At 46.5% G+C, this 120,001-nt stretch overlaps 1 protein-coding gene across 1 annotated transcript; it reads left to right on the top strand.

Moving 5' to 3' along the window:
* The first annotated feature begins 27,464 nt into the window (after positions 1–27,464).
* LOC119377432 (ubiquitin-like modifier-activating enzyme 1) lies at positions 27,465–74,455 on the top strand. Its single transcript, XM_037646903.2, has 8 exons — positions 27,465–27,478; positions 34,454–34,505; positions 34,678–34,824; positions 37,692–37,766; positions 44,667–44,868; positions 49,692–49,954; positions 55,496–55,600; positions 74,063–74,455. Exons 3-8 carry the CDS (start codon positions 34,696–34,698, stop codon positions 74,453–74,455), a joined length of 1,167 nt encoding a protein of 388 aa, XP_037502831.1. The 5' UTR covers positions 27,465–27,478; positions 34,454–34,505; positions 34,678–34,695.
* The last annotated feature ends 45,546 nt before the right edge of the window (positions 74,456–120,001 follow it).

Here is a 120,001-nt window from a genome sequence, read left to right as displayed (position 1 = left end):
TAAAAAGAAATTCAATCCTGCCTGCATTTTATACACTTGCTGGGCAAGAGTCGAATTGCCAATCCTTGCCTAAGGGTCTCATGGGGGGGTCGTAACTATAGTGCAACGACATTATGTAACATGTTTTCAATGGTTATGAAAGCTGATGTGGAGGAGAATAAGTGGACAAAGTTTAAGAAATATAAAAATGGTTTTTTTTTTTTAATTTGTCGTCAGAAGTTTCCATTGTCCGGTGTTTTCTTTATCTTAGCCCGATCATATCTCTTTACTGAAAATTTATATAAATATAAGATTCGGCAGTGTGGTAGATAAGCATGCGAAGAACGTAATGCGCAATTTTTGTTGCTCTGCTACAACGATTTTTCGAGATAAAGACCTTCAAAGTAAAGAAAATTAACGTTTCCTGGGCCAATTTTGAGGTTTTTTATCAAAACGTCTACACTACACATCAAAACTAAAATACCTGAGCGGAAGCAAAAACATGCATATATTTAGTTAAAGAAATTTCAGCTACCTAACTTTAATATATTTTGTGAAATTCATAACGAAAGTTGGCTAGAACAGCAGAGCGGATGAGCGCTCCACTCCACCTCTTCGTCATTATTGATTTCCTGTGTTTCGAAAAATTTTTGGCGGCAAAACAATTGCGGATCTCTTCTTTCCACTCATCAGGCAATAATATATAAAATTTTGAAATAAATTTGACAGGTCGACCAGCCATCGATTGTTCGATCTTACGTGGAATCACCCTGCTACTAATTTTTTTTGCGGTTTAAACCAGATCACACCAAAATAAAGATATAAGTGCATGGCAGTACAGTCGCACAAATGTTCGCAGCACACCGCTGCTATTCACGCTATTGCCACCTGCAGTTCCGATTACCTGGCGATTAGTAATACAGTCGAACCCGTTTATAACGAACTCGAAAGTGTCGCGAAAAGTGGTCGTTATATCATAGTTCGTTGTATATGGACTCGTGCGCTTAGTGGCCAAGCCGTATTTTTTTTCTTTGTGCACTTTTATTAAAGTGCTAACAACCCTTTCGGTGACAAGCTAAGCCTTTTCGCGTCGTGAAGCGACGCTCGCTGCGTGCTGACGAGTGAATTAACCGCCGTTGCAATGAGCTGACACCGTTTCACCGAAGCACGGTACCGCGACGTGGAGCCGATCATCCCTGGCTAGTTGCGTGCAGCGCGTCGCCTACTCGGGTCGCGCAGTCACTGCCGGGCCGCTTGCTTTATGCCGTATGCGCGCGTTTGTACGTTCTTCGTGCCTGCTTCACTCCGGACCGTGCACGGTGCGGCGACTGGCCTCTTCGTTCAACGCGGCGAAAACAAGCATTTTCCAAGCAATGAGCACTTTACGTCTCCGCGATGCTCTCGCGGCCCTGCACGACGATGCGCGGCGCACTTCAGTTGTCACCTAGTCAAACACGCAGTATACGCTCGCTGTCAGTGCATCGATGTTTCTCGGTGCCCGCGCGGCTCAATAACAGCGAGCTACTTTCGTTTCTACAAAGCGACGCGCAGTTTAAAGCGGTCTCACACGACGCGGCGGCGGCGAACTTGTGAACGGCAGCATGGCTCATGCGCGCCCGTACCGCCGTCAATCTGCAGTGTACAGCGTACTCACACGCGCAGCCGAGCAGATATCTACAGATGACTGTGATAAGGTTGTCGGCTATAAGGCATAATGGCACGTTCATCGACGGCCGCCACCTCGCCTTCGCTCTTTTCTGATGCTTATCTGCGAAGGCATCGCCGCCCTAGCAAAAATTCTAATAGAAGCTTGTATTAGTCTAATAAGTTTTTCTATTAGATGTATTGGTCTTATAAAAATTTTTATTAGCCTAATAGATGGATGTATTAGTCTAATACATTTCCTATTAGCCCTATTAGTTTGTATTAGTGAGCTGTATAAGAATTGTATTAGTCTAATAGGTCTCGTATAAGTTTTGGTCTGGCACCTATTCGGCTAATAGAAATATGGGTATTTGGTTTAACAAGCTGGATATTTGTATGTAAGTGTTCAACTGCAAAATTGATGACTCAATTGGTTCATCTATTAGCCTTATTAGTTTGTATTGGTATGTTATATATGACTTGTTGAAATTGATATTAGCCTAATAGGTAGATCGTACGGGCTTTTGTCCTGCACCTATATTAGGCTAATAGAAATATGGTTATTCTCTTAAACAAGCTAGGGCATCAAGTAAATGTTAAACCACAAAATTTGTGACATAAGGATGACCTCTGGGTTACTAACATGTTTATGGTGGCGCATGTCAGGCATGCATCATTCTGATTCTGAAGATTTTCTCGCGCTGTGCATAAAGTATATGTTTCACGAAAGAAAAGAGTACGGCATCTATTAATATGTGCCTCACATTTTGGAATTAACATCACAGAGCTATTGTGATCTGCACAATTTTCATAATAGCCTTGTTGCCCATATTGGCCAGACTTAAGGTTTTGATCCTTGTTCCTTGTAAATGCGACCATCACTGATTCCTTTCACAATGCCATCATGAGTTTCAGGTTGCCTTCTCTTCAACGTGTCCATTAAGCCCTATGACACTGCTTTGTCAAAAAGCATGACTTCAATTTGTTTCTTGAGGTCCAATGTAACAACAAATTTTGACCAGAGATTTCGGTGGTACAATGTGGGCATGAAAAAACCTTCTGACGAGGATTCGATATCACAGCTTCGCATGCTTGACAAAAATAGTGACGCTTGACAAGGTCATCCATCCACTGCCTGCACGCTTTCCTTAGCATCCAACTCGAAGTAGGAAGGACGGGCTTGCCCAGGAAAAGGTTAATTATTCCCACAAGCTTCTCCATTCCTGTCCAGTTCAGTGCTACTGACACAGTGTACGCCATCAGCGTAAGCATGGCATCTCTAACAGTCATGTCCGAGTTGGGAAGGCGTTCGCCAGAGAAGATGAGACAAAATTCACCAGCATCACCTTCGCACCTATATGTATCGCTGCAATCTTCAGCGGAACCACTAGATTCACTGTCAGACAGATTGCTAGCGACGCCGCAGCTTTCTGCACGATCACTTGCACTTCCACTTTGGTCGCTTGCATCGTTGTCAGAAGCTTCACGGGGCGAGTCACTCACGCCGGTATTTGCACTTGCGGCAGCACAGTTGACAAGAGGCGACTACCTGTGCGAAGGTGGCTTGGTGCACTGGCGGTTATCCTGGTACCTCGAAGATGTAGTACGTGATAATAAATAAGCCGCCTCCGGCTCCAAATAACGTTTCCTCCGCTCTGCAGTTTCAGACGTGCCGCCATCATGACGGATAGCGCCTAAGTGCCTTTTATCACTGCACCATATCCGAAAAATGAAAAACCAAGTCAGGACTCGACTGATTCAATTTGACTGAGACCGCGACTAAAAGAACAACATGTTTGCTTGTTTGTTTTCTTGCTTTTTCCCTCTATGGCGATGGCGATCCTACTGTCCCATATAGACGGTGTATTTTATTAACTACTCATACAGTATAAGAAAGCAAAAAAAAAGCGAGAAAAAAATTTTAACATCGGAAAAATTGAACAACAAATTACACAGGCACGCAAACGCGTATTTGGTTTGGAGTGTGAATGAAACGTACCGCTGGTGTCATGCCAAAAGCATAAACTTGCGCAAAGAGCTCATACTTTTGTGATTACTTTTATTCCCGCGCAGATTCAGTGAATTTTTCCTCCGTAATGGGATTTGTGAGGATTTTAGAAATGTCCAAATGGTGCAAACTAAATTAGGATTTCTAGGCGCAAACTCACTTCCCACCCCATCAGCATCGTCACCGCCATCAGCTTTAACACGTGTGTTTCGCCGCTGGGCCTTCCGCCGCTGGGCCCAACGTTTCTTTCTCTGCGGTCTACGGCAAGCGAAGTTTGACAGCGCAGTTATATCACCACGTGTAAAACCTGCACAATGTACGCTTATGTGCGCTTCAAGGACGACGGCGTGAAGGTTGTCTGCATCAAAGACTTCGACAACAAACAATGGTACAGTGTACGCTGGGATGACGAAAACAGCGGATATTTCAGAGCCCAGATTATGAAGTTGTTTGGTGAGTATGCTTTTGTTGTTCATTGTTTGATGGTGCAATTTCAGGGACAATCGATATATGCACATCGCGTGTACCTGTTTTCAGTAACCAAAGAGGAGGCTGATGCTTCCGCGGAAAGCTCGAGCAAGAGATTTTCCTGCTCCCAAATGCCTATGGACAGCAGTTTAGAAGGCGACACCGAAGCGAGTGGGGAATCCTACAGAAAGGTGAATCTTGCAAATGTTTGTTTAGCACTACTCAATTACTTAAGGCTGGACAGCGCTTTTTGGCGACGCCGATTTGCTGATGGCCTGCATGGTCGGATGACTTGTGCCTCACGTGTACCGATCTATGGGCCGCCGAACATTCTTTAACAGTGTTCTCAGTGTCCTCGTTCCCGTGAAATGAGAAGGCTTACAGCAAAGCTGCTGCATAGCCCCAAGCAACTGTACTGTGTAGTCCTAAGTCCGCTGAGTAGAAAATCGGGAGGAGCTCGCATATCATTACAGGATCATCAAAAATTAAATCCTGTTTTTGTCATTCCTTTGTTTGTTTTTTGCCTACTTGAAAGCATGAATGGTTTCCCTACTTTAGCTATTTCATGACCATCTGCAAGTGAGTCTGTTTACTGACGCACATGCACCAGTTTGCATGCAGGTACAGTCAGTGTAGAGACAAGTAGCCAGCCAGACCGAAGGTATCTACTGCATTTCAGATAATCAATAACTACACATGCAACATCTCTATATGCGGCCAAATTTGTTGGCGCTGGCATACATAGCCAACAGAAGAATTGCACTGAGTTGGCACCGTAGTTCTTGCAAACTTTAAGGCTGTAGCCGAGGCCAGCTTGAGTTGCTGTCAGCTGTTCAACCAGTAGACAAGTGCAACGTACCATATCTGTGCATGCATACATACATTTCTGTGGTTTCTAGTTTTCACCAAATTATTATTTTTTTGCTTCTGCCTGTACCAGCACAAAAGAGAACAAGTGCCAAAATCTCGTGTGAAGGATACCGAGGCACAGTTTAGGAAAAAAAGCTGGACCTTTTGTTTCCTCCTGAAGCATGAAAGGGAGGAGATTGTCTTCGGCAAGAAGTTGTGAGGCTGCGCAAGATCTTCAAAGCAGGTTTGTGATACAATTATCATGTTGGGCACTTCATTGAGATCATCCACTTTGCATGCAATTTCGATTTCTCTTTTGATAATTACTCTGTTGCCTTTTACCGTGCCCAGTAATGCAAGTTGTTTATCTGTTCTTCTATTATGTGACCTGCACAGCATGCAGTAGCATGTCACATTTTGTTAGAAATGATGAAAACACTCATAGTTATTTGTTAGTGCATTTTCAAATATCTGCTGCTTTATTTCGTTTACGTTTAATCTAATTTTTTTTCTCCATATTTTACTATGCATGATCCTCGGCATCCTCAATTATATGTCAAGTTCCCAAACCTGAAAGCTGACATAGCACGCCCTCTGAAACCTGAAGCTGAGCAGCAACAGTGCCCTTTATAGGGCACTGTTGCTGCTGCTAAAATTAAACATTGACAGCTGCGCAGTCTCATCTTCTTTAATTTAAGCTGGGGGAAAGAAGCAGAATAAAATTCCACTGGTGTTAAATTTTTTGCTGTTGTCTGATCTGATGTCAGCAAATGAGAAATTGTAGCATGTGTCAGCCATGTTGTTAATGGATGAAGCTCTGCCTCTGTAGTTTTTATTGCGACAGATGGTTGCCTGTTACTGCAGCTATTTGAATATTAGTTTCCGATTTAGTGTCGTATTTGTTTCATGTTTTCTGGAATAACGCATCTCGAGCTAGTTCGTTGAACATAACAAGGCAAAAACGCGCGCACTTGACGTGGACGGACAGAAGGAACACAGTGCCTGTGTTCTGTGTTTGTGAGCTTAAAAAAGTGATTTACTTATGTGTTTGGTTCTAGATTTCTTCAGCCACTCCTCGTCCAGAAGTATCCATTTAAGGAGGTTGACCTCGCGGTAAAAATTGCGGACATCATGAAGGTACCGACGCCACCAACTCAGCAGCTAACACCACCACCTCAGCAGCCAAATGAGGAAGGTTAACTGTAGAGGGCTCACCTCACTTGACGATTTAAATAAAGTGTGTTTGTGTTTGACAACTGCCTTTGTGTCATATGCAGTGACATGCATGCCGCTGCCGCATGCTACGAGCAAAGCCTGCTCGCTGCCTGTGCAGGCACCTATTGATCTAATAGAGGCTATTAGTTTATGCGTATAGCCTAATACAGGCTATTAGCTTATGCCTATAAGCCTAATACGGCTATTAGTTATGCCTATAGCCTAATACGGCTATTAGTTTATGCCTATGAGCCTAATACAGGCTATTAGTTTATGCCTATGAGCCTAATACTGGCTATTAGTTCATGCCTATGAGCCTAATACAGGCTATTAGTTTATGCCTATGAGCCTAATACAGGCTATTAGTTCATGCCTATGAGCCTAATACAGGCTATTGGTCTTGTCCTATTAGTGTTGTCCAATAAGACTTGTACAGGCTATTAGTCTTATATACTGTATTAGTCTAATACATGTATTAGTGCCCATAACCTAGTAGGCTATTAGTTTTTCTATTAGAATTTTTGCTAGGGCGCACTCGCGCGGAAGTCGTAATCACCGATCGCCCGGTCTCTGCCGTTACCGAAAAGACGGACGACTTTTCGCGGCACATTCGACGAGTTTAGGGACGCAGTGAACCTTTTTGCGATGGAAAGTTATCGCGGTTATCACTTCTTGCATTTATGCCTTCTTGCGTTCCAAGGCATTGTTTGGTTCATCGCAGGCGGTCGTAGCTGCAGAGAACGGCGTCAGGAAAGTTACTGTGCGAAAGCTGACCGCAAGGCTTCATGCTGCCTACTATTTTTTTCCCCTCACTGCCATTCTACCACTGAAGAAACGCCTGGAAACTGTGCGACGTCGCTCGCAGCGTCCGAAATCTGCGTGCGGTGCTCGCCGATCTGGGTATCTAATAGTCGCGAGTAAACTGGAGCGGGCACGCGCGAGCGCGCCCCTGTCAAGCTTTAGAAGGCATGTTTTAACTTTTTTTCGCTTCGTATGCGCCATATTTTTACCGCGACCGTGTCTGAAGTGTTCGTTGTAAAAGTAGGAGGCTTTGAAAAATGTTCGCTATATCTGGACGCAGCTTCAATGGTTAGCATAGGAAAATCGTAAGTGCACCCATATATGGTCGTTATAACCGATAGATCGTTATAAGTGGGTTCGACTGTAGTAAAAAAATTAGGGAGGCCTAAAAAAGGAAAACAATATATGTAAATAAAATAGAAAAGCCGTTCTGTATCAAACATTAATCGTGGATAAGTATTGAAACACGACACAGGCGGCACCCTTAATAGCTATGACAATTAAGCATGAATTATCGTTAACTTACCTGTTAATGTAAGTTAATAAAAATATTTAGCGTCTATGAAAAATTGACTGAAACGGCTCGTTGGGACGCTCATGAGAAAACGGGTAATTTAGTATAGCAATGTTTCTCGAATCTCCTTCCTAACAATTTTAAGATGGCTCCTAATTATTTCGATTATTATAGCTCAAACTCGATTTCGCTGTTTTACTAAGCAGCAAGCAGGATGTTTGCTACTGTATATTCAGTGCGCGCCCACATAATTACATATTTCCTTTCAAGATTGCCTTGGCAGAAGAGTAAACTCAAGTGATATATAAATGTGTAAACAGTAGCAGACATAAAGCAGACAGTTCAAAGTAAGAATAAAGCAGAGAGCTTATTTTGGCAACACGTTACAAGAGACATACTGCTGTGACCAGACCGAAAAAAAACAACATTTCAGAGCCCTATATGTACTGTACGGGATGCAAGAGAAGGACAACTAGGAAAGCACTTGTGCTAACAATCAAATTATGAGTTCAAAAACTCTTCGAATAAAGATAGCAGGAAGATAATAATAATATTGTTAGGGTTTAACGTTCCAAAACCACGATACGATTATGAGAGACCCGTAGTGGAGGGCTCCGGAAATTTCAGCCACCTGGAGTTCTTTAACGTGCACTAAATCGAAGTACACGGGCCTCAAGTTTTCGCCTCAATCGAAAGTGCGACCGCCGCAGCCGGGACTCGGTCGACAGCAGGAAGAAAAAAATACGGTACACGAACATGTCTTCTGTTAGATAAACGCTTCATCTATTAGATCTAGCATCGGTACTAGTGGTGCTTTAGTTATGGCCTTATTTGCACATAAGTCAATCGCATGCAAGTCGAACTTACATCCACAAGATCCTTCAAATCATTTATGTGTGAAAGCCACGAGACGCAAAGCAACTCTGTGCCTCAGATTTCGTAACGCAGCACTACGCACAGAGCGGCATCAGAATTTGCGCGATACTCGCCGCACGCATTGTGGTACGCGGCGCTGGACAGTGGATAAGAGTGTCATGGCACTGGCACAAGCAAAAAGAAAAAAAAATCGAGAAAACGAACGGCACGTGAGCTAAGCATAGACATTCGCGCGCTTGTTCTGTCGAGACTACGCGAGCGCTGTAATGTTGCTCTGCCCCACCAAAACGGACGCGCACACCTCATCGCCTGCCCTCACTGGTGGTCTCTGGCGGAAAAATAACTCTGTGTCACTCTGCTTAGTTTTATTCAGGCGGTTTAGTAGCACCAGTACCAGCTTGAGAAGCGGAGTTGAGCCAGCGATTATTCTTTCGTACGGTGGTGTTCCTACAGGAGTGTCTTGTATCTTAAGATACACGATACATTATTGAATGTATCGCAAATACAGATACAGATACTCGTATTGCGAGACATATCGAGATACAGATACAAGATACCCAAACAGTATCTAAGATAGTATCTAAGATACATGTATCTTCGATACTGCCCAGCACGTTGGCCTTATACGTCACAGGAAGATGCTCCATCTTCTGCAAGCAACACGGCCACGCCTCAATGACAGGCAAGCGATGCTTGTCCGACCCATCCAAGTTAGCACAGAACAAAACAGTCACACGCTCTCTTGAAGCCTTACGACTAGTGTCCCGTTCACTGAGAGAGTCCAATCCGGGAGCAAGTTATAAAATAGCCCGGCTTCATCAGCGTTGTAAATATCGCAGTCCACATGTGGCAGAAACGTTGTCTCGACATTGATGTTCAGCCACATTTGCACCATGGAGTCGTCAACTTCACTTTTGCCAAGAATAGCTTTGCATGTGATTGCATGACTATCCTTAAATCACTGAATCCAGCCATTAAGGGGATTAAATTCATTGTACCCCAAGAGATTTGTGAAGAACTTAGCCTTCACTTGCAGAATAGGCCCGCTAATCGGCACGTTTTGTGTCTGCACTTCCTTAAACTACTGGGACAAGGCAGCGTCAGCGTCCGCATATTTGGAAGTGCACTCCTGGTCGATGAAGCAGCATTCATGTCCAGCTGCTGTCGCACCCTGTCACAATTTTTCTAAATCACCGAGACAGTGGTATCCGCGATGCTATATTTGGCAGCTACAGCAATTTTCTTCATGCCTTTTTCAACTTTTGTTCGCTCTGGCGACCTTCGTTTCCAGCGAAACGGTTTGCCCTTTCCTGGTGCCTGGGGGTTGAGCGAAGACGTGAGAAGCATGTGGTCGTGATGAAAAGTAGGCCCAGCTGAGCAACAAACGTGACACAAAGGAGCGAGGCTTACCGCCGACCGTCCGACCACGCATGGCGTAGCGGCAGTGCTTCCATCCCACTGAAGCACGACAACTTGAAGACGAGACACCGATTCGCGGAGAATACTCCACACTGTTTCAAATATCAGTCAATACAAATGCTTCGTGCAAACATGCCCGTGTCTTTGTTGCTCCTGCCTTTTGCTCATTCGCTCTGTGTGCCCTTCTCCTCCACACAATGACCTCGTCTCTCTTTCTTTCACCAGTGCTCCTTGGGGCACCAGCCGCCCCCATTGAGGAGGGCGTTTGCTGTGATGGTTGTCTGCCAGACTTCATGGCACCCGCACTGTAACCGGTATATCGCCTCTCGCGACTGTACTATAAGCAGTATGTGTATGCGTAGGGTTCTGTGGGAGAATTAATGGAAGTTTGAAAAGGTCCGGTCTCACACTGTAAGAGATTACTAGAGCTGTGCGAATAGCAAAATTTTGGGTGCGAAGCAAATTCGAATATTGAAGTGTGAGTGCGAATCGAATCGAATCGAATATTTTTCGTATATTTCTTGAATATTTCTAGAATATTTTTCGAATACTTCAAAGCGAAATTGTAGAAAAGAAAGTTACAGAGGATTCCTAAGCATATTGTTATTAGATAGCAACATGAAAGTGTTTCTTTTCACTAGGTTGATGAAGCACTGGCGGGGTGGTGTTTCATAGTTGTCTTATCAAGAATGAGGCAATGTAGAGGCCGAATTCTATTTATGTACATGATTTGGCGCAACCAAAGTGTTGCCGCCAACACTTTACACATGATAGGCAAAGATGCCATTTCCTCAGCCACTCCTCCTCTTTCAACTTCTGTGGAAGCCCAACTGATGTGGCAGACAAGGGTGGGCTCCCTTCAAGTCCGAAGTTTCAAATCTGCCTCATAGACATCGATATATAAGAACATCTGAAATTTTGGATGCTAAAAAGCTTTGGCTTCTGATTTTTCGGACTTCCTGCCCAAATTTCAGGTCCAAAACAGCATTAATGAGCCCCCAAGTTAATACATTTGCGACCATAGCAGAGCTTGAAAGGCAGCTTTGCTGTAAAACCGGGGTGTGATGATGCGAAGCATATTAAAAATCTAGGGACCACTTCCAATCAGACGTTGACTGTGTCTTGGGCAAAGTTCGACCGTAACGGAGCTTGAAAGGCAGCTTTGCCGCAATACCGGGGTGTGATGAGGTGAAGCTATTGAAAATCTAGAGACCACTCATAATTGGACGTTGACTGTCTTGGCAAAATTCGACCGAAGCAGAGTTTGAAAGGCAGCTTTGCCGCAATACTGGAGTGTAATGAGTGAAGCATATTAAAAATCTAGGGACCACTTCCAATCAGACGTTGACCGTGTCTTGACAAAGTTCGACCGTAACGCAGCTTGAAAGGCAGCTTTGCCGCAGTACGAAAGTGTAATGAGGTGAAGCATATTAAAAATCTGAAGGGGTCACTTTTAATCAAACGGTGACTGTACTTTTTTTGGGAAGTTCGAATAGTTCGAATAGTAAAATTCCAGTGAGAATCGAATCGAATAGCAAACACTATTAGAAAAATATTCGAAATTTTGAATATTCGTACACCCCTAGAGATTACGTTAAAAGGGGTCTATATTGTATCTACAGTAGAACATCGTTGATATGTTTCCGAAAGAACACGAACAATAAATGTTCCATCCAGGAAAACGTATCATCTGAATCCAGTAAAAATTGAGGCTGACAAGTTCATGTGGAGGTACATTGACAAAAAACGTTTATTTCTCAAAAAAGCATAGGGGAACTCATCGATTTTCGAAATCTATCAGCTCGCTGGCAGCCAGAGGTTAGCCAGCTAGTTCTGGTTCTGACAGGAAACAACTCATGGTCATTTGTGTTGAAATCCCGAGACACTCATGAAGATTGCTAAATCTAGCGCTGGGACAACCAGCGAAACATAAGAAACCTTGCCGCCGTGGCAGCAAACGAAAGTTTGCGCTGTGTGAACGTCGGGTCTTTCGCATTGCCACTGAAAATGTGGGGCTGGGTTTGCCGAAGAGCGAGATGGTATATTCTCGTGCATACGCATTAAGCTAACGATCGCGTATGTTTGTAAGACCACGCGCCACTCGCCCCGTCTGTGAACAAACTGCCTGCCGCTAAACGGCTTAACAAGCTCAACTCTTCGCAGTGCATGTAACAATCGTGTACAGGATGATGCGAAATCTCACAGACATGATCGCGTCCTCGAAAGTGACAGCTGCTCGCGGCTGTCGCATCGCACACAACACTGATCAGTTGGCGTTCTGTCTTAACTCGAGACATGTGGCGGTACATTCACGGCCACTTGTATCGCGCCATCTCGCACGTCGGAAAGCTTTAGAAGATAAGCCAGCGTAAATGGCAACCAAAGGAGAAGTCCCCAAGCGCCCACATTGTGATCCGTTGAGTCCTCACAGAGATGGCGGTGAGCGCGCGTCATTTTTGGCGACTGATAGCCGGAAACCTTCCAGATTTCTTCCAGATTTGTCCTGGCAGATCTTGGCGACCTGCGGGTAGGCAGAACTGCCTAGCCTGAGCAAAACGAATGGCCACTGGAAGTGCACTGAGCGATGGGTGGTGCAACCCGAAAATGACGTTCTCTGGGAGAAAAGTGTGGAGGAAATGGGGTCGTCACAATGGTGGCATTGCTATGGTTACGTGGCACAGCGTGTTGTGTAGCAGCGGCGGCATGTGCGTTTCCGTAGTCTCGTACCTAACCGTGGCGGACTGGAGGACAACAGCATCCTTTCTTTATAACGCATTGTTAGCTCCACACTGTTCTCATGGCTGTTGTTGTAGACGTGGAGTCTGAATAAAAGTGTGTGGAATGAGTGCGTATCTACGTATCGTGCTATGGATGAAGGACTTGCAGTGCTCAGTGAAATTGTGCTAAGTGCTGCAGAAAAGGCCCATTTTAACAGCGAAGCTGTGTATCAAATTGTTCCTTGTCTGGCGAACCAAAAAACTATCATCATCATAAACGGTTGTGCCATAGAAATTGGGTAACTCTCACTACTCACCACTAGTCCTCTAAAAATGAAGCTGGCAACAGTTAGCCCAACAAATAGCTGTGAAGTGACGGTGGCCCCGAAATAATGGAAGGCCTACGCCAATGATGACATGCCTGTGGATCTATGAGAGGTGTGAACGCTTGGTTTGAGCGCGAGGATCGTCTCTGTTGTTTGGGCATCCGTGTCGTGTCTGTGACTGTCTATGGTTTAACTTGAACCTCTCTGCGCTGAGTCGCGTATAAACAATGTGGCGTCACCTAGCTAAAGCCTAGCAACGACCTAGAGGCAACCTAGAAATAATCTGCATCACCTAGCTAAGGCCTAGAAACAACCTAGCAGCAACCAGATTAGTCTTCAGAAACATCGCAGTTTTGCTGTTTGAAGCTTTGCGCAGCGTAGTGCAAGCGTCGCCATTTTTTCATTTTCGTTAGCCGTTCAAAGATTTTTTGACGGCCAGCGTGGCCGCCTGCCTTCAGGTTGGTGTGTGGTTGACAGAGAGTAAAGGCAATGGCTGAGGAAGTCGAGCAATTCGGAGAAGACATGGAGGGGACGAACGAGTAATTCAGGGAATACGCGGAGGGGACAAATAAGCAAAGGTGCGGAGGGGGGAATTAGGCACTGTGGGGAAGCCACCGTTCCTGCGCGGCAGCAGTCTGCTACTTAGTGCTTCACAAGTACACAAGAGGGCCCTTTTTATACACCTGAATGAAAGTTTGAGGCTGCAGAACGTATCTACGTTTGCAGTTTCCCGCGGTGCTGAACGTTGATGCCGAATAATTGTATTTGCCTGGAACGTATTAGCCGGAACGTATTAAACATAGCTGTATTGGTTATTTTAAGTGAAGCTGTCAAGCAAATCGTTCCGTGTGTCTTGTATCATGAAACTATCATCATCATAAATGGGGATGTGCCAGAAATTGGGTAAATCCCACAACTCACCACTGGTCCACTAAAATGAAGAAGGCAACAGTTAGCCCAACAAATGGCTGTGAAGCAACTCGTGCCTAAAACATACACAGTCATGGGTAGCCCGAAGAGAAATTGTACTTTCAAGGAAGAAGCCTAGATCCAAGAAGCGAGGCTTGCCACTATGCGCGAACCTCAATGGCAGCGCCGAGAAGATCCGGAGTATAAGGCCAAGGAATCGGAAAAGAAGAGACTGTGGTGGTAATAAGATCCCGAATACAGGGAGCACGAACGTGCAGCAAATACTGCTCATCATGTGTGTTTGTTCCCTGCGGCAAAATCCAGCCTAAGTCCCAGAAACAACAGCAACAACAAGAGGAATTGGTTGCAGTATTTGATGTTGATGACATGCCCGAGGAGTTGCCGAAGTGTACCATTAGGGAAAACTTAGAAGAAGAATACGATGATCACTATGACAATTACTAATGTAAATAAGAGCGACATACAGTAGCAACTTTGGTCTTTAATTCGTTGCAAGAAAGTTCAGCCAAGTTCAACCTTGCTGCAGCCAAGTTCTGCCTAGATACAGCACGAGACTGATCAATAAGCACGAGATTGATCAGCTTTGCATTGTATCAAGTTTTGCGCGGCTTAGTGCAAGCTTTGAGCCAAATGTTTTTTTTAGTTTTCGCGATTGCGAGTGTAGGAGCTGGGAAATCGCACTCAGCGGGAACGTAGCAATGAGGTTATACTGTACTGCAATCAGGTTTCCTTATATCAAGAATATCTAAGTTTACGCAAAAACAAAGCAAACACACGATGATCTACGATTCCATGCCCATTTCTGAAAAGTCTCTTCACAATTTTGACCCCCAATTAGGACGCTCGTTGTGCCACTCTTCACTTGTGGCACCAGGAGGGTCCTTCCTTGACAGGTGAAGACCGTAGGGCATTGGGGAGCACATGCAGACAACTGGGCGCTTCAAAAGTCCGCTGTCTGAAGTACCGAACCGCTCGCTTAGCGGGAACAGGTCATCATCAATGTTGACGTCGTTATCTTTGGAAGGATGTTGTGGTTACCGGAAATCGTTACAATCGTCTGGTGTCATCTTGCTGTATCAGGCCGCTTGGTGCCTCACACCCCGCCTTGGGAGGGCAATGCACATGCTTGAATGGCTGTCAGCAGGCAAGCAGCCCTTTAGTGCATTGTCCCAAGATCAGAGGACACCGCTTCTCTATCGGGGCCGGCGCCAGATGTAACAGCATACAGTTTCTGTCAGAGGAGCTGATGTCGCCGAGTTGAGTGTGTTGTAGGCAGGCTCTGTTGGTTAGCAGATGCCATAGCCATGTATGTGGTCTGGCATTGTAGAATTCATGTTCATGGAGTTCTGCTCCACGGTTGATGAACCTGGGATACTGTGCATGACCCATGCCGTGGGTCACGCTCTCTCAAGCCACACCGTGCACAAAATTGCCTTTCTCTTCACCACCGCACGACGTGCTGTTTTAACTTAAGGGGTTGGGGGAGGGGTTTTATAATTTTTTTCACTCACATGCTCCACATGTTACCGTATTTACTCGATTCTACCGCGCCCTCGATTGTAATGCGCACCCGTTTTCCGCGACCAAAAAAAAAAGTAATACATCGATTGTAACGCGCACCCATTTTTCGTGACAGAAAAGAACAAAAAAAGTTCATAGGAGTCTAACTTCACATATTCAGAAGAACAAGTATTTGGGTTTTAAAGAACTAAAGTTTCAAAAAAGTAAAACACAAAGTCAAAAAGCGGGCCTTGCCGCTAGAACTGTCACCGCTACGGCGGCGAGACGAGTCGCGTAATGGATCAGTCCTCGTCGCTGTCAACGCTCTTCGATTTCGGGAAACCGGCCCTGCTTTGGTCCACTGAAATCTTTTCGTGAAGCTTTGCTGTAAAAAATCTTCTGCTTCTGTTTGCGCCAGTCTCGCACGCACGTTTCGGGAACTCCGAACTATATCCGAACGACCGCGATGCGGCCCGATTTCCGTCCGTCTCTCTGCACATGTAATAACTATTCTTTTAAATGCGGCATCGTGGTACACTCGTCGAGTATTTGGAGTCGGCACTTCCATGCCGTCGATGCGAACGCAGAACGGGATGACAATCTCCTCAGCACACGTACGAACAGAAAAAATGGCAGAAATCGTAGGAGGCGGCCATTTTGAAATGTCGATGGCAATACGATAACCGAGTTTCTTTTTTTTTTTTCGGTACTCGATTCTAACGCGCATGCGATTTTTGGACTCGTTTTTCCGGAAAAAAGGTGCGCGTTAGATTCGAGTAAATACGGTATTACAGTCATCGTATTTGTTCAGTGATGCATACAGCTGAAAATCATGTAATGCTTACATAGAGTTATGCCTGTCTCTCACGTGTTTAATGTAGAAAAATTATTATTCACGTATTGCCATCGCCTTAAGAGTCTCGACACCAAGGAACAGAGTGGTGCTCATGAGCAATAGTTGCTAGGTTGAAGAAGTTCGCTGCCGCGGCTGCAAAACCCAAAATCGGGGCAAGCCAAAAACAACTTTTTGGTCTGTGAGCTGAATCCTGCCTTAACTGTCGGTGCTACTGTGCCACACATACCCCTTTTTCTATACCTGCTCGTGTCGAGGGTTTTATGAAGCTGAAAAAAGCCTGCTTTTGGAGTGCGGCCTGTCATCATGCAACTGTCATGGAACGGGCCACCACTGCGGAAGCTGAAAGTGCATCAAAATTTATCGGAATGCGAAAGGGGTGCTGATGTGGCATCCAATTTGAAAGTTTGCGTAACTTTGATTTGGTCAACTTGACGTCGGAGCAATTGTTTTGGGTATACAGCACCAAAAAAACGCGTTTTCTAGGGTTCCAGTGATGCAAGGAATACTCATAACATTCTTGAAAGATGAACATAATGGTTGATTAAGCACTAACCTCTAGTCAGGGCTGGGCAGTATCGAAGATATATGTATCTTAGATACTATCCTAGATACTCTTTTGGTATCTTGTATCTGTATCGCAATACGTCTCACAAGACGAGTATCTGTATCCGTATTTTCAATACATTTAATATGTATCGTGAATCTTAAGGTACAAGACACTGCTATAGCAACACCACCGTGCAAAACAATAAACGTTAGTTGAACTCCGCTTCTCAAGCTGATACTGCTGCCACTAAGCCACCTGAATACAGCGAGATTCTTTTATCTTTCCGCCAGAGTCCTCCAGCGAGGGCAGGTGTTGAGGTGTGTGCGTCGCTATTGGTGAAGCGGAGTCACATAGTGGCGCTTGTGCCATCTCGACAAAAACAAGTATGCGAACGTCTGAGCGCATCCGACCTTTCGTTTTCTCGGTATTTTCTTTTTTTTTTAGTTAGTCGGTGCCATGACACTTGCTCGTAACCACTGTACTGTTCTGCATACTCCTATGCATGCGGCGTCTTTCGCACAAATTCTGATGCTGCTGTAGTGTCATTACTTGAAGTATCTCTTGCTTGGTGCTTTATTACAAAGTCCGAAGAATACAAAGTGGGTTGCTTTGCGTCTTGCGGCTTTCACACATCAGCGATTTGAAAGATATTGTGGATGCAAGCTTGACTTACGTACAATAGGATTGACGTATACACGAATGAGAGCCTAACAACTATCGCACTACTGGTGCCGATGCTAGATGAAATAGAACAAGCATTTACCTAACAGACGATATCTTGGCATATTGTATCTTTGTTCTTCCTGCTAAATTACTGAAGGAGTTCTTTTAGTCATAATTTGATTGTTAGCACAAAGGCTTCCTTTGCTGTCCTCCTTTGCATTTATAGATTTTGTCGGTCTGTTTTGTGCAACAGGTCTTTTGTAACCAGCTGCTAAAATACATTCTCTGCTTTATTCTTATTTTTAATTGTCTGTGTCAGTCCTACTGTGTTTTTATATCTACATTCCATTTGAGTTTGGCATTATGCCAAGGCAATTGTAAGACAAAGGTAAAAATCTGGCCATACCTAGCGTATAGGCACTAGGCGGCCATCGTAAGGCACCACAGCGCCAAACAGCGCCCAAGTGGCAGCAGACAGCACTGGCATGTGAAGCAGACTATGTGAAGAAGGTTCTGTTACGTTGGGGACCGTATTCATAGAGGAGCGGTGGCGTTTCTTTTTGAACCATCCGAAGCTGTACGCTGTTGTTATTGCCATTTGGCGCCCAAGGCAAAGAGAATCGGCAGCAACAGTATTCTTTTGAACAATGCACATAGTGTTTGACTGTCGAACAAGTGTTCAGATAACGGGGCCCATCGCCAGGCCTCTGGGAGACTCCCACGCAGTCGTTTGCAGTCGTGGGCACGTTTAGTGGTCACTTAGTCATCTAGAAAAAATGACGTTTCCCTTTCATGTCTTCCCACTGAGGAGCGCCGTCGGAACATCAAACGAGTCAGGTTCTTTGTGGGGCATATTGTGCTTTTAGGCGTTTGTTTTTGTTCGGAGGCAAACCAGACGATACCATCCTCTCTTTCAGGACTGCAAATTAGACAGGCCCGATTGCAGACACGTAAAATAATCATTTTTACATTTTAACTGTCGACCTAGCTGTTCCTCACTGTTGTCTGGAGGCTCCTGGCGCGAAGGTGAGTCCTGACAGCGCAAGTGCATCCATGGCGCTGCTGGTTATATCGCATTGCGGTTTTAAAGGCTTGACCAGCTGGTGTACACGTTTTCATGCGTCTGGTCTAGAGAAGGGTCACCGCTTGCATGAAGGCAGGTCATGTGCACGACATCACGGAGTATAAAGGCGACAAAGAGTGCAAATTGCATTGCAAGTTTTCTCCGCAGATGAAGCTTAACGCGATAAGCTACAATGTGGAGCTAGATATAACTAGCACCTTTTCTATTTTTCTAATATGTACTTAGTTATTCTGTCTACATGTTAACATTGTCTCCTAACGTTTAAAAAGGAGTGCGTACGCCTTCCATTCGCGTTTCGTATCTTTACGCAATGCTTCACCGGTTGCACATGTTGTTCCTCAGTTGTACCTCTTGCACACTCCTGTTCCCGTTTTGTTTTTCCTTTCTTTTCGAAGCTTCGCCGATTCTAATATTTTAACGGCTATGGTAATCTTCTGTCTGTGTATTTCACGTAGCTTGACGCAACAAGGGCCGGCGTTGATGGTGATTGCAGACGGGAACCGATGTAACTGGATGTACTCGGCTTTAGCCATGTTTGCATAGCTGTTTGTGCAGCCCATACCGCAACATGTCTGCTCGGACTTGGTTCCACGAGGCATTTCGGCAGTGCAGGACACAAGTGACGAGAGCACAATGAAGCGCAGCCAACATCCAGCTTCGCGCCCCGTAGCAAGCGCCTGCCCCTTTTGCGGCACCCACATACAATTATTGTCACGCATCCACCGAAAGAGGCGCCAGCAGTCCAAACTCGCCCCACACCCGGTGCCTATACAGTAACAAAAATTGGGCTTATGACTTGGTAAAATAGCGAAATAGAGTTTGCATTATAATAATAAAAAATGTAAGCAAACATATCTTGAAGGTAAGGGGGTTCGAGAAACATTATAATACCAAGTACTCAGTTTTTCTCATGAGGCTCCCCACGAGCCATTTTATGCTATTTTACATAGGAACTGAGTTTTCTATTGTTTGATGTTAACATATAACTTGAACATGCATCAAGCTCTATTGTCATAGCTTCTAGAGGTGCCACCTGTATCGTGTTTATACAGGGTGTTTCACATACCGTATTTACTCGAATCTAGGCCGACCCCCGAAATTGGCAAGGCCAGAAAAAAAAAAAACTTTCCTCGAATGTAGACCGAATGAAAAAAAAAGAGAACACCATTTTATTGGTAGAAAACACAGCCTTTATTCTTACTCAAGCGCACACTCCGTAGGCATGCCCTTTTTCTTACGCAAGCGCACACTCCGTAGGCATGTAGTACATAAGTTTATTCATCGTCGTCGTCGTCATCGTCTACAACATCGCTGTCTTCTTTGTTGCTAAGCTCGTCCCAGAGAGCATCATCCTCGCTTCCGTCCATCGCATTGGAGATACAACACTTTTTGAAAGCTCTTATCATTTCATTTGGGATTTCATTCCACGCCGCGGCGATCCAGTTTGCCAGCTGGCCGAGCGAAGCACGCTTGATGCGCCCGGTTGGGGTAAACTGGTGTTCCTCCGACGTAAGCCAGTCGGTGTAGTGCTTGCGAAGCCTGTCTTTAAAGGGCTTATTAATTGCGACGTCAAGCGGCTGGAGTTGGCTAGTCGTGCCACCAGGAACTATGGCGATGTCTGTACCAGCACGAGAAAGCGTGGTCTTGACACCGTCAGTCAGATGGCCGCGGTAGGAGTCGAGGACTAGAAGTGACTGCTTGCACAATGCGGTCCCTGGACGGCGTTCCCAAACCGTTTTCACCCAGTCCTTCATCAAACCGCTGGACATCCATCCTTTCTCGTGAACATGCACCACAACATTCCTGGGGAACTTTTCGCCCGCTGGTACGGTCTTGCGTTTGAAAATTATGAACGGAGGAAGTTTCCGCCCATCGGCGGTGCAGCACAACATAACAGTCGTTCGCTGTTTCTCGTAACCCGCCGTCCTGAGCTTCACTTCCTTCGCACCCTTCTCGTTCACGGTGTACGTCATCGGCATGTCAAAGAACACCGGGGTCTGGTCGGCATTCGCGATTTGTCCCAGTTGGTAGCCGTTTTTCCGCCGTTTGTCCATTACGTACCGCTGAAACTTCACAAGCTCCTCCTCGAAGTCATTTGGAAGCTTTTGACACACAGAGGTCCGTCGTCGCAGGCTGAATCCAAACCGTTTCATGAAGCATGTTGTCCAGCCCCTGCTGGCTTTAAAACAGGCTCGTGAGACACCCTTCGCGGTGGCGACTTCTCTGGCCTTCGCCTGAATAATTTCAGTCACGGGCATTCCCGCTTCCCTCTGTTCTCTAACAAAATCGGCGACAACTTCCACCGCATGGTGTCGGCCGGTTTTTGGTCCAGTGAACGCCATGCGGGTTGCTGCACAACTGAAGAGTTCCGCATGTTGTTTTCGCCATCGTCGCACATTCTTTTCGTGCACGCCGAACTCTTGCTGCGCTCGTAGGTTCGATGTCTTTTCCGCATGTAACACGACCTTCCGCTTAAACGCCGCGCTGTAGTGGCACCGCTTGGTTGGTGCCATCGAATCTGAAGCACAATTGACACAGGCGTTTCGCGAGCAAGAGGCACAACTACACTGCACGATCGCTTTCAGAAGAATGACCATTGACCAACTCCGCGCCTCCGCTCCACGCCGTCCGCCACGCGATAGCCAAGCGATAGGGACCACTATTCTCCCGCTGAACAGGCCTGAGCGGCCTCGTCACCGTGCAGCTACCGTAGAATGTCACGAAAATGAGCCTCCGGCATGCAAAACCGGTACCTTGAGATGGGCGCATCGAGAGCCGTAATGCCACTCTGGTAACGCTGTATTTTGTTGCTTGTCGAAATTTCTCTCATTCTTTCACGGTACCTTAACACTTTCTTTTGATCTTGCCGCTTCTTGGAGAATAATGTTCTTGTCAATGCCAAGGCTTACGTCCGCAGGCAGATATGTAGGTCTCCTAGTTGCAGCAAATAGAGGAGTACATCCCAGTCTGGTTGTGTATGCACGGTTGTGGTGAGCGACTGCCGCTTCCAGACAACATTTCCAACCACCATTAAATGCTGGATACATACTAATGTACTGTTTAACGTCTCTGATCGCCCGCTCAGCTAACCCATTTGCGGCAGGATGATGGGGTGCAGTGAACTGCAATGTGATGTTACGCTTTTCAGCCCATTCCTGTAGCCGACGACTTCGGAAGGCAGGTCCATTGTCTGAGACGATTACCTTTACGTTGTCGAACATATTCCTGCTCAAAAAGAAATCACGCTGTTTGCGTCTTCTTTGCCCGGTCTTGCTGCAATCATACTGGTGCACTCATCAATGCAGAAGAGGAAAGCTTGTGTCCTTGTAACGAGCTGTACGACGAGACAAAGCTCTAGACGAGACGCTCGTATTTCTGTACGGAGAGTCGCGATGACAATCGTCATCGGGCAGTAACGAGACCGTTTATGCAATCACACAAAAAATGTATTTACAAAAGACTAGAAAGATCTACTAATAAATGAAGTTAGGAAAAAAATATAACATGCTTGGAATGCTGGTGTAACAGTCACAAAGGCATAATAAAAACAGAAAGAGTTCACCGGAGAGGAAAGCGGTGGTCAAGTCCCGGTGCAAACTCGACGCTGGGAGGGGACGGCCGACGCTGGGGTAGAACTGTGCGTCCGATGACCGGCGCAGTCAAGAGCACGGCTCACTGCGGAGGTCGTTGACCTGGAGCCCGCAAGGCGTTTGCCCTGCCCATCTCGAACGCTGGCTGGCGCTCGCTGCCGTAGATACTGGATTCGCCTGGCGGAAACGTCCTGGCGACGTTTCACCCACGCCAGGCCCGAAGCGCAAGGACGACTGGTATGGTCCCAGGTGGGAGCCTGCTGAGACCTCGAGTCCGCAACCCGACGGGTCACTGCTCCCACGCCCTGGTTCTTCGATCTCCAGCCACGTCTGCCTCACTTCTTCTCCTTCTCCTTCGAACCAGCATGTTCCCCGATTTTCGTGCGTCATCTTCTTCGATGGTCTCTGTGGCACGCACTTCAAACCCGATTACGCCACTTCGCCTCACGCACGGCCACTTCACTTATCACAGTCCTCTAACTTCTTCAGACTTTTTCCGTAGTTCCGCAAAGTCCAGATGAACTACTTCAAATGGCGTGTTCGAATGTGTTGGTATAGCCATTTTCTGCGTTGGTTGTTTAAATTTCACTTTGTCAATCTGGCATTTGTGACAGGATGATACATAGGTCTTTGTGTCTTGCTTCATGCGAGGCCATGTGAACCTCTTTGTCAATTTCATGTACGTCCATAAGCCGTCGTGTCGGCCTGATTCAGGGCTGTCATGATACAATTCCAGTATTTTTAGAACTAAGGAAGTAGGTACGGCAACTCTTCCATGTTCAGTTTGCTGCAAAACCTCACTTCCTTCTACAGGTGTGCGCCGCCGCCGCCTGCTTTTGGTCACACCGCTTGCGCCGCCGCCGAAGTCTCAAGAGAGATCACGCCGCCGCCGCGCAATAATTGCGGCGCGGCGCGCCGCCATTAGTCTTTTCTTTTAATTCGAATGGGGAATCTGGAAATAAGATACAGCACTTCATCGGAGGAGCTCTCCTCGATGTGCCCATGTAATGAACTGTCCATTTCAGCGGCTGCTGAATAGCGGGAGCTCGGCGAGAAGCGCGCCCCCTGTTTCCGGTTCTTGTTCTGCAGCACCATCATGACATCACGAAGCTTTCAAACACTCTCGACACAAATGATAGGGATGGAATGCACTTCAATGCAATGAACGCAGCCCTCAGAGGTCCGATTTTCGGTGCACATGTCTTTTGATCGTGTTAGCCATCGATTTAGGTTTAATGCGGCCGCTCGTCTAACACAGCTGTAAGGTCGGTACACATTCCCTGCATCATTCTCAAACATCTGGGACACATTCATATGCAAATTCAGACTTGAAAATTCCTGTTTCTGTGCATTTCGTCCACTCCCTTCTTACGCTAGGAATGTGCTGGCGGGTTTGGTGCAGCGACGTGGTCAAGAGCGAGGTGACATCACAGCTCACCGCTTTTTCGAATCACTGAATGCGTTCTGCCGAAATGGACTGTGGACATCTCCTTTGGATGAACGCATCGAGAATAGCTCCCCAGAAGTTGTAGTATCTTTTCTTCTCCAGAAATATCACGAGTATTGCCTGACCTTAACGCTGCCGCGTCCTCCAGCCTTAAAGGGCGACGACCCAACTCGCTGGATAGCATATTCTTGGAGTCTTGGACCTAGTACACTGTGCATAAATAAATAAAATAGATAAGTAATATATATATATCTCAGTGCGTTAGTAGACTTTTTCCTTTCATTCTTACTCGAGTAAATCGATAAATAAATGCAGAAGTAAAGAGATTGGCAAACTTAGAATATAGCTGAGCTAGTTGGTATGTATTCATGTTAAGAAGACATGACGTGGAAACACGTACATAAGAGAAAAGTCGAGAGAGTGAACAGCTATCAGTCACGTAGACCACTACTCGCACTTGATTGATAGGTATGGCCTCTTACATGGGAATGCGCACATAAATATTTGTGTCTACCTTCGTTTCCGCCGCTGTGTTTTTTCGGTTGTTAGCGGCGTTTCTGGTGTCTTGACTACTCTCCTGTGTCCGTGTTTGCACGCCCTGTTTTTATAAAGGGCCCCAAACAGCCTCTGAAAATACAAGAAAAAACAAAAACGAGTGCGTTATTCTCTCTTGGCGTTTCTTGTCTTTTGGTGCACTTCGTGATGCCAGAACAGTGATTCACGTGACATCATCAGGGTACATACTCTCGACTGGTCCATATACGAGACATAACAGTTGTGAATTATCTCCCATACTGCTTTGCTATGCAACCGCCCACCCGCTCTTGCTTCTCTCGCACGACTATCGTGCGCAATTAACTGATTTCACTCCATTTTGTGCGTTTGCGACCGCGCATGCAGAGATAACGGACTGTAGCCGACAAGTGCGAAATCGTGATAGGTTCAACGCTTAGTGTTGACATTGTATGCGTGCTTTATGAAGAAAGAAGTGGTGAGGAGATTTCCCCTGTAAAAAGAGTATTGAAAGTGAGAACGAAACCAATGGAAAAGGCGCTGGATTATATAATTCTTCCAACGGACGCACTCTTTACAGCAGAGACGATGCAGCCTTCCAGGAAAAAGGCGAGCCCACTTTGACGGTTTTTTGTATATTTGTTATTGTCTTAGCAATTGCATGGACTCTCAGAACAGGTTTTCACCATCGCCGTCATGTTCCGTATCAACTCTAAATCGATAACATCGCTCTGCACATTGAATGTTCTACCCGCGAGTAAAAGCTCGTGAGCGTTGGCAAGGAACATCGCTAAAGCAGAGATGAAACAAGCTGGCCATTTCCGTCACACAGAATAACATCAACCCGTATGCGAGGCCTGCCGTCGATTGCTGCTCAAGCAGAAGGAAACGCCCCGCCCGTCATTTGTTGGGCAAAGGAACATGAAGGGATGTCTGGGGAGAGGGACTGCGTAACTCGAGCAGCATCTGTGAATTTTGACTATAAGGGTGCGGTCAAGATCGCTGGCACGCGCACTATTTTGGCAGACATCCTCCAGCGAACGGCTCGTGTACCTTCTACGTGCTGTGAGCGCTGTGATCTCACTGCTTCGCGCTCGGACCACTGATACGAGAAACTGACCGAAAGCTGCTTCTCTCCCGGAGCGGCCGTATTGCCATACACCAGCGCTTTGTAGAGTTAAGTGAAATCGGAGCAAAAAGAGTTAGCTGCTGGCCTCGTTCATGTCACATTACAGCGTGTACTTATCGCATTCACTACCTCCCCTCCCCCCCCTCCCCCGCGATTTTGGGTCTGGTGCACATGTCTAGTTCCTTTCCATATCTTCACTGCATTAACTTCTTCGTCTGGGAGCACGATCGCTAATGGCGACATTGCATCTGCGTCCTTCATGGAGGCTCTGGGGCGATGAATTACCTCAAAGTGAAATTCCTTAAGTTCACCTACCCAACGGGCAATCTTTCCTTTCAATTCAGCCATCTTTAATATATACGTTAGGGCTGCGTGGTCTGTATAAAGCTTGAACTTTGCGCCTTCCAAATATGACCGGAAGTAGCGGACGGATTTTAAAACGACAAGAGCTTTTCTTCTGGTAGTTTAATTCGGTCTTACTAGAGAGTTTTAGTGCTGGGGACCCCAAGCCACCTGCGTACGCACGCTCTTGCGTTCCTTTGTACTGCCAGCCGCATCCATGGAGAATACAAAAGAGCGCAAAAGAGCGCCCCCAAGCCCGCAGGAACCCAGCAATAAAACTCTCTATTGAATGTTTAGCTGTAGTATCCAACTACACGAAGCTGTTCGTTTTGTGGTCGTGAGGAATCTCACTGATACAAGACGGCCCCCGTTCTATTCGCGGCGAGATCGACCTATAGGTGGCAGCACCGTCACCCCGCTAGTGTGGATACCGGTTTCGGGTGGTGTGTGTAGAAGTGCACGGGCTTCTGTTGTCACATCGTGATTTTGTGTTCCGTACCCGCAGAAAGCTCTTCGTTATCGATGGTGAGGTTTTGTTCGGTGCCACAATGCCGCACGTACTGCAGAGAGCCAGGGATAAGCTTCCATTTTTATCCCACCGACGCGGAATCGCCGACTGTGGCTCGTTAGGCTTCGTAACGGCAGGAAGCCTTCCAAGTACGCGATGGTGTGCAGCAAGCACTTCGACGACGGTGCATTCGCATTCGCAGACGAGAAAGAATGGTGAGTAGTCAGCGATAACTTCGCTAATGTGTGCATTTATATGCTTGTTGCTGCTGTGCACTACGAGCGTGAAGACGGTCGCAGTAAGCGAACGCTCGGGGAAGCTTCCCTGTGCTTTGATTTTCCTACACTTCCGCAGGAAAATTAAGCGAGAATCATTCGAGAAAGAAGAAAATTAATTCATGAAATTTATTTTTTGTCATTCATGTACCGTCTGCGCTGTGAATGCAAAGTTTGTTCGCGCTTGGCTATTAGTCTGTTTAAACGAAAATCCCCGAGCCCTTTTGTAGTTCGCGCATGTTTCATTGTGTTTGCACGGCCGCGAGAACAGTCCTCAGTATTCCGCAGGGCAAGTACGTGCACCGAAACGCGGCAAGTGTGTATGAATGATCTGCTGCATAGTAAAGAGTATCGTTTTGTGAGCCCTCACTCGCCACGTAAGCGATGAAAATGCGCGAGCGAGTTCATCGCCACTGCTGATCTTGATGAATATTTTTTCTCGTTCACTCTCTTTTTTTTAAGGGTTTTCGCGGAAGAAATTGAGGCCTGACGCACTTCTGACACTGAACTTGCCAAAGCACAAATTTGACAGGCATAAGCTACCTCGCAAGTACACGGGTGTCTTTGTATACATTTCGCCACAAGTTATAACTGCGCAAGGCAACTCAGTTTTGCGATTTCCGTGTCGTTCCATTTTCTGTTCTGTTTAGGGGAAAATTTAAGTACTGAAGTGTCAGACGTAACTTGACAGAAATATTTCTCTGCAGTGGGACCAGGACCGTACACAACTAAAGCTCGTCGCGTAGCCTATAAACGACAGTCCCGAAGTTATACACCTAACCACAATGCACAAGTGCAGGAGAGCCTTTTTTTCAACCACCGAGCCGCTAAAAGGCTATATTCACATGAGATTTAATACTTCTCATCTTTAGGACAACGCCAAGTGCACTTTGCAATGCGCTTGAACCACAGAGCGGCACCTACACTGATATGACTCTCGTGAACGCACGGTACGACGACCACACACGCACTCTCGACAAGTGCACTCACTGATCTTATTACAGTACATATACAGCCGATCAAGGCCAAATGCGTCTTTACATCGTGTTAGGCATACGTACGAGCGGTTAAAGTTGCACCAACGCAACGGAAAAAACCGCCTTTTGAGGCCCTGCATGACGTACGCGCACATGCAAACACAACGCGGCTAGCAGACGACTCATGGAGCAATCCACACTAGGCGCGCTTCAGCCATAGCCGCCAGGCTGCGACTCCGCTCGATCTCGCGGCCAATAGTGAACGCATCGGTGTTCAATTCGAAGGGCAGCGAAAAGTCTGGTAAGCACAGCACTGGATCAGAAGAAATTAAGTGGACCATTTCTCTGTAGGCGTCGTCACATTCTTCTGTCCAACAAAAGGGAACATCCTTCTGCGTCAGTCTTGTGAGGCAGCGACTTTTCAGGGCATAATCTTGAATGAAGGCTCAAAAATGACCCAATCCTAGTGTACATCGTACGGCTTTGCTAGCTTTCTTATGCGAGTGACCGATTCCTCCTTCGTGTTCTTTGTTGTTCCATCTAAAAGTCTGCCCAGAAAGGTGACTTTGGTTTTGAAGCACTCACTCTTCTTGAAATTAGTAACTTTTAACCTAGCATCAGATATAATGCTGTCAGAAAATGAGCCAGGTGTTCTTCATGGAGCTTTTCACTTTTAGAGTAAGTGATGATGTCGTCTACATAGACGTTGCAAAAGCGTCCAATGTAGGGGTCCAATACTGCGTTCATCATTTCTGAAACGAAGGCGGTTATATTCATACATGCCAAATGATATTGTAAATGCAGTGTATTGCTTGGTGTCTTGTAGAGGCACCTGCCAGAAGCCCTTGCACAGGTCTATGCGAGAAAAGCAGGTACAGCCTCCCATTTCATCGATGATGGTGTCGATCCTCGGCATTGGAAAAGGAATCAGCAGTGTCTGGCTATTTACTGCTCTGTAATCCGTGCACAGGCGCCAGCTACCGTCTTCCTTTGGAGCAATGGTAATAGGTGAGGCAAATGGAGACACCGACGGGCGACTTACATTGGCATCTAACATCTTTTGAAGTTCTTCTTTTAGCCATGCTTTCTTCTCTCGCGTCAAGTTATATGTTTTTCTTTTTTTTTCACAACTGTTTTGTTGTAAAGCTGAAATGGAACCTCAAAATTTGTAGTCGCCGGTGGATACCCTCCCAAGCAAACCAGTTTGGGGTACAGTTATGGAATTACACTGCTTTTGTTCAGTACGGCTCCGCTTTGTCAGCTTCTTTATCAACAGACACTTCATCGTTTCAATAAATATTCAGTCTCAACCGCTTCATATCAGGACGAGAAAGGAGAAAGTCGTACGCCACTTCGTCTAGAACTACTGCAACAACTTCTGCAGTTTTAGACTGGTACATCACTCACAATACTCTTTCTCGCTTCCATCGCTTCCATCGTACACAAGAACAGACCTTCCCCGGAATACATCTTGATTTTAGCATTGCTGTTCTTAAGGATACAGTAAAGCCTCGGTGATACGATCACGGCTCGTACGAATTTCGGGGTGATACGAATTTTTCTCTGGTCCCGGCCAAGGCCCATTACCCTGCAACGTATTGGAGTACGGTTGTTGCGAACCGATTTGCACCCCACGACGTTTGATACGAATGTACACTAGCACACAGGTACGAAGAGGTGCTGCCCGCGCTATCGCGGAAGATCCGGCAGTCACGCGCGGGCGCGGGCATACGCGCTGCATGACCATCAACGGTGCGTTGTTGCCTCCGAGATAGTGCGCGCTAATCTCGGAGGCCCTTAGGCGTCAACGCGCCGGGAAAAAAAAGGGCGACGTTGACGTCGCCCTTTTTTTTTCTGACGCGTTGACGCGTGTTCCTGTGCTAGAGGCAGCAGCGTCTTTGTACTGTGTTAACACGTCCCTGCCACGTCGACTCAAACCATGTCCCCAATCAGATGTTCTATGAAACAAGACTGAAACTTGGGAAGCGGGTCCGTCATGGTGTCCCATTAAAGGTGGACAAAGACCCCAAAAGATGAAGCGGATGATCTGGGCGAAGGAGCTTCGCCTCTATCTGTTGTGTGCAAAGCGCTTCTTAAGTCACTTTCACCGCAGTACTATAGTGTCATGCAGCAAAGCGTAGTAAGATTAGGAAGGGGCTACTAGCGGTCACGGGGCACAACACATCTAGTTCATTAATTACACACGCGCGCATGCACTGTATATTTACGAGTACAAGTATGATTGTAGACGTCTAAACACTTTACTGGCAATCATTCAGAGCTGTTCATGACGTCGCTGCGGCCTTGAGAAACACTAAATTAAAACGTATGCCAACTTTCTTTTGTCGCATACTAATTTTTCACGTTTTCTGGTGATACGAATTTCGAATGATACGAATATTTTTGGTAACCCCGCGAGATTTGTATCACCGAGGTTTTACTGTACAGACGCCCCACTGTCTATCAGTGCTCGTATGCGTTGTCCATTGACCTCCAGGTCTGTATGCAACAAGCTTGGAGAAGTCAAAGAAACAGTCTCGTTTTGTGTCTTAGGGTCAGACTGAGAACGCTCATTTATTAGTTTTTTTCTAATATTTGCGAAATGCGTCCTTCAGTCATAGACTCCATCTCGGTAATGTGCAACGACTCGCGGTGTCGTGCAACGACTCGCGGTGTCTTGCCGCTTGCGAAGACTTTGGCGGCTGCGCACGAAACTCCCTGTTTCCCGACGGTCCTGTCCCTTGAACATCTCGATGCAGCTTTCCTGTCCTCTCCGTCCAATGACAGGCCATATCTTGGAGTGACTGCCGCAATGTCTCCAGAGTTTTCGGCACTCTAGCTTGAACCTGTCGTTGCAATTCCCGAGGTAAGCCGTGTATGACGAGCGTTATAACGGAAGTCAGTGGAAGGTCCGGCTCTGCAAATAGGAGCAGTCGACGCTTTTCAAAGAAATACTCGATCACTGGTCCTGACCAGTAGCGGTGGAAAATGGCTTGATGCCATCGCTCAAGCGGGCTCCCACGGAATTATGAGATGAAGCTCTCCTTCCATGTGCTCCATGTATCACATTCATGTCCTATGATATGCAACTCGTACCATTTTCGTGCGATGGCACTTAAAAACGGAGCACATGTCACTCGTTGTTCGTCGGTGTGCCAGCCGTTCTGTTTACAGGCGTATTCAAAGAAAGTAATCCATGCCTCTGGATTTCCCGACAAACTATCAAATGGTTCAAGTTTCACAAGCTGAGCAGGACGGCTGTCTCTCAGGCTCAAGGCTGATAAAAGAGTTTGAATCATTTCATTTTGTCAGTAAACTTGTTTCTACTGAGCTTGGATCGCCTGCAGAACAACGGAGAGGTCTGCATGGGAAGTTGGCTCCGATGCAGCTGGCTTCTCTAGTTTCAATGTCCCAAGGTGGTTGAAAAGGGAGACTTGAAGGTTTATCTTCACAGACTATTTTTTCCAAGAGTTCGTCGAGCGACATAGACGCCTTCTCGAGAACTATTGAGATGAGTTCACCTGTCATCACGTCAACAGGAAGATCGACTGGCGGATCTCCAGGGCGCACATACTTCATGAAGACCCCTGCCCCTTGTCTTGTTGTTGTTTCGACTTTTCTTCTTTTAGGTGTAGGCCGCTCGGCTTGCTTCATTCTATATTGAGCTTAATTGGTTAATTAGCTAGATCATTATGCAAATTTTTATTTTTCACTTTAGGGCTGAGTGCGTTTCGTTACGTTGTATAGGGCCTTCCGTAACGAACGATATTTTTTATTTTTCGTTTTTTGGCAACGTACACGTTGCGTGGTTATTTTTTCCGGTGTTTCAAGAAAGCCAGCAAAATATGAGCTTGTGAATGCGTTCGCGCACTACCATACTGCAGTGCTGTCAAACCGGCGCGTGGACCGTGGCGACATGAGTGGTCACGGCTCTTACGCACTGGCTTCCAAGTGCATCAGCATTTTGGACGGCTGCACGTGAAAAAAACGCCATTGTCCTGAGAAGCGGCAGGCTGATGGTCCGCGCTTCGTTTGTTTCGCTCAAAGCACGTTTGAGAGTGCTGCAGTACGGTAGTGCACGAGCGCAGTCGTGTGGCTTATTTCATATTTCTTGGGCTTTCTTTAAGAGCCGGAAAAATTTACCGTGCAGCATGTACGTAGCCATAAAAAAATTTGATCGGTCGTTTTATAATGCCATCTACGACGTAACAAAATGCACTTGGCCCTAAAGTGAATATTAAAATATAGCAGAATTGACCTTAGTTAATGAACCATTGAAGCGTATACAGTAGAAGCTCGTTATAACGAAGCGGGATATAACGAACTAATGGATATAACGAAGCAATCGTAATTCCCCTTGAAATTCCCGTAGACGCCCATGTATTTAAAACCTCGTTTTAACGAAGCTAAAATTTCCTCGCAATGGATATAACGAACCTTTTTTTTTCCCTATCGAGCATTTACTGACCATTCTGGTAGCCGGCAAGTCAATGTCTTATAGCGCGCGACGGTTTACGTCCCATCACGGATGCGGTAATTCAAAACTCGCGCCTCGCGCTCCCGAGAGCCGCCTGCCAACACGCGCGAGGGTGCGCGTCTGCCTGCCTCCCCTTCCACTGAAACTCGTGGACCCACCCGCGCACGTCACCCGGCCTCCCTCTCCCGCGGAACTCGTGGACCCGCCCGCTCTCCTGTTGCGCGCGTGGGCGGCGGGACCAGGGACGGCGACGCGGCGACCGCGCGGCGTGGGCGCGGGCCTTGTTGCTTGTCGTTCGCTGCGTGTGCATCAGAACAGCGTCTCTCTCGGTTCCCGCCGCTAGACAGGAGATGGACGACGGGCAACGGCAAACGAAAGCGCAAAACGATTACAATCGTGCAGAAGGCGGCTATGTTGAAAGCCGTTGAGTCCGGCGTCAAGAAGAAAAGTTGCCGAAGATTTCGGCGTAGCGTTGAGCACGGTACCGCAAGCGTGTAATCGAAGCGCGAGACTACAATCGACCTCTACATGGCGATCGAGATGCTACAGGCTGCTTGGATGTCTGAACAGCAAGCACGATCGCCAACTGCTTCCGGCATGCCTCATTTGGCGTCAACAGCGGCGGTGACAGCGAAGATATCGGTGCTGCCGCCACTGAGGCTGCCGCGGGTGACCAAGACCTGGCGTCGTGGGACGCTCTCCTTGACGCCGGAGTTGTGCCCGACTGCGACACCTTCTGCACGTACGTCGGTGCCGATGCTGACGCGGTGACAACCGAAGAGCTGACAGAGGCTGAAATTGTGCGCGCGATTACAGGGGTGGTGAATGACGACAGTGACGAATGTGTCGACGACAGCCCGGAGTTGGTGAACCCGATGTTCCGACGTCCGCGCAAGCGCTGGATGCGGCAGACCTGCTGCGCCGCTTCTTCGGCGCTCACGATGACGGCGAGGACGGACTCGACATAGCGGCAGCGGCCGAAAAAGCCATCATCCGTCTGAGGAAGACACGGCAGAAGTCTATTAAGGACTATTTTTCTGCTAAGTGAGCCGCCAGCTGGTGTGCCGAGTTTGGCGTGAATAAAGTAGCAGTTCTTTGCTGTTCTCTCTTTTTTCTTTCTTTTGATAGTTTTTCTCCGTGCGACGGCCGTTTTTCGTTTTTGCGTGGCGGGCTGCTGTGGGATTTGGTGGTCAGTACATCCTCTCTTGCGTGCTAATTGTCGGTAGAAATGGATATTGGCTATAACGAACTAATGGTTATAACGAAGTAATTACGACTCCCCTTCAACTTCGTTATAACGAGGTTTTACTGTAGTAAAAAAAATGCCATAACGAGCGCCACATGACAGTAAACCATATGTTGTTGGTTTCGTTCAGTTGCAGTTACAACCTTTTTTCAATATTTGGTTCTAGTTGCATGAAACAACCTGTATACTTATTCACTGTGATTGTTTGCTTTGGAATACCTTGCTACGGAACTACCTCACTCACTCAGATATATTCGTTTTGTTTGTTTTTTTAATTTTAGGTCGTTGTGAAATTCTTTTACTGTTACAAAACCAACTAATCTGACCTATAAGTGGCAATAGTGTGAATAGCATTGGCATCCTGTGACACTCTATGTAGCAACACATCTGAGACGTTTCTGGGCAACACAAGTACTATCTGAGAAGAAATGTTAAAAGATTGCATGTTAGTGAACATGTTGGTCACTAATGCTTTACGCCAGCCAAGGGCGTTGCCAGAAATTTTTTCGGGGGGTTCAACTATACTTTAAGTATGTTCGTGCGTGCATTGTATGTGTGCATGTATTATATGCAAGCAAAATTGCAAATTTTTGCGGGGTGGAGGTTGAACCCTCCCTCCCCCAAACCTCCCCCTTGGCTATGCCGCTGATGCCAGCAGATAAGGAATATGAAAAGTCATTGCAGTTTTATGTCGACCATGTGCACAAGATGTGTGAAAAAAAAAAAAATATCGCTTCCAGTGTTCTTGCTGCTTTAGCTGACACGTGATCCGGTATTGCGAAAGCGGTAGTACATTTAGGGACAAGGTAAGACTGCACAGCAATATTTGCACCATCGTGTAAAGGCTTCTTATGGACGTTCTTTTAAGTAGATGGCAACTCGCTAGCTGGTCAGCAAGTGGAGCAGTGACACCCATCAATTACAAAAGTGACCCGCAAAACCACTGACGGCGCAGTGTATAAAGATCTGTCATGTTAAGCAGCTAAACTGATCCTAATAAGTTGTTTCGGTATTAAACTACTAATATACTTTCAGAAAGCATGGACAGAACTTTTAGGGTACTAACACATATTTTATTAAATTAAATGAAGTTGTTTGCAGTTACGAAATTTTTGAGCAAACGTCTCTGTGCATACACGTTTGCTGTTACATTATATAAGTCTATAATAACAAAGTTGCTAATGTATCGAATGTATTTTGTATCTGTTCCTCAAATACTTGTTGTCCGAATGTCTTGTATCGTATCGTGATACAATTTCAAAGTATCTTTGCCCAGCCCTGCCTCTAGAGGTCAAACTGATTGCTTAGAGCAGTAGATCTGGGAAGCACTGGCCTAGGTAATGTACTTATCAGCATACATTTGGCACAGGTGCATGTTGTTGCGTTCGGACTATCTCATCACTGTGGCCTTATTTTTTTTTTTTTTATGCTTTCATTATCCTGCGACACAGCACATTCATTTTGGTTTCATCTAAGTCTTGCAGCTGTTGTCATGATTGCATTGCGCAGAATAGATTAAATGAACTGAAATTTTTATTGACTGACCATTGCAGTGACCCCAAGTTTCGGCCGAACGTCTTGGAGAAGCCAGAACTCATAGAAAAGGTAAGAAACTGTTTTTTTTTTTTTCATTTTTGTTGCTGTCTCAAATTTTTTAGAAATTGTCCGGCATTGTGGCAGCATTTTTTTGTAGTGAGTGCAAACGATTGTTCATAAACAACATGTGCATTGGGCGCAAGATGAGTAAATAGGGTTATCGTGTTCAATTTTGATGCAGGTGGTGAAGCTGGAGGAAATGAAGAAGATGATTCTCGATTACCGGGCGACAGACTTCGACGACTGCGTTGCCTTTGCCCATATGTGTTTCGAGGAGCAGTACAAGGGAAAGATAGAGCAGCTTCTTCGTATTTTCCCCAAAAATTACGTAAGAGCTCACATTTATCGGGCAGTGCAAGTGAACTACATAGGAAGACATCGGGCACCATGTACAGTATAGTCTCAGTAAACGGAAATTTGTTAAATGGAACTGCTGCATAAATGGAACAACTGCCTCTCACAAGATTGGTTTCATACTTGTATTCTGCACCTTTTCATCTCTCAGTAAACAGAACGCCTGGTAAACTGAGCATATTTTCCTGGTCCCTGCAGGTTCCATTTAATGAGAGTCTACTGTATATGCAGAAAGGATACTGAGAGGACGAATGATTACACAGCTTAGATCGATACACGGGGTGATTTTTTTTTTTATAGTTAGCGTGCCAGTGCTGGTGTCGATTCGAGGAAAGCTCTGTAAGCAAGAATGTGTGGCTGAATAGAAATGCCAATGTAATGTTTACGAACCGTTATACAGTGAACTCCCGTTAAGACGAACTCGGTTAAGACGAATTCTCGCTTATGCCGAACAACACAGGACCGGTTGTTTGGTTCCCCATAGACTCAATGCAAAAAAAATTCGCTTAAGACGAACCGCCCAAGTGTATTCTTCTGTTAAGACGAACTCTCGCGGTGGTCAACAACGCTGGCGATTCTGCGAAACGAACACTGCAGTCTTGGTTGGGCATTCAGGCGACCGAGAAAAAGCACAAAAGAAAAAAAAAGCGCTTTCGGGAGCAAAGACGCGAAGCAAATCGCGACGCGGAGGGCGCGAGATAAAAGCCGGCATCCCCCTCACCCCCAGCCTGTGGGTGGGGGAGGTGCGGGCTTTATCGGCAAAGAAAGCAACAAAAAGAGTAGGGGGATTTACAACTTGGACCCCCAAGCCCCTCCCGTTCTTCAGTTTCCCAGCTGGAGTACAAAGGAGAACAGAAGAACACAAGAGCTTGGGGCCTCTCGGCTGTGGTCAGAGGGGCAAACGCAAGGGGAGTGGGCAAAAAAAAAGAAAGCGACAACAGGAACAAAAATGGTCTGTGCATTACAATCGAGTACGAAACCAAAAGTACGATCGCGGCGCACTCCCGTCAGAAGGGTCAGGTGCATTGTCATCGCCATCACACAATGGCGGCCGAGCACATGTATTTTGTGGTCAATTCGCGTTGGTTCGCATAGGGCCTGTGTGCATTGTATCTGTTCCCAGTGAAGTGCAAATTGTGATCAGCCATTTTGATTATGGAAGCGCACGACAAGAGAAGGCTATTTTGCACAGTGAATATAGCTGCGTTGTGTCTTTTTCGTGGCGAGGCTTGTGACCGTGAGTAGCCCGATGGGATATCTTCAGCTGCCCGTCGTTCAGGAAAAGTTACTACGGGCCGAAAACGGCAAAATATCTGGACCTCAAAGAAAAACCTTGCAGACTTTCTTAAGCAACTCAGCGTATAATGACTTTGTCAAGGCAACAGCACGCGACCGAGGCCCATCCAGAAGTGATCTTAGAGCTAGCAAAACAGGCTCACAGAAGAAAACGAACTGCCAGGACAATAAATTTTACATTCTTTGAAGGAAAATTGTGCTTCTCTCTCTCTCTGTTTTGTCATCGTCAACATAGGAGCGTGCTACAGTTTTATCATTAAAATGTGGTAGCAGTATGTACATGAATTTTTTTTTATTTTTGAACCCGCGAAATCAGGTGCTCGTACGATTCGTGTAAGTACTCTCCTTGAAGGCATAGTTTTTATCTAGATGAGCCAAATAAATGCTTTTTCATGTCTTTTTGCCGCCATTGTAGGCCTACTCCATTCAGTGTTTTCAAGTAACATATTTGGATGCACTTGGCATGTTACCATGTCTCTTTTTAGGGGCACTTCTGATAAGCCGAACTCCTGATAAGACGAACAGATGACCGCGGCCCCTTCGAGTTCGTCTTAACGGGAGTCTACTGTAATCTTAATATTCGACAATACATCTTGGGACTTCAATGCACTTAAAGGGTACTGACAGAATATTTCACAGGCGAGATAGTCTGCGGGATCGATTCCGGTGAACATGGGTATATCATCTGCAAAATACCAACGTAGCTTAGACCACGCTGCAACAAGTTATGATGACGTCATAGCTGCCATGTTTTTTTGCCACGTTTGCTCCAGCAGCCTACTTCTCGGCGGCTGCTCGCGAACCGTGCGAAAGTTCGTCACAGTTCAGTGTGCTGACGTGATTGAGCGCTGCACCTGCTAAGTGGTGATAGTTGCACATGGAGGCTTGTCGTTTCTGAAACCGAAACTGACACTGGTCAGTAATGAGGAGCCTGTAATTAATTATCTGTCATGCGCTGCAGCAAACAATGTGCCGTGTTATGACTAACAGGCCCCCAGCAACACATTGCAGCAGAAAAACGCGAGGCCAAAATTTTTGCGTCAGTACCCCTTTAAACGTAAAAAGGCTCATTTTGGTGAACTTTGCCGCGCACTAACTGCTGTAAAGTTTATGATGGGGTTAATTATAATTGCTGAGGTTTTACGTGCCAAAACCAAGATATGACTGAGGGACGCCGTAGTGGGGGACTTGGGATTAGTTGCGACCACATGGGGTCCTTTAACAAGTACTTAAATTTAAGCACGCAGGTGTTTTTGCATTTCACCTCCATTGATATTTGGCTACCATGGCGATAATAGAAAGCTCAAGCAATTGATGAGTTGGTCGCGGTAGGTTTAGAGAAACGTAGAAAGTTGGAAGCTGATGCAGTTGGTGACTTGGTCACATTAGGTTTAGAGGAACATAGGGCTTTGGAAGCTGCGAAAGATAGACTGGAACATTTCATATAATTCTCCGTTAGTGTCCACTATGAGCTCTTGCATTTCTCTCTTGACCGATATTGATGTTGGTTATGAATTAACCAGTGGGCTTTACTATTCCTCGCAGGAGACAAAATCTGGTATGCCATTCTGGTCTGGCCTGAAACGCTGCCCTCACCCCATTGAGTTTGACCCTGAAAATGTAAGAGAATATAAGTCACTCGAGCGTTTCTGTGTTTCTGTGTGTGTACTATTTGTGTTTGCACAGTGTATGTGTATGCCACATCTGTGATGATACAGAAAACCGAGCTTGTTAGTGTCCATTAATGAGCGCTTGTGTCGTGCACTTCCTTGTGTTCTCGTGTTCCTTTTTTGCGCTGAACATGTTGAGTATGTTCCAACTAGCCCAATTTGCCACCTTACATTAATGATGTGGTTTGTGCAACGCTCGAAAAAGATGATCGATGGACGAGAAAGGAATAAGCTAATCCTCTCAAATTTTATCTTGGGAAAACAAGAAGAAAGAATCCAGGCCTAAATAATAATGTGTGAAGACTTCCAGAAGTGACTTACGTCTGGGCACAAAAACATGAAATACATATTCTTAGGAGGCATAGTGGGTGAGCACGCCACCGAAGACCATCTTGCAGTGAAAGGAGAAAAATGGTGGCATGCCGCATGAGATGCTGTCAGTCATTCCATCTATTCCATACCACAGAGCATTGTAAATATTGGAATATACTAGCTTTTTGCCTTTACTGTCCATTCGTGATCCCCGTAACAATTTGGCGGAGGTGCAGGGTAGCACTGTACAACAGAGCTCCAAAGTGGTCGTCGACTCGGAGTTTCCATGATGGAAGACGAGACTGAGGCTGCGACCACGCCTGCACTGACCACAATAACGCCTTCACCAGCTGCGACAGCGCCTACACCAGTCATGACGACGTCAGTGATTGTCCTTACGCATCCGAAAGACCCGGGACGTTCTGCAGTAGGAATGAAGTATCGACGTCGAATTTGGATTGCTGACTACGAACACATCAAGGAAATAAATTGTTACGACCAGACGCTCATGCTGGCCAACATGCTATTTTATTTAAAAGGCACAGCAAAGGTGTGGTTCGAGAACCACGAGGAGGAGTTTGGAAGCTGGGACACTTTCAAGCAAAAAAACTTGAGTTTCTTGGGAAGCCCATGGGTTGAAAGGCAGACCCAAAGAAAAAGCTATCGATCCCTGCTCAGACATCCACTGAACCATACATATCATATATTCAGGATATGCTGGCTCTTTGTCGTAGAGCCAGCAATGACATGCTGGAGTCGGACAAGGTTGGTCACACGCTGAAGCGAATAGCAGATGACACGTTCAACCTATTACTGTGCCATAATTCTGTGACCATTGACGAAATTATTGAGGAATGCCGCGTTCTGAGCAGGCCAAAAGCCAGTGCGTTCCGAAGTCATTCACTCAGCTGCCAAACACTGCTACAACGTCCTCATGCGAAGACGGAGTGATCTCTCATCTGTAGTTGTCGCCGCTGTCAGAACTAACACGGATTGTTCGTTGGAAATCGATGCAGTTACTCCTGCTCTTCCCAACAACAGCCACGGTGTTTTTCTATGTGCCCTCAGTTTCCCTGGTCCAGTCTATTGTGCAGGAGGAACTTGGCAATTGGGGCTTCACTGTCTGTGCCGTTGCTCAGTCTCGGAGAACTGACTTTCCTTCAAGGTCACTGCCTCACCCAAAATTGCTGCCCCAGGAAGAATGGTTTTATCCACGTTCACATAATCTGGCTTAATGGCGGACGGAAGGTGGTCGACCAATTCGTTTCAACTGCTGCCGTTTAGGTCACGTCGCGTGTTATTGCAACAACTGTTAGTCTTTGCCGTTAACAACTCAGTATGCCAGTGCCAACCATGCCTACAACTACTGCTGTTTCCAGCCTCCTGAGCTGCGCAACATTGAGAATAACTACCGCTGTTTTCAGCCTTTTGAGCCGTACAATGCTGACGCCACCTGTATGCCACAGAGCCACTTGCCATCGCCCGAGGTCACCAGTCCCAAGTCCCATTCGCTGCCAGCATGTCACCCATCCTTTCCGTCCCCTCTGCGACAACGTCCAACTTCGCCGCTCAACCTTCGACAGCAAAACTAATAGATGTGCTCAGAGATAATGCTGCATCTTCGACTTCCACTTCAAATCCTCTTCTGGTACTGCCGACCTGATGAAACTTGATTGACATAGACAGCTTAGCCGTTTCTGCATTTTTTGATAGTGGGCCCCATATCTCTGTCATGAGCACTCGTCCTTGTCGTCGACTGAGGGAAATACTTACTTACTCCTCCCGCTACTGGTATATTTGTGTTGCTGAAGGAAGAAGTTCAGCAGTCATAGGAATGTGCACAGCACGCATCACCTTTGCCGGTCACCACACATCTGTAGGATGGGCGAATAGCAAATTTGAGGTTCGAAGCGAATCCGAAGCGAATAGTGATTTGGTCGAATAATTTCGAATCGAATAGTTCGAATAGTATATAGCGCATATTATTATTAAAAATGAGTGTTTTTGTCATGACCCTTGCACAATTTTTAAGAATTGGAACTAGGTATGAGCGAATGTCACTTTTTTGGTTGAAATGAAGTGGAAGCAACCTTGAACAGTATCAAGATTTGAATAGCAGTAGGTTGCAGGTTAGAAGTGGTACAATATGTTACAATTTAAAAATTACTATACTTAGCGCATATAAGCCCATATAACACGATTTAAACTTAAAAAAAAATGTACACTTAACCTTGAAGTGTGGCTTCGCGGCAGTGCAGATTTCTCCTGTAAAGGTGGTTTCACGGTACAGCAACCTGACGCTGCAGTGAAACCACCTTTACAGGGGGTTATGTGCGGTTAAACATACATATATTCGTTCATTTCGAATACTTCGAAATTTCGAATAATATAAATTCGTATCGAAGCGAATTCGAATACTGTAATATTCGTTCGAATATTCGCCCATCCCTACACATCTGTTTTGTGTGCTGTTCTTGAGCAGTACCCCAACGACCTGATTCTCGGATTTGACTTCTTGTCAACCCATGCTCCCCTCATTGACTGTGCAACCGGTGTTCATAGTGAACTTCCTTGACTTGCTGACGTTCCACCATCACCGTCTCTGTTTGTGCTCAGTCGATTATCTTGGGCTGTTACTGCAAGTCGCTGCATTTGTCGACATCAGCACCTCTTTCTGACGGCTACTACATGGTGTCACCATTAGTTGACATGCTGTTGGTCCACAGTGTTGCCGTGCCACATATACTCATGACTGTAGTCAACAATCACACACATTTTCCGTTCCTCAACTTTGGTAACTCAACCCAAGCTCTCCCGCAAGGCATCTCACTCGCAAATGTGTTAGCGCTTGGTGCATGTGACATCATGGCATTAGACGCTGATGTTTGTCCTTTATTGCAACTGTCCCCACCAGTTGTGCCCCGACAAAATCAAGAAGATGATTGCCCCTGACCTTCCATCCTGTCAAGCTGTGGGACTCCACCAGCTTCTTGCGGCCCTTAGGGATATCCTCGACTTCAATGACTGCCCTTTAGGTCAAACGTCACTAGTGAGTCATCAAATACATGCCAGCGGTGCTAATCCTGCCAGACGCCGACCGTATCGTGTGTCGCATTCCGAATGCCAGCTCATACAATGAGAAGTCGATGAGATGCTCTCCAAAGGCATCATGGAGGCCTCCTCAAGTCTGTGGCTGTCATCTGTCGTCTTGGTCAAAAAGAAGATGGCAGCTGGAGATTTTGCATTGACTATCATGCTTTGAACAGGGTAACACACAAAAACGTACATCCGCTGCCTCAGGTTGATGACGCCCTTGACTGTCTTCATAGAGCATGATACTTCTCATCCATAGACCTATGCTCAGGTCACCGGCAGATTTATGTTGACGACTTGTACAAGGAGAAAAACTGCCTTTGTCACACTGGATGGCCTCTATCAGTTCGAGGGTATGTCTTTTAGACTGTGCAATGCACCGGCAACCTTTGAACGCATGATGGACTACCTTCTTCATGGCTACAAAAAATTGGAGGACCCTTAAGCTTCGCCCGAGTTGAACGCAATAGTGATAACAGCACGCACGTGCGCACGCATTCGTACACGCACACACACACACACGCACACACTAGCACTTTCCCAATCGCTAGCCTGCCTTTGCTTCTTGGTGGAGACCTAAACTGTGCTGCAAGGAAAGCCAAAGTGCAAATGCTCTCCGGCTCCCATCTTTATCTGCATCTACTTCAAATTTTCGCTCACGGCCATCGCTTTTTCGCTCACAACCAAAAGACACCGACATCGACACAGAAATTTCTGCCGAATGAGCTCTTTAACGCTATCGCATTAAGAGTCCATCTGTCTGTTACCTAAACGACGTCATTGTGTTTTCATTAACGTTTGAAAGTCATCTTGCTCGTATGCCGGCAATTTTAGCTGTCTTGTTGAGCGAGTCTCCAGCTAAACTCCCAAAAGTGCAACTTTGGTCGACAACAAATCACTCTGCTTGGTTATTTTGTAAATGCTACAGGTGTACAACCTGACCCTGACAAGGCTAGCACTGTCAAGGACCTCAATGTGTCATGTTCTGCTGACAATGTTGAGAGCTTTGTGAAATTATGCTCCTACTTTCGACATTTTATGTGCAATTTCACCACAATCGCCCAACCCTTAACCGACCTTCTAAAGAAGGACGTGCCCTTTCATGGTGCGAAACCCAAACGGCTGCATTCTCACCACTCAGCAACTTGCTGATTTCGCCACTTGTACAGGCCCAATTCGCCCCATCAGCAACTACTGAAGTTCGAACAGTTGCTAGTGGGCTGTCGCAAAATTTCACCCATACTTGTATGGTCACACATTCTCCATTGTTACCGACCGCCATGCACCATGCTCTCTGTTGGCTGTCATTGCTAAAGAACCCCTATGGTTGCCTTGGTCGCTGGGCTTTATGGCTTAAGGGGTATTCCTTCGATGTAATCTACAAATCTGGCAGGCTACATCTAGATGCTTATTGTCACTTGCGTGATCCGATGGAACCCGCTGGCCTCGCTGACCATGAAAATTATTCTTGCGTACTCGCCATATCTGATCTGCAAGACATCGGTACCGAGCACCGTCAGGATGAGACCTTAAGGAAGACCATTTAGGAACTTTCCTCTGGACGTTTTGACCCTTCTCACCACCATTATTTCCTAGGCAGTGGCATTCTGTATTGCCGCAACATGAGACCTGATGTCCAAAATTCTTGCGAGTGATTTCCCGACACCTGCATTCCACCATTCTTCAACAGCTACATGATGCTCGACTGCGGGACACCTGGGCGTTTCACACACCTACGACCGTGTGTGGCAACTGTTCTTGTGGCCTGGCTTGTATCGTTCTACGCACCGATATTGTAGTATCGCCGCCCTGGTAAGGCGCGACACCACAGATGTGTAGCTGCTTAGAATAACAGAGAGCGGAGCTAGTTGGTAAGTATTCATTCTAAGAGACAGGGCATGCAAACATGGGCACAAGAAACTGTCTTGACTTATTTCTTATGTCCGTGTTTGCACGCCCTGTTTTTTAGAATGAGTAGCTGCCTGCAAGCACTGTCAGCATCGCAAACCTCCTGCTGTTCCACCGGCTGGCCTTCTATAACGTATTGACATTCCACCGGAGCCATTCCTTTGCATCGGCCTTGATTTTGGGGCCTTTTCCCATGTCCGTCTTGGGTAACAAGTGGGTTGTCGTCACCACCCACTATGCCACCAGATATGCCATCACGCATGCCATGTCAAGTAGCTGTGCTACAGACGTTGCAGACTTTCTGCTCAATGATGTCATCCTTCGACACGGGGCTCCGTGCCAGCATTCTACATACCGTGACCTCTGTTTTCTCGCCAAGGTCATCAACGAAATCCTTCGTAGCTGCTCTACCAAACATCAGCTTATGACAGCCTACCATCCACAGACTAACGGTTTTACCAAACGGTTAGCCGAACTGTTATGGATGTGCTTTCAATGTACATTGCTGCTGATCACTGGGATTGGGACGCCACCCTGCTATTTGTTACTTTTGTGTACTATTTGTCCCGGCATGACACTGCTGGCTACTGGCCGGTTTTTTTTGTACGGCCGCAACCCTGCATTACCATTTGAGACGCTCCTTCCTTCTGATCCTTCCGCACCAACCGCATATGCTCAGGACATCATTTCTTGAGCTCGAATAGCTCGCCAAATCGCTCACAATAGGCTCTGTGCATCGCAGGCCTCCCAAAAACAGGGCTACGATAACTGTCACCGCCGGTTATCGTATTGTAGCATCAAGTCGACTGCCCTCCCGTATCTCTAGTTCTGCTCTGGACACCAAGGCTTCTGTGACGCCAAGGCTTGTTGAGAAGCTGTTCCCTTGGTACAAAGGACCCTACAAAGTTCTCCGAAAGGTTAACGACGTTGATTACCTCATCATTCCCGTCCGTCAGCGTGTGTCTTATTCTGTTACACCAGCTACTGATGTCGTCCATTGTTGTGGCTCGAACCCTACTACACTGCTTGTGCTGACTCAATTTAGGAGACACCTTGACGGCGCTCAGTCCATTGAAGGTGATTTATGAGGCACTGTGGATGAGCACACCGCCAAAGACCATCTTGCAACGAAAGGAGAAAGATGGAGGTGGCATACCGGGCGAGATGCTGTTAGCCACTCCGTCCATTCCATGCCACAGCGCACTGTAAATATTGTAACATACACACTTTTTGCCTCTGCTGTTGACTCGTAACTGTTCACTCGTGATCCCCATAACAATATCATCCATGCTCACCTCAGGGGCTGATGAATTCAGATTTATTGTCCAATAGCCAGATTAATGGTTGGATGTGAAAAGGCCTCGATCATCTTCTACCCTTGCGTTCTTTGCTCCATCTCTTAAGCTGCACAAACCACACCATGAATGCATCTGTAGTCCTTCGATTTTTCTTTTCACAGTTGCTCTCACTGCCTGTATAGCAACACAATGCTAGTGGCACCCCTACAACTAGCATTTACCTTCCCATTGTATTGCAGGCCCTGCACATTGACTACATTGTGAGTGCAGCAAACCTGCGTGCCACGATGTTTGGCATTCCGCACATTACGGACCGTAAGGTGATCGCCGAAATGTTATCAAGAGTGCTCAACAAAGTTGAAGTTCCTGCATTCCATCCACCACCGAACCCAGACCCAAGTGTTTCCTTCCACCATGGCAGCTTTGCAGTCATACAGAATGGTGTGTTTAAGTAATGTTTCTTCTGCCTTTAAATGTTTGTAATTCACAAATATAGCACAAGTATATGAAGCAGAGATAGAAAGAAGCCTAGAAAAACATAGATAACATGAGAAGCAGCTTTAGTTTAAATGCTGAAATGGCATGGAAACCAGAGAATTGAAACTGCCTTGTGTGCTGGCAATCCTAATAAAGCAATGACCATGATCAGATGACAAGGCGTTGCATAGTGCATCGTATTGCTGTCGCAGCAGGTGTAGCATAAGGACTCGTAAACAATTACAGCCAGGGCACAATGATTATAGGACTCTTAGATCAGCTAATCGCATGCACACAGAGTAACGGTGATGCGACATAAAACTGGTAATAGATAAAAGGTGCTGTCTGATAAAAAAGTTTGTTTAGGGAGGTATGAATACTAACATATTACAGTGTAGCTAAAGTGTGTGAGCATCTGAGTCTTGTTTGTCTTTCTAATGCGAGAGCATGCCTTTGCTAACCACCTTGCAGTTATTGAAGAGCACTGATCAGTGTCTGTTTCTTAGTATGTACTTGCACACACCAGCATTGGTTAGCACTGGCTGCTGTTGGCTACTGTTGTCAAAATGATGGCTGTTGGACAATCTTTCCACTATGGCTAATATTCGCAATGCCCACGAACTATAGGTGGCGCGCTGTGCGATTCAAGATGGTGCCAGGAGGAGGGTCAACCCGTTTGTTAGCATAGGAACAGGTAGGGCGTGTGGACGCATGGCCCGTGCCACTTTTGCCGGATGAGGTCATGAACTACACTGAAATAGATATGAGACCAAAAATACTCCGGTACCGTGCATCAGCGATGCTGTACAAAATCCTGTGCGCCCTACAGAAAATGTACGAACTGAACGCTCCAAGTATACGTACCGTGCCTGCCTGTCAGATTTCCGTAGTACCGTATATTGCCAATTATATGTCGACCCCCCAACTTGCAACCCCTTCCAGGGGAAAGAAAGGTTCACTCCAAACACAATCTCATGCTGCGGCCATAGCTCACCAATAAGTTTTTCAGAAGAGGGAGTGATGCAAAGAAACATTTATTTGCCCGTGAAACATTGCTTACGACTTGTCGTCGCTTGAGAGAAGGACGCAGTCACGGACATTGCCATCGTGTGAGCCACTGCTGCTGCTCGCCGTCGGAACGGGTGCCGGTGGTCGTGAACCCAATCTCGAACCGCCTCCTCAACGGCAGGGTATCGTTCAGACTTCGGTCCGCGAAAGGAACGGCGTGTAGTGGCGCATGCGAAGATCTTGGTCCTTTGTTTTCTCTATTCCCTCACGCACTTTTCCAACACATCAAACTTGCGCCCTGCTTTAACGTTGCTTTCCGACTCTGCGTATAGGATCGCTTGCCTCTTGAAAGCAGCGCTGTACTGTTGCCGGCGCAGCGGTGGCATCTTGGCATCCGTTTGGCAGCGTCGCAAATCGCGCACACCACTGCTCGCAAGTGAAGCGAAATGCAGAAATGGCGAACAGGCGTGAGTGCAAAAATACGCGAAGACGCTTGTGAGTGCATCTGACTGGTCATGTGGTTTAGTTCCCCGCGAAGTGTTGCCAGCCCACACGGACGCCGATGGTTTGTCAACGAATCGTTTTGATTGTATGAAAAAAAAAAAACTGCAGGGCACGTCACAAGGTAAATTCCTCATTCATAGAGCATCGTTCGCCCTCTATCAAAGGTTTGAAATGCTGCTTTCGAGGCCATGTTTCCCAAGCAGTTCGCAATAATGCCGCGTGGCGGTGATTTTTAAATGCGCTCTGTAGTTTCGCCTTGCGTAGTTTCGCTATTCGCGGTGAGGTCGGGCTATAGGTGGCAGCACCGTCACCGTGTTTGTGTGGGTAAGCGGTCGGCGGCGCGTATACAAATGTACGCAGCGGCGTTTCACCGTAGGCGGTTTGAGTCGATTGTCGGTGAATAAAGGGCGTTGACTGTAGCCTAATGGTAATGTATACGCCCTCCATTGTCACATCAGTGCACAAAACCGGCCTAACGTACCCATTACGTGCGTGAGAAGTGCAGTGTGCCAATAAATGGTTTACTGGCCTTCGGTCACATTCATGTTTTGCACTGTGCTCGATGTTTTTTCTTGCTTTATTTGCACGTGTTTAAATTGTGTTTTGTCTATACGACAATATAAACAGTGTTGCACGACTGAGCCAATGAAGTATTTACTTCTTGCTCTAGCGGCTACAAAGAAAGAGAGCCTGTATTTCTGCGTAATTAGATGAAGTAGAACTTTGTGCACTCTGTTTTTCTGTTTGGGTGAATACGCGTAGTGCTGTAGGAATGCGTGGCTTCAGGTCTTTTTTACCGCTAACCATCCTCTGCAGACGCTAGTTCATGCTTTGCGGTATCACAAGGATTTCCAAATCGCCAACACATCACGAGATGGTGTCGCTAAAGTTCTGCATACACATCTCGACGTTTAGTGCTTCTTATTTCGTTTAGGACGACGCCAGCACTATGTGAGGTGCTTGAACGACAAAGTGGCACCCCCATTGAAATGATTTTGACGAATGGACGGTACGATGGTTAGACCTAGCGCCATACCGACATGTGCATGTACTCACATATTAGAGTGCATACAAGTCTGGTAAGGCGAAATGCTTATGTATATCGTGTAGGCATACGTACAAGCATTTGATACTGTTCTAGCACAACGGAATAAGCTGTAATCTGAGGACGTGCATGACGTATGCACACATGTGAACACGGTGTGGCTAGCAGACGCAAGGAGCCATCCACACCACGGTGTTTCGTCCGCGCGCCGCTAGGTGCCGACTCTGCTCGGTCTCGCGGCCAATAGTTTCGAGATCGTCGTGGCAGATCGCAAAAATGTCCGGCTCAGGAAGCAGCACGCGCGCGTTGTAAGATAGCTGTTGCCGCCACTCCGCTGCCTCTGCGGCTGATGTTATCGATGCGTCGAATAGCAGGAAATCCGAGGACGACGACCTTTCGTCGGACCCCACAGATAAGTCGACTTTACGATTCCGCGTATAGGTGGACTCTGATTATAGGTCAACCCCTGAACGTTGGAAGGTCATTTTATGAAAAAAATGTCGACTTATAGTCGGTAATATACGGTAATAGGCCACCAGCGAGTAACGCCATCGTTGCTGCACAGGACCGCATGTTTAGCGCGATGATGGTTTCTAAACATGTTGCTCCGTCATCATTACTCGTGTGGTGAGGAACGCGGAGTGCACAGTTCACTTCTCTCGGACGTTACAGGTTTGACGAGCACCTCGAAACGAATTAACACGCAAGCTTTTCGCAACGTCGAAGAATTTCTGAACAACGAAGCCATTCGGTCGGTAACGGTCAATTTCATTTGGCAACTCAGCAGCACGGCTTGTGGACGCGATTGCAGGTTTGGCTTCCGCTCGTCGAGCTTGTTGGCATGCGGCCACAAAAGTTGCGCTACGTACATCGCAAAAAAAAATTGTGCTTTTTTTCTTGATCTCAACACTATCGTACATCAAGTACAGTCAAAGTGACTTATGATTGTAAAAAGCTTGCCGTACCAGCAAGCAAGCAAGCTTGCCGGTTAACCAGCAAAGCACATTAAAGAGAATCGCTGCTGCAGCATCTCCATCGACGCTGTCGCTATCGGTGATTTAACAGCCTTTACTGTCCAGTGAAAAATCCTCGTTGTCAAGGTGAATGGTCTCTTTGAACATCACTGTCAAAAATCAATCTAAAGAATTCCCTCCGACGAGAGCTGCCTCGCTTTCTCTGCGTTTCGGGCTCAGAGAACGCTTTGCTTGCAGTGTGCTGCCACCTGTCAACAAAGTAACAAACATGCAGTACAGCGGACTATGGAAGCAACTCACGGGTGAATTGGACCACGTTGAAAGCGGGTCTGTCGATCAAATTTCGCCAGCTGGGGTCGACTAACGTAGACATACACATAGTCCATCATCAATCAATCAATCCCGTTTAATCTCCGCCGGAATGCGTCAGCTGAGGACAAGATTGAGCCTGCAACACGGCCAGTACTTGGTCGTAGTTCACGATAGCCACGGAGCGAGCGCAGCCGCGAATGACTGAATGGTCGCTCGCAAGATTCATACAGCTCTTTTCTGACAATATGTAAGGCGCTTTACTTCAGTGTATCACCTATTCATTACGAAGGCCCTGATATCATTCAGTTATAAAAGAGGACATTGCGAGCTCATGCGACACACCGCGTATAATGTTATGGGTTTCATACACTACAAAAACACCAACACATATTATATACAAGCGAAATAGCGCCAGTTTCGACATAAAGAGACAGACACTAACATTTCACTAACCTGCATGGCCACAGAAAACTTCGCGGAGCTCAATTGTGTACGCTGTGTGCCAACGTTGGCAGCACGACTTGCCCAGGGTGCTTCACCACGTATTTTCACAAAAACTTTGCGTCTCGCATGAATGAATCAAACTTAAATCTTGTCACTGACAGCCCGGTTTGTTCACGGCTTCATGAAACATGCAAAGTCGTAGTGTTTCGTTCCAACCAACGTGTTGACAACCAGGCTAGTGCAGCCGAACTCCGGGGCGGCTGCCGGTTTATCGTCTGCTAACCCTCCTCCTGACATCCGCTTGGTGGCGTGACAGTCTATGGGCATTGCGAATTGGCTGGTGGTCACTTGCAAATGGCAAATGCTGGCTATTGTCACTTTATGCTGACTATTGTTGGCTAATATAAGCTATCCGCTGTTATATAATTGTGTTCATTCACTCTCGACACAGTAATGCATTGAGTTCGATTTGTCTTGAATTTTTTCCCTCTCACGTGCAGACTCAGCACGCTTAGATCAGGTGATTCAAGCCCTTGCAGATTGGGACAAGCTCAAAGACATGCACCTGACGGCGATAGAGTTCAACAAGGACAACGACCTGCATGTCGACTTCATTGTTGCGGCGTCCAACCTGCGCGCCACCAACTACAACATAGTGCCATCAGACAAAGGCAGAAGCAAGCTCATTGTGGACGAGATCATACCGGCCAGTTCCACCACTACGTCACTCGTCGCGGGTCTTGCCTGCCTTGAACTGCTCAAGGTGACCTCACCAGCCTTATTTCAATGCCCCTTTACACTTAAGCATGTCAACGCTATAACTGACTTATTGCCACTCGAGTCACCGAGTGCACCGAACATATGTAACGCATAAACCGAAGGAAGGTCATTGGTTTTGGAGTTCTGCTAATCTTGAGGTTGCAGACTCGATTCCCGGCCACGGTGGATGCATTTATGCTGTAGAAGGTAAATGCAGAAATGATCATGCCCTTAAATTTCTTTGCACAATTTAGAGAACCCAAATGATAAAAATGCCTCTCTCACTGCGGTGTGCCTAGTGATCATATTGTGGTGTCTAAACTAAAAAAATTTTGGGACATAAAAATTAAATAATTATTTTATTACCCCAAATTGTCTTCATTAATAGGCATATGTTTTTGCTACATCAAGTAATAGAGCTGTGCAAATAGCAAAATTTTGGGTGTGAAGCGAATTTGAATAATGAAGCTTGAGTGCGAATCGAATCGAATTATTATAGAATATTTCTCGAATATTTGTCTAATGTCGGAGTGAAATTACAGAAAAAAACGTTGCAGAGAATCCCTAAGCATATTCTTACGAGACATGAACAATTGCAAGTCACAAAAACGGTCAAAGAATGGATTTATTCTTAAAGGAGCACTGACACAAAAATTTTGCACCTTATTTTTTTTGTTGCAATAGATAGCTTATGATCCACTTATCACGGCTGCAAACCTCGTTTGCGCGAGTGCGCGACGGTTATTTATTTAGAGACGTTTTTAGAGCGCCCAGTCGCAGTTTCGGTTTCAAAGCACCGAGCTGGGCAGCACTACTTCCGGAGGACGGGTAGCCACAGCTGGCCACGTGAACACGCAAAATTGTGACGTAGGCAACGCGCGAGCGTGAGTGCGGTGGGCGCCGAACCAGGTGAAGTGGCGCCAGCTATGGAGGATTAGAAACAACTAACAAACGCGTAATCTATATCCTCCGAGCATTCGGAAGCGCCCATCTCGACTCGCTAAGCTTACAGCATCGATTATTTGACTATGGCTCTCAAAAACGGCGCCGAATCGGGACGAATACATTGCTGTCGAAGCTTAAGGACATGAATCTAAAGCAAATGGAAGCATCAGTTCGGAACTTACACGTTACAGAGCGCACAACGGCCACTTGATTGATTCGAAGTGGACGACAACCGCTTTTGGCAGTGCTGCCATGTTTTTCGGAGGCGCGAATGCCTCGCCGGCGAAGCTTGCCGTGCAAGTTGGACAGCTCTCGCGCGTGCGGCGACGGCCGACGTTCTGCGGCACCGCGCCGTTGCGGCAGGCTTGCCGCTAGCGTGAGCGGGCCATAACATCTGCCAACGGGCACGACGAGCGAACAGCGGAAGAGAACACAACTAGAAGACGCCAAGCCGCAGGCACGGAGGAAGAAATGGCAGGTAGCACGGCACAAGCGCAAGGGCACAACCAGCCACCAGCCAACACAAACTCGTGACGTAGGTTTGTTTACACACCCCCCGCGTTGATGTCCGCGTCGCGAAGCGCTCGCATCTCGCTCAGTCGCGCGGCATGCACTTTAAAATTGATTTTAAATATGTTCTAGGCTATATGGCCCTTGATATTTCGTAGACGTTGTGTACGGCTCCGCATACATCTATTTAACTCATTATCTCGTCTTCGAAATTTTGTGTCAGTGCTCCTTTAAGGGGTGATGCGGCTTTCGTATAGCGAGAAATAACAAAAAAATCGATATTTTGAAAATTACATTTTCAGTTTCTGTAGTCCTTTTTCTGATTCCAAAATATCTTCACTGACAACTGCAGAAATGCGGTAAAATATTTATTCCCTTTGCTGAGGTGGCGAAAATTATTGCCGAAATTGCAAACAAAAAAAATTCGCAGCATATCCACGGGTAAATGATGAAGAGCTTGGGCGAAGCTCCTGAAGCAATCATGGTTACACCGTGAAATCTTCAGTGGTTTCGCTGAGCAGTAATCAAAGCGATAGCCCAGTACATCATCAAAGACGTGACAAACACTGTATATATTTATACAAGAAATTTTATTAATCGTAAGTGGTAGCTAGACGTGGCTTCCGTTCCCCTTCATTATAACGGCTTTATGGTCGGTGAAGTGATGGATCGGTGATGGGTCGTTGTGGGATGTTTGCAAAGACGAAGTAGGGGGCAGTTTGCAAAGACGAAGTAGTGGGCAGTTTGCAAAGGTGGTTACGCCGGACAACGGAGACGTGACAAGGTTAGAGTAAGAGGAGCTTCGCCCCTAAAAACCGTGTTTTTAAAAACATTTTACCTCCGCAATGGTGCAACCAGAGGCCGCTATTTTGGGCTCATCGGAAAGCATTTCGCTGTCTTCAAGTTTCCCGCTTCAGCTAGGTCCTCCATTCAGAAGGAAGCATACAAAAAGCAAATGTTTGAAATTCGTTTCGAGGCCTCCGATTGGCTGCGTCCGCCACATTGCTCCAGCATGCCTCGCCATTGGTCCGATCCTCGCTCCGGCAGAACCTCGTCTGCTGCTTTCACGTCACGAGGTCACGGCTGTCCAAAATCGCGCTACTCAGTGGTGCGTTCGCATTCCTTCTGTGTTCATGGGTCGACGATCATTTAGAGTATAATTACGCTTTAGTTTAGCAGCTGCAAGTGGAAGCTCAATCATCAGATTATGATTGTGCGCCGCGCTTGTCGCGAACATCGCAGGCGTGCATCTCAGACCAACTGTTCTGCTTATCAGCACTTTGGGCCTCGTGACGAAGACTATCGCGGGACTCTTTGCATGTACTCGCGATCAAGCGTGACGTACTTTGAAACATCGGGCACCGCGGCCACGCACATCGCTACCGAGCTTATGTACTTCTCGGAGTCATGGCTAGGAACTCCGCTCACGGCGCCGATGTACGAGACGAATCCAAACTTTGCTGGCAAGGACGTCGCGCTAGCGGACACGCGAAAATGAAGAAGCCGTTTTGGGACGTTAAACCCCAGATATTATTATGAAGAAGCCGCAATGTGCTTCGTTGCAAGCAATGAATCGTATCGCCCGTTGGCTCCTCAGGACCGTGAATGGGCATTTTACGCATCGGTAGCGGACCCTCCGGCCAAGCTCGTTGCGCAGCGACTGCTAGGAGCACTGGTGGAAACGGCTAGCAGTTTTGCACGTAAACACCCCAAAACGCAAGACAAAGCATGTTGCACACCGATTTATTGTTGTTATATTTATTTTCTGTTATTATGAACCGTTACATTTTTTTCCCAGAAGTTCGAATACTTCGAATAGTAAAATTCTGGTGTAAGTCGAATCGAATAGCAAACACTATTAAAAAAATATTCGAAAGTCTGAATACTCGCACACTCTTAGTAAAAATAAAGGGCGGCAGAGTAAAGCGAGGCTTTCTGAAAACTAATTGCTGCATCTCCAGTGCTCTGTTCTCTTCTGTCTTCTGTTTTTATTGCACTGCATATTGAAACTCGGCTCAGGGAATTTATAAATGCCGACTTGGTAGACATCCTGGTTATGTGTTGCATGGTATCACACCTGCTAAATGTCCTGATTTCTGACCAGTCCTCTCGATTGTATGGGCGTAGCCATATATCTCCCGATAAACAGCCACCTGAAATTAAAATAGGAAATGACAGTGGTTCTAAAATTTTTCATGCAAGGGCGGACGTGGAAATGAAAACTATTTTTGTTATTTATGGGAAAAAGTGATGAAATTCGGCATGCAGATGTGATTTGATGTGCTGATATAAAATGCTGAAATTAATTTTGATATCTGTTGTAGTTCTTGAGTTACAACACTTGATGAACACTCACTGTTATTCTAAATAATTAGACATAAGTTTGTGAAGATTTTTGTGTAAGAATATTCAGAAGGACCCATTCAGTGTTGTATAGCTTTTTTTTATATGTTGCACATCAAAAATTTTAGAATGTCCTGTACATATTGTCTTTCTACCTAGTGTTTAAAAAGCCAAATATAAAAATCTGTACGGTGTGCAGACAGATATGGACAGCTTTATGACGCTCACCAATGTTTGTGGATTAAGCAGTAAAAAAATGGAATGGTTTTATCTTTACTTGTTGTGGAAGGGCAGCAGAGATGACTGACAGCAACTGCACAAAAAATGAATACTGAGAAAACAATTTTAATGAAAATGGAGCTCAAACCAGAGAAAAAACGGAACTCCAAATGGAGCTCATTTTTATTTTTCATTGGTGAAATGCAGGCTTGTGGCTATCTAGAATTCCGATCTTTTCTCTCTACAATGATGCCAAGATGGCGGCACTGTGCCAAGAGTAGCTGCAAGATTTGTGTTTTCTGAAGGTCAATTTTTCTCAGTTTTTAATGACAGCACACTTGTAAAATGCCTTTTCTCAACTTTTTGCTTATTTTGTTATAATATTTCACTATGGTGTACCTCCCCCCTTTAAAGGGAAGCTGAAGCACTTTAACAAAAAATGACTGGAATGTGTAATCATAGTTTGATTCCTGCTGAATTCGAAAACCAATGTAAGAGTTCACAGAAGTGAACGCAAATAGCATTTCTTGGCAAAAAAACAGCGGCTGCAGCTCCAGCAATTCTTGAGCTGCTGAGCAAAGGCGATGACGTCATCTGCAATGTGCCGCGTCATCGGCACCATCAGGCTCTGTGAAAGCATGGCCTTCGCGATCAGTTCCACCTACGCACGCAGCTGGAACTAGTCACGGAGGCCACGGTTAGAGATACGACAGTGCTGCGCGGCTCTGCCAAAACTACCATGACGTAGTTCCTGTTAGTTCGTTTCCACGCCCACACTTTCGGCGCGTTCGCGTGGGCGGAGCAAAACGAACTTTCCTTTCGCGTATTTTAAAGTTCCTGCCGCCACAACAGTGAAAAAAATTATGCCATCGTCGATAATAATGTTCGTCCTTGTCAACTACAAAAATTTACCGAATTCTAAAACCACTTCAGCTTCCCTTTAAGGAACCAGACAGACCCTACCCACTGATGTAAGGAGAGGAAAGGCCGCTGCATTTGTGTGTGGCCTTTGTTATTTACGGCTTGGCATCTTATCGTTCTCTCGACGAGGAACTCATGATAGCAACACACTGCAGCACATGCAAAGGTAGCCTCGCTGTCATACACTGTCATGCACTCGAGCATGCTAAGTGTGAGAAAAGGCTACTATATTTCTGGTTCGTACCAGATTTTGTCCTGCGCGCATGTGTAATTACGAATGCACGCTATAGTTACAAGCACCGGTATAATTGATGGTGTGTAAAAGCTTTGCTGTAACTACTCGGAGCTGTGTTGTACCACGGGCCTGAGAAGCAACAAATAAAAACATGTGCGTTTTCGCTTTCCTTTTTTTCTTTTTTTATCTCATTCCCCCTTGTTTTGCGCATCTTCCAATATTCCAGGTCCCTAGGTTGGCAGGTATGCGATATGCTCGTACTAGCACTGGTGTATGTACTACATTACTTGCTCCTGATGTTGAGATGCTTCTAATGACACTGTTAAAGCACTAAATAGTCTAAAAGATTTTTAAATTTCGTCTTTTGAACAGTTGGCTCAAAATCACGAAAAGCTGGAGCTCTTCAGGAACAGCTTCGTCAACCTGGCATTGCCTTTCTTCAGCTTTTCTGAGCCGATTCCTCCAGCAGAGAAAACGGTGAGTTATTGTTTAAGATGGTGGCACTGCTCACAGTACTACGGTTAAGATGGTGGCAGTGCGGCCATCTCAATTGTAGTACTCTGAGCACTGCTGGTGCAGCTGCTTGCTGTGTGCTTCATGTACACTGACAGTTAGCACGAATCCTCGGCACTTAAGACGATTGAAAGCATTGAAATATGGTGCCTGGACTTCCAAATGTATTTATTGTATCACAGTGCTAAAAAAAAAAGAACAGTCGGTAATGTTTACACGTAAACAGGTCATCTTGTCACATTACTGTTATATTAGCTGAATAAGTAATCAACTAATCATGAAAAAACGAGAAAGCATGTTCCCGTCGTCATGAGACTAAAAATGTGCTTCATTGAACGTCGGCATGCAAGCAATACAAGCTACAGTATGTGGAAACTAACTTGACCAAACTGAGCGGAGCTCTTCATGACTACGAATACAGGAAACAACAAGCCAAAAGAATGAAAAGAAAAGCTGTTTGCTCTTCTTTTTTGTCAAAGCAACACGTCCCATGTACATGTCAAACTGTGCTGTCAGCAGAGGACTTCGATCCTAGTGAGTGTTAAACGTGGAGATTAAACAATTGCCATGAAGAAGGTTAGAGAAGCGTCCTTGGAACGGCGACTCACCGCATGCCGTTTGCAAAACTTTAACGTCACGGAAATCTTATGATGGGCAACCTGCTGCACAAGGGACGGCTGAGACAGCTATTTTGGCAACACATACTGTGTGGTGGATAAGCAGCAGGTTGCTCTGGTCACGGGCAGTGGCTTCACAGCCGATAGCTTGGCACCAATATCGTTGCAAGGCTTTTATCGCTTAGAAGCTGCAGTGTACGGTACATTAATAAGAGCCGCCTACACTCATGTGAGGAAACTAAGCTTTGTTACCTTTGTTCTTGCATTCGTGATGATGTTACAGACTGAAAGGAACAGGAAATAACAGCGGCAACATTGGCTGCGATGCCGGCACAGCTGAGTTTTCACCGTCTAATGGTGCAAACTGTACACGGCATGCAGTTATCAACTTGGCTTGTATCAGAGGTCTTTTTCATGTTAGACACTTGACAGTCGCCATCGCTTTTGGTGAGAGGTCAGTTAAGGTATAACTAACTACATTTAAGCGATCACTGTTTTGCCTGGAAAACAAGTTACACAATCTGTCGCTGCTAGCAGTTATTTCCCTGGGAAGGGGATCAAGCACACACTGCATGTAGTCTCTCTGTCACTGATCGACCCATTGATCGTCTGGTAAGCTTATGGCACAGCAGCGCACTGCTAAAAAATCATGCATTATGCACACGGAATTTACAGACACAAACAAGAAAGTGTGCTGTAGTTGCCGCTCCATCTGATTTCGTTGATTTGTTACTCATATTCCTCTGTGAGTGCGACATGTTTTGAGAGCATGCACAATTCGAGTCCCTTTTGCAGGGTTCACACAAGTTCAAAAACCTTGAAAGACCTTGGTTTGAAAAGTACATTTTCAAGGCCCTTGAAGGTCCTTAAATTTTATTCACTCCTTGAAAACTCTTGAATTTTGGGACCAGTGTAGTCTGTAGTCCACTGTCTGACCTGCTGCCTGTCGTAGATTATCGTCGATGTGGCAAACTCCATTTCAGAAACAATCACTGTGCGAGTTTGCACATTATCGTCGATGTGGCAAACTTTCCATTTGAGAAACAATACACCGTGCGAGTTTGCATTTATTCGTTTATTCATGCCTTGCCCTATCGTCCATTTCACTCCTCACCCATCAGTTCATCTTAGCTCGCTTTCTCTCTCTCTCTACTTATCTCCTTACGACTTCACTCTTGTCTCCTGCACTTATACTGCTTTTTCCGTGTCAAGCGAGCGGTGCATGTGGTTAGTACACTGTAACGATGTCAAACCCTGACAATCTAGAGAAGCTTCAGCACCTGTCCTGAACATTGTTGTCTGTTGGGAACTACTTTAGATGGCATCATGGCTCGACTTTTCTACAGTATACTAATACCGTCAAAACTCGATTTAACAAAGCCAGATTTTATGTAGTTCCGAATCTAAGGAAGAAATTTGCATTCTCTGGCAGGTTCAAAGTTGTTGTTAACCCGAACTAACGAAACTAACTTGGCACAAAACCACTTTAACAAAGCTCTTTCTGAAATAAATTAGCAAACAGAAGTGCTAATTTTTTCTATTTTTTACACAGATGGCTTTTTTCAAGCACGGGCACTAACGTTATTGCGTTAAAACTAGGCTTGTGCGAATATTCGAGTACTTCGAATGTTCGAACGAATATTACAGTATTCAAATTCGCTTCGACACGAATTTAAATATCCGAAATTTCGAAGTATTTGAAATGAACGAATAGACATATATAAACCGCATGAAACCCCCTGTACATGTGGTTTCACTGCAGTGGTGGGGTGCTGTACTGTGAATACACCTATCCAGGGGAAATCCGCACTGCTGCGAAGCCCCACTTTAAGGTTAAATGACATATTGCCTGGTTTACCTGATCTAAGCACACACACGAAGACGAAAAAAGGGGAGACAACAGCGTAAGAGCTTACTCGCAACTATAACATTTATTGAACAAGGAAGCATATACCGTAATTACTCGAATCTAGGCCGACCACGACTCTAAGCCGATCCCCTAAAGTCCGAAGCCCGAAAAAAAAACAAAAGAAACTTACCTCGAATGTAGGCTGGGTAAAAAGCAAAGACAGCATTCACAAAGAGAAAACATTTATTGAAAATATGAAGATGAAATGCAGCAGTTGGTTCATCATCAAGATGCCGCGCTCATTCCAAGTCGTCGTCGCTGATCTCTTTGTCGCTGTCCTCAAACAATGCGCAATCCTCGTGCCATCAAGCGCATTTGATATGCTGCACTTCTTGAAAGAGTGCACGATCAAAGTTCCTGGGATGTCGTCCCACGCTGCAGCCACCCAGCCTGCCAACTGAGACAGTGATGCCCGCTTGATGCGGCCCGCCGTCGCCTGGAGCACTTCCGTTGTCACTGGAAGGGCAGCTGCTCGCTCCGGCCGAACGAAGTCGGCCAATGCCGTCTCCATTTCAGGGTGACGGCCTTTCCGTGGACCGGTAAAAGCCATCCTCGTTGCGGCGCACGTGAAGAGCTTCTCCCGTTGGCCCCTCAGCGACGAACATTCTTTTCGTCCACTCCAAAGTCCCGCCTGGCTTGAACGTTGGAAGACGACTCTGCGGCTAGCACAACTTTCCTTTTATATGCCGCACTATAATGACTACACTCGTTTGGCGCCATTGAGCTACGCCACACACAGCCCACTCGAAGCGAGACTAGAACTGACGAACGGCTCGCCTCAACACTCGCCACAAAGATAAAAAGGCGGCCTCGCTAAAGTGAGCTAGAATAGGGTAGTAGGCTCACTCGCCGACCGGCGCTATGCATTGCGGTGACGCCGCCAATGTCACAAAAACGTGCTTCGGCGCGCCTCCGCGGCGGCGCCACCGTCGCACCAAATGTAGAGAGCGTTGGCGCTGGGGCAGTTGCTGGCTGTTTGGAGTGGCGGTCGGTGGTGTGCGAGTTTTGTTGTTTTTTTTTTGATAACTCTTCGCGCTTTGCATCCTCAATCTGCTAGGTCCTTCTGCGAACAGCTATGTGGCCTGACAAGCAGTGACCGTCTCACGAGGTTAAAATGCTTCCGCGGCGGCAAAACCACTGTTTTGCGCCAGGCTGTCGGACAGGTTACGTCCACGTTAAGGGCAGCACGAAGCCGTCTTTGTTAGGCGTTCCGAAAATGCAGCCCTGAGGAAGCAATGAGGAAGCCCTGGGAAAGGAATTTGCATCGAGCGGACAAAGCACCATGGACGACACATCTGCCGTGTGTCAACTTCATTTTGAGCCGAAGTATGTGCTACGGTACTACGTGCATATATAATTGAAGGGAACGAAGTACGCACACCGCGTGGAAAACCTTGCTTACGAGAGGACACTGTGCCTACAATCCTGCCTAACTTGGCGTCGCATTTGACAAAGAAGACACCACGAGAAAGACCGACCCGAAAGAGAAAGCAATTGGGAAGCGTTCAAGGCGAGAAAAGTACGTTCTCGTGCCATTGGCGATACTGTTCAAGCAAGCAACTGTGCCCAATATATAATGAATAAATGTTCATGTACTTGTACCCAGTACCTGAGGAGAGTGGCTTCCTGTTTTTCTTATCTGTGGATTTTTACAGTGTTTGCATAGGAATATTCAGTGCAGAAATGGCCAAATTACAAAGCCAAGGTACTGGAGATCTGCAGAAAGAATGAGCAGCTCCAAGTTTTTAAATGCTGTGAAATGTTAACATTAAGAGCTCGTGGTAAACTCCCGAGTGTGTGTCAAGGTCAGCATCGGCAGTAATTTCACACGCTCGTAAAAGGCGTGCGTGACGAAAGTAGTGCCCAAGAAATGCAAAGAATCCAGTTTACAATTGATAGCCGCAAAATGCGTAAGCTTTGAAAAGTTCGCCATCGCTGCTTTCACTCGTAAGAGCAATTTATTGCATCTCAAATTTGCGCAGCATCCCTTTCATGCAGTTTAATCGCGCGTTCGCGCGAGTTACGGCGACAGAGTTTCAGAAAAATGTTTTCTGCAGCTTTACTCGCACGAGTACTAACGATCTTCCGTGTTTTCATTTAACATCAGATAACTAGCTAACAGCAGAGCTGCATACACCATGCTACAGTGTTCTAGATGGTTACCATGCCTTACGCACGCATGTAGGCCAACGCACCTAGCTCGCGCTAGTTTTTTTCTTTATTTTTTATTGTCTCAGCGACATCAGCATCACTGTTTACACTGCCGAAATTCGCGTACATTTCCGTCCAGTGCATATGATAACAACGCACAAAAAAGCATGGCATCAGTTGCGCACAAATGCCTCCGTCAGGCAGTGCCCTACATTTAAGTCGCTGGTGGCGCCACCACAAATGTGACATACCCGTCAAGCAGAGGACCCCAGCAAGCCCACTACCCTCTTCAAGCTCACTTTAGCCTCGCGTGCGTACTTAAGCCAGGTGTTGGCTCGGCTACTAACGGCTACAATACTGTCTAGGTGGCGCTAGTTTTGCAACACTTTTCTCTATAAAAATGGCGCGTTTTCAAAATCCTCGAATCTAAGGACCCTGGAGTTTGGTACAAAGAAATTCTGAAAAAACTATCGGCCTAGATTCGAATAAATACGGTAAGTACAACAAACAACTGATCGACGCATGCGTGACAAACATGTTGCGGAATGGGTGTCTCCATTTCATTTCAATTCCATGCCGGGAATTAAAACTTGCCACAATTCCATTCCTTTCAATTCCTCGGAATGAAAATACTTAGCCCATTCCCACTCCAGGAATGGCCGGGCAGTTCAATTCCATTCCTGTAATTCCTCAACGTAGGAAAGGCGTCTTGATAGTTTTATCGAACGCCCCATAAAACTGATGTCATCAGATGCATTAAAGGGGCCATGACCACGGTCGCCCAAATATTTGCAGTTTTCAGCGAAAACTAGAAGTAGAGGGTCTATTATGCCTATGCAGATTTTAAAAGTGGGCCGTAAACGAATATTTCAGTGCAAAACAAGCCCTAAAAGTCTCCGGCTGTAAACCCGCCCACCACCGGCGACCGCCATTTTGCAGTGGCGCGTGTGACGTCATGTGCAGCACAGAACGGAACCGTCATCTTCTACCAAAGTTTCAGCCGCTCCAAATCGTTCAATTTCAGTGCCAAGCTGAATAAAGCTAAAATATCTTGATATCACAAGCAGCTGACCACGGAACAATAACGTTCGCCGCAATGCAGACGCTTGCACAGCTAGCTGCTTGTTACGTCACGGCTCGCGAGTGCACCAGTGTTGCCGGACTCTCGGACTACGCGCGTGTTTATAAAGATATTCGATTATAATTAAGTGCTCGACCAAATGCGCTAAAATTTCGCCAGCTTATTTGTGAATGCACAAGGATTAATCCACAAACACAGATTATGATAGAAAATTGGGTGTCATGGCCCTTTAAGAATTGCAAAAGTATGCAAAACACGTTACAAAGGGAGGGTAGTAGCTTGGTGACATATCTCGGGCAGTACAACCACCCTACTAATTCTCATAGGGGAAGTTCTCCCTACCTATAGTATTTGCATGGTCAGCATGTTTGAACGAATTGTGATGTTTTAATATTGTTAAGCTTAAATGTGTTAATGCTAAATGACTACATAACGTATTTTTATGCTGACAGAAGTAGTGTTCAAGCAGACTAAGCCTTTTGCCACGCGCCTGGAGCGGTCGTGAATGGAGAAACTAACTTTTGGTTAATGGACATAATTGTAGGCACGTTGCTTATAAATGTAGCGTGCTGTAATCAGCCAGCTATTTTAAAATACTGTTTTATTGTCAAATTTGAGGCTCTGACTTACTAATGTTTGAAACTTGAAAAACAGTGCGTAGACGAAAACGTACTCTATTTTGGAAAAAGACATAATTCCATTCCCATTACATTCCGTGCAAACGCTTATTCCATTCCTCCAAGCCTTGTCCCCATTCCATTCCGTGGTCGTGAAAATGTGGAATTATTCCGAAGTCATTCCAATTCCAGAGTGCAACTCCACAACACTGGTGACAAGACAATTATGGTTAACTATGGCGATAAACTATCACGAAATGATATTAAGGAAAATGACTCCTTCTCATGCAACAAAACTGAGGTTGGCTGGCACACTGATCTCTTTTTCTTATATGAAATGCTTCAGTCATTCTTAGGTTAGCTGATGCTGCTTCAAAAATTATTTCTGTGTCATGTAAAACAGGATAGCAGCCACACTCCCTGCCATGTGCTGCAAGACGTGAAGCTCCTGAAGACAACCACTGATTGGTGCTCTCCTGACGCACATTGATGCAGTGTCCCACTGGCCAATGTACAGTAATACCTCTTACTTCGAAGTAGTAAAAACCAGAAAAATTTCGAGATAAGCAGATTTTCGAGATAAGCAAAGTTGGGCAAATTCCATTGAGATTCAGTTATCTAGAAACGTTATCCCTACGGACCATTTCTTAACAGGAGCGCCAAACTGGCTCTTTGTAAAGGTTTTGAAGAAAAATAATGACATACCAGCGCTATTAAACAGCGTGTTTTCGGCACTGCCTTTTATTTAGTGCAGAGAGACCGACTAAGGCTGGTCTGCCTCTCAGTAACACTTGGGCCTAGCAAAGCTTTCTCGAGTTGCTTAACACATCGCATGTGCCGATCGTCCCGCGCCGCTGCACTCAAATTTATTTCGCATCAAGCGAAGCTGTTTCTTGTTTCGGCGGATGTCGTCACCCCTCGAGTAGCTGCGTCAACGCTGCCGCGATCACTGTGCGTGACGCCACGTTGTTTTGGCTTTAGAAAATGGTCAAACCCGCCGATTTGCAGGCTAGGTCAGTTTAGCCCACCGCTAAGTCCAGAGAATCGGCCTTATCTGTGATGTGACTGGAAGGGGCTCCTCTCGCACGATGCCACACATTCAGCGCCGTTTTGACGTCCGGAAACTTCGAGCCTCGAATCCGTTTCATTGATTAGGGCTGCCTTCCTTTGCAGCATCAGTGACTTGCTTTGCTTTGGTGGCATTATCCTCACCACATCGCACGGCCGACGAAAAAATCCGCGCGCGTGCCTTGCGTAAATAAAATGCTGAAATCGCATCTCTGACGGTAAACAAACGTGTACGACCCGAGCTATTTTGCAGGGCCTGCTTATGTGCACGTCTATAGCGTCACATGACGTGACACAGGGTTGCTCGACAAAGTTGGTATGCCGCTAGGTTTCGACTTTACTTTCGGGAACAGTGTCCACTTCGTCGTAAACGCGGCAGCCTCCCAAAACCTTGTGAAACGTATGACATTTTGCCGCTAGTATTTTGTGAACGGTTCGGCGGCGAAGTTTTGGTTCCATTCTCGGTTGAGATTTCGAGATAACCGAAAGTGGGCACGGAAGTACTTCGAGATAAAGGGCAATAAATACATTGCACCTATGGGAAATTGTTCGGTACCCGCGGAAAACTTCAACTTAGCCGATTTTTCGAGATATGCGAGTTCGAGTTAACAAGGTATTACTGTATACTTTACCACAGCTAAACAAGATCACATACACAACTCCCAACGTGCAGTCTGCAAATGTTTTGTCATGTTTAACACGACATTGAGGAAGTTCCTTGCGGATGCGTGAACAGATTGATCACAGTTTATTTTTTGGCGAGAAAAGAACATCTACATTAAACCTATTACCTATTTGCTTAAGTTCGTGCGATGTCCTATGTTAGGATAAGGAATGACTGCTAGCCTCCTGCCCTTACGACATCACCACGACTGCCCAAATGATCCCCTTCGGTTTTTAGAGTCTTAACAATGTTGTACCCTGACCTAATGACGTGTATTTATATGCTTCCTTGTTCATGAATCAATTAATTGCGAGTAAGCGCTTGTGATGTTGTCTCCCCCTTTTTAGTCTTTGTCCGTGTACGCTTAGATCAGTTAAACCATGCATTTGAACCAACTAGCCCAGTTGTTGATTCTCTTGAACATATTGCCCTGACATTGATTCATCATTTTTTAAGTTTAAAAGCTTGTTATACCGGCTTATATGCTCTAAGTAGTAAATTTTAAAACGTAACATATTTTACTGGTTATCGCTTGCATTCTACCGACAGTCAAATGCTGCTACTATTCAAAGTTGCTTCCACTTCCCTTTGAACCAAAAGGATGACATGTGCTCATCCCTTGTTTCAACTTTAAAATATATTGTGCAGTTGGATCATGACAAATATGCAAATTAGGGGTGGGCGAATATTCGAAATTTCGAATATTTTTCGAATAGTGTTTGCTATTCGATTCGATTCGCACTGGAATTTTACTATTCGACTACAGTTGAACCCCGTTATAGAGGCACGGATGTAACGGACAAACGGGTATAACAGACAACATCTACACTTTTGGTTGGCCAGCCTATCCCTCTCATTAATTTGACTTCTTTTGTAAGAGACACCGGATATAGAGACAATCGTTGTAAAGGACAAGTTATCAGTGAATTCTGGTCAACAACATCGCTTGTAACAGACATTCTGACTTGAATGAAGCGCCATCAACCGCTAACTTGACTTGCGTCCATCTTTGGAAATAGAAAAAAAAAACAATAGACGTATCAAACCTTGTTTATTAGCCTCAGTAAATGTTTAATGGATCAGTCAGTTATAAAACAATGATAAAAGGTCTTCGAAACTGGTATGCATCGCTGATATGCACTTCAGGCTTACCGCCAAGGACGAGCACTTCCACGCGTGCACTTCACAGGCACCTGAAGGAGCCAACCGCGAGCACGCGGTGAACACATTGCAGAAGTCTTCCAATTAAAACGCCTCACTGCGTGTTCTCCGCAAGTCCGAAAATAGCACCAATGCACCGCAAATGCTTTCTTTAGTGTTACGTGAACGCCGCGATCAGCCCTGCGCCGCTTGACAAGCTACGGCCGCTCGATCACCGTAGTCTCGCTTTCCTAAAAAAATATCAAAGGCTACAAAGCACGTCAAGAGCCAAGCCAAACGGAAGCCAGAAGAGAGAAAAAAAAAATGGAGTTGCAAGTCTCAGAGGCTATAATTGAAGCTCCCACACAAACAGCGCAAAAAAAAAGTGAGTTTCGGGTCTCGGAGGCCAAGCTTCACTGCGAGTGCAAAAAAAAAAAGCTTTTTTTCTCTCCCATGCTTGGTGGCGCTCAGGTCAGCGGCCCGAATGGCCCACGTTATTAAACGAATGCTCGTAGCATCAATCCAGTCCACCATTCGTCTGCCACGCATCGGAGCGTCGGAGCCGCGCAGTTGCTGGTACAGTGCATTTTGTGATCGCCGTCGTCGCTGTCAGTCCACCACCGGCCGCCAGCAACGATTCACAAGAGACGCTAGACGTGCTTCGCCGCAGCGCCTGCAGTAGACGTATCGCTGCCGTTCACAACCGGATGTCGCGCCGTGATCACTACGCTTCGTGGCCGCTTTGTGATTGTGTGATGGTGTGATCGCTATCAACGTTCGCTGCTGGCCGCCAGTATCAGTGCGCAACAGATGCTGCTACTGGCCTAGACTTGGTTCGCCGCCAGGCCGTGACCACAGCGCTTATCGCGCCATTATCTCCGCTCACCGCCAAAGCTACGCCGTGGTCGCTGTGAACTAGGCTTATCGCTGCCTTTATCTGGATTTCGCTGCCTCAGCATGGCGGAATGCTCCGTCAAACGCCGTACTTGCCTCACGGTGTCAAAAAAGCTCGACATTGTAGCAGACATAAATGTGGCATGACGCAGGCAGACGCCGCCAGAAATTCGGCTTGTCAAGAAAGACTGTTAGCGGGATTTGGGCTCAGCGAGAGAAGCTTTTGAAAGAAGCGCCAACAGGAGCCAGCCGGTCCAAACTGCGTAAGTCATCCCATCCTGCCGTAGAAGAGGCGCTTCTTCTGTGGATACAGGATACACGGAGTAAGAACATCCCGCTCAACGGACCATTAATTCAAGAAGAGCCAAGCAACTTGCATTCGGTCTTGACATTCAGTTTGAGGCCAGTCAGGGATGGTTTGACAGGTTCAAGCGCCGACATGGCATCAGCTACAAAAGTGTTTGTGGCGAAAGCAGAGCTGCCGATGAAAACTCCGTCAAGCAATGGAAAGAGGAGACGTTGCCAACTTTGCTGAGGGGGTGGAAGGCTAGCGATATCTTCAATCTGGATGAGTCTGGAATATTTTTCAAAATGCTTCCTGGAAGAACATTTGCCTTATCCAAGGAAGATTGCAGTGGAGGCAAAAAGTCGAAAGAAAGAATTACTGCTATGTTCTGCACAAATATGGAAGGAACAGAGAAAGAAAAAATCCTAGTTATAGGCAATCAAAAAACCCACGCTGCCTAAAGAACTATCCAGTCAATGTTGAGTACACGGCAAACAAGGCTGCTTGGATGACATCAGAAATATTCAACAAATGGGCTAGCAAGTTTCGATCGCAAGATGGCTATGAAAAAGAGAAGAGTACTACTGTTCCTAGACAGCTGTTCAGCTCACATGAAGCCACCACCATTGAAAGCTGTTGAGCTTAGGTACTTCCCACCAGGCTGCACATCTGTGCTACAGCCCCTTGATCAAGGGGTTATTAATGCAGTCAAAATCAAACAGAGTCAGACTTGTTCAACGCCTGCTGTTCGACATGTTGCAAAAGCGTGAGACAACAATCAATGTGAGAACAGCGATTGAGATGTTAACAGGCTCATGGAACGATATTCAGAGGAGCACCGTCACAGGGAGCTTTCGCAAAGCCGGTTTTGATCTGCAGGAGGAAGATGAAGAGGAGGATGCAGACGAAGACCTGCAATGTGCAGTTGAGCCAGAATCATGGCCACTTATTCAAAGAAGATTTGGTGAGTCTGGCACATTCTTGAACTTTGTTGAGGCAGACAACAACCTTGCGGTAGCTGAAGACCTGTCTGATGAAACAGCATAAGAATGGTGCAGGAAGGGGAACAGGAAGAAGATACCGATACGGATGTATCGGACAGCGAGGACAGTACCCCGCCAATGACATCTGGGGAAGTAATGACAGTGCTGGGCAAAGTTCGGAAACACATTCAGCTTTGGCCTAGCGGCCATGAAGCCCTTGACCTTGTGAGCAGGCTAGAAGGAGCTGTGTTGAAAAATGGGATCGACACAGCCCTAAAACAACACCATGGAGAACTACTTTACAAGGGAATTGGTTTGAAAGCAAATTCTGCAAAATAAATATTTTGTAACCGTATATAGCCTTCTTTTGTGCTTATTTTAGCAGTAGTGTGCCCACAATGAAATATGGACTGAATATGATATGAAAAAGTGGTACCCTGCTTATAAGAGACCTCTCATATAAGAGACACAAACTGCTCCCCGGTACGTGTCTCTTATAAAGGGGTTCAACTGTATTCGAATTTCCCAAAAACAAATACAGTCAACATCCGATTGAAGGTGACCCCTTCAGATTTTTAATATTCTCCACCTCATTACACCCCGACGTTGCGGCAAAGCTGCCCTTCAAGCTCCGTTACGGTCGAACTTTGCCAAGACACAACGTCCGATTGGAAGTGGTCCCCAGATTTTCAATATGCTTCACCTCATTACACTTCGGTATTGCGGCAAAGCTGCCTTTCAAGCTCCGTTACGGTCGAATTTTGCCAAGACAGTCACGTCGATTGAAAGTGGTCCCTAGATTTTCAATATGCTTCACCTCATCACACCCCCGTACTGCGGCAAAGCTGCCTTTCAAGCTCCGCTACGGTCGCAAATGTATTAACTCAAGAAAACGCTGGTTCCGACATGGAGATGAAAGATGTGGCAGAGTTGGGGCTCAATGCTGTTTTGAGCCTGAAATTTAGGCAGGAAGTCCGAAAAATTGGAAGCCAAAGCTTTTTAGCATCGAAAATTGCAGATGTTCTTATATATCGACGTCTACGGGGCAGATTTGAAACTCCGGACTTGAAGGCAGCACACCCTTGTCCGCCACATCAGTTGGGCTTCCACAGAAGTTGAATGAGGAGGGGAGGCTGAGGAAATTTCACCTTTGCCTATCACATGTAAAGTGCTGTCGGCAACACTTTGGTTGCACCAATCATGTACATAAATAGAATTCGGCCTCTGCATTGCCTCATTCTTGATAAGACAACTATGAAACACCACCCCACCAGTGCTTCATCAACCTAGCGAAAAGAAACACTTTCATGTTGCTATCTCATAAGAATATGCTTAGGAATCCTCTCTAACTTTTTTTCTCTGCAATTTCGCTTCGAAGTATTCGAAAATGTTCTAGAAATATTCGAAAAATATTCGATTCGATTCGCACTAACACTTCAATATTCGAGTTCGCTTCGCACCCGAAATTTTGCTATTCGCACAGCTCTAATGCAAATATCAAGAATGAGGCAATGTAGAGGCTGAATTGTATTTATGTACATGATTTGGTGCAGCCAAAGTGTTGCCGACAACACTTTACACGTGATAGGCCGAGATACCATTTCCTCAGCCTCTCCTCCTCTTTCAACTTCTGTGGAAGCCCAACTGATGTGGCAGACAAAGGTGCTCCCTTCAAGTCCGGAGTTCCAAATCTGCCTCGTAGACGTCCATATAAGAACATCTGATATTTTGGATGCTAAAAAGCTTCGGCGTCCGATTTTACGGACTTCCTGCCCAAATTTCAGGTCCAAAACAGCATTAATTTAGCCCCCAACTGTGTCGCATCTTTCATCTCCATATTGAAACCAGCGTTTTCTTGAGTTAATACATTTGCGACCGTAGCGGAGCTTGAAAGGCAGCTTTGCCGCAATACGGGGGTGTAATGAGGTGAAGCATATTGAAAATCTAGGGACCACTTTCAAACTGACGTTGACTCTCTCTTGCCCAAGTTCGACCGTAACAGAGCTTGAAAGGCAGCTTTGCCGCAACACGAGAGTGTAATGAGGTGAAGCATATTAAAATCTGAAGGGGTCACTTTCAACCGTACGTTGACTGCATTTGTCTTTGGGAAGTTCAAATAGTTCGAATAGTAAATTTCAGTGCAAATCGAATCGAATAGCAAACACTATTAGCAAAATATTCGCACACCTCTAATATATTTTCTTTTGAAGCAATAAAGCCTCCATTTGTGAGTAAGCACTCGTGTTGTGCCCTTTCTTGTCCTTGTCGTCTTAGCACTTTTAATATACAAGTATGAACCAGTACTAACTAGCTCGCCTTTCCATTTTACTTTCGTTATTTTATGATTTATGCGACAGATGACAATGATCGTCTCATCCCAACTTTTTTGCTCACCCTGCTCGCATGATCACTGCATTTGTTCTCCCAATCTTTGCATTTCGGCTGCATGTCATATTTCACGTGACTTTCTACCTGGCCTGCATCGCCTGGACCACATATGTGATGCTCAATATTCGGTACACCTGAACAGACTTTTCACACGAGCACGCTGGATTAGCAACAAAAACAATGCCGTGGTAGATTTTGGGTGTCTATGTTACAATTTCAGGTTTCGAAGGACTGAAAAATCCCTTTCTCGATTTTACCATCTTCTCGATTTAAAGGGGCCCTGCAACCTCTCCCAAGTAACCATCGAATGGCTTAAAGGAGTTTACTGTCTCAAGAGTCAACCGCCCCAAAAATCTTTAGAATCAATCAAGTACGAGTGGAGTTACAAAGATTTGTTGCACGCTGTAATTGCTTTCTCTCTCTCTCTCACCCCGACGAGCGCACTGGAAGCTAAGCAGAGAGGAATGGCACGGGGGGAAGAAGTTACGCCACGTGCGCATCATGACCTTGAGCACTTTTTCATTTTTTTTTTTCTTCAAACGAACGGCTTACTTTCAGTGTGATCGCGAGCGCACGAGCAGCTACATGGCGGCCTCCCGCAGCAGTTGCAGTAACTATGCAGCCGACGACGCTCAAATCGGCCAGTAGCTGTGAAATTGAGTACGTGGCACGGTCATTTGGGCATATGGCATCATTTGCCGAGAGAAGAGGGAATGATTTCTAGCTGACTTTGTGAATTAATTGTAAATTCCAGGCCACGTGCTGCGCTATAATTAGGGCTCTGTGTTTTCGGATAAATGTGAAAAAATGCACTAAACGCTCGCTGGTAAAATTTCTGACAATTCGGATTTATCCGATTAACTCTGATTTTAACGGCCAACATGAACCTCTTCCATTATTTTGAAAGGGCATGTTCTAAGCGGTCATTGATACATCGGCCACTTTGGCCAATATGACGTTTGCCTCACGTCAACAAGATCTCATAGGCTGCACCTATCGCACATTTAAAAAACGGCTTGTCATGCGCGGAGCAGGAGACACATGTAGGGCCCTTGGGAGCGCGAGAGCCCAGGCTAGACTGGGGCGTGCCAGAACATCGATAATATTTGTTGGGGTTTAACCTCCCAAAACCACGATATGATTATGAGGGGACATAGTGGAGGACTCCGGAAATTTCAACCACCTGGGGTTCTTTAATCTGCACCTAAATCTAAGTACACGGGCCTCAAGCATTTTCGCCTCTATCGAAAAGGCGGCAGCCGCAGCCAGGATTCGACCCCGCGGCTTTCGGGCCAGTAGTCGAGCACTGTAAGCACTGGACCACCGTGGCCACTCCAGACGGCATCGAATATATGGACCTCGCAAAGTATGCTTCCATCTATTGCAACAAGCTTACAGGTTGTAATACGCACAAACGTAGGGTTTTTTTCTTCAAGTATTTGTGCTTGTGTGTGTATATGTGTTTGTGCGTTCAAACTTTCCAGACAACTAAAATACGCTTGGGGTGTCCTTATGTTTTCATGTTCAGATATCATTTCATCTAAGATACCGAAGTTTGAGAATGATGCAAAATTAAACTTTGGATTTCGGAAAATTAGATTTACAAAAAATAAACTCTGGTAAACACTGAATTCCGCCACCAAAATAACTCCAAAAACATGGAGCCCTTGCTATAATGCTTGTCTCGCATGTTCTCAGGAGCCTCGACCATTGATCAGCAGCGTTTTCCGACCATGTTAACAAGTGTTACAGGGCCCCTTTAACAAAGTAATTTGAGCATGGTATCGACTTCGTTAAATTGAGTTTCAACTGTATAATGCGATAAATTTAGTCTGAATTTGAAACATTGGTATAGTAAAAAAACCTAATTTGGATGGCGTTTTTTAGTCCTTGAAAAATATGCGATAGGCCCTCTAAATTTCCTTAATACCCCTGAATTTTCTCCTTTGAAACCTGTGCAAACGTTGTTTTGTTTCAGGCTGCTGTTGTAGCATCCCAGCATGCAGCACGTGAACCAAACCATTGCAATTCATCCGAATAAGGCTAATAAAGCTTGTTAACACAGCTCCAATGCTCCAGCTATACGCAGCTGAACGTACTCAGTACAAATACCGGAATGCACTGCAGCATCGGTGTGTAGCACAACTCATGGTGCGATCGTTCTTTTACGCATGGAAAGCTGTGCGAATTCGATTTGAAAGACAATTCATAGACGCCATGTCCTTTTGCAAAGTTTAAAGAATCCAGAATGTGGTTTGAAATCAATAATAAGAAATAACATGCAAATGCCTGACATGTTTTCTGCAGAAACTGAGACTACAAAGTGCAAATGTTGTCACTTGCAGTGTAATCATTTACTCACCTTTTGCAAACATTGAAGCATCAATTGTCGCGATACTGCTCCAGCTGACAGCACCCATTGATGATGAACACCTATAGCCACGTTTCAAGTGGGTGAAGTGTTATTTTAGCCGCATGTCTATATGAAAAAAACATGTGCACTGCAAAAATCGAGCAAATCCAGCGCACGCAACTCAGCCCAACGTCATGTTTCTTTAATTTGTCTGCAACAGTTTTGCGACCAAGAGTACAAAGAATAATAAAGAAAGCTGAAATATGCTTTCTGAAGTAGTTGATGCCACAACATCATCAAAAGGTCACAGTTTTGCAGCAAGGGCGAAGCAAGGAATGCGATAGCAACAAATTAGAATGTCACACGATGAACAGGAAGCAACTCAATGCTTGCAGTGTGCCATTCAAGCACAAAAGACGCATGAAAAGAACACACACCGGACATATGATTGACAAGGTGGTAGAGAATATGCCACATATTTATCTAATAATTTCGTGATTTCCTGCAAGCTCTTATGTCATAACAATTTCCTGTTCTGTGTTGAAGAAATTTTCTCTGTATGCTTTACGTAGACGTAGACTCAGTGGTGGGGTCTTGATCCCAGAGTTTGTATAGGAACCTAGAGAAAGGTTAACAAAATGGAGTATATTACGCAGCAGAAGTTAGAAAATGAAATATGAGGTCTTAAATGCCTATTAAAGTCGAAATGGAAGGTCAGATTTTTGCATATCCAATTTATTGTTTCGCAAGATATTACTCTACACACTACCCTCTCACCACCTGCGCTTTTGGACGAAGGAAGTTTTGTTCATTCCTTCTTTTTTTAAAGGTGGTACTGAAGGGGTCCGCTCTATGCACGGCTGGTGCAGAAGCCTAGTTCCGGTTCCAGCCGCACACAGTCATACCGTGCATGTGTCAGTGTCCCCTTCCCGTAGCGCGAGTCATCGTAGCTACGATGGGTTCGGGCAAATAAGGAAACATGCTAGATCAACAAGCAACACTTTATTGTTATACAAGCAATAACGCGTAAATATCGCGTAGAGGGATAGTCCATTCTAGTAGAAAACAAAGGGTAACGCTTACTCTTTCGGTCAATGGTCAGCTCGCGGGTCCTGGGGTGATCTGGATGTGTAGGTCGTTCCCACAAGTCAGCAGAGCAAGAGCGCTCGTCTCCCTGCCCGGGCGGCTGTTTTATTCACCTCCCGTCTCCCTCCCCCGCGAGGATTGTTTCCCTCCCTGGGGATGAGTACCCTTTCCTGCGAGCCGGGAAGCGAGGATTAGCTTGCGGTGCGGCGGGAAAGAAGCGGTTGCCTGGAAAGGGGCGATGGTGCTCGCTCTCTAAGTGACCTATTGGCTCCCGCCACAAGTCCGCGATCGCACCAGCTTAAGGAAAGGCAATAGGCGCGCGTGCTCTCCCACAGTACATATCTCTGAATGTATGCAAGGAAGGGGCAACTCCTGTTCTTATTTATATGTGCTATGGCATTGCCCTGCATACATCAGTGCTTGCAAGAGATATGAAATCACCTTATCATCTCCAGACGATTTGCTTAATCAAGATAGTCCCCTGGTCCTCTATGAAACCCTCTTAGACTTGCATTGTCAGGTTGATTTGACATTCTCTTTGTGCGCTGTCACTAATGAACATTTTAGAATTTCAGTACGCGAATTTCACTATTAGAATAGTGAATTATGTCACACGAGCAATTGAAGTTGCAGTCACTAGATTACGTTATAAATTGCGCATCTAAATTTTTATTTATAGAGCTGCCCTGGCATCTTCTTTCAATTGTTCTTTCTGTCGAATCCAGGAAACAAAAGAACATTTCTTATTTATTGTAAAAGATATTCTTCTTTGCACAAATTTACTTTAGATGCAGTCTTCTGCCTGTTTAGATTGGATTTAGACATACCAAGCTTACATTTTTGGGGGGGGGGGGGGCTCATCCCTTGTACATGGCGACGGTAAGGTTGCTGATGCCTTGCAGGAGCGCCTTTCAGGTTAAGAAATTTAGGCTATAGAATCACTATTTACTCCTTATTTTCCTGTGTTCCAAAATTCTTTATTCTTGGTTTCAAATTTCATTTCATAAATAATCTATATTTTTCTGTTTATCTAAAATATTTTAAAATTTTGTTTAATTTTTATGTTTTTCTTTGTAATCAAGAAAACAATCTAAAATAATGATATCCTTTGAAACTACCCGTTTTTTGCCATTCCCTCAATGTGAGTGTGGGCCAAAAGCTCATGGATTTACTTCACTTGACTCTGCAGGTGACGACTGCTATGGAGCCCTGTGACGTCAAAGTTTGTAGCGCTGAAGCAACAGCGAGAAGCTCTGAAAGCTACATTTTAGAGCTGCAGTTGGAATTTGACGACATTTTACAAAAAGGAACAAGAACCAGCGCGTTGGAAGAGATGCAACGCTCCGTTTATAATTTAGTTGCGAGAAAGCAGGAGGATCAGATTTACGACTCAGTTTGCCACGCATTAATCACACGGTTAAGGAAAGTGCGGGCCACCGTTTTGGATAAAGTGGACGAGAGGTTTGTCGAGACAGTGACCCAGGCCTGGAGAGAGTATATTGAAAGAGCAAGAATGGTTTGTGATGTTGTGGAGTACCTCGAGAAAAGTAGTTGTCCCACAGAGCCACCTAGATTGCTTTAAGAAGGAAGAGCGTTAAGCTTTTCCGTGATGAAGTGTTGCGCTGCAGAGATGTGCAAGCAAAGCTCTGCAATACTATGCTCCGCCTGGTGAAGGAGGACCGGAAAGGCGGCAGACCTGTGAAACAGGGCAATTCTGAAAGAAGCGTGTGACATGTAGCCGCTGTTGACACAGACTCAAACGCACTGTATGAGCAAGTGTTTGAGAGAGAGTTTCTGAAGGAGTCAGCTGAGTTCTACACTACACTTGACCTTGACTTGAAGGAGAAACTCAAACTACATCTCGCAAGTGGAGGGGCTTCTTGAAAAAGAATCAGAGTTGTCGAAGTCCTGTTTCAGAGGTTCAACGGTTTGATGATTAATCAGTGTTCTTATCGAAGAACTGGTGCTAAAAAAGGACTCCCTCATGCGTGTATTTTGTCTGACCAAAACACCGCAGAGCTGGCACGTATTGTTACTATGTGCAGGCCCATAAACAATGGCATTGCCATGGTGGTTAGTGCTGTCAGCAAGCACACACTTGAGATGGGCGAGGCTTTGTTAGTGGTCACAGCAATACACCGAATGTAGCTGCTCTCATTGGCATGAAAAAATACCTTGATCACATTGCAGAACAATGTTTTGACAGTGATGAAAGGGGTGAAAGAGGTGTCTCAGAGGATTTCGCACGCATCATTCTCATGAACAGTGAAATGCCAAGTCATCTAGCTGCGTTTGTTGTTGATACTATTGAGAAGAGTATAACAAATTTTGAAAGGCAGCTGTGGACCGATGTCGAAGAGTGCTGCAGAATCTTAAATTGGATAAGGAAATTTTTGAGATGTACTGTCAGTTCTTCTGGGCCAAGAAGCTACTGATGCACAATGATAAAAGCTCCGAAGAAACGGAAAAAAACCATCAGCTGTAGAGCTACAAAGATATTTCACTCAAGAGTTCGTGTCCTGGATGCAAGCTTTCGACAAAGAGTTGCAAACGTCACAAGGCATGCGCTGGAATTCAAAAAGTTGCATCCCTCTGCGACGATAAATGTGTCCACTCTTCAGGCGGGGTTATTGCCCGTACCTTACGAGACTCAAAAACAATAATCGCCCAAGATCCATGGAAAGAGTTCAGGGTATTTAAGAACTTCTATTTTGAAAGGCACGTTAAAAGGCAATTGATCCTTCAGCCTAACCTGGGATCGGCGAGCATGAGTGTCTTTTTCAAGGGCCTCAGTCACCGCGAAAATATGCTTATGTGTTACAACACACCAAATGTGCATCTTGCTGCTGTTCAATGACTGCAACAAAATGTCCTTTCGTGACATAGCGGACAGGACAAACATACCTAATGCAGCACTCATTTGCGCCCTGAAGTCACTCATTGAAGAAAGGAGCAGCTCCAATCTTTGCTCTTCAAAAGCCCCTCATCAGAGTCTGTGAATTTTGATGATTTTTTTATTGTAAATGAGGAGTTCATGTCGAATGGATTAGCAGACTTTACAAAAGTACCTGCAGAGACCAAATTTTTAATGAAGAGCACCGAACCGCATTACTACATTGATAAGCAGCGGATGTTTCAAGTAGAAGCCACTATTTAGAATCATGAAAGCACAAAGGAAAATGGCACAGAATGAACTACTGTGCGAAGTAAACAAAGAACTTGGAGGTAAATATACCATTAGTCCTGCAGCCTTTCAAAAGAGATTGGATTCTCTAGTCCAGAGACAGTTCATTGAGAAAGCTTTCGAGGATCCCACCAAGTACAGTTACGTGCCGTGAAACGCTGCAGCGTCTACTGCAGCAAGACATGCTGCAGACATGGCATAGCAATTTCACTTTGCAAGACATGGCAATTTAACTTTGTTTCAATCAGTATGTATTCAAGTTACAATTTTGACAATTAATTAAAAAGACTGTGCTCAAAACTCTGTCTCTTACTTGGATTCTCAACAAATTGTGTTTCCATTGCAAAAGGAATTATTGTTGTACCTGCTCTAGATGCCAAGATATATGGGCCTCAAAATAGATCAGTCAGAAATTTATATTTGAAAAAAAAAATGAAAATACTACAAGGTTATAAACCAATCTGATTGATTAGTGGATTTTTGTGGCACAAGGGCAGGTGTGGCCAAGAGCGCCATGTCTTTTTAAGAAGTGTTAGTGATGACCAATGAATATGATGGCAGGATGTATTATGGCTAGGCCCAAAATCACACACTATATAGAAGTGTAAAAGACATGTACTCTAGAGTATAAAATGATGGCAGTCAGACGTAATGTGATGTATGAATGTGAGATGAATGACCAGTGAGCATGATTTCTACAAGTGAGAGATGGTAAATAGCACGATTACCTCCTCAAGGAATTTCAGCCCAAAGGCAGGTGCTTTCTGTTATGTAGCTACTGCAGCAGCAACTGTTCAGAGGGGGCTATGGATTTCCTGGGAGTATGACGTGAAAGCTACAAGAATCCTTTAAAAATGTGAACAACGACGCGTATTTAAAAATTTCGGCAGTTCCCCCCGTTGTGGGAATCGGTTTCATGCGAAGCAGTCGGTGAGTACTTCTATGGTGTATTTTATGGCTTTGAGCCAAGCGTTACGAGGTGGATCAACATGTTTTTGTAAGTGTACTAGGCGTGTGCACATTGTGGGCATACCAGGAACGTCAACAACACTGGCGTTTAAAGGGTAATTTATGGTGTGACGTAACACTGGCCCTCACGTTAGAGTTCATACGTCAGTATTGTTGAAACTAAGTGCACTTTATGGTGCATTCATGTGAATTATACGTAACTTTCGTTAATGTATTCTTCCGAGGTCGAACAATGCTTCAATACAGCTTACTGAATCATAGGAATACAAATGTAATATTTATTAGACTACTATAAAAGTGCAGCAAACAATGGAACCACAACTGACGTTAACCCGGCATGACTCCTGTATCATGGGAGTACATATATAATGTTTATTGCTTGGTTATAACATTAGATAGCCAGCACTACGACCACAATTGACGCTGCACCGACATTATGCCTGCACAGGTTCTTTTTCCGAAGCAGTTTCAAGATATGATGTGGCTCTGCGGTAGAATACCTGACTGCCACGCAGAATGCTCGGGTTCGATTCCTGCTGGGATCCCAATTTTATTCTTTCCATTTGTCGGCTCAACACTGCCGATGACGGTATTTCTTAACGCTTTCGCATTTAAATTACCAGTGTTTGGCCTCGCCGTTCCTGGGTAGATATTGTTGTGTCGTACGACCCTCGTGGCCCTCGGACACACCAGTGCAGTAAAGGTCCCTGTACATGCCACTGGGTGGAGCTGGGTCTCCCCCATGCCTCTTGCTAGCACCAATCCGGCGTGGTCATGCCGGTCATGTGACCCGTGCCTCGCTGACCAATAGCCTTTCTTCTCCCTCCTTAAAACCACCTGTAATAAACGCGGGAGAGCAGTCTCTCGTCCGTCTCGCCGAAGCTTGGTCTCTGCGTCTTCACTCCGCGCGCCCTCCCGTCGTTCGGCCTCTCCGTCGGCCCGCCGCGGGTTACGCCGCGCTCCTGCCCTACACAAACATGGCGACGAGGTAGTTGAACCGCTACGCTCCTACGACAGGCGACGCCAGGAAGAGCACGACGTACGTGACACTACGCTACGGGTCACATTTTTCTGCTGCGCGTCGGTGCTGCTTCCTGCACGCTACAAGCGCGTCGACCTGACTTTTCCTTGTCCCCGCTCCGGCTCCCTCTACGACGCCACCCTCCTGCTTGAGCCTACTGCCTACCTCGTGCACACATGGCGGCTCCTTTTGCAAACCTTCCTCCGTTCCTCAACGCTCCCGGCAAGCCTCCCATTCCTTGGCATATATATGGCACAATATTTTCCAGGTTCACCTGAAGGCGGCCGGCGGAAGCGGCTGGGAGGACAAAAGACGTGCGTCAGCGCTCCTCTGCGCGCTCGGCATCGAGGGCCACGCAAATACTTCGCCGCGCAAGAGCAGCTTGAGGCGGAAGGCGCAGTTACGGCGTCTGGTTCGGGCACGGTGCCGAAGACAGAAGCGGCGACGGCAACGACGTACGACACGGTGCTCCAGTTTTTAGACGGGCTTTTCGCCGAGACAACGAACGTGCTAGCCGAGCAGCACCTGTTCACGAGCGCACACAACTGCCCGGCGAAACGTTTCTCGACTTCGTCACCGCGCTGAAAGAAAAGGCCCTGTCATGCAAGTTCGCGCCACTTACGACGACAGAGTACGGGACCAAGTAATTCACGGGGTCGCCAACGCACATGTACGGGCCAAACCACTGTCTTACGGGGAAGCCCTTACGCTGCAGAAAGCCGAAGAAGTTGGACGCGACTTGGAGGCGCTCAACAAAGCCAACGCGGCGTTCGGAGAAAAATGAGCGGCTACTCGGCTCGCACTCCGGTTACGGCGGCAGCATCCAGTGCGTCGCAGCGGCTCAAAGTGGCGGGTCGGCTGCTTCGCTGGCCCCGCATGTGACTCAACATGGCGGCGGCTTCCCCCAAGTCGGGCGGCCGCATCCAAGATGGCTGCGCGGGCTCGACCAACATAAACGTTGGGCTCGACGGCGGGTGTACAAGACTGCGTTCGCTGCCAGCAAGTGCAACAGCTTGCGCCCAAGCCTCAAGTCGGCCCCCATGATGTTAGGGCATTTGGCGACTTACAGAAATTGTCCGGCCAAAAAGAAAATTTGCCAATTTTGCCGTATCAAAGGGCATTTCGCGGCAGTCTGCCGTAAGCGACGAGCGTCGGTACAGGAAGTTGCCCCCGTTCAAGACCGTGCCTCCGGCACTGCCACAGTCCTGTCCCGTGCAAGCGCGCCAACTAGACCCAAGGGACTTGCGCATCCCTGTTATCGTCGAGGACATAGCCACATGTCATTGCTGGTGGACACCGGAGCCACTGCATCGTTAATGACCAAGAAGACTTCGACATGCTTTCGCTTCGAAGCACCGACTGCTCCAATGTCCATCCAACTGCAGGATTTTTCGAAGCATCGCATACCGGTACTGGCTATTTCCGCACGGACTTGCAGCCCAAGGCAAGCGGTCTTCGTCACCTTCTACGTGACAGCACACGCACTTCACTGCTGGGCTCGATGCCATCCAGCAATTGCGACTCCTGATCGACGGCGCAACGTTGACGTGTCGTCTGGCTACACCAGTTTCCTCGCAGCTTCCTGTAGCTGTACCTCCGGGCAGGGGCGTAGCCAGAAATTTTTTTCGGGGGGGGGGGGTGGGGGGGGTTCCACCATACTTTGTATGTTCGTGCGTGCGTTTGTATGTGCGCGTGTATATATACGCAAGCAAAACTGAAAATTTCGGGGGGGGGGGTTCCAACCCCCCCCCCCCTGGCTACGCCCCTGCCTCCGGGGTTCGAGCACCTGCCTGGCCGTGCCAAGAGGCGACAGCACACGTGCCAGTGTCTTCCAAGCTGCGTCGGCTGCCTCTGGCGCTACGGCAGAAGCGCCAGCGAGCTGCGCCGGCTCCAGGACGACGACGTCATCGTCGGCGGCCGCGTTCAAGATTGCACATCAACAACCAGGTGTTGCCTGCGCAGGCCATTCGCGATGGCCCTGCTATCCATTGCCACTCTGCACCTGCTGAAGCGCAGCCACAAATTCCTGCAGCCCAGGATTGTCACTTGGGGCCTCGAGAAAAGTCCTGGGCATTCTTCCTCCCCCCCCCCCCCCCCGGCAAATGCGCAGCAACCCATCAACGACCGCTTAAGGACGCAATTTCTGCTAGGGGGAGACGATGTTGTGTCGTACGACCCCTCGTGGCCCTCGGACACACCAGTGCAGTAAAGGTCCCTGTACATGCCACTGGGTGGAGCTGGGTCTCCCCCATGCCTCTTTGCTAGCACCAATCCGGCGTGGTCATGCCGGTCATGTGACCCGTGCCTCGCTGACCAATAGCCTTTCTTCTCCCTCCTTAAAACCACCTGTAATAAACGCGGGAGAGCAGTCTCTCGTCCGTCTCGCCGAAGCTTGGTCTCTGCGTCTTCACTCCGCGCGCCCTCCCGTCGTTCGGCCTCTCCGTCGGCCCGCCGCGGGTTACGCCGCGCTCCTGCCCTACACAACAGATATAAACTGTCAATCAACTGTGGCGCTTACCCATACACCGCGGCCCGTGGTAAACAGGTATGTGCCACACGTATCTGGAGGAAAGGGTTTGACGACGTACGCAACAGGTTTTTCTCTCGTTATCATGTCGTGACCCGACAGTCATATTCGTCAAAACCTCTTACCCTCCCATGCCAATTATGGTCTACACCAAGTTAAGGAGGCGATCATGAGAGCACCAGACGTAGGCGGCTAGATAGATACGTAGATAGAAACGCTCAAAGAGCCAAGGTTCACTAAGAAGTGATTCGCACTTAAAAGCAGTTCTCTGCCTATGAAAAACATGAGATGCAGTAGAATTTGCTCTCGGTAAGCTAAATGGGAAGTGTTTTTTTTCTAATAGCGTCTAATTCATTGCATTGGATGAGAATGTGAAGGATGGTAAGTGGTTCACCACATTTCTCACACATGGTTGGATCACCACCAGACAGAAGGTATGCATGTGTGCTGTGTGTGTCCTGTTCTCAGCCTGATAAGTGTTACTTCTGTGCGGCGTGACTTTGATACTGGCGGCCAATTCGCAACATGCCGCTTGATAACATGTAGTTTATTTTGTGTTTGCCTAACCCATAAGAGCTGCCAATAAGCCCAGAGGTTTCGTTTTTGGAAGGGTTGTAGGTCTAGTGCAGAGATAGCTATGGATGTATCGGCAGCGTTCTTGTGGACGGATGCAGCTAGCTGGTCCGCCAACACGCTTCCTTGGATCTTGCGGTGCCCTGGCACCCAGGGCACCACAACATGCTGTTTGAATGCGTAATCATGCATAAGAGTACAGCGAGACAAGGACAGGATTTGTGTGTTTTTTCAGGGTTTATAAAGCTTTTGCCACGCTTCGGAATCAATATATATCACTGCACTTTGTAGTTTTAATTCTCTAATGTGTTTGACGGCTGCAAATTGCATAAGCCTTTGCTGTGAAGATGCTTATATGAGAGTGCAGAATACCAGCATCCGAAAAGGATGGACTGACTGCTGTACACTCTAAATATTTTCACGCCTAGCAAGCGTGAGTATGGACGATTTTTGCACGCTTGTTCTAAGCGTGGTGTCTTTTCACGATGAAAAATCACGCTTCCTAAGCATGATTCACGGGATGAATAACGCTTGCGAAGCGTGAGTGGAGGCGATTTTTTGCACGCTTGTTTTATGCATTGCGCGCTTTCACGCTAAACGCTCACGCTTGCCAACCGTGACTTTACGACCTTCTTAACGCTTAGTGAAGGTGTAAGAGAGGAGTTTTACTTACCTGACGGGCGTTCTCCTGCTCTATAAGATGCGTTCCTGACCGTCAAAAATTGTTTAAAAATAAAGCTCAAAAAAGCTAATGTTTGTCATGCCGTATTTGTTCCTGCTTGGCGACTGCTCGGCGAGTATACATACCGATGCCCGGCATTAATTAGCTAATTACAAAAATGAACTTTTACTTTTCATCTTGCACATGTGCAAACTATACAACGCTAGACTGCGACAGCATAAAATGAGCTTGCTAGCTGGAATATAAATATGCAATACGGTTTATAGTACAGATAGTAAGTACTGGCTACTTTCTGGCTGGCTACTTTCTACATATTCTACCTAACTGCACATATTGCATGCCAACGCCCAGCTCAGTATCGCCAATGCGTTATCCGTATTTATAGTATCTAGCAATCTCCTGTTAAGCTGTCGCAGTGCAATGCTCTGTAATTCACACATGTGCAAGATAAAATGGAAGGTTTCTTTTGTAATGATCTATTTAATGACGGGTATCCGTATATATAGGCTTCCCAAGCAACGCTTAGCGGCGCTGCTGCTCTTGACAGGCAGCGCCATCTCTGGCAGAAAAAGAGAAACTGGGGCGTGATCAGCGAGCGTTTTCCCTTCTCTTCACCGCGTTGCCGCTCGCTTCCGTGCACGTGCAGAGCTCTCGCGGTGCACTTGCGGCGTCTCACAATGTACCGCGTGCAGTGCGGCTTCAAAAGGATCTTCGAGCTTGACTGGCACTTCCGCAAAGCGAACTTGATAAAATGAGGAAGGCTCGTCAATCACGTTAACGGTGAAGAGCAGACGATCGACGACAACCACGCCCGACTCAAAGGAAATGCATTCCCAAGTCGCGATTACACCGTGTAGGACGTATACCTCGAGGTAAGTCTCATTCTGTCACGTTAAAGATGAATAATGGTCCACATGCACTCCGAAATGAAGCCGTACACGCTATCGATGTTCTGCGGCGTGGACTACGAATCATTGATTGTTGTTTTGATATGGCATGCTTACAGTAGCAGCCGCGTACTTTCGTGAACAAACGTTTGCGGCGTGCGAAAAAAAGATTATACGGCCATGGCATGCTTCCTGATAAGGTTAGAGTCAAGTCCTCCGTGCCGCTGGAGAATCATCCGCCGATTAAGATGCGAGGCAGCTAGCTGAGCTTCAACCACTGTGAAGCAAGACGAACTGCTCGCCTCGTTTTTTCGGCTCTCGCGTCATGCTTGCAGTCTCTTTTTATGATATCGACTTGACAGGCGTATAAAACCTGCTGCGTGAACGCGGCTAGAAAATCGCACAAAGTCAGAAGGTGGTTACTTCAAGGTTGCAATTGCAAAGCATGTATTAAGTGCCAGTTATATTTAGCGGCTTAAATATATATCACCCCAATAAAGTGACAAAAACAAAGCAAACCTGCAGAACGATGTCAAAGCTTGCTGAAAATGCACAGACGTCCGTTCCGGCGTGATAAAGCAGCCTTCCCGACGCGTGAAATGCAGGCGCCGAACTTCTGACAATGTGCGGAGTTCAGTTGAATTCAACCAACCGCGCAACGCTAACGGTATAACGCGAATGTGAACGTTCAACAACGACGGGTAGGTCTCACGAGCACGGGGAACCAAACACAAAGTTGCTTCACCTACAACCGTAACTGGACTTTAACAATGCGAGAAGACAGCGAGTAATCATTACTGTAGTCGCTGCGTGCATGCGCCCCGTTACTTACCGATTCAGGTAGTCGGAACGAACGAAAGCGATGAACTCAGACAGCCAAAATAGAAGGCGACACAGCGCTTCAGCTATCCACGCTTGCCGCCTTTATTTCTCGTGCGACACGCCCGGGAACCGATACAGTTTAACACGTGAATCGTGTGCCTTGTCTGCACTGTTGTGGCTGGCCACTAAACCGCAATACTTCGGGACCACGCTTGCACTTCCGCGGGGTCGCTTCTGCCATCGTGGAAATGCGAAGCTTCGCACAGCAAGCCTCTTGGTTCAACGTACCCAGCTGACGGACTCCCAGTTACCCGCACCGAGAGAAGAACGCGTGCGCACGTGCGCTACCGCTACCGTGAAAGGGGCTGAGTCGGCCGCGCGACGGTTCAGAGCTTTCCGACAGAGCCGCAGCGCGGCTGGCGCGGCGCTGTCGTCGCGCCGCAAACTTGAGCTTGGGTTCCCTATACCCTCCAAGTAGTCGCCAAATAGCAACAATACGTCACAGCAAACATCTTCCTTCAGCTTTATCTTTAAACAATTTCCAACGGTCAGAAACGCGTCTTATTGGCCTCAAAGAGTTACGGAGTCGCCCTCTATCGGACGCGCCTCGATTGCGTGCTAGGCAGGATACCGCCGGCGCGCCCCATAGGTTTTGCTGTCGGCGCTCTAAAAAAACACCTCGCGGAAGCCCTCCAGGGCATTTATGTAAGTACTTTCGAAATGAACTGTGTTCTTTACTGTCAAAATAATCATTTTCGACGAACTGAAAGCGCAAGATAGTCTACAGTCGCTGTCTCTTTGCAGAAAACCGAGCACCGCTTCACGCGGTCACCGCGTTGGAGACCCCTGAGCCGGCTTCTTGCGTGACAGGTAGTCACTCGCTGAGTGCAAACTACGTGAAATATCTCGTTAGAGTAGACTGCCTGTATAACCAAACGAAGCATAACTGAAAGAAGCCGGTGCCTCTGCATGTATGAGCGTCTGCATGTATGTTCGTATACTGATGGTTTCGCTTTTGCTACGAGCGCGTTTTGGCACCGCGCTGTAAACTTTAGGCCGCAAAATATTAGAATTTGTGAATAAACAAACAACCACTGTTGCGCGGACGCTATCAGAGCAGTTCAACGGTGCGCATGGCAACTTTGTGATCTGTCGTCCCGACGATTCAGTGTTTTTTTTTTTTTCTTTTTCGGTCTAAATTCGGGTACGTTTCAATGTCATTTGACAAGTTGTCTCGCACTGCGTATTGATCGGTCTTCTCAGGGGCAAATGCCGCTGCTTCTGTTTCTTTATTCAGCGCATTCGTTTCGTTTGGTGCTCACAAAAACGTGAGCAAATGCGACGCCTTTTTTTAATGCTCCTTAATTATCGTTCCGTTTGGATTCCAGTGAACTTGCCGCTCTCTGTCATCAACAAATTCATAGACCAAAGCTTCACCACTTCGAGATTGCTGGTGGAAGGAGAACCAGTCTACGAGACCGAGCATGTAGTAGCATGCGACGCCTAGGAAAGAAAGAAAATACAGTAACGTTTGCCGGACTTGTTCTGCAAACGTCGGCTGTGAACTAGGACCCACATGAACTTGAAATAGCGGTGAATAAAACAGAAGGTATTGCAGCAACCAGCAGCCGCAAAACAGGATAGTAATTATTTGGCGTACCCCAGCAATTTTGGCAGCAGTGTCGTGTCCAACGCCAACAAGGTGGCATCTCTCCCTCGTAAATAAATGATGCTCCAAGAAAATACATGGGTTGGCCGGTGGGCCGATCACGGAGGCAATTCAAAATTAATGTAGCTTATGAAGCAATGCATGCCTCATCAAATGGGAAGGTTGCCCGTCGGCGTCCCGTGTCGGCGGCGTCAACACGAGTGATGCAAAAATAATCGTCACGTGATGGTGTCACCATATGACGTCATCATGACGTCACAGAACGACAAAATATGTAGCGTCATTATGACATCACATAATGTGACGTCACACGATGACGTATTCACACGTCATGGTCGCTTTGCATTGCCTCCGTGATCGGTCACGGAGGCCGTACAAAACCGCGTTAGGTGCAGAACGCTTTTGGAGGGGGGCGCGGGAGAATCAGTACATCAACTGACAAGAAGAGGATGGCTTTCGCCTTCTAGTCATCTTTAACGAATGCATAAGGGACACTGTGCGTTTTTTAATTAAACGTATCTAAACAATGACTTGCGCATCTGCAGCCGATTTTGTGGACGCTGAGCACGGGGCCGACGATCAAGAGGTCGCATTGGAGGGTTCTGAGATGGCATCGCACGTGGTAAAAGGCAGCGCTTTTACCATCCTGTGGCAGATAAGCAATTTGCCGGCGGGAAGCGCGCGCGAGCCATTGTCTCAGTGCGCGCTGTCTGCTACTCACCGAACATCGCAGGCCCGACGCAGTACCAAAAGTCTTCGTCGCGGAAGTGCTTGTTGCACACAAGACTCGTAGCGGATGGCTACTTGACGGTTCTTAGCTTTACAACCCATGCTTCACGCTGTTTCTTGTCCCGCGGTTACCAGTGCAGGCTGACACTGGGCTCCTTTGCGTAAGCGCGGCACTGCGGCACCGAGCGGTAGAGGCCCATGTTCGTCGCCTTCGGAGGCAGCCACTCTATTACAATGGTTTCAATTGAGTAGAAAATGAGAGAAAACTTCCGAATTTGAACAGACCGCAGCGCATGTGGGACTTGAAACTCGTTTTCAAAGCACGCGGCAGTGCGCCACAAGCAGCCGACGCGGCCGCTGAGACCACGTGATCCTGCCAAGCACGTCACGCCGACGGTGGCGCCGGCGTTTCCAGTGGTGGGCCTCGAGGCCAATAGAGCCAGAGAATGTCCCATCAAGTAAGTAAAGATCTCTTACATCTTATCTCAGCATTAAGAAGGTATCCAGTGACGGATCGACAAGCCTCACATTACGATTGCGGCGTTTGATGTTCGTTATATGAGATTCAAAGCTGAGTAGTGTTAGCAGAATGAAGGCGTTTTGGATTGTCTCTGAAACTTTGGTAGCGACAAACCCAAGCGCCATGGAAGGCAGTGCAAGACAAACTATAAAGCACATGCACAAGTGCAGTTAGCGAATCCTACAGTTAAGCCTCTCATGTGCATTCTATCAGCGCCATCACTCGAAGTTTGTCAAGGAAATTAAGTAAAGAATTCTGTGAGGGTTACTCGGAGGCCTTACGTTTTCATTGAAAGCTAAACGGCAAAATAGAACGAAATAATTCGACGAAGTTTAAATTTGACTGCAACTTTTTATTCACAATAACTTACGGGAACACTTCCGTATACTACATAAAACACTGACTTCAGAAGAAAAAAACAAACAAACAGAGAAACTATATTATAGGCTCCAGATAAAGTCATGATGTCGCTTTAAAGCAGCACGTGAGGTTTGCTGTGTACTTCAATCAACGAAGTTCAGTTTTGGACAACTAATCGCGTAGCTTTTTCTTTTCTTTTTTGAGCTCATGGAAGTTTGTAAATGCCGCAACATCTGACTACTGCTTGAACGAAGCCTAGCAAGCGCCCGAAAGCAGCCGCATACCTAACGACCTTTGCGTATATACACACACAAACGAAGCACCAAGGGGGGGGGGGAGTGATTCTTGATAATAATAAAAAAAAAAAAAACAGGAAGTGAAGAAAATTGAGAGCCCCGCAATTGTCTATCTCAGGGGATGACACCTCAGCAGTAGCTCTCAGGGGGATGGGATAAGGAGGGATTAAAGAGTAAAAGGAAAGAGTAGGAGTGGAGGATCCTGTCAGCGAAGTTCATGGACGGGGCACGATGAGCAGGTGCACGAGGACATCACGGAAAGGCGAGCCTTAATCGGTGAGAGGTGCTCGGCTTGGCTGACGTGGGAACCGTCACGGCACGACGATCGGCCAGAGGCACGGACATCACAGAGAGTCGAAACTCAATCCGAGAGAGGTGCTGGGCGTAGCGGACGACGCAACCGTTCGCAGCGGCACGACGATCGGCGAGAGGCCGAGAAAACTGGGCATCGCGGACGACGCGACCGCCACGCATGAAACCCACCGAGAGAATGAAGCACCAAGGCTTTTTCCAGTGATGTGTCCGGTCGCAGCTTCACGGGAGCTGGGCTCTCTCCGCATACTAGCTGCTTCAAAAAAGAAAAATGAAAAGAAAAAGCCGACAAAAACAGCTGCTTGCGCTGGAAACAAGTCTTTTCCGTCCCTTGGTAACCACGCGGGGAACAGTAGATTACCCCCCCCCCCCACACACCACACACACGCAAACCGCTCACAACGCGCGCGCACACACACACACAGGCGACGCGCAACACACACTTTACAGACAGCGAGACTGACTGCAAGCGTCCATCAGTTCGTCACTGGTTGTCGTCGCTAGGAAAGCGCATCGCCAGCCCGCGCATGAACGTAAGGACAAGAAGCGACGATCGTGTGTTGTTCTGCGGTTTCCGGGATTGAAATGCAATAACGCGTGTTTCAAAGGAGTTCTTGGTCGCTTGGCACGAAGTTGTACGCGATGGTCGGTGTGGTCTGAAAGAAGAATTTATGTGCGCGGTAGAATCTTCCGACATTGGGAAATGCAGAGTGCGATCGAAAACCGTGACTACGACGTACGAGTGGAGGATGAGCTTTTCATTTTTCGGTGCTCTACGTGTGCTGAGCCATACCGAACTGTTTTCGTTCCCAACGAAGAGGACGCGGCAAATTGTGTCTGATTCCGCCGGCTACCCCTGGTCGCCGCTCTGGCTGGCAAGAAATCACGCGTGAGAGCAGAAGACGCCGACAGGCACATTGCCCCTCTAGGTGGCCGTTGTCAGCAGGGTTGCCGTTGGGTAGATTCGAAAAGGAGCCAGAATTCAAGCTAAAAGTAGCCAAAGTAGCCACATCTTTTACCCTTATCGCCAAACTTGTAGCCAAATGGCAGAAAAGCGGTATTATGAAAAGAGTTTTTATTATTGAACAATAAATACCATTTGTGCCAGCAATAAAATAGCACACGAACACAGTTATTTTCTCCTCATGCTTGGTCTTCAAGCCATAAGCAAGTTGCAAATAAATGAACAATTACCTGCATACAGTCTATATAGAATAGAGTAATTGCCAGAGACAGAGTAAGATTGGAACATTCCAGCCAACCATTCAGTAGGATATTAATCGTAAAAGCAGGTCGTGCTTGAAGTCTGCGACTTCAAGCACGACCAGCTTCGAGAAGTGATATCTACTCGAAGATGACCGGTCCAGCTTCATTTGTATCGGATCTCTGTTTTTGTCAAGGTCACACGAGAACACACGCTGTGCGTCAGCACTACAAAACTGGCTCGTATAGCGTCGGCACCGATGGCGGGCAGTGTGAACAGCGTGCTAGCCACGCGTATGCCAACATGCGCGCAATTTCGTCAGTTTTGATCTTAGCCAAAAGGCGTACTTAAATTTCTCTTTAATTTGTAAGTTATACGTCCAATTTCTTCATTTTTATTTAAATTCATAAAAAACACCGCATTCTTCGCCGATCCTCCATTGTGGTGTGAGACACTGACTAGGCGAACAACAACTTCATCATTCCGTCTCGGCAGGCGCACCGCGCGTTGCGTTCAGGTGCCTCGATGAGCACCAGACTCATGGCGGGGCTAGGACACGCGCATACACTGGCTGACGCGTCAGAAAAGCTTGGAAACAAAGGGTAGTCGTCAGGCTTGCTCGGTATTTTATCTGCAGATAATGAGAAAAAATGGCTACTGAATGCGCTAAAATAGAGGTTCAAAGTAGCCAGAAAGTAGCCATGGCGCCAACCTGAAATTTTTGTCGCCAGACTGGGTCGTAAAGTAGCCAATTTGGCGCAAAGTAGCCACCAACGGCAACCCTGGTTGTCAGCTGTTATCTTCCTATAGACCGTTTTCACGGAGAGGAGGAGCGTAGCCTCGAACCGGTGTATTTTCACCGCTTTCTCTCTCTCTACCTCGGCCGACCGCTGCCGCTGGTGTGTGCGGATACCCGAGTTTTGCACTGCGTGGTGCGTGAGAGGTCAGCGTGTTTCCATTTTTCGACGCGCTGAAACAATTGTGCTGCCGCAAATCGAAATGTCGGACGAGAACAGGTCGACAAGCTACCACTGCGCTGTGTTGGCTGCGGCAACAGCTACGGAAGCCTGAAAGACTGGCAGCCAAGGCATGCGAAGTGCACAATTTTTAAATGACTTCGCTTCTCTCAGGTCGCACGCCTTCTTCTCCGACAAATAGTATATTATTATATGTGGTGTCTGCACTTGTGGCCATTTCTCCAAGTCACCACACCAGCTTGTGATTGTGCTTGGGTGCTGGTACACTTTATCATCTGCACCAAAGAGAACCAATGTCAAGGCTGACGATTAATACACAAAATATTTGGCCAAGAGTTGTCCTCATGAACCTCTCTGATTTCTATGCTACAGCACATGATTTACAATGCCTGCGGCTAGAAAATGTTCCATCTTAGTGCGTGCAATTTCGAGATTATTGAATGAGCACTTTTCAATCTACATGACAGAAAGGCCCGCACGACATGTGTTCTTTGGCGTAGGTACGCGTTTCTAACGTTTCGTCGAGAGCACGTTCTTTCTCGACTTGTCAATTTTGTGACGATAACTGGGGTAGCGTTATGACAACCGCACTTTTTTTTTTTTTCGCGCGGCAGCCTGGGTGTCGTGAATAATCGGCCCATGTTCGTTAAAGCCAGGTCGTTACCTGGACACGTGCGCTCGTCGTAATGCTTCTGAAATACTCGCCAGAAAACAAATTGACAATAATGTTAGCAAAAACGAGCGCCCTTTCGGCGTATCGCTATAGTGGCGGCGGCTCGCGCCGAAGCGAACTTACGCCATGCCACGCTTCCGGATGTGCAACAGGCTTATTTTATCATCGGTGTTGTTTCTACGCCGAATTTTGAGCTCACATTTCGTATCTCTGTTCCTTATCCTGTGCAAGGATCAGAGGCCACAAGCTACGACGGCGACACGAATAAACACAGGCATCGGTGTTCGTGCTCCTGTCGTTCCGTGAACATTGTATTACAACGTGCCAACCAAAATGGTCTCTTAGGGATTAGAGTTACGTTGAACTTGAATAATCACGGCACGGAAACCCGGGAGCCATCTTAAACACTAATGCGCGCACCTACCCTACTGAAACGTTGCCATTCCAATAATTCCATATGTTGCATACGTAATCCATATGTTTTCGTATATTTTCCATATATATATTCTTGCGGAAACATACGCAATTAGGCAGTTTTAGAATAGCGTACGCAAAGCTTTGCGTTGGCTTTTCGCGCAACTGCGCATGCGTCATACGCTAACCGCTTGCGGGCTCCCGTTAAGTGACGGAAATAGCGGGCCGCTAACGCTAACTTAGCGTACGTTATTCTAAAACTGCCTATTGGAATGGCCATACGGAACGTTTCAAAAGGGTAGCGCGCAGCCTGACAATGGCCTACCGTGTTCGCTCGTCTCTATTTATGTTTCTCCGATTATACTTCGACAGTTGTCCTAAATGTTAACGCTCTTTATAGTGATTATTTCAAGAACCTCACCCGGCCAGCTATAACAAAACATACGAAGCAATTACCAATTTACACATCCTGCTTAAGAACTGCATTGACATTCTACTCATCGTCGGCGCTGCTGCGAGAACGTCTCGTGGGCCGCCGCTGCTTGCTGTTTCAGCCTTTTTGAAGCTGCAAGCTTAGCGATTATTTATCAGCGCCTTTACACTCGAAAAGCATTGCCCTGTTTTGCCCGTGTACCGCGAAGAACAGCAATACCTTGTGAACCGAGCGCACGCTGCATACACCGCCGCGGAACCCCACACACCGGAAGGGCGGCGAAACGTCGCAGACGATAGACGGCGCTGCGGCGGTGGAGTGCTTTAAAAATGGCAGCCTCCTTGTGAAATTGGTGTATTCCTTTGTGACCTTGTAAGCATTGTGTATACATTTAAAATAAATAATAAAAGGCGAAAAAAAAACGCACGAGAGTGGGGACACTTATGGACGGAATTCGAGGCGTTGCTTACGCAGCCCCGCACAGCTGCGGTAGAGTTGTCTTTCATTTTCGTCCGACCTCTGAGGTAACCCGCAGAATTTTAAAGCTATTGGCCTCGAGGAGTTACGGAGTCGCCCTCTATCGGACGCGCCTCGATTGCGTGCTAGGCAGGATGCCGCCGGCGCGCTCCCCATAGGTTTTGCTGTCGGCGCTCTACAAAAAACACCTCGCGGGAGCCCTCCAGGGCATTTCTGTAAGTACTTTCGAAATGAACTGTGTTCTTTACTGTCAAGATAATCATTTTCGACGAACTGAAAGCACAAGATAGTTTACAGTCGCTGTCTCTTTGCAGAAAACAGAGCACCCGCTTCACGCTGTCACCGCGTTGGAGACCCCTGAACCGGCTTCTTACGTGAAAGGCAGTCACTCGCTGAGTGCAAACTATGTGAAATATCTCGTTAGAGTAGACTGCCTGTATAACCAAACGGAGCATAACAGAAAGAAGCCTCAAGCCAGCGATCGCACGGGTTCGCGACGACTGACGGTGCCTCTACATGTATGAGCGTCTGCATGTATGTTCGTACTGCTGGTTTCGCTTTTGCTACGAGCGCGTTTTGGCACCGCGCTGTGATTTTTAGGCCGCAAAACATGAGAATTTGTGAGTAAACAAACAACTACTGTTGCGCGGACGCTATCAGAGCAGTTCAAAAACAATTTCCTTACAACTGCGGCTTCGGTGCGCATGACAACTTTGTGATCTGCCGTCCCGACGATTCAGTGTTTTTTTTTTTCTTTTTCGGTCTAAATTCGGGTACGTTTCAATGTCATTTGACAAGTTGTCTCGCACTGCGTGTTGATCGGTCTTCTCAGCGGGCAAATGCCGCTGCTTCTGTTTCTTTATTCAGCGCATTCGTTTCGTTTGGTGCTCCACAAAACGTGAGCAAATGCGACGCCTTTTTTTAATGCTCCTTATTATCGTTCCGTTTGCATTCCAGTGAACTTGCCGCTCTCTGTGATCAACAAATTCATAGACCAAAGCTTCACCACTTCGAGATTGCTGGTGGAAGGAGAACCAGTCTACGAGACCGAGCATGTAGTAGCATGCGACGCCTAGGAAAAGAAAGAAAATACAGTAACGCGGGAGAATCAGTACATCGACTGACAAGAAGAAGATGGCTTTCGCCTTCTAGTCATCTTTAACGAATGCATAGGGGACCCTGTGCGTTTTTTAATTCAACGTATCTAAACAATGACTTGTGCATCTGCAGCCGATTTTGTGGACGCTGAGCACGGGGCCGACGATCAAGAGGTCGCATTGGAGGGTTCTGAGATGGCATCGCACGTGGTAAAATGTAGCGCTTTTACCATCCTGTGGCAGATAAGCATCATTTGTCGGCGGGAAGCGCGCGCGAGCCATCGTCTCAGTGCGCGCTGTCTGCTACTCACCGAACATCGCAGGCCCGACGCAGTAACAAAAGTCTTCGTCGCGGAAGTGTTTGTTGCACACAAGACTCGTAGCGGATGACTACTTGCCGGTTCTTAGCTTTACAACCCATGCTTCACGCTGTTTCTTGTCCCGCGGTTACCAGTGCAGGCTGACACTGGGCTCCTTTGCGTAAGCGCGGCGCTGCGGCACCGAGCGGTAGAGCCCCATGTTCGTCGCCTTCGGAGGCAGCCACTCTATTAAAATAGTTTCAATTGAGTAGAAAATGAGAGAAAACTTCCGAATTTGAACAGACCGCAGCGCATGTGGACTTGAAACTCGTTTTTAAAGCACGCGGCAGTGCGCCACAAGCAGCCGACGCGGCCGCTGAGACCACGTGATCCTGCCAAGTACGTCACGCCGACGGTGGCGCCGGCGTTTCCAGTGGTGGGCCTCGAGGCCAATAGTTGCTTCCGAACGGTGTTTCTACAGCTTTTGTGCCAGTCATGCACGCAGAAGTACGGAAAATTACCGGAGTTCTGCGACTTTTTATACGTCCTTTCGGCGAGGAGCCATGCGTTTCTACCGTGACTGCGGGCACGGGAGTAACTAGGAGTAACAAACGACAATCCCATGTTTTCCGCCGCGGCCGTCCGGTGGCGCTGCCTGTTCGGTTTGTGATATCATTTGGCTTTAAGTGTATCTAATCTGCCGCGTGAATGCTCTATAGCCATGGTCAAAAAGACCGTAAAGTGTTCAGGATGCGGAATGGGGCGGAAAATAGAGGTTTGTGAGGATGAGACGACAGAGAGAGCTGACGCCAAGTGTAAGCAATGCGAGTTAGAGGCGAAGATGGAAATAATGATGGCCGCCCAGAATGAGCTCAAGGTGAGAATCTCCGAGCTGGAGAAAGCGGTAGCGACAGAGCGGGAAAAAACGATGGCTATGGCGGAAAGGCTTAAGTCAGCCGAGGAGGGATTGGCAAAGGTAGCCATGCCAGCAAAGGTAGCCATGCCAGCAAATGTAGCCACGGGGAACAGGGAAGCAGGCGACAGCGGGAAAAATGGGGCATCGACCCCCACAGTGGTAGGCGCGAAGGGGGAAACAGGTTTGGAAAAGACAGGTGCAAGGGACACAGGACCCACCTTCCGCGAAGTAGTCTTGGGAACGGGAGGGGACAAAACAACAGCAGTAGCACGCGCTAGTAACAGGTGCAGTGGCCAGGTGCGGGAGAGTCCACCAGAAAAGTCGGATCACGTGATAATCGCCGGGGACTCGAATTTAGCTACATGCGCAGAAGCAGTCAAGGAAAGGGTGAGAGGCGACAAACGAGTTTTAATAGGAAAGTTCCCGGGCCATAGGCTGGGATCAGTGATGAGACAAGCTAACGCAAAACTCGCAGCTAAGTCTAATGGACGTAACCTCGTGATAATCGCGGGAGGTCTAAACGACGTCTTGAGTAACGAATCAGCCGAACTAGCGACCACATTGGCGAAAGGGGTCGATGACATGCGCGCCATTTCCCCTCAGGTGCAGATAGTGGTATGCACAATACCGGAGGTACCGGTGCGTGACGGCAACCTGCAAAGAGCGGTTGTCGACGCAAACAAAGAGATATGGCAGATGAGTAGAGAGAAAGGCATCGAGGTAGTGGAAATAAACAGAGAGGTGCACAGGTGGGGTGGTTTTCGAAGAGACGGAATACACTTCGATAGGAGGCTTGGCCATGAGGTGGGTTGGCGTCTTGCAGGACGCGCAGTAGCTTTTTTGGGGGGCACGCGGGCCCTTCGGTGCCCATGGTAGCTTGTAATGAGGAAAACAACCAGGGGGACTCTTTGACAGGTAGTATAGCGAAAAAACAGAGAAAAGGTAAAAGAAGGGAGAAGGCGCGTGTTGCAATTAGTTACATTAACATGCAGGGTGGCAGAAAAAAGGCAAAATGGTTAGAGATTGAGGGACAGTTAAACAAGGAACAGATAGGTGTTTATGCGGTTACAGAAACACACCTTAGAGACTTGGAAGAGCCACCACATATTGAAAATTATGTTTGGGAAGGATGTAACAGGATCACATCAGAAAGGAGAGGTGGGGGGGTTGGAATGCTAATTCATAGCAGAACAAAATGGGAGAGAGTGAAACAAACGTGTTCAGAGCACATGTGGGTTTCGGGCACAGTAGGTGGAAAGAAAACGTGGCTAGGTGTAGCTTACTTGTGGACAGGCAATAACTGCAGAGAAAAGAATCTGGAGATAGTGAAATGCATAAGCACCGATATTAAAGAATTTGGTCATGATGCCGAGATAATCCTTCTAGGGGACATGAACGCTCACATTCATGACCTTGACGGATATTCAGACACCAATGGCAAGTTATTGCTAGATCTCTGCGAGCAACATAGTCTTGAGATAGTTAACGTGGGGCCTAAGTGTGAGGGGCAGATCACGTGGGAAGTCAGAAACAGGCAATCGAGCATTGATTACTGTCTCATGACAGAAGGAATATATGACAAACTTAGAGAGATGAGAATAGACGAAGAAGGCATTAACAGCTTGGGTAGTGATCATAAACGCATAATATTACAAATGGGATATAAAACTGAAAATAAGAACATAGAATCAAAGTTTGGCAGCTCGTATCTAAATGACAAACAAATAACAAATATAGCCGCAAGAGTCGAGGAAAAAGTAGACGAACTACCAGGCAAAGACTGGAAGTATAGTGAGCTGCTACATGTAATCACGAAAGAAATGGAAATAGAGAAGAAAACTATTTGTTGGAAAGGAAAGAAAAAGCCAAAAAGTTGGTGGAACAAAGAAATCCGGGAAGCGATCGAGATGCGACGTCAGGCATCACGGGAGCACAGACAGGCAAAAAAGGAGAAGCGGCCACAGGACGAAGTCAACCAAATATGGGAAATATATTTAGAGCAAAAATCCATTGTGCAGAAATTAGTCGAGGCAAAAATTAAAGGTGAAAGTGAACGCTGGATGACAGAGATTCGCGAAAAGAAGAAGGCCGCGCCTAGGATTTTGGAGCCACCTAAAAGCGCTGGGTAGGAAGTCTGTCACAATGCAACAACATATGGTAGATGAAGGAGGAAATAAATTGGAAGGATATGAAGCGCTAGGTTACATCCGAAAGATAACAGCCGATTCGTTTAAAAAGGTCCCCCAGGGGATTCCCCCGGTGAGTAAAAGTACGCAAAGGAGTGCAACCGACGAAGATGTAGTACTAGAGAATTTCAATTGGAAGAAGGCCGAAGGAAAAATTCCTAAGCGCACTACTCCGGGCTTAGATGGGGTTCCCGTCAGCCTCATTAACGAACTCGGACATAACACTAAAGAAGCACTGCTGAAAGCCGTAGAAAAGTGCTTACAGGAGAGGGAAATACCAGACAGTTGGAGAAAAAGTAGAATGAACTTAATCTATAAAGGCAAGGGAGAAAAGGATAACATTCGCTCGTATAGACCGCTAACAATTACATCGGTGCTATACAGGTTGGCGATGCAGGCAGTAAAATTAAAAATAGAAGCGTGGGTAGAACAAAATGATATTTTGGGAGAACTTCAGAATGGATTTCGAATCGACAGGCGGTTAGACGATAATCTGTTTGTTCTTACCCAGTGTATAGAAATATCTAAAATAGAAAACAGGCCCTTATACGTAGCTTATCTAGATATCACCGGGGCGTATGACAACGTTAATCAGGAAATTTTGTGGGATATATTGAAGGAAGTGGGCATAGGTGACGACTGTGTACAGCTTTTGAAGGAAATATACCGAGGAAATCAGTTTGTATAGATGGGAAGTAATAAGTAGCAAGGACAGCGTTGAAATTAGCAAGGGCTGAGACAGGATGCCCTTTGTCCCCGCTGTTATCATGCTGTACATGCGATGATGGAAAAGCGCTAGAAGGTAGCAACAATTGGATTTAATTTGTCACACAAACAGGTCGGGCGATGGTTGAGAGAATCTTCAGTCTATTTTATGCTGATGATATTGTCTTATTTGCGGACTTCAAGATATATACAGCGACTGGCCTATATCGGAAGGGAGTGAGGCTCTAGGACTAGGATTTAGTGCACAAACAAATGTTGCTTATGGTATTCAATGATCACGGAGACCATACGTCTTTATACAGGGCCAAAAATACCGAGGGTAAGCGAGTACAAGTACCTCGGAGTAGGTAATGAGGGGGATAGATATATGGAGGTACAAAGAAAGCATCGGTAGCAAATGGGAAGAGGATGCTGCAATTATGAAGCACAGAGCTTTATGGGGATACAATGTACGAGGTGCTTCGAGGCTGTGAAGGTGTGATGGTTCCGGGGCTTACATTTGGAACTCGTGTGTGCTGAAGTCAGAGGTGCAATCGGGATGGATGTAATCAAAGGACGGTGGGCCGCCTCGGTTGGGCGCTCACGGAAGACGACAAATGAGCGGTAAGGGGATATGGATGGACAGGCTTTGAAGTGGGGAAGCGCAGAGCAAAATGAGATTCGAAGAGAGGCTGAGGAAAATGAAGGGAGAGATGGGCAGAGAAGGTTTTTCAGGTATTTGTATAGAAAAGCGTTGCACGCAGTGGAGAAAAAGAACTAGGAGGCTCACCAGTAAATATACGGCTGGCAGTGCGGGGCGATATGGCAACAAAGGCATTAAGCGGAAGTCAGAGGCGAGAGGACTTATTGTATGACAGCGATGGAAAGAAGCCGCTCTGATAACTACCGAAAGGAAAAAACGAATAAGGAGGAAAGGTTTTATGATATTCAAGGGACGCTTTACTGTTTGAAGCAAGGTCGGGCTGCCTTAGAACGCGTAGTTATAAAGCGAGATTTAGTAACGAAGAAGAACAATGTACATGCTGCTGCGGGGGAACTAAGGAAACGATGGACAGTACTGATTGAATGTTGCGATATTCACCCAGGTATACGTGTGGGCACGAGTCTACATGAAGCCTTGGGTTTTAGGGACAACAATGGAAAGCTGAACACGTCCGCGATAGAAATAGTAAGAGACGGTTAGAGTATTGGTGGCAGAAAAGTAGAGATAAAGAACAATAAATAATGGCGGAAAATAAGGTCATTCTGCCTTAAGCAGGCAGAGATGGACCGTGAATTTATATTTTTTTGGTATATAACATAGATTTAATCAATGTAGATAAGTATTAGGCCAACATGAAACAAGGAAGTTTTTTTTTTTTTTTTTTTTTTTTTTCTTCGAGCCTGGTGGCAGACATGTCACCGCCCCGTTTTAAAGGGGACGCTCATAGCATCCATCCATCCAAATAAAGTCACTGGAACGGGAAAGTACCGTTCTTTTTCTCTTCGCCGCCGCGCCCTTTTGGCGGCTTCGCCACATAATGGTCCAGCTCGCTCGCCTCGCTAGCGTCTCCCGGCCGCCGACGCACGGCGCTTTGAAGGCGATTGTTTTTTTAGCCTCAGAAATGCGTGCAGGAACATTACGACATCCCGTATCGTTTTGACATTTCATCGCAAGCCTGTTGAGGCATCGATCAAGGCCTGGGTGCTGCGCTTCGGGAGCAACCGGCGGGAAATGGGCAAAGCCCTCTTTGCTATTCCCAGCGGGAAAAAGGATGCCAAGCGAAAGGCTGTGGCTGCACAGAATACGGCTCGAAAAATTTGTTCCCACGACTGATGCCCGCCTTTGTGAGCAAGCGTTTCATTGAGAATTCGCAAATGTTGTTTTCGGGAATGTTGCATCTCCGCTGCACTAGTACAGCTTGTTTCGCGTGGGTGCTGCAGAAGGTTCATGCACAATAACATTGCCGGGCAGCTCTTAATTATGTTTTTCGTAAAATTGACGCCTTTGGGCTCACATATACGATCAGTGCGCCATGAAACTGATTGCTACAGCGAGTGAATGCGAGCCAGTTGGTAAGATCCATGGTTAAAAACAGCGCGAAGAAGACGCGGAGAAGAACGGTCTGGTCCTTGTATTGCTGCGCATATACAAGGACCACAGCGCGTGAAGTCTACGAGGCTTTCGCATGAATGTAAAGATGAAGCATGTGTAAGCGAGCCCTCTATTTAACGACAAGGAGTGTTGCTATCTCCGTAACTAATCACCTATGACTAAACGACAAGTGCCGCTGGACGCATGCGCCGCTAGAAGCTCTCTATGTTTCCCTTCCCGTTTTTTTTTCTGTATCTGTGTATATTTTGCGCGTTTTATCAATACAATCAGTTGGCAGTCAGCGCTAGTCCTGTGTTCTTTCCTGTCCGCGTCTTCTTCGCGCTGTTTTTTAACCATGAATTGCTACAGATTTGTATTCCGTGATGTGACTGTATTACGAACATAAATACAAGTGTGTACCAATGAATAATGGCAACGCATTCATGTAAGACATGATTTACATGTCATGCTCATTGTGCACCGCGACCGGTTCGCTGGCTTGATATGCCCAGATTGTAAGCGCGTGACGTGACTGTATATTGTGCCTTTTGTGTCAATCCGGCAGATCCCACGCATTGTGGGAATCAATCTAATGCGAAGCAGCAACAAGAGCTGCATATTTCGCCTTGTTCGTCTTTGAGGCAGATATGAATCATTGATGCCATGACATCTAAGTTCACTATATATCGCATGTTTGTCATGCATGCATGCATGTAGAATCTGGTACAACGCATGACCATACACAACCATATACAACGCATGACCTGTAATTTTGTCGTCACGCACCCTGTCATGCCGTACCGAATTTCGTAAATCCATTAACAAAACGGCCGGAAGCGCACAAGACAGAGTAATGTAAACCATACCGTACATGTCATGCATGTCATGGTTTTCACGTTACCTCCTGTCATTCATGTTCGTCATACAGTCACCTCGCGCTGTACCAATTTTGGTGTATATGAAGCTACCGAACCGGCGCCGAGCGCACCATGAGCGTGGCAAGTGATGCTCCACATGACATGCAAGTCACGATTTTCATGTTACCACCTGTCACTGACGTTAGTCATACAGAAATATCTCGTCATATCAATTTGGGTATATATGCATCTCACCGAACGACCGCGAGCGCCCCGAGGCCATGTAATGTAAATCATGTTTTACATGGTATCCTCCCATGACTTGCACGTATGACACAGTAGCTTATGATCGCCATACACTCTTGTCACGCCATATCAATTTTGGTGTGTATCAAGATAGCGAGCGGCCGCGAGCGCACCATGAGCGTGGCATGTAAATCATGCCGTACACGGCGTACATGTCAATTTTTCATGTTACCACGTGTCGTTTATATCGTCATACAGTCATGTTATGCCATACCAAATTTGGTATACATCCCATTAAAGAAACGGCCAGGAGAGCACATAGTCGCGGGCGTCTAGATAGATAGATAGATAATAGATAGATAGATAGATAGATAGATAGATAGATAGATAGATAGATAGATATATAGAGATAGATAGATGATAGATAGATAGATAGATAGATAGATAGATGATAGATAGATAGATAGATAGATAGATAGATATAGATAGATACGAACGTTCAAACTCGCAGAAGTTCACTAAGAATGATTCGAATTTAATAAATGGCGACAGCCGAGCGCGTAAATGGTGCGCAGTTCGCATTTCTTTATCGCGTTAGTACGCGTGCGTGCGCGTGTAGGCATGTTAAAACTGCCGCTATTCTTTCTTAATCAGTTAAAGAACAACGGTATGCTTCATTAGGGCTGCAAAAGCGCACGCATTGCGTAAAACATGCGTTCTCCGCGTGAAATGAACACCGCGCCGCCGCAGCTTCGGCCGCACTGGACCAAATATGGCGGCCGGCCGGACGGTCGCGGTACTTTTCCCGTTCCAGTGACTTTAGTGCAAATAGGGAGCGACTAAAAAGCCACCAAAACATGCCCGCGTTGCCAGCCACTTTTTGGTGCTGTCCCTAGGAATTCCAAGCGAGATGTACCTAGCCTAGTCCCGTGGCTCTACGTGCGTGTGAGACTTGATCATGCGATTTAACCATGGAAATGCAGGTGGCTTGATTTAATGGACGCACGAATAAGGTGTATACTTGCTGCTTTGTTTGAGAAGGGCCACTTTTTGACTAAGGGGCACGCAGTTCGCAAGGCGGGGATCAGTTTTGCTTCAGCTCAATAAGATCACTGCGCAGGCATAGCCGCACAGTGCATGAGGTTTCATTTTTGTGTTAACCTTGCTAGCGTATCAAGCGCTTAGTTTACGAAGCTGGTCCTTTTTGGAGGACGAAGTTTGAGACATGATCGGAACTTGTCTCGTGGTTCCAGAAAAGCCAGCTTTTCCCAAAAGGTGCCTTAGAAAAACGTTTAGCTCCAATATTCCGCGATATAGTCACCGAATAATCAATATTATTGCTTGTTTTAAACAAATGCTTGTGGCGATCGAGCCACCACGCGAACGAGCGTCATGCCGAAGCCGGCCTCCCTACTTAGGGCACAGTATGTGCGTACTAGGTGCAGCGATGCAGATTGCTTATTTTCTCGTCAGATCAGTCTGAAACAACCTGGCGATACTCTTTCCGGCAACTAATTGCAGCCACAGGTAGCAAGCTTCACAGCGTGGCATTTAGTTTTCGTCGCATTACACCCCTGTGTAGCGGTAAAACTTACAAAGCAATTCCTTCATTGTGGAGCGCAAAGAAATCTATGCTGCGCACGCCGCCCATATTTTGACTCGTACCCTGCTTGTTTACGCCATGCTTGCACTGCCCCTTGGATTCAATGCACTATATATTTACATTATATATACGTGCTACAAGATGACAGATTCACTGTAGTCAGCTTTATGGCATTGCAGTTGTGTTATGCCACAAAGCATGTACTGTGCATCGGTGATTCGTTGTTGCAGCGAAGCCCACCAGCAGGGAAATCGTAACTGCCACATACGTTACCTGATGCTTTGTCTTCTTTAATTACAAAAAAAGGCGCCCACGCAGTCTCCAGTCACCGTACGAGCACCCAAACGTCTAATAAATGCGCCAGTGCATAGCAAAGGTTTCTTCAATTCTTCTACCCGCCAGGCAAACGAATTAGCAGCAACCCTCTACCAGGGGCGTAGCCAGAAATTTTTTTCGGGGGGGGTTCAACCCATACTTTATGTATGTTCGTGCGTGCGTTTGTATGTGGGCGTGCCTATATACGCAAGCAAAACTGAAAAATTTCGGGGGGGGGGGGGTTTGAACCCCCCCCCCCCTTGGCTACGCCCCGCCCTCTACATTAGAGAACAGACCAAGCCACTTCTTGGAATAGCTTGGAATAGTGTCATGGAGAAACTTAATTATGCCAACAGAAATTATTACAAGATACCAATGAATCACGTGGCCTGAATTCAGCGTGATCGCATATAGTATCAACTTGCTGCAAAATTGCGACGAGGCGCCGCTACGGATGTCTACTTCAAACGCCAGCTGCTACATTCCAGGTCAAATAATAATGCGCAGATGATGGATTTCCTAGCGCTGCTGATAGTCTTAAGAATCTGTATAAATTCAAGCGAACACACGTGAGGTAACATAAAGCAGGGCATACACAGACATTTTAACGCAACGCACACTCTCGAGTGCCTCAAGTTTCACCTCACTTGACGACCGTCGGACCCATCGGATTCGAAGGGAATCGCGAATAATTCGATATATCCATTATTACAAATGGAAATACGCCTGTAAGCTTTCATATTAACACGTCTCGGACAGTCTCATGAGATGACTGATTCCTTTAAGTTGCTTCGAAGCCGTAATGTTTTATCAACCACTTTGCGGCAGCGAACCCTTCTCGGCCACGAAGGGCTAGAGCTTCACAGCGTGACGTTTAGTTTTCTTCGCATACGCCACTGTGCAGCGGTGAAGCTTAACAAGGCAAATCCCTCATTCTGGAGCGCACTGAATTATACCAGCGCTTACATCGGAACACCACTGATACCTTGAAGAGTGAACTTGTTGGCTAGTTGGTTCAACATAACTAAGGGAGCAGCGCGAAAGACAGGGACAGAAAAGGCACACACACACCCACACGTAGCGCAGTATGTGTGGTTGTATGAGTGCCTTTTCTGTCCCTGTCTTTCGCGCTTCATCCAAACTGACAGCAGAGTCGATGTCTTAGCAATCTCAGTCACTTCTAAGCGAACACTCGCGAGGTAACACAACAAAGCATGACACAGATACACAAAATCTTTAAAGAAGACACGCCATCAAGTGCCTCTAACTTCAAGTTTCAACTCGGCCTCTCGTTGCTCTCGTCTGCTCTCGCCAACTTGACTAGGGAATTTCTGGGTACACCACGGCGCTAGTTTTGCTCAGCGGCACAAGGTAGCCAACATGAAACATGCTTACACCGCTAACATTGGGCGATGTTTAGGTGGCTTTTTAGTGCCTCGATGTCCTCCTCGCCCACCGCTCCGTAGGGGTGGAGACAACCGCGTCGTCTGCTAGGGCGTCCGCCATTTTCACGCCGGCTCCGATCTAGGGGCGCATTGACGGCGCGCGCGTGAGCTGTTCGCAGGCTGTACGGAGGCTTTGCGTAGACTATAATACTCCGGAAATGCATCAATGTGTTATGCTGGTTTATTAAATCTTATTTTTGATAGTTTACTTCTAACAGCACTATGAAATTCGCCGCTTCACGCGATGATATGCTGCTGCCTGAACCATCTCTAAACGCCCTGTGACCGCTTGTTGGCGTGATAGTTTCTTTACATTAAAACGGAAACGGCGTCGTTTGACACCGGCTGATCTTTCTCTGCGGGTGTAAAATAACGCGTTGCTTAAGATTTAGTGTAGAGCAATGGTAATTGAGATTCGAATCTGCATATATTACTTGGCATTTCCGCTCTTCAGGAAGATTTGCTCGACGAAGCTGTGCTGGTTCAGAACAGTCATTAGCAGCAATGATGATAAAGTTACTTGAGGAAATGTCTACAGTAAAGGTAACCAATTAATAAACGACCAATGAATACGTGATTGCTGTCAGTATTTTGATCCAATTGCATATCTTTATCTATTATTATTTAATTGTCACACGTATTTGGCAGAACTCCTGAGGCAAAAGATAATAAGCTAGCAAAATGACAATTTAATGAATTTCAACACATAAAATAGCCATGTCCCTCTCCGGCTTTACTTGACAAGCGAAGAAAAAAAATAAATAATACATAGAGAAACGAAAATGTATCAGTTGTGCCTAATACACCAACACGATTTCAATGTTCACTGCAGGCTCACTCCTGCACATGTCTTGCTTGCATAGCTATAGCTCCCTTCGCCGCGACTTGACGCAGGTGCACGCGCAGCCTCAGCCTCGCGGAGTTTGAAATTAGCAGCTTTTCCACAGCTTCTTCGTGTCGCTGACAGCATCCTGCCAACTTCGGCCGCGGAACCTTGTTTAGGTATGCAGTCACAACCTTCAGGGGTGATTTCATCGAAAATACGCTCTCGGTCCAACCGGCAACACATTACCATAACTAGAGAAGACAGCGCGCAGCATGCCGTCCCAGCCTACGAAAAGAACAGCTTCGGTAGTCTTCCACGTCACGTGCAAGTTTGCGTGCGCTGAGTACGAATTAGGATTCCGAACTCTATTTCTAAAACTGGTACAGACACGCGTAGAGCTTCACAATGGGATTTGTTTCTTAATGCTTTACACTCACAGCTAACAGTTAGCGTAACTTGCAAATTACTTCGTACGCTGTATCTCATCAAGAAACATCCTCCCGAACGCGATGTATGAGGGAAGATCTTTCAGTCACCACCCTCGTGCTACAAAAATATTGCAGAATAAAGAAATATTTTGAGGGAATTGCGTAATACTCACAATTCACAGGGACGAAGTGTTTGTAGGCTGCCAATTGTCGCGCTTGATCTTAGCCACCGAGACAGTTCTTTTTTGGGTCATTCGGTAAGTTGAACAGTCGCCAACCATTGCTCGAGTGGTTTGAGCACAGTGGCACACAGCCAGTGACGTAGGCAGAATGTTTTTCCGGGCGGGGGGGGGGCACCTTTTTGATCCGATATTGGGTCTGTGCAGGTAAGTGGGGTAGAGTGTCATTTGTGTTCTGTATCCCATGAGGAAATAATTCTTGGTGGGGGGAGGGGGGCACGAGCCCGGTGTGCCCCCCCCCCCCCGGCTACGCCACTGCATAAAGGAGCCAGGCATTTCGCGTGAAAGCGCTCAAAGAACGCCGTAGTTAAGCCCGCATCAAATTCCTGCCAACTACCGCCACGCTGTAGCCGCGTCTCGACACGCGCACTCGGCGTGAAAATGGCGGACAGCACTACGAAAACTGGTTTTGGCGACAGGAGCTCAGTCAAAGGATGTCTCCACTCTCTACGGAGGGGCGGGCGAGGAGGACATCGAGGCACTCTAGGTTCAAAGCTGCAGCGCACTAGGCCTATAACAGCATTGTGGGCCTGCAAAGAACAGAGCAAACGAGTGTGGTAGTCTTAAATTCAAGTATAATTTTAATATGGCAATCTGTTTTTAGCAGAAACTAAGAAAACAAACAAAAAACGCTGAGATTATTTGGCACCAGCAAAATCTTCGCAAATATTGCAATGTGAACAAATAATGAGGAACATAGGAGTGTAAAACTGCCTTACCAGTTCTTCGTTAGCCTATCAGCAGGTAATATCACCACAACGTTCTCCTCAGTGTAAACGATGCTTCAAGGGTGCCTTCACGCGGGGCACATAAATTCCATTTTCATTGTGCTTCTATTGTCTGCAGAGTGAGTGAAACACAATAGACGCGAGTAAACTCAACGTCACCTGGCAGAGAGAAAAAAGGCGGTGTTGCTACTACTCGCCCGAACATGGCCACCGACGTGAACCGCGATGCGGCTACTCTAACGCGCACGATACGCGGAAACCCGACGGCTAACGAGAGAAACGACAGCCACGGCAGCGAGAGCAACACTCCTTCCTTTCTTGTCATCTCTCCCGGGACCGCACGGCCCAAGTGAAATAGAAGCTGCATGTATACTCACGGATTGAAACGATGACTCAAATATTCGCTCAATTGCTCAAAAATGTAATGTTGGCTCTGATGTAAGCGTTCGAATCGAAATTACGCCGATATGACACGAGCTGGAGACGCTGAAAACAGAAGTACGTGCATTACATAGCCCTAAATTTTCGCGTTTCAATCTGTGAGTACTGTGTTTAGATAACTTGACCTGACCTAATGCGAAGTTAAAGAGTTCGGTAGGAAGATCTACACAATACACAAAAAACGTCGTTGTTCGGAAAATAGCTTATGGAAATTGGAAAATTGTTCGGGAATAGCTCATAGTCTTATGTATTGCTTAGCCTTATTTATACATTTGCCTGATGTGTTCAATTGTTGTATGTGATGTTTTCGTACTGTTATGGTACTGTTATGTACCGGATTGCGAAGGACATTTTTTGCTTATTGATTGTAAACATGTATTGTGTAAGTACGATGGCGACAGTTGTCATTCTTGTTGTTAGTATTGTTTTTGTATATTCATGTACCCACTCCTGCTTGGGCCCGAGAAGGGCCTGCAGTATTTGTAAATAAATAAATAAAAAAAATTAGCACAGACATTAGGAAATACTTTGCTTACCTAGATATTCCAAGCGAGCATACACGGCAAGCGAGTGCCCATAGTTAAGCACGCCATCCAGCAGGATCATGGAGTTTGACTATAAGTGGCGCCGTGTCGCTCGAGAATTCCGGAGGCGAACCGCGCAGATCGATCGATGTCAAATTACTCGTCAGGTTGTTCCTTCTTCGCCGTTTTTAACCACCAGAAGCGAGCACTCCGCACAGTACACACTTGAAAGGCAGGTAGACACGGCGCACTAAGTGCCTGCTACCAACGGCTCTAACCCCATTTTCCCGCCTGAAGCGAGCGCCACCTTTCAAGTCTTTCTCATGAAAAAAGCACAAAAAAATAGAGAGAGAGAGAAGGCAGCGCAATCAGCAGCAAAACAGACGCGAGTAACGGCCACGTTACACGTCGTATCCCTTGGGGATACGTATCAGGATATACATGCGCGTGATGAAGAGAAGTGCGATCGGCGGCGCTGTTTTTTCCTATGCGTGAGTTTTCCGGTTGTCACGTATGGAATCTTGCGTCACGTAAATGAAGCGAATGTGGTTTCTCTCGACCGCGTCACACTTGGTTGGTGGAAAACACGCGTATTTTGAGTCACGTGGTGCTCAAAACCAATTTTACGACGCCGAGGAGCGCGTTTCACGCTTGACGCGTGAAAATATTTAGAGTTTACAGGACACACCAGTCTGAGACTTCGAAGCATCAGTAAAGAATTCAGCACAGGTGTATTTGTGCTGGCGTTCGAGAAAGTACGTACGGTTCTGGTCAGCTGCTCCTAGACCGAGCATTTGAGGAGGTTGTGTCATGGTGTGAAAATTGCCAGGTGTCTCTTAATCTTGAAAAAAAAAACAGTAGCAATGACAATTACAAGAAAAAGCCCCTTATTTAGCATTACGACAATTGAAGTAACCTCCAGTGGAATAAACATCAGCCAACTCATAGCTGACACTGAAACTAGCTGCCCCAACTCTACGTGTCCTTGCATATAAATCTGTTATTCATCCTAGGTTAGACTACGCTGCTATTATCTGGTACCCGCATAATAAAACGAATATCGATAAACTGGAAATGATTCACAAAAGAGCAGTTGACCGCACATCAGTAACAGACCTGTTAACCAGAGTTAACCTGCAATCTCTATGCACCAGAAATCCGTCATTCACTTAGAAATTCATTGATGAAATATTAATGAGACCTTAAGGTCAATACATATCAGTTATTTCGTTGACCTCCAGTTATAACACAAGACAACGGTATAATAGAACATTAACACCGCATCGAACAGTAATAATTGATTTTGTTAAGGTGTTTATTGGACGGCACTCGGCGACAATGCGCAATGCCGACAGTCAAGCAAAAGTACGGGCTCTCTGCGCGAGCGGCGTCCTTTCAGGAGAAACCAAAGACGACGACCCATTAGAAGGCGCCGAGAGCGCTACCCATTACTCAGTACCAAGGCTTCGCTACCTTATATATCTATTTTCAAGAAATGACAAGTGTTGCAGCCTTCGATGACAACTTTTATTTCATGTTTGTGCTTATAAACCTGTTTTTCATAAACCTCTGTATGTATAGTGCTTCATTTTTTATGAACCAATATTTTTTATATCGTTTCTGTTGTCTTGGGACCTCCGGGCATGAAGACGCCACAGTATCTAAACATGCTTTATTTGCATGCAAACAATAAAACGACACCAAGGAATGCCGAAGGAAAGATGTCTCTGCCAAGCCTTGCTCCAAGCGCTTTATACACCTCGTGGGCGAGGGTGAATTGATATGGGCCGCGTGACAGATATCACGCGAGCACACGCGTACAAGTATTCGCCATCTCCCCTCACTTCGTATGGGGGGATGTCTCATAATGATCCCCTAGCATCAGGGGCGTAGCCAAGGGGGGGAGGGCACACCGGTCCCGTGCACGTCCCCCCCCTCCCTCCGAAATTTTTTGCCATGGCATACAGAGCTCAAATGACAATCGATCACATCTGCCTGCCCGACCCCCACTTCAGATCAAGGAGTGTGGCGCTCGAAAAAATTTCTGGCTAGGCCCCTGCCAAGCATTGTCTGGAAAGTTTATGGCGCATATCGATCAGGTGGACGACACCGTCCCTGTGGGTAACGACGTTCACTGGCAGCGTTTGAGGTGTCCGCTAGTTCACGCTGCGTGATTGCCGTGCTATCATGTCGCTGATGGATCAGTGGCCGGGATCTGTGCTGGCAATTCTTGACGTTTTCTAAACAAAGGCTAGATCAAATTTGGCGGCAGCGGTGTTGTCGTTGCTTGTGTGATTTTGGTGACGCACCCACTGAAGACACCACGCGGTGTCGCTACACTCAAGAAATATGATACTGGGTCCCATACGGGCAAGAACTGTAGCTCATAGTCACATCGACACGGGTTCGTATTTGCCAACCGCTCGCGCCATGTCAGCGCGGCGGCTAATGCTCGCCGGAGTGTACCACTTCACTGCTGCTTCCGGAGTTGGTGAAACTAGAGGACTAGGTTGAACCACACAGGTCCAAACTGTCGATGTTGCGCGGTAACATGAATAACGGTCTCAAACTGCACCCGAGAGCGAACCTTGAGGCTAAATAGTGTTCATATAAGCACCAATATCGAAAATAAGACTTTATGGGCATTTGCAAGCATTTAGGCACGAACGCCAAAAATAGGCATTTATATGCACTATAAAGGCACTATAAAAGCCATTCTTAGCCTCTAATTTATGCTCATATATGAAAATGGCGTCATAGGAGCCCAAGGAACAAAATAGGCATTTGCCTATGATACGGTCTCTAGTTATCAGTCTCCCGTGTTCGTTTATAAAGCATGCTCGCGACCTGGTATGAGATTTCCTGTGTTTTATTATTACCTGTCAATAATTTTCCCTACCACTAGCAAGCACAGCACGAGAAGGGAAATGTATAGAAAAGACACATTTTCGCACTAACAGATAACCTTGTAGTTCACTAAACGTCGAGCGTTTTCTTGTGCCTATGATCGTTTCTTCTGTTGTTGTTTTTTTTTTCATTCGAACTTTCCTGAATTTTTACGCAAAGATAATTCGAGGTGTGACTACGTATTCGACTCTTTGTGGTCGATATATGAATTAGTCGCAAATTTTTGGTGCCTACCGCATGGATAACCCAGAACCGATGAACAAAATTATGTAAAGTTTCTGGACATTGCCTATATGATTTCTGCTTAGTTATTACCGAGTTGAAATACAGGGCACGAGCTCAGCAAAACTGTGTTGAAGAGCTTGCTATTCCTATAGTAAAAGTGCAAGCGCACTTTCACTCTTCACGCAAGGGAAAGATGTCAAAACATGTGAGGTTATTTGGCCGTAAATATTTGCGCTCAATCCAATCACTCCTGGGAAAGGAATTATTAGGCGCAAAAACAGGAACACCGACAAAAGAAAAACACGGACAGGCGATAGCAGACGCTACTACGTTAACCTTCACTGCTCGGTGGCGAGCAGCCGCCGCCGTCACTTCGTGACGTCCATGGCGGTAAGTCTTCAGCCCTTGAAGTCTAGAAGGTGTTGATCATAGCCATATGTAGTGTAGTATAGCGAGGAGGAGGGAGGGGTATAGCATAGCTTAGCGGGTGGTCAAGCGGAGATGCAGGTGGTGCAGGTGCAGGACGCACCTGAACCACCAGATGCAGGTGGTCAAGCGGAGATGGGGAGCGGCGGCGCAGGTGGCAGGACGTAGTCGGGCGTGGGAGAAAGGCAGTGTGCAGTCGCGCCGTGCGGTGGTGTGACGTCAGTGATGTCGTCAGAGCTTTGCTTTATTTCGAACTCCATCGCTGAGGCTTCCCCTCCGCTCCGCTGTCCTTTGGCGTTTACGAGTTTGTCAGTTGAAGCCACGCAAAATTTTTGCAGTTGATGCGTTCACACCAAGAGATTAAGTTGGTGTTTTTAGCAGTTGTTACTTCACGATGTTTTTATTATTTTCAGTAATCTATGAAAATGTTTAGCTCCTTGAGAATGAAAAACTGTGGAAACTCCTGCTAGCACGTTGTTCTGGATAAATTTGCGCATCGTTGCTTTCTTTATTTGTTCTTTTTTCTTTGATCAGCCCTTCGCGGCGCGTCAAGCGCAGCCTTGGTTTATCGCTTGCACGAAGGTTTGCAACCACGAAGCTGAGCCCGTAACGCACGGAGTTATGCGTTTTGACAATCGGACTACTTGCGTATAGCTTCTAGAGCGCTACACTCTTGGTTATGAAGTGCGTGAACGGCACATAGAGAGATTTGAGATATGCCTAACTATCTGCGTACGAAATACTGGTATCGTGCAGAAATCTGAACTGATTTCTGGCGCTAAATTAACCCTTTCAGCCCTGGATTTTTTATTTTGGTCGGGGACTTTTTTTGTGCGTGTTTTTCCTAATAGTTACGACCTCAGAAGACCACAAACGAAAAATTGAGCAGTGGTGGAAGTATTATGGATTTACAGACATGACATCAATTAGGTCATCAGAGCTCAGCGGTTGTGAAATGAGAAAACTGGCATTTTTCTTCCTGCTATTCAATAGCGTACACAATATGTGAACCACGTCTCATTTTTCAATGTGATACTCATTGAAACAGCTTCGGTACGTCTACTCAAATATGGCGCTTACCCGCCTCAGCTGACCCCGCCTCGGCGCACCTATGACTTCGGTCAAGCTTCTTCTTCTTTGCGGCTCCCAGGTCCGCAAGCATGTCACCATTTTGGTGTCAATCGCAGTGGGTATCATTGAAGAAGTATTCCCCCAAGAATGGGCACTTTTGGTTTCATTTCCGAGGTGCTAGGGGAAATGTGTGATGGTGTCAATTGACACCGCCAAGGCCGAAAGGGTTAAAAATGAACGTAACGAGGTTTGCTGGTAGTTGAAAGAACCAGTCACAGTATCGAGTTTCCTGATATTAAGAAATTAAATTGGAGGGAGGGGGCGTGGAGGGCAAAGAGGGAGTTCGTAAATTGTTAATATATGGTCACTTTCGACTCGACATCTCCTGTGAACACCTGGGCACCTGATTGTAAGTGGTGATTCAGAGCTTATGCAAGAAGTGTGCGCTAAGCAAAAGCCTTCCCTGCACCCCTCCCCCCTCCTTATTGCGTATCATTCCCTTTCATACAGAAAAAAATTCGCTATTTCGCCTGAAAGTGATAAAAAGGTTTCGCGTTTCTCTGGAGACACCTCGGAAAGACCTCGGAATGCTGCACGCGTCGGATTTCGGTGGTGAACCAGCTGAAGCCGGTGGAAAACCATCGCTATTCGTCATTGCCTGAACAAACCATTATATTCACCTCAGTGTTTATTGTGCATTCCGTTAACACTACAGTGTGATCCGACGTGTGCTTGACACACGTCTTGCTCAGCAGGAAGTGCAATGTGTGCTTGCACCGCGCTCATGCAATCCTGGAAGCCGTAACAATGCCCTGACTTCAGCAAAAGCCGAATGACAGTAGTTTGGCGGCATATATACAGGTGGCTTCGCCGCCTCTGTAGCTGAACCCGCTACAGTTCTCCGGGGGCCTCACCTTCGTGACACGGTCAGCGCATGCACGCTGTTACCACGACAACTCGACCACACCAACGAAAGTGCTGATGGCAGTAGCTTGAACTCACCTTGATCGTACGCAGAATTGTTATAAAAAAAAAAATGAGCGAGAGCATTACCAGAAGTCGGCTTTTCCTCGCTAATGATGCTTACGTGGAAAAGCTAGATTTAAAAACAGTGATCGCTCTGATCGCCTCGACCGGTCACGCTGCTCGAGACCTTTCGGCATTGTAAGCAACATTCGCGGGACTTACCCACCGTCGAACTTTTCACCCACAGGACGCACTTTAATGTTCGAGTGATGCATGAGTGTACGCTTTTACGTATGCGCAGGGTAGCATACGATAACATACTCTCCGATGGCACCACAGGCTGCTGCTCGTGTAACGATAGTCAGCGGTGAAGATCTCCGTCGTACGAAGGTAGACGTGTTAGCAAAAAATTTAGGGCACGCGAAGCCATAACTAACATTTCTATATAACCCTCCCATTCTACACAATTGTCCAAATTAGCATACGAGTATACCACTGCTAAAACCTGGAGCCAACTTCGTACTTGCCCTTGACTTCTTGGATTCCTCTATCCTAAAGATCCCTGTAGCTTCACGCTACCCTGTGTGGATGGCAATATTTTTTTTTCCTTTCATGAGACACCTCGAAGCTTCCTGATTCTGGTGAAAGAATTTTGCTTACGATTACTCATGTCCCTTTAATTTGTTTAACTCCTGCAGGTGTGTTCCAGTGCTTATGATGTTCGACTGCGACCCGAAGGTCACTGGATTGAATCCCGGCCACGGCGGCCGCATTTAGATGGTGGCAAAATGCTAGAGAAACCGTGCACTTAGATACAGGGCACGTTAAATTTGTCCGGGGGGCCGAGATTTCCGTAGTCCTCCACCATGGCGTCTCTCATTATTATATCGTGGTTTTGCGACCTAAAACCCTCAATATTTAATTTGTTTTCTCGCAGCCCACCTGCGCTATTTCAGCGTCTAAGGTCAGCCATATTTCGTGGTTAAAAATGGAACGAGTGTTGATTTAAATGTACTGTGTAAAGTAAAGAAAACTCACCAGGGTCCCTTATGCATTCACGTAAGACGACTCGAAGCGAAAGCCATCTTTCTCTTTTTCTTCTCTGTTGATTGTATTGACCCTGCCCCGCCACCCTCCGCAAGATTTCTGCTCCTAAAGTGGTTTTGCACGGCCTCCGTGATCGGCCCACTTTTGACCAAGCTACGATGTCATGAGATGACGTTACCATTTGGTTATCTGTTACGTCATGATGACGCCACATGATGAAGTCATAACGTGTGATGATTGCTTGCATCACTCGTCTCCGACGCCGCGGGACGCCGACGTGTCAATTTTTTTCGTTTGATGAGGCATCTAAGGCTGTCGCCTTAATAGTAATGTAAAGTCTATGCACATCGAAACATGGGTGACACTGAAGAGCAGAAAAGCACGAGCGGTTTCAGTGTCGTTCACGTTCCGAGGCGCACTGCCATATCCGATCGTGACTAACCAACTGGCCCACCAGTACGTCATATACGTATCGAGCCTTCGACCACATCGTCTATGACGTAAATCCTGTATAGTTTTGAGAAAGGGGAAGACTGACGTCCGTGCTTATATTTTTTGTGTGGGTTGACAATCAATGCGCATTGTCGTATTGTTTTAGCCTTGTGTTCATGTGTCCAATCATGAGCAAAAGTTCGATGACCGCAGACGCCGCAGAATAATGTGCTAAATTTTTTTTCTGGTAATCTAAGCACGGCAGTCTCAATCATTTGTTACACCAGTCGTCTGCGTACTCAACAAATGAAAATCACTTGCATAAATCCACGCTGCATGAGTGTACAATGAGAACTCCAATTTTTTTTTTTTATAATGCCGTGGTCTTAAAACTTTTGCGTCAGAGTGTAGCTGTACTGCAGCTTACGGTCAGCGCGTGTTTCCAGTAACATTAGCGGAAGCTTAGATATGCATATCTAACTTCCGCTAATGTTCCACTATGTGAAAACGCTACTAATTGCGTATTCATGGTTAAAGGCAGGGCGTGCAAGCACGGACACAAGAAGACAAGATAGAAAGTCAAGGCACCACAAACGCCACCTTGACTTGACTCCTCTCTTGTGTCTGTGTTTGCACGCCCCGTCTTTCAAATGAATACGTACCAACTAGCCCAGCTCCCTGTCGTTTTAAATGCGTATTGGCCACACTATAGAGGAAGTTCCACTATTTATCGTATTCTTCGTAATTGGATAAATTATTTATTTACAACCGAATGCAGGTTCTTCAGTCTGCTTATCGCTATCACAAACCACTGGCGCCCTTTACACTGGCCAGGCATGTGAGACAGATCATTGGAATGAATTTCACAGTCAGCGCCTGTCAATACCTTTTCATGCCGCCAGAAGCCAGTCTATTTTTATTTCGTTACTTTCATCCATGTATCCAGCATCTCTTTGCCACAGAATCAGCAGCCCGAAAAGCAAGTCATACACACCTGTTCCACGAACTGCCGTTTAAGTCTAGGTGTAAGCATCAGAGTCAGGCAGTCTCTGTGAAAGAAACCTCAGGCTGGAAACAGGAACCAGTGTGACCGAGTGATTGATGGAATAAAAGAAGTTTATTCATAAAGTGCGGCGTGTGCGTACTGTTGGCTGAAAACTTGAGGGACAGGTGCATATAGGTTGTCCACAGTACCAGGATGGCTTCGTACTTGGTTCTACAGCGACGCTCAACGGTGGGCATTACAGCGTAAGTGTTGAAGGTGAAGCCTGGCAGTATTGTCGGATTTTATCGCTGGCTGTTTCGTCCGTGGTATTTTTTTTTTCAGGTAGAACTCACAAAGCTTTCTTTTCTGAGGCCCTCACTGCCGCTGGCGGGTCGTCTTCACTAAAGACACTCACAAAGCCTGAATTTAGGTAGGTAGGTAAAAACTTTATTTCTCCTTTTGAAAGGAAAGGGGCAAAGGGATAGAGATAGGGGGAGGTTGCTACACACGGTAGTCCTCCGCAACCTTCTCTGCCCAACCCAGGATTGCCTCCTGGACGTCGGGTTTCGAGCTGCGCAAGGCAGCCTCCCACTGCTCCTCATTATTTAATATGTTTCGGAGGGACGGGGGAGGGGGGTGCTTAGGGCAGCCCCACATGATATGACTGAGATTGGCCTTCGTTGCGGAGCAATATTTACAAGAAGAGGACGGGCAGAGACAGGGGTACATGAGGTGAAGAAGGTGAGGAGAGGGAAAGGTGCGAGTCTGCAGTTGCCGCCACAGCACTTCGCGCCTGCGCGGGGATTGAGCTATTAGCGGCGGAAAGGTTAAACGGCCGAGGCGATAGTGGCTGCAGATGTCGTGAAATGTTAGAAGGCGATCCCGCGCAGCAAACGGAGCCGTTGTGGAAACGGAGCTTGACTCTTCTAATGCCTGCGCCCGGACCGTAAATCCTCGGGCGCTGGCGTGAGCCGCTTCGTTACCGGCAAGGCCCGCAGGCGCGGGAGTCCATATTAAAGCGGTATCTTGTTGCGGCGGATGGGCCAGGAGGAGGGAGAGGGCTGTTTTGGACACCCTACCCGCTCCAAAATTGTAGATGGCAGTTTTAGAGTCACTGATGATAAGCGAATAATTTGGAATGGTAAGTGCTAGAGCAATAGCTGCCTCCTCCGCCTCCTCTGAGGATGAAGCACAAATGGAGGCAGCAGTAGCTATCTGGCCTTCAGAGTTGACTACTGAGAGGGCAAAAAAGGGACCGGTACTGTATTCGGCAGCATCGACGTAAAGCACTTCTTTAGAAGTAGAAAATCGCTTTGCAAGAGCTTTTGCACGCTGTCGTCGCCGTTGCTCGTGGTGCACAGGGTGCATGTTTTTAGGGAGCGGCGGGATGTGTAGATTCATGTGTATTTGGTGAGGAATAGTGTGTTTAGTTTTAGTGGTTGGAGTTGGCCTTATACTGAGAGTTCGAGTATGCATCTTCCGGTTTGTGTGTTGGAGAGACGGGTATATTGTGAGGTTAAGTGAGCTTCAATGAGTTCATTTGAGGTGTTGAATGTGCCTGTCTTCATGAGCCTGTCGGTGGATGTTCGAACGGGTACTCCGAGAGCGAATTTGTAGATTTTGCGTAAGAGGGTGTTTACTTCGTTCTCTTCTCTTTTCAGAAGGTACAGATAAGGGAGAGAATAAGTGACCTTATTCAGGACGAAGGCTTGGATTAGGCGGATGAGCTCTGCCTCTCGTAGCCCGCCGTGCTTATTAGATATCCTGCCTATAAGGCGTAGAGTACACTCTTATTCAAGTACCGTATAACGTCCGGCACATAAACGGCCCATTTTTTATTCCACCACAACGTACTGCATATAAGCGGCCCTTCAATCGCCATTAAGCGTGACAAATTCTGCGGTGACGGATTGGGCCCGCTATATGCGACCGCGAGCGGTCGCAACGCTTATATGGAGCCCGAGGCGGAAATGGCTCGAGCGGACGCAACGCTTATATGGGGCCCGACGCGAAAGGCGGACGCAACGCTTATATACAGAGCCCCGCCTCCCTGACCTTCGCCTGTGTGAAAGCCACAAATACGTTTTATTTTTAATAAAAATTATGGCCTGTAGCATATCACGACACTGCTGCCACCTACAGTCTTTTTGGTTTAGACTGTAAGCTAACAGTTGCAACAGGTCTCGTACTGCCGGAGCACCACCAGCTTCCCGTGAACACATGTGTGCCGCGCTTACATGTTTATCGTGTATTGTGTGCGTTTATTGCGTGCTTATCGTACGCGACATTCGTCGACTGGGCATTTTCCGCGTGTTGGGGCGTTCTCCTGCCTTGATCCAGTGGCGGATGATGGTCGTTGTTCGTTGCCACTCAACACAGCCTCACGGGACGCACAGCTTTGTGTCCGCGCTCAAAAGTGCTTTCTTGCTTCGTTCATCGATTACTCACGTTGATCGAGTGATCGAGTGTACTTCCGAAGACAATCCGCGTCCGAGTGTTTTGACAAGCGGCGACCGCGGTTCCACAGGAGCGGAAGCTTGAGCCTTTTGACGAGCGACTGTGCCAAACTTGGGTAAGTTGAAGAAGGTCGCTGAACTACGTAACTTTGTTACTTCATTGCATGACAACTGTTTGCAGTAACCGTCGTGTTGGCACAGCGAGGATGATCAACAGATACCCGATAGGCAGGTATGTTTTGTGCTTTGGGTGCTCTTATATACACCACCATAAATGACATGTTTGAAGGATGCGCATTGCGCTACGCAATCTTATGCTTCGATCATGCAGGCCTCGTGTCGTTGTGCTGTTATTCCTTGACTGTTTACTGTACGAGGTCATCGCTTGAGAGTGTTTCAGAATCCCTTGTCGCCGTTAGAAAGTGTGTGCTTTTAAACACATGGGGTCGTCCCATAATGTTTTCACTGTGGTGATGCGAGAGTTCACCAAACTCGGCAATAACACGCAAAATTATCACAAGACTGGGGACGTGATACAGGGGCGTAGCCAAGGGGGGTGTTGGGGGGGGTTCAACCCCCCCCCCCCCGAAATTTTTCAGTTTTGCTTGCGTATATAGGCACGCACATACATAAAGTATGGTTGAACCCCCCCCCCCCCCTCCCGAAAAAAATTTCTGGCTACGCCCCTGACGTGATAGCAAAACACACAGCCCTGACACGCGCACACGATGATGGATATGTTTTCGTGGTTGCGTCCCCGAGCTTTTCGCCAGAAATCCATGCAGTTGTTTTGTGGTTAGGATTTAACCTAGCTGCCTCATAAATGTTTTAAAGGAGCTCACTCGAAGTAATGTATTTGAGTGAATTACGTTACGTACTGGTACTAAGTGCACACTCCAACAAATGCGTACTTAATGTGAAGAAGCACATGTTTATATCAAATAGTGTTAGTAGACGAATATGTCAATTCAATTAGGCTAATTAAGCTAACACATGCTACTCTTTGTTTCAATATTGTGTGTTTGAGAAAATATGCGTGAGCTCGTGTTCTGCCATTATATATTTTTTCTTAGCATCTTTAAGCACACGAGGTTCTCTATCACAAATAACTTAGATTGTGCTCATGTTGCGAGAATGTTGCTTTATTGTGTGGTGCTTTAAGTTATTGTATTTTCACGCTTTTTTTTTACTTAGCACAGTACCAATATTGCTCTCTTACTTAAATGCATAACCAAGGTTTAGTATGCAGTGATTTAGGGTTTATTGAGCTTTGTAAGGTCATAAATTAAAAGAAAAAGATCTCAATTCTCATATATGTTTCCAGAAGTTCACAGAAAGTTGGAAAATATTATCGGTTTTGTGAAGGCCTTACATAACTTAAAATGAAATCAAATTGACAGCTCAACTCTACAAGACAAACTACACGGGAATTCGCTTTAGAGAACCAAAAGTTTGTTCCCTGAATGGCTTACATTCATGATGCAATACAATATGCATGGCTCATTCCCACCTCACACCAAGTGCACATGGACCACACACACACTCTTTCATTTTTTTTATATTTCGATAAAAGTGTGCATATCGTTATTTTCATGTGGATCGCCCATAGGGCTATGTGCATATTTCGGGTATTCCTTACAGTCTTGGGCAATAACTAGTTACTAGTAACGCATTACCGGTAACTAGTTACTTTTTTCGGTAACTTGTAACTGTAACTAGTTACTTTTAATTTATAGGAACTTGTAACGGTAACACTGTTACTTTTTTACAGAGTAACTGTAATGGGAAATACCGTTACAGTTACTTTCCCATATCCTCTCCTCCTTTCATCTTTCCACAGCACGGCTCCCCTACCAATTTAGGGGTGGAGGTCGCTTAGAGAATTATCTACCCTGCAGAAGACCGAGGTCAGCAGTCAGTCTTTAACACAACTTAAGTTTACTTGTAAACTACATGTCGTAAGTCAATCATGTTGGAACTGAACAACTTGCTAAATTCAAGTAGTTTTTTTTTTTCCGGCGTATATATATCCTTTTTGTCACTTGAGCTTCTAGCTCGGTTCTTGGTGTACCGGTGGAACATCACGACGCCAAGTTTATATTCTCCTTCGTCCGAGGCTGCGCAATAATCGTGTTTGACTGACGGCTAGAAAGCAGCAGAGCGCGAAACGGTTGAGAGGCACAAATACTGTGAACTAAGTAATTTTTCAAAACCTCTTTGAAACTAATTGTAAAAGGTTTACTCCAACTTAATACAACAATTATTAACAAAATCACATGGACGTTTTGCCTCCTATGCATGTGACATCCTCAGTATACACTGGCAACAAGAAAAAGAAAAGGAAAGAAAGAAAAAAATTTGCGGAGATCGACCAGTGTCCCATACGTCCGTGTAAACCAGTAGGGGAATGTGGTTGTTGCATGTTATAGTCGGATACAACTTTAGAAGTCAGCGGCATTTTCTCCTCAAAGGCAGATGAACACAAGCCTGCACCAATGGGCGTGCACTCGGGACGGACATCATGAGCAGGATGGCGGTGGCTTCGCCTTTGGAGAACATCGGCGCGTGCATGAGCGGGACTATTTCTTCTCTCCTGACTTCTTAAGTTGTATCCGACTATAGTTACTATATATGCTACGACATGGCTCCTAAAGGTGCCATATACAGTAACTATATTGCAAGCCGACGCGTCGCGGCGAATGAACCGCGATTCCAGGAGTTCCTTCCCCTCACCTTCATTCACGAGCCAGCGTCGTCACAGTGTTTACGTCAAAGCTATGCCCTGTTCTCCGGAAGTGTTAAACAAGCTCCGTCTTAGAATGCGTTGCATGAGTTGCTTTAACAACATCCCGTTTGCCTTCTTTAAGCCTCGTTGATTCTTTCCTTCCCATTTCGCCGATGCAAGTCGCGTCGCAATGCCCGCATCGGGCTTGT

The sequence above is a fragment of the Rhipicephalus sanguineus genome, unplaced genomic scaffold, assembly GCF_013339695.2.
Source record: "Rhipicephalus sanguineus isolate Rsan-2018 unplaced genomic scaffold, BIME_Rsan_1.4 Seq463, whole genome shotgun sequence".
NCBI classification, from domain to species: domain Eukaryota; kingdom Metazoa; phylum Arthropoda; class Arachnida; order Ixodida; family Ixodidae; genus Rhipicephalus; species Rhipicephalus sanguineus.
This window is presented reverse-complemented; position numbering and strand designations above follow the sequence as displayed.

Bases quoted from the DNA above. Each gene is read 5' to 3' on its own strand.
- LOC119377432 (XM_037646903.2), top strand. From the start codon at position 34,696: ATGAAGAAGATGATTCTCGATTACCGGGCGACAGACTTCGACGACTGC. The intron at 44,869-49,691 runs GTGTGTTTAAGT...TCTCACGTGCAG, and splicing joins CTTTGCAGTCATACAGAATG to ACTCAGCACGCTTAGATCAG. The intron at 55,601-74,062 runs GTGAGTTATTGT...TTGACTCTGCAG, and splicing joins TTCCTCCAGCAGAGAAAACG to GTGACGACTGCTATGGAGCC.